Source organism: Nyctibius grandis, chromosome 8, assembly GCF_013368605.1.
Source record: "Nyctibius grandis isolate bNycGra1 chromosome 8, bNycGra1.pri, whole genome shotgun sequence".
NCBI lineage: Eukaryota > Metazoa > Chordata > Aves > Nyctibiiformes > Nyctibiidae > Nyctibius > Nyctibius grandis.
This window is the reverse complement of record NC_090665.1, coordinates 14,215,961-14,340,146: the sequence shown is the minus strand read 5'-3', so window position 1 is coordinate 14,340,146 and position 124,186 is coordinate 14,215,961. Positions and strand designations below refer to the sequence as shown.

Here is a 124,186-nt window from a genome sequence, read left to right as displayed (position 1 = left end):
TGCCCCAGCATACACGGCACTGTGCTCTCCATGCCGGGCCACAGCACCCCGCTGGCCGCAGTCATACCAGTGAGGGGACCAAAGGAGGCTCAGCTGACTTTCAGCCCTTATTAACTCGTGGTGCTTCAAAAATTTCACTACCCTTGCAGTAAGTGCTAGTAAGTAAACTATGTGGTCTAGCCTCAGTAAGTTTAAATTAACATTTCCACACAATACAAACACTTGCTGCTTTTTATATTTTTGTGGCAAGTTATTTCCATAAACTCTTTGGGTGGATAGAAAGCACTTTTGAAAATGTAGAAAACATATAAAACTCCTCCAGATACCCTGCAGATTTTAACAGCCCACACATGGACTAACTCCACTTCATTGCTGGTGCCCGCAGTGGAAAGCAGACTGCCAGCCCAGGCAGCCGGAGCCCAATCCCTCACAACAGTGTCACTGTTAAAGCCAGGGAAATCACCCCACAATCACCACAGTCAGAATGAAATCATCGGCCTCATACCACGACTGTTTCAGCAATGATACATATTGAAAGGAGAACACAGGTTTTCGTTTTACAGACCCCTGGAAGCTTTTTAATGTCCATGCAGACCTGGGGAGTCACTTCTAGACTCATTAAACAATAGGCTTAATTTCTTGGTTCACTTTTACAATGTCCTTAAAAGCAGCCCATCCTACAGAGATCCATGGACCATTTGAGGAAAACCACTCAGCTACAAGGAAAGACGAGGTGGCATGTGGGAGGTGTAAAATAAGTCCGTGCTATTTGTGTTAATGGAGCAGCACAAGCTAGCAGGGATCTGGGGCACCCAGCCTTATCACACACTTACCAGGCTTGCTCCTCCTCGTGGCCTCTTCATCTGGGAAGGCTGCAGGAGGGACACCACCTTTCCCTAGGAGTTAGTCGGAGGCTCAACTGGGGACCACGTTCCCCTGACAGCTGAGATCACTTATGCTTTCTCAGCCTGAACCAGAGACAGCTTCAGAAGTGCCCCTAGGGCATGGGAACAGCCCTGGTGCTGGGAGGAGGGCTGCCCCATAAGTGCCGTGCACTTTCTTTCAGAGAGCTGCCCCCAGGGCTGACAGGACATCGGGGGCTCCTCAGGGACTGCCAGGAGGCTTCCTGGGACACAGGCACTCTGCCACAGCATTTATTCTGCTGTAAGCAGTCATTGACTCAGCCAGAAACAACCTGTAAGCTTTCTTCTTCTTAATAAGGAGCTACATTACAGGGACTCTGATCTGTTACACTGATCCCTCCAGCAGCACTAGTGGAACAACTCTTCCTAAAAGCAACCACTCAGCTAATTTCTGTTGCTTGTGCAAAAGCATATGTTCAGATATGATATTTCATCTCTACTTACACTTCAACTTCTTATTCCTTTTCTTATTAGCTAGCATTTGATTGCCAGTATTTCAAGAAGCCATATATTCGGTGGTGATGTACCATTTGCAGGCAGAATGGTTCCCCGGGCAGTGCTGTATCAGGGGTTCAGCACTGCAGCTCCCCTACACCCTCTGCATCAAAGCAGCTTTCATTGAAGCTTTCTCTTGAAGGTCTCTTGTCATCTCATGTACCCGCATGGTCCTTTGCTCTCTACTCTCCTATTTGTATGTCATATACCTTGCAGCTCACTGAAATAATGTAAAACCTGATTTTTAATATCAATAAAAATGCCTTTAAAGTTTTTGAAGGGCTCTGTATTGCCATTCCTGAGCTCAGTAATCTCCCAGGACAGATGCTGTGCAGGCAGCCGAAGGAAAGTTTTCTTAAAGCTCTCTTAAGAAAACACCTGAACATTGCCATGGATAAGATGAGGTTGCTGATAAGAAATACCAAAACTGCCTACCCTTGTTACACCTGCCCTCTGGGAAATGGGCTGAAACAAACTTATTTCAGAGCAGCCATCAGACTGTAAGTCCTTTCAGTCACTACCAATTATCAATATTATTTGATTAAATACTATATAGCAAGTTATCCAAGTTTACTAGCACACTCTTTCAAAATATTGGTGGGTTTGTTTTTTTTTTTTTTAATTCCACAGAGTAAATTTTTTGAAACAGTACCAATCTGAATGGAGGGTGGGAGGGGGTCTGAATTAGCCATGTTTTTGTGTGCCCATGTGTGGCTTTCCGGGTCAGACACACTTCACAACAGTACAGTAACACTAGCAAAGTCCTGCCTCCACTGAGCAATGTTTTTAGGGCAAATAAGTGAAGTAACATATTCTCTCACAGTGGGGTAGGCAGCTAGGTTGTTTCCCCTAATTAATATTTCTGACAATTTTACTGTGCTAAATTACAGCAAGAAGTTCTCTACAATCTCACAATCCTTCTTCCAGCTATAAAAATTGCTCACACGTGGCCTCTGAGACTTTTTCTGGCTCTATAAAGCCACAGAATTCTTATTAGGTTGGGGAACACTTATGAGGGGATATAAATGTTTTTAATGTAAACAGCCAACTCACGTGCGCCATAGCAGAACAGCATATCTACGCGTTCCTTCCCGTTAGATTGATTGTGAGATTTTTCTGCTTAACACCTAATGCTGCTAGCATTTGGGGTACAGCTGCAAAAATAGCTGTTTCTGGCAGGCTTGTTACATCATTCATAGCTGCTGCAGCAAACCTTGGGGCTGCTGTTCTCAGTTTGGGCTATAACGCATCTTCAGTGTTGGCCCTGTGTAGAGGAAGGTGGCAGAGCAATCTTTTCTCTACGTTCATCAGCAAAACGCAACAGGCAAAGTTTACACGTTGCGTGCACTGTGCTGAGGAGGCAAAATTGCCATGTAATAAGATTGATAAAGGGCAGGCAAGACTTGTCTGAGGCTGGAATCCATGCAGCTGAGGAGCTGACAGCATGAAGATAGATCTGCCCCTCTGCCCAGAGCACTGCTGGCCTGGGTCGGTCCCCAGGATGTGCCGGAGGAATCCAGGTGTGCTCCATCCATATGAGACCTTAGCGCAGCAAAGCAGCAGCCAAGGCTCTGGGGTGCCCACCTGCCACTGAAGGCAGCACAGCAGCTACCTTGGGACAGAGAAACCCACCAAGCAAGGGTCATTCCATTGAAGTGAGAAAGGGCTAAAGCAACTGGCCCTGTCCATGGGTTTTTTTGTGTTGGACTTTCTGCTCCTAAAGCCAACCCCTACTTTCAAAAGGCTGTTGCTTTACCGGTTTGGTCCCATAGCCTGAGACATCTCCAGTCAGTGCTCTGCAATCCTCTAGATTTGATTTTCTTCAAAATAAGAAGTGCCATTGCATTTCCACCCAAGAAACTAAAAGCAGAATAGGAAAAACCATACATATGCAAATGGTTATGCATAACTGTCTAAAGTTCTTAAGAGACTGCATGCAAAATAGACACAGAGATTTCACAGATTTTCAGCGTGACTCAGGGGACATCCAAACAGTCAATGTGACTCATGGACTGCGTAGGCACGTACAGGTATGTGGGTAGGCTTCTGGAAGCCATATGGTTTCCTGCAGGAGCTGAATTATCAGCACAAGCGGTGGTGGGGAGAAGAAATGTGACTTTTTTCACATAACAAGCTACTTAAGCACTGCCTGTCCAAGAACTGCTAATGGAGCGGAGCCTCGCAAGGGCTGGCTTCCATCAGCACTGCAGAATAACACGGCTCCTCTAAAGAATGGGATCTATTTACAGGAAACTCTTTGGAGCACAATGAAATTTAAGGGGGTGAGAGGCAATTATATTCCAAAATAATTTGTTTTTGTTGAAACTGGGCTTTGAAGAACTCTCTATAGGAGGCCACAGTCTGGCAGAAAAGGGACATCATATGGGACCCTGGCAATATTGGGGCTTTTTGAAAGCAGCTGGAAGCAATTTCATCTGAACTCTAATAATGTTTAAAAATGAACAGCCAAGCTTGGATACAGAGCAAGACACCAACCCCACAGAGCCAAAGGAGTTAGACCTGCTTAGCCCCATCTAAATGTCTTATGAAATACTGTAATTAAATATTCAGGTGAACTTCTCCAGTCAAAGAATGGGCATGCTGCAGTTGTCAATTCCTGGCACTGGACAGTGCACTGACCCACTGTCCACCAGGGATGAGGGAAGTCTGAAAAGCTGCTGTGCCATCACTGAGCTGACCTTACCCATGCTCACAGCAAACATGATCTGCTGCAGAGCTGGGGTAACACTTCCTCTGCACAGTGCAGGTGTTACTTGGAGTCCCTCTCCAAAGAAAATTTCCACCAAAAATGGTGACTGTTTTGCCTGAAAGCATCAAAATCCTGGAGAAGGCCTGTGTAGTGGGATGCAAATCTCCTTTTGAGATCTGTACTTAAGGAGAGAATTACTCTGGAGCATTGGACCTAGGGCATGTCCTGTGGTCTGTGGCTTTCACAATGATGGAAAACCCTGTTCTCACCACAATGGAGACATCCATGGATAGCATAGATAGAGTTACTCTGCTTTTGGGGTAAGTGAGAATTTTGCTGATAAATACCTGTAGATGAGGTAATACCCTTCTGTCAGTGCTGCTTTTACATTATAGCAGATTCAGTGAAGGAAAAGAGACAGAGACAACCATCTTGATCTAACAATACATGAGAAAAACTGGAATGACAGAAACAAAACACTAGTGTCTGAGCTGTCAGAACATCTATGCTGGTATTGGAACAGGCAGGAAGAGAGTAGAGGGACAGCAGGTCACAAAAACAGTGATCAACCATGAAAGTTTACTTCCAAAAGGCATTTGAAAAGTATGGACAATCAACCATGAAAGTTTACTTCCAAAAGGCATTTGAAAAGTATGGACACTGAATAGTGAGCCCCATGTGAGCTGATTAGGGTGCTCATATGCTATCTCCTGTTGGCTTCTGCAGTGACAACGTTATCTCCTTTCAAACATATTGCTGGTACAATTTTAGCTAGAGTCTTTGGGTGCAGTGCTGCTCCATCTTTTAGTTAGCGGATATAGGGAATATGGGTTAGAGTCTCTTTCAGCTCCCTGGACAACTATGATACCTCAACACCTTGAAATCTCAGGACACAAAGTAAAAGTGGAAATATTTCTCACCTTCCAGAAATCTTCCAGATCTGCTTGGACAGTACCTGGCACTCAGCGGTGGGGGAGGGAGGGGGGGCTATGAGAACAGTACTCATCTCCAGGAGTACTTCTGATGGGGGGAAGAGACACTGGAGATAGCCCCACTTCCATGTGTGCAAGCACCCCTTGACATGGTACCAAAATGAATGCCCTGCCCCAAACAGGACTGACTCCCAGCTGCCCTTCTCAGGCACATCGCAGGTGTCAGTCATGCACCAGCTGAGCCAGTTTATATCCAGAACACTTCAGGCACACCAGCAATGTGTGTAGTGAGTACAAACTCCTGTGCAGGTCCTACCTCCCATTCATTTGTGGTTGACGCACTTCACATTTCATCCTTGATGTAGCAAAATCAAGCCTTTACAAATAAGTCAAGCACTACTTAAATAGACAAGCCCCGTAAGTCTTACGTAGCTTTTAGATGTTAATCTTTCCCTCGAATCAGTGCCTTAATTAATTAATTTTAATTTAATGTAATAACCATGTCTCTGTAAGAGCTTGAACATAACTGATCATGAAATAACTGAATTATATCTCACTGATATTGCAATTACCTGGACAAGGAGCTGGCTGGTCAGCTGGGTCCCTGCCTTTGTCAGAGGGGCAGAGCACTGAGCCCTGCTCCAGGGATGGTGCATTCCCTAAGCACAAGCCTGACAGCATCCTTCAACCCAGGGGGTAGAGACCTCCTCAATCCAATGTGGAGCTAAGGGAGGGGTTTCACTGCAGCAGCACAGCCCAGGAAGGGCAGGATCGGAGGGGCAGAAGGGGTGTCAAACCTTTTTAAAAGGAAACTCAGTGCAAGTTGGAGTGAGTCCAGAGGAGGGCCACGAAGATGATCAGAGGGCTGGAGCACCTCTCCTATGAAGAGAGGCTGAGAGAGTTGGGGTTGTTCAGCCTGGAGAAGAGAAGGCTCCGGGGAGACCTTACAGCAGCCTTCCAGCACCTAAAGGTGCTAAAGGAAAGCTGGAGAGGGACTTTTTACAAGTGCATGTAGTGACAGGACAAGGGGGAACAGTTTTAAACTGAAAGAGGGTAGATTTAGATTAGATATTAGAAAGAAATTCTTTCCTATGAGGGTGGTGAGACACTGGAACAGGTTGCCCAGAGAAGCTGTGGATGCCCCCTCTCTGGCAGCATTCAAGGCCAGCTTGGATGGGGCTTTGAGCAACCTGGTCTAGTGGAAAGGTGTCCCTGCCCGTGGCAGGGGGTTGGAACTAGATGATCTTTAAGGTCCCTTCCAACTCAAACCATTCTGTGATTCTGTGAAATTTTGTAGGTCCCTGGATGGAGGTTCAGGTCCAGGGCACATTTCTAGGTGCTTCTTCCATCACAAGGAAAGGTGAGAGCCATGCCAGGTTAGGGCAGAAAGGCAATGGGCATGCTAGAATCCACCCTGCAGGATCTGCAGGAAGTTCAGGCTTGCCTGCACCTTGCTGGTACCAGGAGCAGCCCCAGTAGCCACTCACCCTCTGGCCAGCAAGGGGACATCAGCCTGGCATGGGGCAGCAGGAGCCAAGTCCACATGCAAAGGTGGCAGAGGGAGTTTCTGCAGGACTCTCAGCTCCAGGCTATTCCCTTCTCCACTCCCAAGCAGTGATTTTGGCTCAGGGAACAGAGCCCTGCAGACACCTCAAGCCATGATTCTGTATAGAAAAATAGCTGTGTGTCCTGGTTTGGCCTAAACCAGGCCGATTTTCCTTTCAGTGATTTTTACTTTCAGCTAAGTCTCCTCTAAGTAACTGCATTTTCTGAAACTAACTGCATGTTTTTGCAGACAGTGTCTGCTTCCAGGACTGATAACGCTCGAAGTTTGTAGTTATCACTGAGGCACCGGTAGGGATGTTGTGCAGAAAGGCTCTTGCTGTACTTATTCTTGAGAGAAACCAAGGTCACTGCTGAATTCCTCATTGCTTACGAGTGAAGAGCCGAAGGGGGGTCGCAGCTGCAGAGGGGAGCGGACAGGGCAGGTGACCCAAAATTGACCAACGAGGGTATTCCATCCCATACACGTCATTCTCGGTATAAAGCGGGGGGATCACGAGGGTCTCGCTCTCTTTCTGCTATGGCCGGTGTCCAGGGAGGACTCTGTCTGTTTTCCTGCTGCCCCCGATCCCGATCCGTGCGTTCCTGAATCCAGCTCTCGACCGTCGCTAGGCCCAGGCTGGGCCTTCCCGGAGCCTGCCCTGCAGTGCCGGTGGTGACGTGGCTGACTTCAGGGGAGCTCAATCTTGGTTTTGTATATATATTTGTATATATTTGATTATTTCTATTATTATTATTATACTTTTTTTTCATTATTATAGTTTATTAAAACTGTTTTAATTTTCCAACCCAGAAGTCTCTCTCCCTTTTCCCTTTCCCTTTCCCTCTGGGGGGAGGGGGGGGGAATAACAGAGGGCATCTGCCGCAGGTTTAATCGCCAGCCCAGCTTTAAACCGTGACAGATTTATTGGCGCCCAACGTGGGGCTCGAGAGAAGCTCCGACAGGTTGCTCTGATAAGTCGAATCCCAGCTCCAGTGGGAGGAGACCCGGAGAGCTCAGCCAAGAGAGTATCAGATTTCTTCCTTTGAGATTTACGAGGGGTTGGAAATTAAAACAGATAGCTAAGATGATAATGTTATTTGTGAGCCTTGTGTTACCTCTTTTCTTTATAAAGCTTGTTTTAGAGTTATGTGTAATGATACCTTACTTGCCGTATGCGCTGTGTGTTAGTGCTTTCATGTGGTTTAACAGGGCGTGCTGGTCGAAATGTGTCTTTTTGGTATGGGTTTTGATACTGATTTATGTCATGATAAACCGGGCAGTTATTATTCCGATCTCTTATCTCTATGATACAATGATGGGCAGCTTTAATCGCGAATCCGTAGCTGCGCACACCGGGCGTCTTTTAACTGATTTTGATAGTATCTGCTCCTTTTTTGCCAAGCTGATTCCTGCAAAATTCGAACAGGGCATGTCGTTATTTTCGTGTGTCCTGAATGCATTACTGGTGTGCTATGTGATTAGATGTCAGTGCAGCAACAGCGGGAGGTATCATGCTGCCCCTGTAACCAGGAGAAAACACCGAAAGAAATCAGCTAGTAAAGTGAAGGATGATGACTCAGAGGCTTCTAAGGCAGAGCCAGCACGGGACCCAGGTGAGGGCCCTTCTCAGTCAGAGTCAGGGCCTGACACAGAGGGGGGTTTCCTTGATCGTCTTTTTAAAGAAGGCCCATTACACAAGAAGGACAAGAAAGGTCCTTCTAAAGCAGAACAATCACAGGAGGACTCGGACTCGGAAGCAGAGATAACCTACCACTCCTTATCCCTGAAAGAACTGCGAAATATAAGAAAAGATTTTAGTCGTTATGACGGTGAGCCAATAATTACCTGGTTGCTCCGATGCTGGGATAATGGGGCAGATAGCATAGAATTGGATGGCAGAGAAGCCAGACAGTTGGGATCCCTGTCCAGAGATGGTGGTATTGATAAGATGCTTCCAAGAAGGTCGAACAGTATCAGTCTCTGGAGGCGACTCTTGTCAGCTGTAAAGAGCAGGTATCCCTATAAAGATGATGTTATGAGCCACCTAAGCAAATGGACCACTATAGAAAAAGGTATTAACTACCTTAGAGAACTGGCTGTGCAAGAGATCATTTATAAACACCCTCAAGACATTGTAGATCCTGTAAATCCTGATGAAGTGGAATGCAACCGATCCATGTTCCGGAAGGTTGTGAAGAGTGCTCCACCAACACATGCCCATACATTGTCAATATTAGTCTGGGGAGAAGATGCTATGGCACGACCTAGTGTGGGCGAAATGGCTAACTATATGCGACAGTATGAAGATAGTATTTCTTCCCCACTGCAGGCCCGTGTCTCGGCTGTGGAAAAACTGACTAAGGAGAACAAGGACTCATTGAAACAACTGTCAGACAAACTGTCCAGGATCGAGAATAAACTTGACTCTCTACCTACACAGGCCCGCGTTGCAGCCTTTAGGAGGCAACGCCCTCCTACTGGACCGGCTCAAAGGAAACGGAACACGTCACGAGGTATCCTGTGGTTTACCCTGCGTGATTATGGGGAGGACATGAACAGATGGCATGGACAACCTACCAGTACCCTACAGGCACGAGTATGTGAGTTGCAAGCTAACAGAAATACCAGAGAGAATTTTTCTAGGAGGATGGCTGCTCCAGTTACCAATGAGCAGGACCCCAGTCAGGGTAGATGGGCCTCAAATCCTTTTTTTCCAAGAGTGAATAGGGGAAATGAAGGTCCAATCCCCGTGAGCAGCACGAATCCAATCTTTAATTAGAGGGGCCCTGCCTCTAGCCAGGAGGAGGAGAGGGATAACCGGATTTATTGGACTGTGTGGATTCGATGGCCTGGCACATTAGAACCACAAAAGTATCGAGCCCTGGTAGACACTGGTGCACAGTGCACCCTCATGCCATCGAATCATAAAGGGACAGAATCTGTCAGTATCTCGGGAATAACAGGGGGATCTCAAGAGTTATCTGTATTGGAGGCCGAAGTGAGCCTAACTGAAAATGAATGGAAAAAGCACCCCATTGTGACTGGTCCAGATGCTCCGTGCATCCTTGGCATAGACTACCTCAAGAGAGGGTATTTTAAGGACCCAAAAGGATATAGATGGGCCTTTGGTGTAGCAGCTGTAGAGACTGAGGACATTAAACAGCTGTCTACCTTGCCTGGCCTCTCAGAGGATCCTTCTGTTGTGGGGTTGCTGAAAGTTGAAGAACAACAGGTGCCAATTGCTACTGCCACGGTGCACCGACGACAATATCGCACCAGTCGAGACTCCCTGATCCCCATTCATAAACTGATTAGACAATTAGAAAATCAAGGAGTGATTAGCAAGACTCGCTCACCCTTTAATAGTCCTATATGGCCAGTGCAAAAGTCTAATGGAGAATGCAGATTAACTGTGGACTATCGTGGCCTAAATGAAGTTACGCCACCGTTGAGTGCTGCCGTGCCAGACATGCTAGAACTTCAATACGAACTGGAGTCAAAGGCAGCCAAGTGGTACGCCACTATAGACATTGCTAATGCATTTTTCTCTATTCCCTTGGCACCAAAGTGCAGGCCACAGTTTGCTTTTACCTGGAGAGGTATCCAGTACACCTGGAATCGACTGCCCCAGGGGTGGAAACACAGTCCTACTATTTGCCACGGACTGATCCAGACTGCACTAGAAGAGGGTGGAGCTCCAGAACATTTGCAATATATTGATGACATCATTGTATGGGGTGATACAGCAGCAGAAGTTTTTGACAAAGGGGAGAAAATAATTCAAATTCTTCTGCAAGCTGGTTTTGCCATAAAAAGAGGCAAGGTCAAGGGGCCTGCCCGGGAGATCCAGTTTTTAGGGATTAAATGGCAAGATGGGCGTCGCCAGATCCCGATAGAGGTGATCAACAAAATAACAGCTATGTCCCCACCAACTAACAAAAAGGAAACACAAGCCGCCTTAGGCGTTGTGGGTTTCTGGAGAATGCATATTCCAGATTACAGCCAGATTGTACGCCCTCTTTATCAGGTGACCAGAAAGAAGAATGATTTTCAGTGGGGCCCTGAACAACAACAGGCTTTTGAACAGATTAAACAAGAAATTGTGCATGCAGTAGCCCTTGGACCAGTCCGTATGGGACAAGATGTTAAAAATGTGCTCTACACCTCAGCTGGGGACAATGGTCCTACCTGGAGCCTCTGGCAGAAAGTGCCAGGGGAGACTCGAGGTCGACCCCTAGGATTTTGGAGTCGAGGATACAAGGGTTCCGAGGCCAATTACACCCCAACTGAAAAAGAGATACTGGCAGCATATGAAGGAGTTAGAGCTGCCTCAGAGGTAATTGGTACTGAAGCACAACTTCTCCTGGCACCCCGATTACCAGTACTAGGCTGGATGTTCAAGGGTAAGGTTCCTACTACTCATCATGCAACTGATGCTACATGGAGTAAATGGATTGCATTAATTACACAGAGGGCTCGAATAGGAAACCCTAATCGCCCAGGAATCTTAGAAGTGATCATGGACTGGCCAGAAGGCAAAGACTTCGGAATGCCACCAGAAAAGGAGGTGACACGTGCTGAAGAAGCCCCACCATATAATGAACTACCAGAGGATGAGAAGCAGTATGCCCTGTTCACCGATGGATCCTGCCGTCTTGTAGGAAAGCATCGGAAGTGGAAAGCTGCTGTATGGAGTCCTATACGACGAGTCACAGAAGCCACAGAAGGACAAGGTGAATCAAGTCAATTTGCAGAGGTAAAAGCCATCCAGCTGGCTTTAGACATTGCTGAACGAGAAAAGTGGCCAAGGCTGTATCTTTATACCGACTCATGGATGGTAGCAAATGCCTTGTGGGGGTGGTTAAAGCAGTGGAAGCGAAGCAACTGGCAGCGTAAAGGTAAACCTATTTGGGCTGTTGAACTGTGGCAAGATATTGCTGCTCGGCTAGAGAAACTAGTCGTGAAGGTACGTCATGTAGATGCTCACGTACCTAAAAGTTGGGCAACTGAGGAACATCGAAACAACCAACAAGCAGATCAGGCTGCTAAAGTGTTCCAAATAGATTTGGACTGGGAACATAAAGGTGAACTATTTTTAGCTCGGTGGGCTCATGACACTTCAGGTCATCAAGGGAGAGATGCAACATACAGATGGGCTCGTGACCGAGGGGTGGACTTAACTATGGACTCTATTGCACAGGTTATCCATGATTGTGAAACATGCGCTGCAATTAAGCAAGCCAAACGGTTAAAACCTTTGTGGTATGGGGGGCGGTGGTTGAAATATAAATATGGGGAGGCCTGGCAAATTGACTACATCACACTCCCTCAGACCCGCCAGGGTAAACGTTATGTACTTACCATGGTGGAGGCGACCACCGGATGGCTGGAAACATACTCTGTGCCCCATGCCACTGCCCGGAACACTATCCTGGGCCTCGAAAAGCAAATCTTGTGGCGACACGGCACACCAGAGAGAACTGAGTCGGATAACGGTACTCATTTCAAAAACAGTCTCATAGATAACTGGGCCAAAGAGCATGGCATCGAATGGGTATATCACATCCCCTATCATGCACCAGCCTCTGGGAAAGTTGAACGGTATAATGGGCTGTTAAAAACTACCCTAAAAGCAATGGGGGGTGGAACCTTTAAAAACTGGGATAAGCATTTGGCACAAGCTACCTGGCTAGTTAACACCAGAGGATCTATCAACCGAGCTGGCCCTGCTCAGTCAGACCTTTTACATACAATAGAAGGGGATAAAGTCCCTGTGGTGCATGAAAGGAATCTGTTGGGAAAAACTGTCTGGGTTCTTCCTGCTACGGGCAAAGGTAAACCCATTCATGGGATTGCTTTTGCTCAAGGACCTGGATGTACTTGGTGGGTGATGCTGCAGGATGGTGGAGTCCGATGTGTCCCTGAAGGTGATCTGATCTTGGGTGAGAATACTTAATTCTGAACTGCATGATGTTAATTGCTGCATAATACTAACAGTGTTCATAAGTGTCTTTCAGGTTGAAGCAGTGGTGATGAGACCAGAGCTAGCTGCAAGTGGCGTCCAGTAACCTCCTCGAGACTGACATCTTTAACCTGCAACCCGTGGGCACGAACTGTGACAAAGCTCATATCATCTCTCCTACCCTGGGAGACTCCTAGCCAGATGGAAACCCACAATCCTGAACTAAATGAACTTGATGAACTTTTTTTTTTTTTTGGTATAGAGATGAATCATAAACTAATGTTATCTGTATATATTTTAAAATGAAAAGTTAGTGGTGATCTGAGTATGACGTGAATGGTATGGAATAAGGGGTGGAATGTCCTGGTTTGGCCTAAACCAGGCCGATTTTCCTTTCAGTGATTTTTACTTTCAGCTAAGTCTCCTCTAAGTAACTGCATTTTCTGAAACTAACTGCATGTTTTTGCAGACAGTGTCTGCTTCCAGGACTGATAACGCTCGAAGTTTGTAGTTATCACTGAGGCACCGGTAGGGATGTTGTGCAGAAAGGCTCTTGCTGTACTTATTCTTGAGAGAAACCAAGGTCACTGCTGAATTCCTCATTGCTTACGAGTGAAGAGCCGAAGGGGGGTCGCAGCTGCAGAGGGGAGCGGACAGGGCAGGTGACCCAAAATTGACCAACGAGGGTATTCCATCCCATACACGTCATTCTCGGTATAAAGCGGGGGGATCACGAGGGTCTCGCTCTCTTTCTGCTATGGCCGGTGTCCAGGGAGGACTCCGTCTGTTTTCCTGCTGCCCCCGATCCCGATCCGTGCGTTCCTGAATCCAGCTCTCGACCGTCGCTAGGCCCAGGCTGGGCCTTCCCGGAGCCTGCCCTGCAGTGCCGGTGGTGACGTGGCTGACTTCAGGGGAGCTCAGTCTTGGTTTTGTATATATATTTGTATATATTTGATTATTTCTATTATTATTATTATACTTTTTTTTCATTATTATAGTTTATTAAAACTGTTTTAATTTTCCAACCCAGAAGTCTCTCTCCCTTTTCCCTTTCCCTTTCCCTCTGGGGGGAGGGGGGGGGAATAACAGAGGGCATCTGCCGCAGGTTTAATCGCTGGCCCAGCTTTAAACCGTGACACTGTGTGAGTGTGTCTGTGCAAGGCATTGGCAGCTACGGCTTTCTGCTCGTGGAAAGGATCTGGAGGGCCTGTTTTATGGGCTGAAGATTTCTCTTGCAACCTCTGCGGCTCTGCAACAACAAGTTAATTGTTGTTGATTACAAACCCAGTGCAATCTTGTTAATTTGCAACACAGAACAGCAACGGCCATTTATGAGAGCGGCCCTGCATCCATCTCCTCAAGCACAAAATTCTCACGTTATTTAACAGCATGGTACAAGGCTGCTAAGGAAACGAATAGCACGTAGATCTGGTAAGGGCCAAAAGGGATTGAGAAGCAGATAACAGCTACCTGCTTAACAACATGAGGTGTTACATTCCATTACCTCTTTGGTGGCAGCCTGCTCTCATGAACCTCAGGTCTCTGCTGCACTAGACAATGCAGACAGAAGAGTTGCTGTACAACGCCTCAGTCTTGTCCTCTCTTTCTGCTCTTGTTGGTACCTGCTGAGGACCCCAGGGGCCAGCTGAACCTCTGGGCTGTCTCACACCTGTACTGCCTGAGCAGTCATGTCCCTGTACACTGGCAGGGCAAGAAGCAGGAAAGAGGCAACCTGAGAGGCAAAGTGACTTGACCAAGGTCACCCATCAGAGCCACACGCAAGGCCCCATTGAAATGAGTGACCGTGGTCCGGGCATGGTGCCCCAGGCTTGCCATGGGGCAGGGACAGCCCATCTGTAGCTGGACACAGAAGTTGTTAGTCTTTCTACAAAACAGCCTGCCAGGTGACACCCAAAATTCTGGCAGAATGAGAGGAAGAGCTGCAATTCCTCACTTAGAGTATCCATCAGCCCTGCCAAAAGGGGCAGAAGGGAGATGAGATGAGGCCAAGCTCCCCTGAAGAAAGAGGCAGGAGGCATACGTTGTCTGGGTCCGGCAACATGGACCTATGCTCAGGCAAGATCTATGGGACACTCCTTCACATCATCTCATGAATAAAGTAATTTCCTATTGCTAAGAGAAGAACCACCACATCTGTACATGATGCTCAATTTAATTTTTTTATTCTAACACAGCAGCAAATAATTGCTTTATATAACTCATACTCAAAAGTGGGGTTTGTAACAAACCTGTTTTACATTATTTTCTTTCATTCAACTGTCATGATGTTGCATACACAACTTTGCAGCGTGCCTGCCTTCTCACTAAGCTTATGTGGCCCCTTCCCAGAGGACTGGGAGCAAGAGCAGCTCTGCTGAGCTGCAGATTTCTTTGCGGCTGTCCCTGATGGATGATGGTGACATAAGCTGGCTATCTTGGGGATTTCACATAAGCTGAAGCTTGGAAGGCTGAGCTACACAGAAGAAGCGTCAAAGCACACCCAGGAGCCCAAAATAGGAAGGAGAAGGAGGCGCATGGACTGAAGTGGCTCAGAAGCACTAGATCTGGACAGCAGATTAAATATAAATTGCTGTGAATGTGGGGTTGGTCCAAACCAGCTCCAGCAAGACAGGGATGAGATGTCCCGAGGCGTACCACAGGCATGGAGAGCGGAGAGCTCATAAGTAAAAATAAGGCCTGTGAATACCTCCTCACTTCTCCCTGCAACCAAAGCAAGAAATCACAAATCAAAACCTAGTTCAGTTAAAAGCTATCAGTACCAAAAATAATTTTGGGCAAGTGGAAAAGATAAGTTTTGAAGCAGCAAAATGCAGGTGACAGTGACCAGAAAGGAAAGAAGCCAAGCGAGTATGGAGTGTCCCAATGCAGTCTGAAAGCACTGGTTTTACCTTCTACACCATTGAAGGGATCTGGAGTGACACCCAGATCCAAACAAGTCTTGCACAGATCATTTGGGAATTAAAGTACCGTTTCAACCTCCAGTACAGCCATGCTAACATTACTGCAACTGGGAGGGAAGGCGTGCAGCTGCAGAGCCCCCTTCAGCGATGGGTCACCTGCCTGTGTGGGGAGGGGCAGACAGGCTATTTGCAAGACGCCTTTTCTTATACACTCCTCAAAACCCCTTTGGCCAGTTCCCCCTTTCATGTGGCCAGGTAACAACAAAAACCACCAGCCTACTAACCACACCTTCTAGGTGACATTCAGAAAAATCATAGAAAAATAGAAACTCCTGTATATGAAAATTCAAGCTTTGACTTGCTAATATATCCTCAGATCGCGTGAAGCTAAGGCAACAGCATACAGGTGTGTTTTATGGACGTGTGTGAAGAGGGCAGGGATGTAATCACAGAACTGCTGTTGTCACGTTCAGGGATGACTGGCAGGCTTCAGGAAGAGGAAGCGTTCATCTTCCCTGATGAGCTGTGTGCTAACAGCGATGAGAAATGCTGTCACTTCATCGCTAAATCCAAAACAACACATTCACCTTTAATCTACTGCATTTTAAAAAGCATTAGTCAGACTAGGCACATGACGCTGGTTACCCCAGAAGGAACGGTAAGTAAAGCTTAGAGTCTCCTAAGCAGTTTATAGGCTATACGCTATGCTCGAGTGCCTCCTCTAAGTAAAAACCTGCAAAATCCTTCATCTCCGACACCTTCAGGTGCAACAGAACTGACAACCAGCCATGCAAGAAGCTGACACAAGTCACAAGGTCAGCGCCCAGCACAGAGGTACCACCTTGTGCCTACGTAGCAGAGCAAATGTCCTTGCAGGATGGTCCCACCACCAGCACAGGCACTGAGGCACTTTAACATCTTCCTTGCTGCCTCTGTTTCTGCATTAGCATGTGATACCTCCCAGACCTCCAGGACTATGTATCTGTCCCTATTCTATGCACCACAGTCACTTTGGCTCTGGTTCAGTGTCCCTGACATCAAGGGAATTTATATCTGGATGAGATCCTATGCAACTAGGCAGAAAGACCTGGTCATGAAAGCACGGTAGTGGAAATAATCCTAGTAGGAACCAGGGGAGCACTCCCAGCAAGGAGCCAGTTCCTGCCTGGTGCCTCTGTTGGGGATGGCTGGACACAATTCCCTTTGCAGATCAACGTTATTCATATGTAAATCAAAAGCTGGTTCAAAGGCTTCTGTTGAATTCTTGATTCCCCCTGACTCTGGCTTTCAGTTTTCCCCTTTATGCCAACAGCTTAGTCAGAAGTCTTTTAAATCACTGGAAACATCTCAATTATATAATTAACCAGAATGTGAATATCTGCAAACTGCAACAAGGGAAGGCTTCGGCTGCCCAGGCTTGAGGGTATGGAGGAAGCTTGTATGCTATTAATTTTTAGCTGAAGCTGACAGAGAAGAAGCTAAAACCAGCTGTGACCCTCCCTACCAGTTCCTCCAAGGGCACAGCAGCTGTGAATGTTGTACCTACGTTATGATTATGTGCCGACATAATCACGTGCACCCCATGGCTATGTGGGGAGGTTTGAATCCCCTCTGTTAAGGAAAGGAATTGCACAGGAGGTGGTTTCTACATCCTTAGAGGCAACTTGGCAAGCCCCAAAAATCTTTTGTTCCCCAGGCCAGGCTTTGCAGGAGTGCCCCATCACCTGATCTGAGTGAATAAGCCTTTTCCTGTTTAAGCTTCACTCTCAGTTGATGGACCATGAACTGCTGAGCCCTAAATGAAAGGGCAGGGCTGATGGAGGCAGGAGAGTGGAGGAGTTAAGCAGTCACCAGCCAAGGACAGTAAACAGGAGAGCAGGGATTTATCTGCCTGGGAAGCAGAAACAAAGCTGAGGACAGTTATGATGGCAGTGTGAAGGGAATGCAAAGAAGTGCAGAGACAGGAGACTGCAGTGCCACAAGATATACGTAACCCCTGAGAGGGACACGTGGTGACAGTTGCTCCAGCATATAGTGCCAGTGACAGAGCTTGTGAAAAGGGAATGGATGGAAATAAATTATTATCCATTGAGCATATATTCATTTAGACCAAACCTCTAAGAAGCATAGGTCTGATTCCAAATTCCCAATTCCAAATTCCCAATTCCAAACGGCAAACTGACCAGCTCTAGGAAATGAGCAATCAGCTAGGCTGAGGAATTCAAAGACCAAAAGTAGAAGAAAAGCTCTTACAGTGCTCTGGGACTTGTATCTCATGCAAAAGGAGTAAAGTCTAGAACAGCACTGCAAGCCCCAGTCCCCACTCCACTAGAAGAGTAGTTGGAGCATGCAGAGACTGGAATGGAACAGGGAATAAAAGCAAAGGTACCAATACATGACAGGCCAAAAACATTTGGTTATCACCTCTGGCAAACCTCAGACCAAATGACACCTCACAGTAGGTATTAAACAAACAGAAAAGTTTTGGCAGCTATATGAGAAAACGTAGATCAAAGGAAGGAGAAGGGAGGGTCTTTTTACAGAGAAAAGGGTAAATGCTAATCTCAGGATAGTCCCAAACTAAGTTAACTTTTTGCCTTCCTTTTCAATATGAAAACAATAAAAGGCAAATGGATATGATAAATAAATACTGTAATGGGCCATTTTTTCAGCCTAGAGGTGGGGAAAAAAAAAAAAAGCCGTTTCACATACTCAACTGGAGTGGACTGACACATGAAGCTACAGAAATAGCAGTATTTGAGCATGTCTGGGACATTAGCATATAGCTGGGGAAATGCAAAACAATATTTGTACTTAAGAATGGAGAAGTGATGAGGAAAGGTCTAGGCCCAGTGGTCTAACTGCGGTAGAAAGCTAGGTCTTAAAACCAATTTTGAAATAGTACAAGACAATGAAAAATACAACAACATTAAATGCAGACTTTGCAAGAGAAATTTTGTCAGACTTTGTTCTTTCTTCCTTTGGAAGCCCAGGGAAGCCCCTTAGAGCTCATTCCTTTGGACTTCAGAGAAGCAGCTGACATGGCATCAAAGGGAGATTAGCAAACTAAAGATGCTTCTGCTAAAAGACAAGATACAGAGTAGGAAGGAACTGGCTACAAGGGAAGCAATGAAAGACAGTGCTGACAGAGGCAGGATGAGTCTGACGAGGGATTACTACCACAGGTCCTTAAGGGTCTGCCACTGAGTTTGATATTTTCATCTGTGTCTCTGGCACAAGAAGTGAAGTTTGCTGTTGCCGCCTACGTTCAAGAGAGCTGGATGAATTTCAACAAACATGAAAGAGGGTGCCACCAGGAAACCAGCCTGCTTCGGCAAGGACTAAATGGCTGGATAGCTCAGGCTGCAAAAGAAAAACAGAGGAGATCTCCTTCCTCTCTAAAACAGACCAAAAAACAGGCACAAGAGAGGAAACAGTTATTTCAGCCACCAACAGCAGCATTGCAGGCTGGCTGGGGTATGCCCCGGGTGCATTGCAGCTCTCTCACCCCCGGGGCAGCAAGGGCAAGAAGCCAAACTCATTTCCAGATCAAAAGGGATTCATTTGTGATGCAGAGCAGACAGGGCAGGGTGGTGGGTGCAGTTACACGGAGACACCCACACCGGCAAAGTCATCCCATTCCCTAGAAACACGCCGCTCCTCTCCCTTGCTGCCTGCTTCATTCCACCCACATTTGGGCAGGTTTCACTTCAAACTGTGCCAAAGCACTTGCCGGCCGTGGTACCTGCAGCACTGCCAGGGAGAGGCTAGGAGCTGGCAGAGGTGCTCCACTGCCCCGTGCTGCCAGGACAGACCCCTCAGTGACAGCAGATGCCCTGGGAGCAGAAGATCCCAAGTAATTCAGGAGCATTTCTAGCAGCATTAGTCACCGCCCTTGTCCCGACACATTCTGGGCTGTCTAGCCAAGTTAATGACACAGACGTTGCTTCACGGTGGTCAAATCTCTTGGCTCATAAAACAGTAGCTTGAGTTTCCTGCCTTTCATAAAAGTCAGGAGCCCTTCAGTATCCAGCTCCTTCGTGGAAGATAAAAATCTCTTGGCAGAGGCTCTTTCCTTACTTGTAGGTTAATTTCATTGTTTAGGCTCTGCAGAGCACTTAATACATCCCTCCCCTGTTAATCTCCAGCAAAGTTCCTGACTGATGTGGCTGGGTATCAGCCAGGCACCGCCAGTTAAGGTGCAGGGCGGGTTCTCTACCAGTATGTTCATTTTCTCTCCCATCTCCACAACCAGCAGTGCACTGTGGGACTGCACAAACCCAGCCTGACATGCTGCCCTTTGCAACTCTAATCTGCTTCATCCACCACTGAAGACATCCAGTGTCTCGCAGCACCGAGGAAGTTAATGACTTGTTCAACGGGGTGGGAAGCAGCAAAGGGACCCCAAGGTGTAATGGCAGGGTGAAGGAGATGGCAACAGCCACGTATCAGGGAAACGCTCCCAGAAACAGCATTTTCCTGTAAGCACACAAAGCGCCTGGGCCTTCTGGTTTTCCTTCGGGACTGCGCACAGCAATGGTTTGAGCCAGCCAGCACCAGGCGTGTCCTTCTGTTCTGCGAGATAATGGCACCGCTCCAGTGAAATCACTACAGTTCAAAGAAATTAAGCAGCACAATTTTAATTAAAATTATAAACTAATGAACCAGGTTCCCAAGGGACATGGTAAAATATCTATTGCTGAGCTTTCACAGCAAGGCTAATTGCATAGCCAGAAAATTAACAATCCTTGGTCTGGAACAAGCATGGGAACCGTGCAGAAATCTTTGCGTTTCCTCCAAAGACCAAACTTCCCAACACGTTTGCCCGCCTAGTCCTTCCCCCATGGCTTGCTGGGGGTATTTACCAGCTGCTTCCCATCACTATTTAACTAATGTTGTCATACAGACTGTCCAGTCCTCATCCTAAAGCTGTATCCCCCTTTGTAGCCATTTTCTTAGCTCTGTGAATCTGCAAAGCTCATTTAAACCTTCTGCTGCCTGCTAGTGGTGTAGTGTTTTGTGTCAGGCTAGTAACTGAAAAGCCTTTTACTATCATAATTTAGCCTTACATAGAAGTGTAGTTAGTCATGGATGTGCCTTTCAATTCAGAATTACAAAACTGAGCCTAAAAAGCACAGTCCTACAAAAGTATGTTAATACGCAGAAAGGGGTTTGATCTAAGTGGGACCATTTTGCATGCCCCCACGTGGTCCTGCGTCTGTCCCTGCAGTGCCATGGCCATGGTGAGAGCAGGATCATTCCCTTTGGTTTTTGCTCCACCAGCACTTGTACTTTTAGAGGCTGAATTATGATGCAGTGCTAAAAAATAACATTAACTAAAAAATCAGTACCTCTGCTCTATTAGGCAGCTACAAGGACGTGTAGCACTGCTCAACCAGTTTGGGTTTTGTCAAGACAGCCCAGGGCTCTTGCACTGCTCCTGCAGCTCTGAGCTGTCAGTGTCCAGAGCCCGGCAACCTCTCCACAAAGCCTTGCTGGTGATGCTGGCACCACTGCCACGCTCAGCAAGGAGCCCTGAGCTTTCCTCAGCCTTTGCTGGCGTTGCCCACGCCAGGTCTCTTCAGGTCTCTGTTGCACTGGGCAGAAGTGGAGAGGCTGCATTCCGTTTATGAAGCTGATGAGGGATTATCTGCAGGGTCCAAGCAGCAGGTCATTTCGCTGTTGCAGTGGGGCAGCTCACCATGGGCAGCTCTGCCCTGTTTCTAAACCAATGATGAGCTTTCTTTCACTTAGAGCAAGTTACATAAACACTTTTTGGAAGAGAAATATTTGCTTCTTTTTCAGGAGCCAGTAGGCAGATGCACATGCAGCACTTGGGGCAGAGCAAGAGCTTGTCCAGAGTAATTGCACTCCCCTGCAAGTACTGAAGCATTTTTCTGTTCTGCTGCCCATTAACTCCTCTCATCGCTTGTCTCACTCAGCAGGAATGACCTGAGGCAGAGGCCCTCTGGAAACATCTGGGTGACAAACTGATACATGTCTGTCCTTTTTGTTAAAAGAACAAATCTTGCGAAGTAATAAAAACCCCCTTTATTATTAGTGTTCGCGAGAGGGCACGGAGACACCGCACGCAGACCAATATGATCGTTAAGCAGATCTCGTTTATTTACGTATCTGAGGGTACATTTATACTATTCTGGTTTTGTACACACTCTGTGTACATGTCATTTCTATTATGATTGGTTAGTATGCTTTGTTCACACGCCTCTATATTAGTTCTGATTGGCTTATGCTAAAAAGCTATATCTTGCAGGTGCAGCATTCTTTCTTATTTTTCAACTTCCCCATATCTTATTTTTCTCATAGCCAAAGTCCTTGTTCTTTATTATGATTGGCTAGTTCATTACCACCCCATTACCACCCCCTGGACATGCCTGGACATAGCTCGTTCAGTACCTCGTTCCCACCATTGTCCCGTGGGAACCCCACAAATCCCCCTTTTTGTTTTTGAACGAGCCATGTCCTGTCTCGTCCTTTTTGTCTTCGTTTCTTATTTAAGCCTGGTTCCCTGTGTCTCGCAGAGCCCGGTCAGAGAATCCCAGCCTTGGTTACCCACAAATCCTGCTCTCTGTTGTTGTGCCAAAAAGGCTGTATTGACCATTCGTTGTACAGTTCTCTGCAAACATGCAAACAAACAGGGTAACACAAGTAGGATAATGCCTATTATAAACATTCCCATAAGCAGACTATCTACAAAACATGCAGTTTACTTCAGAACATACTATTATTCTCTATTATTCTACCTGAAAGGAAAATTACTGACAGGAAAGCTGATTCTGTATAAAGGTAACACAGAGCAGGCCTTTTAGAGCCTACTCTGAGGCCTAGTCTTGCTAAACCGTTGCTAAACCATCCGGTATCAATTTCCCCCTTTGGAAGTAGTTAGATTTATTATCTCACTATTTCCATATACTCTTCTCAATGATTGTCTTAACACAACCCACGAAGATCCCTATGATAACTATAATCACAACTATATAAACTATTCCCTCTAATAATGTGGCTAACCATCCTTTTAGAGACACTCCACCTAATTCTTGCAGGATTTTGTTGAACCAACTATTTCCTGCTGCATCCCTGATTGCCCTGCTGTCTTCTGCTACTCTGTCGGATCTCCGGATCTGGATTCCACCTCCACATATGGTTTAATACATTTGATCGGAAACCATCATACTCCTGTGCCTGTAGAGACAGAAGCATAACCTCAACCCATTAGTAATAGTTCCCCTGGTCCTAACCACTCGTTAGTACCTGGTTCCCTATACCACACTTTGCCTTTGTTTTGCACATAGCTTGCTCCCTGTCGATCTGCCTCCCAATGTATTACAATTGGGGGTCGCTCCTTATCTCCTGCTAAAGTTAAATGGTTAAGTACATAAACAGCTTTTGCAAGTCTCTCAGAAGGTTCAGTCACCTCTCCCCCTTTTTGTTTTTGCAGAAGCTGTTTCAATGTACTATGAGCACGTTCCACAATCGCCTGACCCGTAGGCGAATGAGGATCCCAGTGACATATGTAATACCCCATAGTTGACAAAACTAATGAAAAATCTGCGAACAGTATGCTGGTCCATTATCAGTCTTAAGTTGTTGTGGAACCCCAAGACTTGCAAAGCAAGCAAGTAAATGTCGTTTGACATGACCTGTTTCCCCAGTTTGTGTTGTTGCCCATATTACATGTGAAAACATATCAACAGATACATGAACATATTTGAGTCTTCCAAATTCTGCAATGTGAGTAACGTCCATTTGCCACAGTTGCAACGCACTCAATCCTCAAGGATTTACCCCTATTCCAATTCCCATGCCAATTTTCTGACAACTAGGACAAGCATTAACTAATTCACGTGCTTGTGCCATGGTGAGGTGAAATTGTTTCGCTAACATTTTCGCTGATTGATGAAAGAATTGATGGGATAGGCGCACTTGTTCAAATAAATTTGGTGATATTTGCACACAAGTGTGCACAAGTGTGTCTGCTTTATTATTACCAATGCTCAAACCTTGATCAAATTGATGACTACGAATGTGAGTAACAAAATAAGGTACCTCTCTGAGGTTTATTGCCTGATACAACTGTAGCAAAATGGTGTAAAGTCGCATATTCTTCACTGGTCGTATAAAAGCTCTTTCAATTCGATTTACAATGCCTGCTGCATAAAGAGAGTCAGTTACAATATTTACAGGTAAGTCCTTCCATTTTACAAAGACCTGGTATATTGCAAAAAGTTCAAGTGTCTGCAATGAGTCCTCAGTTTGTCCTGAGAATTTGTAATGTTTCCATTGTCCATCCTCTTGCCAGGTAATAACTGCTGAATGTGATCGCTTTCCTGCATCAGTAAAAACAGTTAGTCCAGTCACAGGTATCTCTGATCTGATAGGTTTTTCTTCCCAATCCTGTTTGCAAATAAACTGTAGCTTTTTATCTCTTGGCAAATGTGTTACCAATTGTCCAGTAAAGTCCTGTAAGGCCATTTGAAAAAGAGTTGACTGATTTGTTAACCACTGTAGATATTCCTTTCTGATAGGTAAATAGATAGCATCTGAGTCTAGTCCGGTAATGTCTGTAATCCTTTTATGTACTTTGATAAGCAATTGTGCTATTGCTTCCACTCTGGTACAAATTGTTGTTTTAGGATGAAAAACCAAAGAGTCCACTCGAGCATTGCCTTCTGCAATAAACCCAGGCAAATTAGTATGATTTCTTACATGTAAAACATAAAACAATGCAGTTCAGACTTGAATTTCTTGCCACAGAGCTCGCAGCAATTCAAAAACACACTGATTACATGTATTGTCTATAACAGATCTATCCAATTGTTTTACAATGCCAGCTACATATGCTGAATCAGTAACCAAATTAAAGGGAATGGGAAAATTCTGAAATACTTCTAACACAGCTCGTAATTCTACCACCTGAGGTGAACCCTTTTTTTTGTACTACCATAGATTCCCACTTGCCGTCAGAATACCAGACAAGGCCCACCTTGCCTGTGTTCCCAGATCCATCTGTAAAAATGGTAATTCCATCCACGGGAGTGTCTGTACACCACACTCCCGTGGCAATTGGAAGTTCCGCACTCAACAACCTGTCCCGAGAAATTCTCCATAGCTGTTTGTAAAGCAAAGCTATTAGCCATACACCACTCAAAATACTGAGCTGCAATAGGAACAGTTAGTGATGCAGGATCTCTGGCCACAAGCTCCCAACATCGCATCCGTCCTTTGATGAATAATCTGTGCCAATAGCTCTGTAACGAATCTGATCATTCTGAATTCCATTGACCAATTATTGCATACAGAATTTGCCTATCAAACAAAGTGATAATTTGTATTTCCTAATTCAAATCAATACGATGTACAAATTTGGAATGTAGCCTGCTTTCTACTTCTGTAATCAGTTGCTGTACCTCTGCAGTAGTCTGTCGTGGTGTTGTTAATTTTGTGTCCTCTGCTAACAATTGGAATAGAGGCTGCAATTGTGACGACGTAAGCCCCAAGTACGACCGCAGCCATAACTTGAGCCTTATGTTCCACAGTACCCACTTTTGCACATGCCTTTATCATAACATTCAAATCTGTTTTTCCAGGTAAAGCTTCAATGATCTTTTGACAATCAGCATTAGCATTATCCCTGTTTGCCACAGGTCCAAGGCTTGGCAGCCGCACAGGTTAACCCCGTGTGGAAACACCAGCCCTGCGCTCTGCAGCTGGTTGTTATCAGCTGACCTTGAGCATTATACTTAGACCTGCACAGCTTCACAAAATGCCCTAGCTTCCCACAGCAATGACACATCAAAACAGAGTTATCTCTCCCACTCAGCTTCGACTTCTTAAGGCAGTTTTTCTTAAAGTGACCTTCCTGTTCGCATGTATAACAACGATGAACTACCTTAATTGCCGCCGCAAAAGTTTTTGTTAAATGCTCCATCTGAAATGTAGTGGTTCCTATTTTCCCGCAAGCATCCATTAGTTCAGTTAAGGTGTCATTACGATTTGCCATCCCTGCAACAACTTTTCTGCAGTCCTCATCTGTGTTGTCCCTCGCTAACTGTAGTAACAATGCTTCTTTTACAATTTTCCAATGTAACGGTTGCCAAATATTTCTTCCCTCAGGACCCGCACCCACAATCACCGGATATGCTTGCGGAATTATAACTCCTTCTAATAACGCATCTCGAATGATCCCTTTCCATTTCACTCCTCCCCCCCCCTCCCCTGTATACGCGGGCAGACGCTGACCCTCTCCGCCACCTCCCACATTACCAGATGGACACAAACCTCCCCCCCGGCCCTGATCTAAAGGTGGAGTAGGGATTTGCAAAGGAGGTTGAGGTGGCCCTAATACTTGTCCCGAACACAGAGGGGGGTTTTGGGGAGACATAGTCATGTGTCCCGAGGCGTTGGCTGTACGATGCTGCTGCAATTCCGTCTTTAATTCTTCCAGTCGTCTAGCAAGCTCTGTCATGTCAAGTTCATGTCCATGTCGTGATGGTAACTGTCCTTTAAGTCCTTGTGACTCTGGTACTGCTGACTCCGTAACTGGAGACTTTAACGGTGGTTGTTTAGCGCCGGAATGTAAACTTTGTTCAACAGACTCAGGAAACGGCGAATCCGGTAAAGGTGGATACGAAACAGTTTTACCCTCCTTCTTGTCCTCCTGCTCAGCCTCATCCATAGAGAGATCAATGAGAGGGAGGGGGTTTCAGCCAAATCTCCTGTTCAGCGTCTGAGTCAATTAGTCCAAATCGAGCTCGTGTTTTAGGGCGCACTATCAGTCCTGATGGATCTGTATCTATTTTACTCGCTCCCCGCTCCTCAGCTTTTTTCGGAGCCGTCCGTACCCACGGTGATAAAGGAGCTGCCACCGGTACAGCCACCGGGGCCGTGGGAGGTGTTGGTCCCGCAAACAGTGAGGGGGTAGTAGACGTCTGCGGTCCTAAAGCCATAAAAGCTGAATGTGTAACTTCTCTCTCTGCTTTTATTCCTTTTAACGCTTCACTAACCAGCTTCCATGTAGCAGACAATTTAAAGGCTTCCTTATCACCACTTGACACCGCATTCCAGAGAGAGTCACCAATCTTCTCCCATAAAGGCACTTCAAAGACATCATTAAAGGTTGTAAAATGTCCTTTGTCTTTTGCCCAAAGCAGTAACTGCTTTAACGCAGCTTCGTCATATTTAATTCCTCTCTCAGAGAGTATATGTTGGAGGAGTTTCACCACTGCCACTTCTGTCTTGGTCAGGGTAGACCCCATTCCTCCCCCAGCTGCCTGGGAAGCCCTACCCAGGTTTTCCTTTGCTAGCAACACTCGGGCTTACCGCATCCGTTCCTGCCGGTGCGAAAATCCAGTGCCGGGGCAGCACTCTACAGCTGGCTTCCTCTCTTCCCCCTTTCGGTCCGCTGTCCGCTGCTTCTCCGCAGTCTCCGGGCCGAAGAGTCCCTGTTCCGGGCGCCACTTATTAGTGTTCGCGAGAGGGCACGGAGACACCGCACGCAGACCAATATGATCGTTAAGCAGATCTCGTTTATTTACGTATCTGAGGGTACATTTATACTATTCTGGTTTTGTACACACTCTGTGTACATGTCATTTCTATTATGATTGGTTAGTATGCTTTGTTCACACGCCTCTATATTAGTTCTGATTGGCTTATGCTAAAAAGCTATATCTTGCAGGTGCAGCATTCTTTCTTATTTTTCAACTTCCCCATATCTTATTTTTCTCATAGCCAAAGTCCTTGTTCTTTATTATGATTGGCTAGTTCATTACCACCCCATTACCACCCCCTGGACATGCCTGGACATAGCTCGTTCAGTACCTCGTTCCCACCATTGTCCCGTGGGAACCCCACACTTTATAAAGAAGTTTAATTTTATATTTATGTCTCCACTAGTAATTGTATTCACAGAATTGCATATTTCAACAACTCATCTTTGTTCTTTTATTTCCCTTCTTGTGCACTCACTCCAACAACGGTTACAGCTCACTGCAGTGCCAGCTGAATAAGAAAATATTTGTACAATGTCAAACTACCAAGTCTTCTGGAGAACCAGAAAAATATTCAAATAGGTGATCTCATCAAGTGACCTATTTCTCTAGTGAGAAGTTTTTGTGATGTGGAAAGTTATTAAAAACAAAGTTTTCATATGTAAATTTACATTAATAACTTCAAGTCCTAGCCCCAATTCTCATTTTCATTTTTGCGCGAAGAAGCAATTCCTTGGCAAAATCAGTGTGACTCGACTCTGGTCTGTAGTACACATGAGAAAGTAAGAGGTAGAGAAACAGCTTTGATTTGAATCACCAAAAGCTTCCTGATCTACTTCCTACTAGAAACACAAATGAAAAACGAGGCCCTCATGAATGCACGCAATGGCTTTTCTGCCAGTTGGCTTTAAAAAACAGAACAAAATCATACTGGTTCACAGTGGAATCAATGTTAAAAGTAGCATATTGAAAGTCTGTTTTCTTAAGTGCAGGGGTAGTAATACCTGAAACATGAGGGCCAGTGTCCCAGCCACCAAAAAAAAAACTCCACCCAAAAAAAAAAACCAACCCAAAAAACCCCACACAAGCCCCAAAACCCCCTACAGCTATTGAAGCTAACAGGAGCTGAGGGGTTCATCACCTGTGAAGAGGGATGCTTTTAGAGACCACTGAGCGGCCATACAAAGCCAGCTTGGGACCCAGGTCAGGAGACTGTGCAATTGGCACATGGTCTCAAAACAAATTTGAGTCCAGACCTGGCTTCACTCCATAGTCCAGGCTAATCTAGTGGTCTTTTTTTTTTTCCCCCCACACGAAGAAGATCATCCCCACATCCAAACACAGCTCTTTGGGGCCAACAGCAGCAGTAGTACAGGTTGTACACCTGGATTCCTATAGCAATATCATTTATTGCCTGTCTGCTTCCCACCTCAGTCCCCTTTCCATCTGGTTCTTTCAGGTTAGAAGAGTTTTTTTCTGAAGTTACACTAAAGGACACCCTTGTCCACAGATAGTCTAACCCCAGAAACATCAGACCTCTTCTCTGGAAGCAGAGGTAGACACAGCTGTTCCAACAAAGTGCCCTGGTACAGGACCATCAGCATCTTGCTCTTGGCATTTGGTCTGACCATCCTCTATCTTAAAATTGTTTTGCAGGTGACATGCATTTTGTCCTTCTGACATGTTTTTTTAAACGAAAATGCCTTTATGTAATCCATAGTGAGGGCTTTTTCCGATTTATCTGGTTTGTTCAAGCCATGGCCTAGAATACAGCCCTCTGGTTGAAAAATAAGGCCAGCAAAAATTCACATATAAAAAAGTATACAAATAAAATTCATATTGAAATTTGTTTGCTGCTGTACCTGTGCATATTTGTGCAGAGATACCAACACACTCCTCCAGGTAATGATACACAGAGGAGCAATGCACTGGGGTGTTTTACAGAAGTTTCACAAAAATAAGTCTTTACTGGAAGTCAGGAGGGTTCTCCAGGGTTAGGTTTGAACAGAATCCACAAGAGAAGGCTGTCTCCTGGGCTGCTAGTCAATTCACTTTATTTTTTGAAAGTTTCACCTGTCTGAGGCAATACAGGTGTGCTGCCTGCAGAACACACTTGGCAGTGCCCTGGGCACAGCAGTGATTGCTGTGCTGATGGATGGGCAGACCTTGCTGGTTGTCAGTGCCCATGGCCACACAGCAGGTCAGGACAGCTGCTGGGTGATGGGCTGCCCTCACCAGGTGCCCAGCACAGCACAGCTGCTTCCATCAGCTGCGGCAGGAGACTGGTGTCAGAATATTTTGAGCCTGGAACCATGAATGGAGGTAATAACTAGTATCATCACACAGGAGCTAGGAGTAGGTAGAAAGAAAACCTTTGTGTGGGTGGTGAGAGAGAAAAAAGGCAGATTAAGGAGACAAGGATCAGAATCTTCAAATCATGCAAAACCAGTTCTGTGTCAGGCAGGGAATAATTAACTGGCTTTTTTTTTTTTTTTCCCCCTAGACAAGCAGCACTGGTGTTGATTTAGAAACTCCCTTTCTGACACCAGGTGAAACTGGACACCCTTGAGGATGTCTTGCTTTGGATTTTCAGTGGGTTTAGTGCATAGTTTTGCCATTTGCTGCATATTAATATGGCCCTACAGATGGGTGGTAGATGCTACCTCCATTGCATATCCAAACCTGCCAGCAAAGGCACAGGGCCTTGGTGAGGGCCGGTGCCTGGGGAAATGGTTCAAGACAGCTCTAGTGACAGGCATCAGCCCGTCACAGAACTCCAATGACAACTGGGGAGTTCTGCGAGTTCAAGCAAAAGAGGGAGTTATTCCCTAGAAAATTTTTAGTTATCAAAATGTGGTGGAATTCCTGTTACTTCATTCATTCCTTATTTTCTTATACACAAGACTTTTGCACTATTACATCTGTGCAACTTTAAGGATGGGATCCAGGAACCTGAGGTGGAGGGAGGACCGGGAGCATATAGCTGCCATAGCAAAGCATGAACAAAGCCAGCCTGCTGGCAGGTGAGCTCCCCTTTCCTGGATCAATACAGGCCTGTTATTTCCACATTACTGCCTAGGTTTTTTGCCTTGTTGGAATAAGACATTTTCTGAAGATATATAGTTATGGCCCACATATTAAGAAAACTGCCAGTGTGGGCTGTAGCGTTACACAAACCATACCTGCTCTTGGCCATCTTCAGGCTGCATTCATCTATTTTCTGCTGGCTACAGCACTGAGTGTAGTTAATTCTGTTCATTAAGTTGTAAAATAAAAGCTCAGTATTAAAAACTAGAAGTCCCTGACCTGCCCCTTACAAGCACGATACACATGGCCAGAGTCAGATCTGACCATACCCCGCTTGGCTGCCACATGCAAACCCGTCCTTCCCAGGCACTGTGCCTGTTCCCAAACCAGCACAACCAGAAAGCAGCAGCTGTTTGCTCCTTATCCCTTTGACAGAAGAATCCCAGTTTCTGCTGTGCTTATTTTCAGGATACGTGCGAGAAGTGGGTAAGTGTCCCAGGCATAAACAGAGGCACAAAAAGGATTAGAGGACTTGACTCCCTGATCTCTGCAGAAGTCAACTGAAAACAAAGTCCAGGAGCCTTTACACTTTGTCCTCTGTGCTAAGGGCAGAGGTGGAAAGTCTCATGGCATGTTTTCACACGTCAGAGAGGACAGAGTCATCCTGCATTTAGAAAAAACAGACATTCAAAGCCTGCTGTTTTGAGAAAGTTGTTCCAACTCAGAAAAAAAAAAAAAGACAAGACACACAGGCAGCTATTACTCAGTCTGTACAGGACTTATTTAATAACCCAGTCTCTGCAAACCATAACTTGAATATTTTCCCTGTCATACAATGTGCCAGACCACAGCTGCATAAAATAGAGAAAACCCACTGTAAGTGACCAGAGCCATTGGAAAACTGTGGAAATATTGCCTCAGGCTGCAAGGCCCTTTCCTGTGGAAACAATATTTTGCAGTTGTCTATTAATACTGTTCCTTGCTGACAACTAGCACTCATACATTCTGGGTTTCATCAAAGAGGCTTACATATAGGCTGTTCAAAACTCTGAATGCAAATAGAGCAAATTTTCTTCCTCATTATTCCAATTTATTCATTTCCCCCCCTTCTCTCCCACCTCACACACCAGACATTGAGGAGAATGAGAACTCGAAAGCACGGAAACAATGAAAGCGCAGGAACAGGATGCCACGTGGCACAGAGGCACCATCACTGTATTCTCCATGTAATATGGGACATTTCTGGACTAGCATATGCAAGAAGATGCTAGAGGATTGCTTTAAAGCAATTTTGTCACTATTACATCAATACTTAGTATTACTCTTTAAGCAAAGCAGCACTCCACATCATTATTTTTTTGCAATACCTGCTAAGACACCAAGTGAATGAGCAGAAATCGGTGACTGTCTGGATATCAGAGCTGCAAAATTCTACAACCTGCAAAGTTATAGACTACGCACAGTGCTCCACTCCCCCTCCCTCCCCTGGCTGCTCCCTTCAGGGCTCCAACTCAGCATCCCCTCCAGTGAAAACTGCCCCTCTCCTGACTCACAGCCCCATCTGTAATGAATTGTCACTCCCCAGGTCTCTGCTCTGTTTGTGCACTGATGTTCGTCAGCACACATTGCTTTTGAATGAGCCAAAGCCTTTGAGCTGTGTAATTCACATGCTGATTTTTGCAACAATTTTTTCTGAGTAATGTACAACGGCAGGCTAACATCTGCAAAAGTGTGGAAGCAATTAAAGCTGAGGTTCAGGATAAACTCAAAGCTGAGAAAGGGGCCAGTTAAATATTTAATGTCGACAAAGGTTCTTCTAAAGTTTAAGGATGCTGGTTTGGGCCCCTCCATAGGATCTGGGAGAACACAAGCTCAGGTTGCCTATCACACCACCAGCAGCTTTGTCAGATAGTCCTCACTTTACCACTCACTGGAGAGTTAATAACCTTCTCTAGGTTCAAGCACCCACAGACCCTGCCAGGAAATTCTTTACTGAGCTGAAATTATATTGTCAACTTTTCCTGCCAAAGACAAGTTTTCCAGCAGTCCTCTTGCTGGGGGCCCATCAGGAGTGGCACTTGTTCAAAGGGGTGTGAGCCAGAAGGGTCACAAAAACTTCAATCCCAGGTTGTGAGCCCTCAAATGGAAGCAAGTAAAGACAACTCAATGTATACAACTGGTAAAGCCACTTGCGGTCCTTTGGCACCCCACATCCACAGGACAACCACCATCCTCTTTTCTCATTGCCCACCTGCCAGCAGGCGTGCTGAGGGGCTCATGGACATACAAGGTACACAATCACCTTATGGTACATAATTTCTCTGCAGCTTGACTGCAGTCTATATAGAGGTAGCTTTCCCATTGTGTTCCTGAGTCATACAGCATGAAGGATATAAACACCAACAGTTTTAATGAGAAGGTTTCTGGCAGCAGATCATAGTAGTCAATATAGGGAAGATTCTGGTCTCACAACTGGACTAAGATAAGCAGAAGTTTTGGACCACGACCAAAGAGAAGAGAATTACCAAAGGTTTAAAAGAAAAGCATTATTTCCAGAGGATATCCCAGCCATGTTTCAATGTGCTTTGCTTGTCAGCTCAGAGCAGGATCAAAGCTGCAGTGGACAGAAGCTAGTGAGGGTCTGGTTCACTGAGCTGGGAGGTGATGGGCAACCTGGAAATAACAGGGCATTTTGAAGGGTGAGAGCTGTAGCAGAGCCAAAACAGCATCAGGAAACACAGGGGTCTTCACCAGGGGAGCAAAGAGAGCAAAACTAGAAGCTGTGCAAAAGGCAATACCTGTGCCATCTCATGGTGGCCGCACAACAAGCCACCCACTATGACATACCCCTCAGGCAGCTCTTGTGCTGCCATCAGGGACAGGTTCTCCTGCCTGCAGGACAGCATCTACAGCAACGCAGGAGTACAGAGGCGAAGACAAGGTGGCATTTGACAGCAACAAATGTCAGCAAAATCTGAGTAAAACTTCTGTTTTCACAAGCCTGTTGCAGAAATAGTGTAGATTTGCAGATTTCTTCAATTTGCCATTATTTTGAACCCCATTTCTGTCCTCCAGCATGCTTGCTGTCAGCCTCGCATGCTCCATACCATCTCCTGTGAGTCAGACTTCTGACAGAGCCACAGCGGAGAACCAGAGCTGGGGCAGTCCTCCCCACTTGCTAGTACAGAGCAGTGCTTCACACCTGGGCAGCAGGAGCTTTTGAAACATCTCAAAGCTTTCAAACTTTTCAGCAAAAAACAGCTTTATACGACTCATCAGAAACTGAAGCACAAGTCCTCATAGTGTGGAGAAATCAAAGAGAAGACCTAGAGATCTTGATGAAAAGGGCTAAAAAAAAGGGAACGCTAACTAGTGTGGGCTGCCAAAGGGGCAAGCTCCTGCCCCAGTTTGGAGGCTGCCAGGACAAGCCTGGCTGCTACCCAGCAATCAACCCTATCACAGCCCAGACCCCTCCCAACAGCTCCTCACTATCCCCTCCTAGCAAACATCCACCCACAGACCTGCCCATACCCAGCTAGTTCACAGGTCACAGTCAACCCATGACCCAATCCAGCTCCAGCACAGAGCAGGGTCACCGAGGATCTGCCATGTCCTACTTCCCAGGACAAGGAGGGAATCTCTTGCTTTCTCAGGCAAGGCAGGCTCTTGGCAAAGCAACACGAGCAGGAGAAAGTCAGAGTAGCACAGATGTGAGGAAACCTCTTACACAGCAGAATTGCAGAGGCTCCAGACCACAGGGATGGTTTTCAGCACCGACAGCAGCCAAGCAGCTCTCTGCTGCACAGCCCAGGGAAAACTGAACCCAAAATAAAGAGGAAAACAGACTTGCTGGTTGCACAGGAAAAATCTGCGCAGCCACTTCTAGCTAGTGGGGGAGGGATCCCTGCGAGGTCGCACAGCCCAGGGCCAGCTGGAGAGGTGGAGCAGTGGGCAGCGCAGGGCTTGCAGCGACAGTTAATCAGTAAATGACACCAGGATTTTTGACCGTGCAAACAAAGAGCAAGGGAAGAAGTGAGGCTGTGTCACACTGACACTGGGGCAGAACTAGAGGCCTTCCAGGTCCATAAGAAGGAAGGTGTTTTAATTACTTCTCTAGAGCAACACTGGTGGGTGCAGGAAAAGGCACAGGCTGCTGGGAACAAACAGTTAAGCAAGGAAATAGCCACATCAGAGGCAAAAGGAAAATTCTGGAGTTCAGCATGCTAGATCAGGGGAGGCCAAGCAACAACTGTGCTGGAGAGCTGTAAGCCAGCATATTGAATCACAAGCCTGACAGCAAGGATTTCCAGCAGAGCCATGAACTCGCATTATGTCAGATGGCTAGGAGAAAGGTTTTCCAGGCTAAACACAGGTAGATTCAGCCTGAAAGTCAAGGCTATGGTGGCTTCCAACAAAAGGTTTATGTTATCCTGAAGTCTTCAAGGTTAGGGGCTATATGGCTGGGAGGGAGGGTCTTGTTTTCTACCTCCTTAACTCCTCTGCTACCCCAGCAGGAGAAGAGCAGAGCTGTCGTATAGGGACCCCCCAGTGCAGGGGCTGGAGGAGGACCAGGGGAGGCATAGGGACACCGCAGGAGTGAGCAGGGTAGGATGGGACCCAGCTGGTCCCAGGAGGTGCAGAAGAGGCTCAGGCAAGGGGGTTACCCCTGGCACTACAACACATCTCTGCCCACAGACTCCAGCTTTGCATACTGGAAGGACATGTACGTAACATGGGTGCTGCCCGCTGGCTGTGAAGGAGCTGTATGCCCTCTGCTTCGCTCTCTGGGAGTCAGGAGGCTTTGCCAGCACTGCTGTGCTGCAGCTCCCTGGAGTCCTCTCCAGAGAGAGGCAGCTCTTTCCTGGCAAGGAGCTGAACCCATCAGGCTCAGAATGGTTTTGGGATGCAACATAGGGCAGGCAAGAGACTCAGAGATGCACCGAGCATCTCTAGGCTCATGGCATAGTTTGGGCGACCCTGAGGAAACAGATAACACCCATAGCACAAAACAGAGCCAAAACCATGCCCAGAGGTGGAGCAGAGGAGAGACTTCCTAGACACCCAGATGGCTTGTTTCAGAGTTTCTTGCAGTATCTCAGAATATACTGAAATCTGCTGAAGTAGAAAGTAAGACCAGAGTTAGCAAGACCAGAGTTAAGTGCCTTGTATCACCCCTTAGGACACAGCAAGAGGAGATAAATCAAATAACAAGGTCTAAAACCAGTTCACTCACAGAGGAGATCTGTATTTACACTGTTCAAAGGGCAACCTTGTTTTGGTTACAGCAAAGCACTGGTTTAGGGATCAAAAACCTTTCACAACCTCTCCATTACACAAAGATGGGGCAGTTCTACCTCCAGCTATTGCAGAGCCCTCTCTCCTACTTCCCATGGTACTTACAGCACTGCATGATGCTGCTGTCACCCCACCATGTACTCACCCAGACAGCAAACTGGTTGCCCAGATGAATCCTCACCAGCTTTACACCTTCACTTACAAAAATAAAGCTGAGAGCAGAAGTGATTATATACTCATGAGTACCTGAGCAGCTGGGAGTGAGAGGAGCTCTCTAGGCTGGTGTTGCCACAGGAACAAATTGCTATCATCTGGCCACAATTAAAACTCAGGCTGTGATACTTTTTTTCCTAAAACAAGGTTTCCATCCATCAGAACTGTGGGTGTCTGCGGCAGCTTCCATATAGGAATAGCACAGGCCAAGCCCCGCTGTTTATGAAAGGGATTACCTCATCAGGTTGCTTGAGATAATAAGCGATCAGATATGAGGATCCATGAATTTCCTCCTGACCTATTTTCTGTGATTCAAGGAGAGGGTGTTTTTGCCTTCATGTTTAGAGCTGGCTAAGTGGGAGAACACCTGCAAAGAGACCAAAGCAATCTCCCCATCCGCAAAGGCACTCGTACAGGCTCCTAGACCATAACAGAAGTGTTGTGCAAAAATGGTGCAGAAAGTCCTGAACAGCACCTGGCAGGTGTCAGGTACGTAGGAAGGGAAAGCTCTGTCCTTCCTATGGTTTCTGCGCATGGAAAGCATAAAAACCCCATGCTCAGCGTGAGTCATTTATTACTGGTGCTACAAAGCCTTAGACAAAGCAGATTAAATCAGCTGGCAGTGGGCAAGCTGACAAAACATCTGCTTGTGCCCATGCAGCATGCGAAAATGGGACTGCCACGTTCTAACATCTTAATGGTATGAAATTAGAGCAAAACCACATGGTGAACAGTTAAATGGTGTTTTTATCTTATGGAGAAATTAAAATGTATCTATGGCTCTTGTGTACAGGAGGAATCTCTTTGTAAGTCGCTAGCAATTAAGGAAAACACACTTGAATTAAAGAGCCATGTTGGTTTTAATTTTGAGATTTTAATATCAGATTGCAGGTTTAACTGAGAGCTAAGTGCTGGCCTCCTGTGCCCTCTGCATCTCACTGTGCCTGTTGGATCTGAGGATGAGCCCGATGCTTTATTTCACACTTACACAAAGCCATGGCCAAGGCGAACCCAGCTTGGACTTCAGGGTGCTGCTGTCACTGGGCTGAACCAGATGGTCGGGAGGGGAGAAAGTTCCCTCGCAGGATCTCGACACTGCCCAAAACCAGCTCACCTCCCCTCTCTGCCCAGGCAGGTACAGGGACTGCCTTCCTTGCGGTTGTTTTGGTATGATCGGGCCATGATGATAAAATAATAAATAAAATCAGGTATGATTTTATTCTACCAAGATTAAGCCTGTTCCTCGAAGCTATTACAAGGATGGCTGCAATCAAAGGTGACTGGGAACTCTGCTGGTGGAAACAGCCGTCAGTGGTTTGCGTGACCCAGGGACGGTGTAGACTAAGGAGAAGGTGAAGAAGGTCCTGTAGCACCTCCTGCGGCTTATTGTTCAGGACTTCAAAGAGCCCAGGGATCTGTAGCTGCTGCTAATAGCTGTTATCTTCTGGCAACAGTAATTATGAACTGAAGGAGACTCAGCGACAGTGACTGTAAAGGGCCAATAAAGCTACACCTTTTCTGCTTCATTTACTTGATTGACCCTGTTTTCATTATATCCACCCCTCTAGGATGTGTCTTTTTTATTCCTCCAAGCTGATCTATCCCTATGAATATTCACTGTCAATAATACACTTATTACGGCTGCCTGAATATCCTGAAGCTGCTATCAATCGTACGTTAATCTTATACGCAGCTCCTAGGACTTAATCTACAATGCAAATGCAAAATATGTAAAATGTAAAGAATCAGAAGAAAACGCTGAAGTCAGTAAAAGCTGATTTATGGTTTCCCAGTTCAGCTTCATATTAATTTTGCCATACCGGATTTTGGAGTAGTAACTCCTCAGGCAGCATTTGTTGAAAGTCCATGTTACTTACGCAGAAACCTATAAACTTCACACATATGTTGAGCAAAGGGATGTGGAAAGAGTCTCAGTGAGTCAGCTCAGTGGTGCATCTCCCCGGTGCATGCCAAAGGAAGTGTCCAGGGGAGTTTGCAAAGCTGACATCTGAGTGTCCTCCCCACGTCTGCTGACACCTGGTCCAAGCACATCCTAATGCTGGGATTGTATTTGAGTTAGCAACCACCAAGTATTTTCTTCCATGAACCCAATGAATCATTTTTTGAATCCTTGTAAAAGTTTAGTTGTCTCTATGCTATCCAGCAGTTTCACAGCTTAGCTACAAATGTAAATGAGTATCTCCTCATTTGTTGTTGTGAACAGGCTTCTGCTAGTTTCACCTGATGCCCCCAAAGCTCATGTGAGAAGAGACAGAGGATAACCATTCCCTACTTGTCACAGCACTCAGGATTTAGCAGACTTCTGTAAATTCTCCCTGGGTCATTTATTTTTGCAGACTGTAGAACTGTCCTAACCTACTGAACCATCCCTCGCAGGGAAGCCATTCAAACCCCAGATCATCTTCACAGTGCATGACTGTGCCATGTCCATAATAACCACTTCGTTGGGGTGACGCTGGTGCCTTCAGGATGGCTGTGTGACATACAGGTGCAGGAATGTGCTGATGTGGTCTGCAGGAGCAGCTGGTGTGGCACTCCCAGGCTCCTCCATCTGCACGCACCGCGCTAGCTCCCGTCCCTTGGGGGTGCTGGGCGAGCTCTGTCCCTTGTGTGCACTGAGCTGCTCCAGGGACTGGCAGTGCAGCAAGAGATGGGCTAGCTGTCCATGCATCAGGGTAGGCTGAGAACCAGAGGGTGTTCCCTGAGGCAGGGACATCACTCATCACTATTTTACACATCTCTCTGTTCAGATTTCTTCCTTTACAATGAAATGTCATAAAAGGAGCAAGAACACTTTTGTCATCAGCTGACGGGGAGAAACAATAGCTCTGCTCGCTCTGTCCCCACCCCACAGAGGCTGAATCACCATCACAAGGCGAATTATCCTCTTGCCTGTTGCTCAGCTCCTTCATCCTGGTGACTCATTCTGGAACAAGGACAGGAGCGAAAAGCAGATGCTACAACCTCCTCCCCCTATACGTGAACCACATAGTAATCTGTGGTTGGGATCATCTCGGGGCAGGGGACAGCGAGGAGAGCCTGGGGGTGGCAGTGGGGTGCAGAGGCTGGGAACACTGCAGAGCCAGGGGCAGAGTTGGCGCAGGGCACGGGGGCACAGGCAGCTCCTGCCCGGCAGCTCCGGGCGTGCAGCGGTTCTGCTGGTTCTGCAGCCTCTCTCAGGGCTTGGCTTTCTGTTAGCTAACTCCACCAGCCTGATACAACACATAAAAGCTTGTCTTTCCTTGCTCAGCAAACGTTCCCCATAAGCAATAATATTTCTTCTGCCTTCTTTTGATGAAGAAATGATGATTGTTTGGTTTTCTGTACGCGGGGCCAGCAAAGCAGCAGCTGCTTTGCAGGTAGCGTGGAGAGCTGCTCCTCTCTGCGGGCTGTTTTAAATAGATTTAAACGAGCTGTAGGTGCCCACAATGAAAAATAAACGCTGTCCAGGTCTAACACAGCTCTCGTAGCTCATTCTGGAAGGCAGAAGCACCAGTGAGTCCCTGACCATGGGCTGAAGGCTTTCCTGAAGGGGTGCAAGCTCCATGCGTACCCCTGGGCTGTGGGCAGCCAGGCTGGACCCCGAGCTCAGCCTCTCATGTCGTCCCTGGGGCACGTCCACCCAGCTACAGAGGCAGAGAGGCAGCATCTCACCTAGCACGTGATGCATCGTAAAACAAGTGCTGGTAATTTCAGGTTAAGGAAGCTCAAAACAGCCTGACAGGAGAAAATATGTCTCCAGAAAAAGGGTGCCATATGTGCCTGCCAGGCAGGGTTGCTCTCACCACCGCAGCGAGGCGTCTCTTGTTACTCATCGGCAGCAAAACGCGCTGCCAGGCTGGTGGCAAGGAGACATTGCGTTACCAACATTAGACATAAAATGGATTTTACAGGAGGGCTAAGGTGGAGCATGCTAGAGGGCAATTCCTCCTGCCTGTGGCTTTGCCCGTTACCAAGGGAGCCCCAAGATCGAGTTGCTGCAGGGGCTGTGTGAGCACCCCATCACCCCGGGGGTTCGGGTGAGCAAGAGCATCTCTTGGAACAGGGCGAGGAGGGTGCGCGCACAGCCCTCAGCTGGCCCATGGCGATGGGCAGCATCATCCCCGCTCCCTGCCCACCCCAGCGGCACTCTGCCAGGGGAGCCCTAAAAAAACAGCCCATGGGTGCTCTCCCACTGTCTGGGTACATCGCTCTGGCAGAAGGATTCGTGCTGGCTTGACTCTGCGTGTTTACGTCTCTCTTGTGTCGCCACTTGCCTTCCTGGTCCCCACAGCTACTCCTTCCCCGGTGTCCTCACCACCATCACCACCCACGCCGCAGCTCTGTGGGACGCGCCGTGCCTCGTGGAGGCTCGCAGGAGCGTGGCACAGCCGGCAAAGGGCCTTTCCTGATCACACGGAGCTGGAGGAGGAGACAGCAGGCACCACAAGCTGCCATGGGGTGAATTAATTGTTGAGAAAGTCATTGCGTTATCTCATTGCTAACAGAAAAGTTCAAGCAATTAAGCTTTAGGACACATCAGAGGTACTAGCAGTGGTTACAACTGTCAGACAAATATTTTGTGGCAATAAACAACAAATGAACACAGATTTTTACCAGGCTTTTTAAGCTCGAGGAAAAAGAAGGTCTTTTATTTATTTTTTCTTACAAACCTCCCCTCCGCAAAGGCAGTCAGAAAATCCATGTACAAGACTTTGCTGGGAAGGAGAACCTCTTCAGTTTGCAGCCCCAGTGTAAACTCCTCTGTGTATCATCATGCCTTTAATTGTGCCTATTATGCTCAGAAATCACCTGTGATTTCATACAAACCATATAATATAAGGCACAGGAGTTTGAGAGTGTTGTGAGGAGCAGAGGGAGCTCTGCAGGCAACATTTCTGTTACAAACTGACTACTCCACAGCCTGTGCCAGCTTGTGCTGTGCACCTTGGACCAGCCAGTGCAGAACGGCCCGATGCAGGACCCAGCTGCTGTAGCCAGGGAGGAGCCGTAGAGAGGAGCATCCCCAGCCAGCCCAACCATTGCCCCGCACCAGCACAGGGGCTGCAACGGAGCCAGCGCTGCCATTAGGGAAGGGCTTGAGGTGCTTTGTCCATGAAGGCTAGATGTGATCCCTCCTGTGGTGAGCCATGGAGGGTCTGGGAGATTCCTGAATACCTAAAAGGCGAGTGAACATGCTGAGCATCTCACCTGACTGCATGGCACAGCTGTTGCTGCATGGAAAAGCTCAACGGCAAAGACCTGCCAGGCAAGCAGGGATTCCCATCGCAGGGTAGCAGGTATCACTGGAAAAGCCCAAAGCGTTGTCCAGCTCGAGTGCCAGCCCCCCGTGAGCTGCAGAGCATTCCTGCGCCCTCTCAGATGTTTTCTGAGACACTCAGAGCAGGGGAGAACCTCTCCGTGGCATCGCTGCAAGGCTGGAGCAGGGAACAGCATGCTCATGAGGCCGCCTGCCCCACTCCCCTGGGGATCAATGGCACTCATGTGTGCTGGTGAATCATTAAGCCCAGGAGAAGTGGTTCTCCCGCAGTAATTGTCTTCCCATCGCGCAGTGGTGTCTGCTGATAGCACTGACAGCCCTCGCCTTTGGGAGGCTTGTGGTGTCAGAATTAGAAAATGGGTATTTGTGTTCCTCCTGACCCTGTGCAGACTTCAGCCTCTCTGGACAGCCAATTCTAGCCCGATAAATAACGGGCTTGCTTAGAGATATTATAGCTAGACTGATAAGTGAGCAGGAATGACAGGGCTGCTATTATACCAGGGGGTTATGTTGCCGTTACAAACTGATGCTGAAGCTGGAGAAGTGGTGGTGAGGTCCTTGGGCTCCCAGGGAGGATGTCAGTGGTGCTCATTGCGGAGATTCACCCTGAGACATTTCATATTGCTCTGAGACGTGTTTCCACAGCTATTCATTGACAGTGTTTCCAAGCTATTTTTAGAACAAACAAAATAAAATAATAGTGTTTTACACAAAAGGCAGTTCCCAGTGGTTACAACTGCTGCAAGGCTCTTCAAGCCTTTGAGTACTAAGGGGTATTATCAGCGTTTTTGGAGGCTGGGAACAGCCTTGGAGGGTGCAGAAGCCTTGGTGAAGGTGGCACAAGTCTGAACAGGTTGCTCAGGAGAGCCAGCTGAGCCTGAGATGCCTGTCCCTGCTGGGTTCTGGCCCGGGGAGGAGGCTTGCAGCAGGGTGACAGGCAGAGGAAGGACAGGGAGGGTTACAAAGGGGGATGTCTGGGGCCCTGCACAGTCACTGCCCACTGCAGAGCTGGAAGATGCTGCAAACGCTGTGGGTCCCAGACACAGCGGTACCCCAGCAAACCGCGCGGGAGAGCCTGTCCAGCGCAGCTGGTCTGCGGGAGCACCAGGACCCATCCCAGCCCTGCGGGCACTTGGTGCTCAGACGTGTGGCTGGGCACTCGGTTTGGGAGACCAGGGAGCAGAGACACGTCTGATGGCAGTGCCTGTGCGTGAGGGGATGGAGCTGCGGGTCCCCGCCTTGGAGCAGCACCGCGCTCTCCCCAAACACAGCACACCAAATAAAAGGCAGCGGCACGAATCACACAGATAAGACATTTCCTCTCTGAAGTGCTTTATGGCCGTAGCCCAGTCAGGCTTCCCCTCGCCTCCCAGATGTTATGTGACCTCCGGGGCAACACTCCGCATACCAGAGCTGCCGCTTCTGTTCTAAACAGCGCGAGACAGAGCTTGCAGGGAGAGCTGAGGTCCTGCCCTGGGCCGGCAGACACAAGGAAGGGTTCACCTACATAAGAACCTGTCTGTGTCCCCCAGCTGTAACAGTCCGTTTAATTAAAAACCCGCCTCTCCTTGCAAACCCTGTGCGGCAGGAACTCCTGCGGGTGGAGGGGAGCGAGTCTGGCCGGTCTCTGCGCTCCCTGGGAGAGGAGTGCGGCTCTGCTTGCCTTGGGGCAGGACAAGGAGCACAGCAGGCATCAAGCCCGGGTCCCAGGAGCAGATCCTGCCATACCGGGGGTCCCCAGGAAGCCCAGCCTCCCACCACCCACCTGAGGGGCGTCTGCCCCAAAAAGAGGAAAGGTCTTCAAAATAACACTTGGGACTCTTACTTGCTCCCCCTGAGCCTGCTCAGGACACATCCAAACTTCTCTCCAGGAGTACAAGGGCTGCAGATCTGCTTCCTCGGGGCGAGGAGGCTGATGGTGCCAGCTAACTGAGAGCCTGGAGCTGCACGGAGAGAAAAGCCACCAAACCTTCTGTGACTCACACTGAAACCATGAGGCATCTGCATTTCCAGCCAGGCCTGTAATCAGGTTGGGAAAGGGCTGATCCTGAAAGGGTGGGACCAGGGGTGACCCACAGCCCGTCCCCAAGGGCGCAGACCCCCAGGCCAGGGGGAGCATCTCCAAGCAGCCATGCCTGCATTTCCCCTGGCTGCTCGGGGCTGCTGCTTCTGCAGAAGCCTCAGTAGGCTTTGCCACCGGCAGCATCCGTACCACCCCCCAGATTAGGTCCTTTAAGGAATGCGTTGCTTTAAAAGTTCTGCCGTGGAAGTGCGATGCGCACTGGTGCGGTTAAGACACATCCTGGCTAAAAACCCAGCCCTGCCCGTGCGCTGCCTTTGCTTACAGAAATCCCCCAGACCAGCTGTGATGGCTTTGGGAATGCTGCTGTTAGCTCCAGATCACCCCTGCCCACCGCCGCGGCACTCCAACAGCTCTTGCGAGCTCTCCCACCGCAGCCGGGATCAAAGCCGCCAGCGCAGCTCACAGCACTGCTGAGAGCGGATCTGAAAGAGCGTTTCAGCCGAGTCCTAAAAAAAGCTCATCTGCTTTCAGCCTCGCTGCGGTCTAACAGACATCTACAGGCCCCTGGGTAATTCCTTGCTGATTCCCTTTCTCTCTGCTCTGTCAAACAGGGATGAATCCTGTTGAAAAGCGCATTTCAAAGACCTCGGGGATGCCGGCAGTCCCACCTTGGCGGGCTGGGAGCTGTATCGCGTGTCCTGCCTCCTCAGAGACCTGGCTATCAGCTGGGCTGGGAACTCGCACGCATTTTTTCCATCTCTGGGATGGAGTTAGCATGCCTGGATTTTTTCCTAAAGAATTATAGTAGAGGGGAAACGGCAGTCAGAAAATGCAGTCCTCCAGGGCACCAACATTTCCCTGAAACGGGACATAAAAGTGCCCAGCATTATTCTCAAATACCAGGACATCTGCATCGCTTCTGCTCCCCTGGTGCAATGCCCTGCATGCACCAGACACACACCACCACTAAGCCCAGCCTAAGGCCACATAAGGCCCTGTTTACTCAGAAGTAACAGCATTAGCAGCAAATCCTCCACCCCATGGAAGACCAAACAGAGCAGCAAAGCAAAGCCCCAAAGCCGCTGGGCAGAGCTGTGTGCAGGCGTGCACCCAGGGCTGGGTTAGCTCCTGGACACAGACCTCAGGGCAACGTGAGTAGCTCTGGCATGGGGCTTTGCTAGGGAACAGAGCTGGTGGCCCTCAGGGCCATGTGGGACGTGTGGTGTTCAGATGGGATGCATGTACTGGGAGAGCATCACACCCCAGACACCGTCCCACAGGGCTGCCTGCCCAGCACAGCTCGAGAGTGGCCATATCAAGGGCAAACCCCCCCCAAAAAAGGAACCCCAACAAACCCCATGCTGCTAGCGCTTCACTCTTCGCTCTGAGGGCTTTCTGGAGGATTTCAGCCTGGGTTTCAGCTACAGCGCAAACCAGAGCCCGACTGCAGCGGGTCAGAGCCACAAAAGCACCCGCACGCAGGAGCCTGCTGCGAGCCGGTGGCTGGGCACAGAGGTGGGTGGTGCAGGGTCTGGCCGCAGCAGCCCAGGCCACAAAGAGCCTTTCATGGTGGAGGGGCCCAGCCCAGCAGTGTGGTACCAGCCTGTGCATGGCCGGCGGCACTGGCGTGGGGCTTGGCTCCGGCTGCGCTTTGTGTCAGCAGCTGAATCGTCTCTGGCAGATGTGTCGCCCATTGTTCTCCCTCTCCCAGGGTAGAAAGGGACATTGTCCGGCCCTGGGGATGGCCACTCACCTCTGCCCAGGGCTTGGGGCACCCAGTGCTTGTGGCACCTGGTAGGGCCATAGCACCAACACTCATCGCATCCGTGGGGGGACTGCGGGGAACAGCACAACTGTAAGGCACCACGTCCAGGGGCTCCAGGGGGTGCCTGCGCTCAAAGACAAGCTAAAACAGCCCTGGGAGAGGGATAAGCAATGGCTTAATGCTCAGAGCCAAGGATCCCAGCACAACCTCCCTGAGCTGATGCACAAGAGGTGCTCTGCTGCACGCTCATGCCAGGAGCTGGGGATGCCCTGCCAGTTCCTCTCTGCATGCAGATGGGGGGCAGCTGGAAGGGCCCTGGGGGTCTCAATCCAGGGCCAGCACCTTGGGGACAGCCTGTCCTCCCACCCACCACCCCACAGCCCTCCCATGGCAGCTGGGACAGGAGCTGGCTGGAGGCAGTGTGGCAAATCTGTCCAGGTCGCAGTGCTGGGTTATTTTCGGCAGCGGGTTAAAGCTAAGTGACTTCTGTCAGTGCCAGGGTAGGAGGCTCTGGCGTCAGCACAGCGTGGGCCCGGAGCTTCCCAGGGCTGCTCCGGCCAGGGGGAAACGCTGCACATGGGAAAGCTGCTCTCAGGGTGACCCCGCTCCCTGCCACCACGGCGGGGCTGCAGCAGGGCCAAACCCCTTGGGAGCGCACAGCAACACACTCTTCAGCCACGCACACTCGCACCCGTCCTGCGGCAGGCTGCCCTGTGCCCCTGTAGTCCCTCCAAGATGCCACACTGTCCCCTGTGGCACCCCAGCCACATCCCTGTGTACCCATGTCACCCCACAGCACACCCATTCATGCCTCCCGTTGGCACCGCGGTCCCAGCCCAGCTGAGTCTGCGAGGGGAACTTGCTTTAAGGAACAACAGAGGAAAAAAAAAGTCTACCAACCTCTTGAGGTGCTCTTGATGTCCTTGCCAGCAACTCACCTTCCCTGGCACAGGGGCCACCAGCTCTGGCTGTGGGTGCATCCCTGGTGCAGAGCACTCTGAGAGCTCAGCCAGGGCTGGTCACTGTGCCCCCAGGCAGTGAAAAGATTTTGGATGGCAAACTACAGCTGAGGTAAATCTTTCCAAAAGACCCTGTGCACCTGCCTGTCTCTTCCTGCCTCCTCTTCAGCAATGAAAGCTGAAGCCACGGGACACTGCAAAACACAGGGGCATCCCTGCGCCTGCTGTCACCCCCGGGCCACTGAATTCTCAGCCCTGAACACGTCACCCCGCACAGAGGAGCTGGCCTCTCCCCTGTGCCTTCCCACACACCAGTTACCCCCTGCACTGGCGAGCCCCTCCACACCGAGGAACATCAGCCTGGCCTGGCACAAAGCCACACGCACCATGGCAAAAACACAGCCACTGCCGAGAGCAGCCTGGGAGCCACTTGCTGCTCCCCTGGGACATTCACCCCTGCGAGCCCCTCGCCGATGAGTGCCAGAGCACAGCTGGAAAGGGCATTGATCTGGCCAAGCAATTAACCTGAGGGATCTCCCAGGAGCTGAGAAACAAAGGAGGGATGAGAAGGAAGTGAGGGACAAGAAGGAAGGGTTGCATCCCTGGAGGACGCTGCCCAGGTAGCAGCAGTACAAGCAGGGCTGGGCTGTGCCATGCCATGCCAGGGGTTTGGCCCCTCTCCCAAGCAGGGCCCTGCTCTCCAGGTGTGCCGGGGTTGCTGCTCGAGAGAAGTGCTGTTGCACCGCGGGTGAGCTGGAAGAACAGCGGCTTGCTCCGTGCTGAGGGATTCAGTGCTACAGAAAACTCCCGAGTGACACAGAGCTGGCCCGCAGTGTCAGCGAAGGCAACACAAGTCCCTGTCTCCGTGGGGTGGAAAGCGCTTGCCTCGTCTGTGCAGGTCTCTGCCGAGCTTGGTTAGTCCCCATGGAGCAGGCTCGGAGAGGCACACCAGGAGCGGGGTGGCATCCAGAGGAGCTTCAGGGGAAGTGCTGGTGAGCCAGAGGAAAGCAGCTTCCTCTGCTCCTGTGGGTCCAGCACCCTCTGCTGAGGGCCAGCACCCAGCCAGAGGCACCTTGACCCACTACAGGGGACAGCGGAGACCTCTCAGCAGTGAGAAGCAGCAGCGGGGTCAAGAAGCAGAGGCAGGACAAGGAGGGAGGGGGTGACCGCCTGGCACTATTGGGACCATTCTTGAGTGCAGCAGGTTGAACGAGAGCAGTGTCAGGGCTGCCAGGAGCATCCCCATCAGGGCAGATCCATCCCTCACCCGCCAGTGCTGCTCTTCCCTGAGCAGGATCATGGGCTCTGCCCACTGGAGAGAGGGGCAGGCAGGGGTTGGAGGGGTCAAGCCAGCCCAGTGGGGCTAGAGACCAGCATCCTACATCCCCACCACAGCAGGGATTAATGGTCCCAGGCGGGGCTGATATGAAATCCTGGGCCATGGGCGGGGTGGGGATCCCAGCTGGGGCTGGTCAGGTCCTGATGATCCAACAGGGAGTAAGATCTTTCTCAGTGGTTTTGAACTCATTGCAGATCCAGAGGTGACACACCAACAATAACCCAAATCTGCTGTGGAACCAATCTGTAATTTTTCCTGGTCTCTCCCTCAGACCAGTTATACTTTCAGTCTTATGACAACAAACACCCCGATTTCACCGTGTTGCGGATTGGATCCTGGTAAGGTTTCCCACAATGCCTCCAAGGTCTCACGCTGAGGGAAGCAGGGAATACTCACCCTGTGTTCATGGGTACAACAGAAACCTGCTGCTTTCTGCGCTTGCAATGCCCAGCCCTGGGTGGGCTGGGTCAGATGCACCGGCAGCAGTCAGGCTCTGAAGGCCTGAAAAACTGGCTGGAAGTCTCTGCAGCAACATGTTATCTCGCAAGATTTATGGTCCATCCCGCTCCAGGCGAAGTGAGAAATACCACCGCGGTGATCGCTCCGGATATTACTGCATTTTTACGCTGCTGCTCTGACATTCACAGCAGAGGGAGAAATGAGGACGGGAACATTTACACTTTCACCCCGGGCTCCAGCAAGGAGCTTTCTGGGGTTTGGTGTGCAGATGTTCAGGGAGGGAGAGAGCAGGCTCCTGTTACCTCCCAGCTCGCATTCTGGCTAGAAAGTAAAGTAAGATGTGCTCAAGGATGTGCCCAACCTCTGCAAGCCCAAGAAGGGGATTTTGGTCTTCTATGTCCTCTTTTCCCTCAGGAAAGGCATGACCCCCGTCAGTGCCCAACCCCGTGTGCTGATGGAGAGGTAAGCAGTGAGGGGAGCAAATACCCCCGGGACCAGCATGTTGAAGCTTGTCAGAAATGCAAAGGGACGATGGGCCGAAGTCCCTGCCGAGGGCTGCACGTGTCCAGGGTGGCTGCAGTGAGGCCGTGGTTCCCAGGGCACAGCTCCTCGGCACCACAGTCTGATCCCAACTGTTTTGTGGGTGGGACGAGCCGCTTGCTGCATGGCTGCGAAACCAGAGCACCCCCACCTCGGGAGAGCTCTGTTTCCCCAGGACTCATGTGGGGGGTGAGGACAGGTCTCCCAAGCTTTTCTGCTAAAGCTGTTCCACATCACACAAATAATTACACAACCTTGTGCTAGGGGAGGGAGGGGAGAGGATGACCGGAGGAGCCTGCAGCCAGGTCCAGTCCCTCTTCCACTTCATTGGCAGAGCCCCAGAAAGACAGAGAGACTCACTTGTGATCAGGGACAGATGACGACAAAAAGGCGTCTTCGAATAACCATGCTCAGTAGCAAACAAAACACTGCGTTAGCAAAAATTATTTTAAGATAGCAACCTACATCTCAGCCAGCCTCCTCGCCCCTACGCTTCTCACAGACCACAGTGAGCTGCCTCCTGGCTACGGGAGCAGGGCAGCCCGATTTGCAGTTTTCCAGGCAGCCCTCAAGTCCTGGGGCCCTTTGGAAGGTAGAAAGTGGTAGACGACTACCTCCGCTTGTCCCTCCCCCGTTGCAGGGGAGCTGCAGAATGGCATCGTGCCACTGCTTGTCCCTCTCTGCATGGTCGTGGCTGGAAGTCCCCAGTAGCACAGGCCAAGCTGGGAACCCCGTGTTTGCCACGGCCACCCTCCCTGCTCTGCGGGCAGGGGCTGATGGTGAGCCTGCTCCAGGCAGCCAGTCTGTCCAGCTAATGCCACGTGCGCTACCCCAGCTGCCTGCCAAAATTAGGGCACATCCACAGCACCCCTTTCACCCACGACCCAGCGAGGGCTGTGATGCCCAGGTGACGGGTGGTGGCGAGCAGGTGGTGGCACAGCCAGCGCTCCCTGCCATCCATATGATGGGTGCACAGGCTGCTGATCTGCTGCCCAGCTCCCAGCCTTGGCATCTCCTCCTTCTTGCAGTCCTGCATGGTGAGGAAGAACTCGCTGCTCGCTGCTTTGGCGGTACCAGGCTGGCGCTTCACCTCACATGAGGAAGCACCAGTTTAAGTCTGCAGCACCCCAAAGCTGCACAGCAAGCCCTGCGCTGCTGTTGGGAAAGAAAGAAGAGAAACTGGTGCTGTGTTCCTGAGCGGGATCTCCCCAGGGAGGTGTTGTCAGATCTTCTGTGAGTTATGCGTGCGATTCCCTGCTTGTTTGCTGGGAAGATACTTTCTTTTCAAAGCCATAGTCCCCCAAGTGCCAGCAGCTGCACGCATGCTTCACAGCAAGGTCCCTTGGCTTCAGTCCAGTCTCAGTACAGACAAGGAATTGACTTTGTGGCTCAGCAACTGACCCACTCATATATTTAATTCCGTACCTATTTAATTCTTGTATTTAATTCAATTAGGGTAGGCACCCTGCGCTCAGCTATTTAACATTGCCTGAGCAAGAGTGGTCCCATCCTCTCTTCTGTTCCCAGAGCAGTTCTGACTCTGAACTGCCAGCCCAGGACTGCCCGTGTCTCAGCGAGACTCACCGGTCTGAGATGTCTGCCCAGGAGGGAGCCTGGGCCAGACTTCTGCTGGGAGGCAGGAGCTGAGGCACAGGCTTGGGACCAGCTCTCCCAAAGCTGTGTGACTTCCTGGCTGTGAGATGATTTTCTGTTTAACTGGGAAATCCCTACGCTTCATCCAGATAATGCAGTAATAAGGGGTCACTAAATGCTGGTCTCAAAAGCAGCATTCACCACCCTCGTCACTAGGAGCAGAAAGTTCTGACGTGGGTAGGACTTCATGATTTCCTCATTAAGGCTCAGAACAAGATGTAATAGCTCTAGTTAAAATTACCCCAGCTCTGCTGCCTCCCACCACACCAGGGAAAGTTATTTTTAACTCCAGGTTGCCCAAGGGATGCTGCACAGTGAGATCTGTTGTGCCATTGCCAACGGTCTTTGCCTGGCAAGAAATTTGGAGAGAGCCCTCCCTCCAGCCAGCTGGGATCAGACTAGAGCCCAGCGGTGGGCACCCCTGCGAACCGACCCCTCCAGGCTCCCCAGCTCCTCCCGAGGGGGCAGGAGCTCCCACTTGAGGCAGCTCTGGGAGTGCAGAGGACCAGGTGCCCGGTCAAGTCCTCTTTTGCCATGCTTTTGTTCTTTTTAGTTTTCAAATAAACTTGGTGGGCTGAAGCTATTCCAGGAGCCGTGGTGGCACTGTGCAGGCAGGACCTCGAGTGCACTGAATCGCAAGGATAGTCATGCAAAACCAGAGGGGATTAGCTTTTAATGCACTTCTCAGGGCAAACCCTGAAATTGTGGGATTGCCAAGATCCCAGCAGGAAAACTAGCCAGCTTGCTGCCGTCCTGACCACCAATCAGCTACCACACTCCCCCAGCGTCAGGAAAATGGGCACAGAAATCTAGGAACAGCCGTGATGCACAGGAGTATCCTGGCCATCGGCTCCCCTTTGTACGTGGCCACAGGGTCCCCTGTGAATCACGCTGCAGGGCAGCAGTACTGTCACATCTCCTCTGGGCCCGGAGCGGTGGCACAGCTTCAGAGCTCCCTGTGGGCACCTCATGAGAAAGGGTTCAGAAGCCTCCAGAAGAGATACTGCGTAGACGTGAGCGCAGTTATCACTGTTTGGCTTTATCTTTCTGGCTGGGACTGAACGTGGCACTGTTAAACGTCTGCTACATTTGCTCTCAGGGGTCTCTGAGCTAAACTGAGATAACTCAGCTGCACACTCACTCTTTTCCGTATCTAACTTTATTGATGTCTGTATTAAAACCCAGCAGTACATGTAAAATTGGGACCTTGCATCCCAAGTGGAATTAGATGATTTTTTGCATTACTTAGCATCTTGGGGCTAAATTTTTAGACTATAAGAACTTTTCTTGCAAAGGCTTTTCTCCTTCTGCTGTGTCATCTGCAGCAAACATTGTTATCCAGGTGTTTTGCTCTGCGTCACAAGTTAGTCCCTGTGCTTGCTGGGTCTCCAGCAAGAGTATGAACTCACGTTTTGTCCCAGAGAGAGGTCCACTATTGGAAAATGAGGCAATACTGTTCCCTGCACCACAAGATGCAGCTACCACTGCTAGGACTCTGGAGAAGATGAGGAAGCCAGCAAGTCTCTCCCAGCATTTTATTTTGGGTCTGTCAGGGACCTGCCGTGTGCCTGCCCTGCTAAATCACTGCCATCCCCCTCCCCTCTTCAGAGCTCAGTTTCTCTTCCTGCTCCCTGGGAATAATCCATAATAATCCTTTGTAATCTGTGTGAGTCTGGCACAGATGCAGGTTTAAGAGCTGTGAATACAGAGTCCAGGGGTTAGACATATTTGTCACGAGATGCAGGATACATCTGGTACTCCTGTAGAAGTCCTGCACTATCCAACACAGACATGTAAGACCCAAGACTGCAAATCAGGCTCTGAATGCAGCGTGTACACCTAACAGGCACGAACCTCACCAGATGGAAAAACCACCACTAACGAATATGAGCTTTTCACCTTAAATACCAAAAGATAAAGAGAGGGAGCCTCTGAATTTCGTCACCATTCATGTATACATTTATTAAGCCAAAGGAGTTTGATCATGTCACAGTATGTTACCAGAGCACATGAGATGCCTTCTCTTTAACTTTGCTAACAATGGTATTTTATTTACTTCTTTTGTTTTTGCCTTTCAAGCTTAAAAAAAATTAACTCTGTCTGCATTTTCCCATGAAAGGATCTTTTATGGTTTTTTTTTCTTTTCTTACAGTACAAAACAAATATTTCTCAGCCATGTAAACAACCATCATGGAAATGAAACTGCTCTTAATAACTTTACTGTTATGGACGTTCTGTTAGATTTATATCGTGTTAGATGTATTTCAGCTCAGTGGCTCCTTCAGTGGAAGTTATTATTGTTATCATCACCTGCACTGCAATAGTGCCTAGAGGCCCTGGGCAGGGTTAAGGCCCTTCTGTGCAAGGTGCTGTACAAATACTTCAGTGTAACTCTGAGGTCCCTGGTAGGAACGGCATTCACCGATGTGACTAGAACCCTCTCTGCTTCCCTCTGCTCAGCGGTGAGCCTCACAAATTATAGGAGCTGGGGTGAAACTCTTCTCCAAACTAAGTCTGGAGTTGATGTTCCATTACTGTTGAAGAGAAATGTTACTACGGACCAATTCTGACGCCCGCAGTCCTGTGCGTAAAGCTGCTCACACTCATGGGAATGCTCATATGAGTAAGAAACTCCTGCGGGAAAGGTCTGCAGGATTGAGTCCCTGGATCGTCGAACTCCGTTGCAAGAAAGCATGCAAGAAAAGCAGACTGGTTCCTTTTCTCTAAGGAGAAAGGGACAGGGTCAGTTGCTCAGTTTCAGCATCTCGAGCATTTTGAGTTCTGATCCCCAAATTAAAAAAGTCTCTGCTCTGCCTTGGGCTACTGTGATCAGGCCTGGAAAAGTCTCTTGGATGTTCTTTGTCATCAGGAGGCAGTGGTCTGCCATTACAGCATGGAGGGCCTCTGTTTTATGGTGTGAAGGCTGCATCCTAGGCAGGAATTGTGAAGATTGTGTTCAGGCATCAGCAGAAATTATTCTGAAAACACTTCAGAGCAATTGCAGCTTAAATAATGATTTTAACTTGACATTTGAGGTGGAAAAAAAAAAGATTACATGAAATAAATAGCGAAGAATCAATGTCCCTGCACAAACAGAATGTATTCCTGCCTATGATGCATCCCTTGCAAAGTACTGACCTTTAGGTTATGTCAGATGTTTAAATGAATCCTTTAGAGCTAAAATATAGGACTCTGACATGAGGTTAGAAAAATTAAAAAACGACTAATGGGAAGTGTGTACAATGCTCTCTTTAAAACAAATTTCCCACCTGGGTAGCCCAGGTGCGTGAGGCCTCAATAGACATAGAGCCGATCTGAAATGGCAGCAGGCATGTGCGTCATGATCTGCATGCGCAGCCACCAGTAGTAATCCATGGGGTGGTAGCGGGTGTAGGGGGTCGTGGAGGTGAGCGCATGGGCAATGCTCTCGATGACTGGTGAGGTGTCTGTCGAGCCACTGTTGCAGTACGTCTCCATCTTGCTGACCTGCTCATCGAAGTACTTCCTGCCATAGTCTTTGCGCACTATCTCAGGGAGCTCGTCCCACATTTTGTCGGCTATGGCTTTGATTCGCTCGGGGCTGTACAGGTTGGTGGCAGCTATGAAGTTGCCAGGCTCCACGATGCTGACCATCACCCCCTGGGGCTGCATTTCGTACCGCAGGCAGTCGGAGAAGGCTTCCACGCCAAACTTGGTGATGCAGTACGGTGACCGGGCAGGACTGCCCATCCGACCCATCATGCTGCTGATGTTCACCACACGACCTAGGCAGAGGCCAGGCAAAGCACAGCTGAGCTGTGGTACCTGATCCAAAGCAGATACCTGACACATGCCACCCAATAGATTCCTGAGCATGCATCCACCCACCCGCTGCAGGTCGGTATGGGCTGCCTGGCAGACCTGCTGGTGGCTCTCTCTGAGCATTGCTGTCCTATGCAACAGCCTTCAGGCAGGAGACCCATTGCTTGTGCTCCCTGGCTCATTATACCTGAGGGCACAGGCACGTGGTGACACACAAAGCACAGTGCTACGGGGAACACAGAAGAGGCTGGACAGAACCTGCACGGTGGGAAACAGGATTGCTCAGCAGTGACCAGGGCTGAGCCCTGACAAGAGGAAGCTGCAGCAGAGAAAGCCTCTGGCACCAAGGCTGAGCTCGCTTATTTGCAAGTCAAAGGCACAAAATCTAGGAGCCCAACAGTGGCTTATAGTGCCTGCCTCTTAAAAGGGAATGGTTTGCTCCTTCATCACAAACGGGCAGAGCAGTCTAAGTCCACTGCATGCTTTTCTGTGTGACAGCTGGATTATGCCTCCAGGCACAGAGCTGGGGCCTTTCTCCTCTCCAGACCATCCATTTTGGCTGGGGAGATTGCTGGTAGGAGATTGTGGATGCTGCAGTCTAACCAGAGGTTGCAGTTCTCTGCACTTTCTATCAGTGCTCATTGCTGAGTTGGGTTAGAAAGAGAAACTTCAACCACAGAAGTGGATACCTTCCCGTGGTGCAAGAAATGCTCCCTGGGCCACATACGGCCCAGGTCTGCAGCACAGGACTACGAAACCAACATTGCTAATGTCTGTGGATGCCTCAAGAGTAAAAAATATTCTCATTTAGTCAGGTAGTTGGCCCCAACACAGGAAAGCTTTTGCCGCTTTATGCCAAGACCCGTGCGAGCTCCAGGTCTGTGTTCCTTTCCTGTACAAACCCCACCTCTCATATGTTACAAGCTCCCGAAGTGACACAACACACAGCTGACAACTTCCCTGCAAGATGCATGTCATGGTACACTGCTGCTGCCCACCCTGCCCAGCACTGACACAGCTGGGTTTTGTATAGAGGGGAGGATTGCTTCTGGCACTGGAATTTATGGTGAGGTACAGCTTCTGAACAGGTAAAAGAAGGTATGATGGATTAGATCCTGTGTGGGATGTTGCAGGAGAAGGCAGCACAGATGGGAAAGAGAAATAAGAACTGGTTTTCAGAACTGCTGCCTTGCTGTGTAACTCCAAGTGGTTAGAAAATCTGTCATTTGTGTGTGTATGCTGTGGGTCGCATTCTGTCTGTAAAGGTATGAAGGTGGCCAGTGTTGCAGAGAGAAGTGTAATAGACCTTTTGGCCTCTAACACAGCAAGACATGGGGCAGGACGGGGGACCTGCTCCAGGGAGTGCCAGTCTGGAGGAGATCACTTACCCTTTGACCTCCGGATGAGAGGGAGGAAAGCCTTGGTGGTTCGCACAGTCCCCCACAGATTCACTTCAGCTACCTCCATGTAGGTGTCCATGCTTGTGAACTCTACTTCCCCGAATGTGGAGATCCCAGCATTGTTAACCAGCCCCCAGAGCCCTGGAAGACAAAATCAAGCAGAAAGCTTTCCATCTGGGACGCTAATGAGAGCAGCTTGGAAAAGGCCTTGCTAATAGATTATAGAACCACACAACAGAGCTTTTCGTTACAACCTGTAAAGATGAAAGCCAGACAGAAGAGAGTCCAAGGCGAACCTCAGCCTCCTGAGCAAATACAACCACAGTCAGGATCTGATTGTACTGCTCAACACTACAGCCACAAAGCACTGTGAATAAGGCTTCCCGGGAAGTTCTGAGCCAGTAAACAGAGAACTTCAGCCTTGCCTAAGCTGTTCTCCTTGCCATTCTATTTTTATCCATCATGATTTTTTAAAAGAAGCAAAATATAGTCTCTAAATGCAAATAATAAGAATAGGAAAGATCTTGTAAGAAACAGAAGAGTAATTCTTTCAAAGTATAATCCCTTGTGTCACCATAACAACTAGAATGTCTGCAATGCTGGGAAGGGGGATGTGGGCATAGGTGGACATGGGTGGGCACGCATGCCACGGCCTCTCCCTTTTATTCTGCTGCAACCAAGATGGCAACAACTGAAGCTACCAACTCATATGGCAATGAAAAGACAGATCTAAAAGGAATTTGGAATAAAATGAACTCACTTCATATAACACTCTAATTGCACAAGAAACAGACTGAGAAAGGTGTGGGATGGCTTCTCTCTGCTGTTTAAAAAAACTCACTGTGATCTGTTGCCCGACTGTGTCCAGATCTGTGTTCTCAGAAGCAGCACAGAAAAGGCAACTTCATCCTGGCCTACGCTTGAGAATACAGGGCTAGAAAATGTAATTTATATAGAAGATTCATATAAAAAATAAATATAAAGAAAAGAAACGGGTTTATGCAAAATCCAAAATAAAACATTACCGGTTGTTCTACTTTTAAACAACCTTCATGGGTTGAAGTGTGGATGTTCTTTAGGGGAAAAACGTAGTTCACCAAAGGGTGGAAAGGTTTCAGGAATGCATAAGCAACTGGGAATTTAACAGTACTGGGGCAGAATTTGCTGTCATCACCTCAGCAGAATGAGGTAGGCAGGCTAAGAAAGTCAGTTACAGCTACTCCTGAAGTCTGAAATCCGTAATATATGGTAATACCTGCAATGGCATTAATGATACTCAGCTGGCTTCATGGGAAGTCCTTTGGAAAACCTCTCAATTTTCTTCACCTTTTGAAAGTTTGGGGGAGACACTTCCATTGCTAATTCCCAATCTTTGAGCAGTGGCCAGGTTTTACAACACAAAGGGAGTCACAATAAACTTCAAGCCACAGGAATAAAGCACTAATCCCAGGGCCTTGAACACCACCCTGATTTCTGCTAGTGTCCCTATAGGAACTAATGGAGAACAAAGCAGTTTTCTTTGTACATGCCATCTTAAGTGGGAAGCTGCTTTCTAATATGGCACAACAGTTAAACAGGCCATTTGCTCTGCACTGCTGCTCCTCAAAGCTTTGTGCCCTTCAATCACGTGCTCAGCTTTTGAAATGTGCTCTGAGAATGCTCTCAGAGCCCAGCTGAGGGAGCTCCTGCCACGTATGTGACCTTAGAGCCCATTGCATGCCCCTACCTTTCTCTGGGTCCTCCAGGCTGCTATTCACGTGCTCCACTGCTCGGTCCACTTCTTTACTGTCACAGACGTTGAGCTGGACAGTTCTCATTCGATCACTGTTCATGTTGTCCAGATCCTTGGAGCCACCATCTCCCTTGTCCTAGAGGGGAAGAAAGCACTGGTTTTTATCTGGCCAAAGAGCTTGTGCAGAAAATCAAATGCATAGCAACCATCAAATCAAGCAAAACAGTGCACAGGGCAGTCACGGAATAATTAGGACAGTCCTGCAGCTCTAAGAGGAAGGGGAACAGACAGGGCTGCTCTTGCAGAACACCATTCCTCGAGCATCTCCATCTGACCATAAGCCCTGCCACCAAGTCACCTGGTACAAACTGCTTCGAGCACCAAGAAAGCAGCCAGAGCTGGACCTGCCCCAGGAAGGTAACTCCTGCCCAGTACAAGCTTGATCCTGAGATCAAGCTATGACCCACTGCCGCAGTGGTGGGAGCGTGGTGCCATCCTTACTTCGGCTCACATAAGGGGCACAGCAAATAGCTTGGCGGGACTATGGTATAAAATAGCTGGTGAGTGGCTGCACTCATACGTTGTATGTGCTTCTCAGTCATGTTGCCGCTCTGGGAGCGACAGTCCTAAAGAGGAACTGCCTGCCCACAGCTCTCTTCCTTCAGCTCATCTACACACATAGCTCCCACTGCCTGGAAATCTACTACTGCCTCCAACAGACTCCTGCAGAGTCTGATCACCAAGGGCCTGGCCAGCTTGCCTGCTAGCAATTCCCCCTGGTGTCTTTTCCAGCATCTTGCTCTCTTCTCTGCCTTGCCCCATGAGCTTTTTCTCACTCCTATTTCCCATCTCCGCTCCTTTTGTCTCAGCTCAGAACACCAGATTCCCCCAGTATACACATACCCACTCACAGCCCGGCTATGTAACTGAGGCTAACCCCTGAGATACCTTCCACATGGACCAGATGCTGCTAGAAAAAGGCTGCCATGCCCAGAGCCAGTTCCTTCACAGCGTTGAAGCCTGGCTATAGTGCTTCCAGGACTCAGACGTGGGATATTAATATGAGTTTGGGACTATCCCTGAATCACTCCCATAGTTATAAGCTACTGGACTGTGCTGGCCACTCCAGGGTACTTTTGTAAAGGATGGTGAGGTCTAGCTCTGAAAATAATCACTTTTTGGGAACATCCCTGTCTTTACTGTAAGAAACTCCCTCTGTCCCCTCAATATCATCCCTCACTAGAAGTCTTTTACTCCTCATTAACAGGCTAGACATGGAGCATGTCCCACAAGATCATCTGATGACTGCTCAGCTCTTCTTCCCCCACTGCTCAACCCTCCAGGTAGCCCCTCTCGCTGTGTCAGCATCAGCAGACAAGCATCAGAGTGCTCTTCACTCCTGAGCTTTTACAAGGTAGGTGTGATAGAGGCTTTTTTGGATAGATAGCTATTTTTCCTCTGACCTGGAACAGGTCAGTTCTTCATGGCAGGGCTGCTTCCTGACTGCTGAATGACATTAGCTCATTCTCAACACCAGGCTGCCCATTTGCCCCCCCAAGTGAGAGTTCCCTTCAGATACCACGCTTTAGATCCCACACAAGGGTGGCCATACATCCCCCTGTCTCTGTGCCACCTGTAATCCAAAACACCTTCTCCTGGCTCCTCTCATTCCTGGGCTTATCCAGGGTGCTCTCAGACAGTTCATTAACTTAAGTACCTGATGTCTCCTCTGTCTTCTTCTCCACCCTTCCTTATTCTACCACAGACTGTTAACACCAGTTAGTGTTTGTCCTTAGAGAAGGCATCTACTGCACTCTTTTCACATGGAAGCATACTGCATACAAGATGGAGCAGTTAGAAGTCCCATGCACAGCTTAGTGGTGTTTGTTTTAATGGTGACTGAAAATTTATTTTCAGTCTTGTGCTAAGTTTGCTATTCACTCAAAAGCACTGTGGTGCCGAAGCCAGCGTGTATGGCAAAGCACTGAAAAGCATACAAGTGGCACATGTGGGAATGCCAGTTAGGGAATCAGCAAACGGAAGCATGCAAGTCCCTTGGAAACCGCAGATATGGCTAAAGGGAAGAGGAAGAATAGTAAGGCCAAGGTGCTTCTTTCCCCGATCCCAGGTCTCGGAGGTGCTACAAAATCTCTGGGCCACAGCAACACACCAGCCTCAGAGGCCTCATAAGCTCTACTGGGACCTTCACAGCATCCTCTTCTTCTTCCCTACAGTGTTGGCTCAGCAAGGCAACGTCCCTTCTGCCCTCCCACCCACAGGCAGCTGGGTGCTTGGACATGGACCCTTGGGGTTGGGATCCTGTCCCAGAGTTGGCCTCTGGGCATTAACCCAGACCCACAGGCCCATTGCCTCGGCTCTTCAGAAAGGGCAGACAGGTGCTGTTTAAGTCAGGCACCCTATGACTGTGTCATGCTCTCCTGGCACGGGACGCAGCCTGTCCCACAACCCTCAGGCCCATACGCAGCAGTGATAGGACCTTCTCATGCTACGCTGAGACTAGTACATCTCTGTTGTCAGCCCCAGGGTCCGATGACCCCATGGCAAGAGGACTCAGCTCTTGCATACTGAAAAAGCACACCGCTGCCTCATTTCCTCTTTCCACGGTCACCCTCTGGGGCCCATGGGCTTCAGCTTGTACTTTTATCAGTACTTGAAGTGGTATGTAACACCCTGTGGCTCCGAGCACTCTTGCTGAGCCCTACAGTAACTAGCCTGCGTGCTGGCTTGCTCAGATAACCTCTGCCTTCTCCTCCCCTGGCAAGACCCAACAGGCCTGAGCACACAAAGCAAAGCAAACAGGGGTTCCACCGCACTTCTGACAGCTGTGACAAACATCACATATGTCCACTGGTAACAGATACTGATGGAAAAATACCTTCTTCATCTTGTGTCAGCTGGCACCTCCAGCTATTAACCAAAGAGGAAAAAATAAGACAGCTGCAGCATGATCGTTCATTGGATCCAGTCTACCACTGTCTTTTGGCAATGAAGCATCAACACAACTCTCACATGAATATATTTGCCAGTGAAAATGTTAGGAAGAAACTGTATAAAATAGCACACTAGTAGTACAGATCCACCCTTGGGCTCCCCTCAGTTGTGATTCTAATCACGTCTCTCAGGTCTCCTTCAGTAAAAATACAGTCAGGCACTCAGGATCTGGCTACTCTAGGAAACCTTTCCTGATTCAGAGTCAGCACTGCACACACTTTCAATCTGCAATAATGACACGACGTTCCTAAGAACAGTGCGTACCCTGAGGACACGATGGCTCCCCAAGCTGGAGTATGCTTCTGATGTGCAGGTGTGCTGTGAAAAACAGTCCCATGAAAATAACACTGAAGTTTCATAGTCATTTCCTCTCTGTCAGGGCTAGATCAAATATAACCAAGCAAAAGATGATGCTTCTTATTTCTACCTCCAATTCTACCTAGCATCTAAAAACACACCCGGCTTTTTCTGCCCCTAAAATCAGCACCAGCAATAACGACATTCTCACCAGAATTCTGCTTATGTTTTTGCTAGTGAAACCTGTGGCACAATGAGAAATCATCTCAGTCTCCTGGAGCTTAGTCCTACAGAGCAGTTCTACATAAAGTATATGGACTGAAGACATGTAGGAGGCCAACCTGTTAACTAAGGAGCTCTGGCACCTTACAGTACTTTTCTGATGACAGCTGCTGTTACCAGTCCTGCCATAATCACATATATTTTGGAACATGGGATGTGAGTCCAGCTAAAGAAGCAATATGTAATTACACAGTGATACAGCAAAGCTTTCTGCTCATTTTTGGCAAGGAAATAAATATTGATCAAAGCCTAAAAGAGTTCTGGCATGCTGCTGCATGTCAACTTATGCTAAAATTGTCAGAGGCCAAGATTTTCCACTAAAATGCATTCAGCAGAATAAGTACTGAAGACACCAAAAGGGAAGGGAGGTTTCAGTGTCAGTTAAAGACATGCTCACTGAAAAACAGGTCTTTGTGGCAGCTCAGACAGAGGAAGTGAAATGCAGAAGTAACTTTGCAGCTCTGGAACTTTTGGCTCCTGTCAACATAAAAGCAGGCTATTATTCTAAACAGTGTTTTTTAAGTCTGTCACGTTCTTACAGTCTCTAATGTTGATCTTCAATTAACAAAAGCTGAATAGAAACATCTGCCAAAAAAGTACTCATCTATCCTCTTTTCTTGACACCTTTTGAAAAGCAGCAGTTTATAAGTGGTGTCTTGTTCTGCTGTGAAGCCTGTAGAGGGAGCCCAGGTTACCAAATAAACCCTTGACCCAAAGCTGAGACACCACAAGGGACAGAGCTACTGAAACACAAACTTCTCTTTTGAAAAAATGCAGCAGAAAAAAATTATTTAAGCAAAACTTAGTAATAATGGAAAAATTAACAGCAGAAAGAATATTGATAACATTAAAAAAACACCTGGCAAATTCTCTTTAAATAATATAACTATTCAAGATACATTTATAGTGATGAGTGAGCTAAAAGATTAGGATCAAAATACCTGACCCACCCCAGGATAACCTGAGGAGAAGTCTGTTTCTGTTGCGAAATGGCCATGCAGCTAAAAAAGTGAAGTGCTTCATAAGGAGGGAGAGGCTAAAGCGCTCTCCCATTCTCCATGATCAGGCATCTCTGATGGCCACACAGAGCGCTCCTGGAGAGTGCATCAAGACTGTGTCACTAAGCTATTTGTGGCCTGATTCTGCTCTCATTGGCACTAGTGGAACTCTATTGCCTTCACAGCGATTTCAGGAGACCCTCAATACACCCTGAGGCATGGCTGTACTCATGAACATAGAAAAATATGCTCATACCGCATGCCATAAAATCACTGGTGGCTTGGTGTATGTCACAATTAATCAAAATAAACCCTGTGTAAATATGTATAGTCTGAGAGCTGGGCCAAAGGTCCAGACTCAACCTGATCCCAAAATTTGCTTATGGATAAGCCTATAGATTTGGGGTGCCAGTCCATCAGATATGGAACAGACCACAATGTTGTGATTCAAATAAGTACCCCCCTAGATACCATTCAGTCCTGGTTCTGGTCTAGACCAGGTTATGCTCTATGAAATTCAAGCACCCGTGTGTTTCCCTTTGGGCTATCAACCACCCTCTCTCTCCTCGGCAGAAAGCTGTGCAGAGTGGAGAAGGAAGATTGGACTTGCTACGTGTCTGTGCACATGCCACGGGTGAAGAACACAGTTTTTGTTTTCCCTACCTTTTGCAGGCAGCCAGCGTAAACAACGAAGCCTTTGGAATGCAGGTGCTTGGCCAAGGCAAATCCAAACCCAGAGTCACAACCTGTTATAAGCACAGCTCTGCTGCCAATCTGCAAAACAAAACAGAACAAAACGCACTGGAATTGAGTATTTGAAATCAATGATTTGCAGTGCACAGAACAAAACCATGTCCTTGGCCAGGAGCAGTCCATTCCAGGGATGTTCTCTACACTCCTTGCCAGCTACTGCCACCCAGTGCCTCCTGAAGACAAGAAATGAAGGTTTCATACCGAGTTCACTCCAGTGAGGCAGGATCACTGTCCTCCCAACACAAAGAGAAGTTCGGCACCTCTGGCAACAGGCTCCCAAGGCAAAAAGACCAAGCAAATCACCATTCTCTGGCAGTTCACATCCACCTTGAAATCTGAAAATACCAGACAGCTCCCAAAAAATGTTTTTCCTTCAGTAGGAACTGTTCCTATATGTTCAAAGCAGGCAGGAGTCCACTCTTCTGTGCCATGCAGCCCGTAGGGCATGGGGAAGATAGCTTGACTGAAGAAAGGATATGGGCTAACCTTCCTGACTGCTCACTCATCCTTCTCTCTCTAGCACACAAACCCTCTACTGCTGGGTTTTAAAAGCTAAGCAGATCAAGTGGGTTTAATATTTGAAATTAAGACCAGTTGGTCATCAGTCTGTTTGTTTGTTCATTTATTGGTCTCTTATTTTTCCAACTTACAATTTAAATGGAAGTACACCTCCTTCCTCCTCCAAACCCCTTCTTCTAACCCAAACAGAAGCAGCAGTTAAGTGACATGTTAAAAATCAAATGATGTATCAGACATGCCAGCAGCAACAAGTGCACATGCAGCAAGGTGCTGCTGTGGGTCGGATTAGGTAATAATTACTCGCAATTCATTCCAACTCATCTCTTTTAACAAACTAGAAATTTGGCTTTCCCCAGGATACACAGGGATGGATCGGGGTCACACTGGAAGCCCAGCAGCGATGCAAGGGCCATATCCAAGTTCCTCCGAGACTCTCTCCCAGGCTTATGGAGCAAAATGTGCATGCTCTAGCACTGCTACAGTGCTGAGTTCTGCGCTGCAGGACAGGCGAGAGGGCAAAGCATCCCCCTTCCTTTTGCCTGGCACTGTTCCTGGTAAGCTAGCACCTTCAAGAAAAGGGCTGTTAAAGAAGAGGGCCACTCTCCAGATCAAGAGGTGAGACACACGCATTTATTTGCATCTCTTTAAACAACCATACTCCAGAAAGAGTGCTTTATTAAGGATCTGTCATGCAAATTCCCTCCACTTTAAGGTGGAAGATTTCATCCGCTGAGTGAGTTCCAAAAATAGAAAAAACCCGCTAGTCTGATAGTTTATTTCCATCCTTAGCAGCATGTACCATGCTACGTCAATGGAAGCTCTGTGCTAGGAAAGAATGTGGAGTATGTTGGAGAGGTCCAGCTCGGAGTCCTTCTGGCAAATCAGAAAGAAGAATTTGGTCACCAGGCTTCAGGGACTTTAAAACCCAAGCTCAGCAGAACTAGTTCCTGGAAACCACAACCCCACTCACCTGATCGACTTCACTTGCATAAGAGCGGCTGCCACATGGGGACAAGAGAGGGAAGCAAAATCTTTGCACAGGCCTGTTAAAAAAACCCACAACAGAACAATCAGGCATGGAATATCTTGTCCACACCCCGGTGCTGCAGCATACAAATCAAAAGGAATGTAGTGTTGCTTATATACATGACGTAGACTGTCATTTGAGAAGACAGAATCCAGTCTATTGAATCCAGAATCCAGAATCATGCTATTTCCAGCTGCAGAAGCTGTCTGGATATTACCAAGAATTCTAAAATAGCTCCTGGTCTGCAGGCACAGAGCTGCTTCCACCCGCAAAATGGGCAGTACAGTGTTTTCATTTCCAATAGCAACAACACTCTCACTTAGTTGCACAAAGCTGGGGTAGGGGATGTTATCCATTTGTCTGATGAAAGTATTCTGCTGTGGCATTGTCTCCGATACCCAGCCTAAGGTCGAATTCGCTTGGATCTCTATCACTGCTTTTACACACAGCTCCACTCTTCTGTCATTCTGGATGACACTTCTTCCTCTGCAGGGTCTACCCATTAGATACTCTTAGATCTTACATCCCCTCTTTGCAACTGTTTAAACTAAGAGACACTATGTCTTTGAGCAACACCTGCCATGCAGATCTGAAGCTCCTCTGTATAGTACGTCTGACTCCCAGGAATATAAACCATGTTCACAAAGACAGACCAGAGCAAAGCAACAATGCCTTCCAGGGAGTGAGATTCTATTTAGAAAAGCTATGCTACCAGTAGCATCCTGCTGTCTTAGGTCTTGCCATCATTCATCAAAAGTGGGCCCAGACAACACACCACCGTGACCCTAGCCTCTGTCCTTGCCAGACACCTCTCTGGACTGTATCAGCTTTTTCATTTTTGTTTTGGGCACTGACATTGCCCTCCCAGAGCCTTCTGGCCTCCCCCTAGACTTGCTGTACTTCATCTACCCTCTGGCCCCTCCAACAACATCTATCTTTCAGCAGAACTTATCTTCCAGGCCACTTTTCTGTCTTCTAAGTGAATTTGCATCATTATTCACAATTACGTCTTGCTCAGACATCACAGGCGCTCCCAGAGTGACCTGCGCTACACTGAACAGCAATCTGCAGACAGTCTGGCCTCTGAGCTGCACCTTGGGAAAACAAGGCTAGAAAAAGGGTCTGCTGGGGCAGGAGCTTTGAACCCGATCGGAAGGGAGCTGACCTATATTCAGGCCAATGGTGTCCGCTCACCTTCCTGCAACAGTTTGAGTGTCACAAGCCCAATCACCTCTTGAAATAGCAACAGCCAATTTAATTGCTGCCAAGGTCAGTCCTCAGCCAAAGTCTGTGTTAACATCACCGACCTGCAATCCTGGCTTGGAACTTTTACCTCAGCAATAAGCTTCTTGGTGTTTCTCAAAGTGCCCAGAAATTTCTTTTAGTTGCACGAACTTGATTTTTATTTTTCAGTGTTATGTCTGGCCCTGTTATTTCACTGCAGAGCACTGATTTGCTGCACTCTATTCACAATAACCTGTAGAGAATAACTACCTGACATTCTGCCTACCTTGACCTGAAGGTAAGGGCATAAAATAGAGGCTGGCTGCTGATCAGCAGGAATGCCATCAGAGGAAACAGCTACAACGCGTATGCGATGTTAAACCCCGCACAGGACACTGATGTACCGTGAGCCATTTTTGTCATTCTGCACGACTGAATTCCAGAGACCACAACTGAGACTTTTAAAATGCACAGATGGTCAGTGAATTGAAATCTGCGCTTGTAACCATGCATTCACTTTTGTTCAGTTATACCAAAAAAGGCAGTCCTCGCCTTGAAGAGTTAAGTATATAAATGCTACCTCAATGCATTAAGATACCAGCATAGTGACAACATTGCCTTTCAGATGAACAGTTGGATTTTCATTTCAGGTTTAGCAGCTTGTGGGTACTTCAAAAAATGCAACACGTCTTTGCTCTGAGTACAAGATGCACAAAGCACAAATACACAGTAAGCAAAACAATAGAAGAAAGAAAAAAAAAAGATGAATATGCTGAAAATTCTTTTCTCAAGTTAATAAAGCATTAATTTGTATTTTTAAGGCCACATCAGATTCCTGCCAGTGCAGCTTTGGTGTGTGTGTGGAGTAAATACGAGATAAAAGGCCTATGTCTGTTTGCACAGGAAATCTCTTAACAGCTTAGCTATCTTTGGTCTCTACAGCTTGCTTTAATGAGAGCCATCCTTGACTCTGATGGTGCTGGACACCACTATCAAGAGCCGTAGAACAACACTGGAGGTGGTAGCTCTTGCTTAGCAGGCCACGAGCCACTTTTAAATGGCTTATGTACAATTAGTGGTACACACCCCATTGTTTGGGAACCCTGCTCCAAAGCAAAGCCAGTGAAAGCATTCAGCTTGCTCTGAATTTGGACAAACAGGGTTGCCATCATATATCAATATAAAAGGTATTCTTTTCAGACCTAGGAATTAAAATTAGATAGGCAATTTTCTGTTCATGTTCAGAAAAAAACAGCTCCATTACTCAGCCCGCCTCCCATTTTTCACTTAAACTCTCCGTCTCAACTTTTTCCCTCATTTTATGTGATTCATTGCCTCTTTAATGAAGTCATAGAAGTATATGACAGTTCTTTGCACTGCAGCGAGGCCTACTTGCTGGTACTCGGGAGTAAATCCTTGCTTGACACTGAATTAATGCTCCACTGAACCCTCTTTTGACTGCAGATGACTGAGTGTAAAAACAAACCATGTTGCCAACCCCTCCTTGCATACAGAGTCCATCTCTGTGCTCAGCTCAATGACTGAGCACTGGCACGGGTTGCCCAGGCAGGTTGTGGAGTTTCCAACCTTAGAGATATTCAAAAGCCACCTGGACATAGTCCTGGGCAACCAGCTCTACGAGGCCCTGCTTCAGCAGGGGGGTTGGACCAGATGACCTCTGAGGTCCCTTCCAATATCAACCATCTTGTGATTCTGTAAATAAACTGTCCCACTGAAATCAAATGAGCCCTCAATGTGTGCTTTGCTCAAGATCTCACTCTTTCTTCTTCTCCACCAATTTACTTACCTGAAGGCATTCCCTGGGTCCTTGAAATTCAGGGCTTTCACAGCGAAGTTCAGGAGAGGCCAGGAGAGCTTGGTAGCCAACATGCTTTCAATTAACACCCTCTACCAACAGAGAGACTGTTCTTCCTTAGCTCTACAATACAAGATAGCACCTCTGGTTTAGTTGCTCAATTATTTTGTAAGTCATGCTGACTCCATGTATTTCAACACGAAAACAAAGTTCAAAGGAACTCATCTTTCCCCCTTGCAGTCCCTCACACTGAGATAAACAGCTCAACCTTCAACCCCCTCAAGATGCTTTTAAATAAGGAAAAAGATTAGAATTAAGCTGACAAGCACGAAGGCATTTAAAGGAAATGTCCATTTCTCTTTCTTAAATGTATCTTTAACTGAAACAGCTAAAAATTAAGGTACTTACATGGAATATATTATTCCAAGTGAGCTATATGAAATAATTTTAAACTAAAATACAAGTTCAAGTCACAGGTGATGTTATGAAGCAATCCTTGGGCTTTACAGCTAGCACAGCCATGCAGTTAAAAATATATTTCTTTGTAATTAAGTAGCTGGTGATGCTGGACTGTGCACAGGGAATCACCATTTAACTCACTATGGGGTGAAAACAGCTCAAGAACAAGCTTTAAGTATAGAAAGTTAACTTCAATCATATTCATCTTGGATAAAACTGATCCAGCGCACAAAAAACATCTCCCCAGCTTAAAGCACAGCCTCCTTTCCCAAAGCAGAAGAACGGTATCTAATTGTTAGGGCTTATTTGCATCTCTGCCGAAGGCAGGGCTGCTGCTGCGGCAGCCTCAGGGCCTGCTCGGAACAGGCCTCAACTCAGAGACAGTGAAATTACCACGAGAGCAGCAGTGCTGGGGCCCCGAGCTCGGAGGGGAGAGGTCCCGGCTCAGGACTAGCTGGCTCCGGTAATCCTCAGAAATTCAGCGGGTTTGATCAAATCCTTTTTTGTGAGGAATTTTGTAAGGAGGTGGCGAGGGGCCAGCCCTGCTCCACGCAGGGGCGCGGCTCCCGCGGCCGGGAGCGGGCTCCCCGCGCCGGCCAAGGCCGCGTCAGTGCGGAGCGGCCCCGCGCCCGTGGGAGCGGAGCGGCGCGGAGGGGGGCGCGGCCTCCCACGCGTGAGCGGCGTGGGGCGGGCTGCAGGCGGACGCCGCGCAGGGGGAGATTTCAGGGCCCCCCGCTGCGGCCCGCCCCGCACGGATCACCCCCTCCCCGCCGACGGGCAGGGTCACCGGGAGGCCCACTAGCCACGGGCCCGGCCTGCCGCTGCTTGCCGCGACTCCTCCCGGCCCCCCGCCCGGTCCCCCCCACGCACGTTACCTAGAGCCGGCGGGCCTGCCGGGCGTTGCTGACGTTTGAATGAGTCTGGGCCGGTGCCCCGGCTGCCGGGGCGCGGCGGGGGGCGGGCCGGGGGAAGGGCCGGGGCGGGCGCGGGCGGCGGCGGCGATAGGCTGCGGCGATAGGCTGCGGCCATGCTGCTGCTGGCGTTGGGCGCCGCGCTGCTGCTGGCGGGCGGCGGGCGGTGTCTGGCCCGCCGCCTCCTCATCCTCCTGCCGCGGCGGGCCCGCCGCGCCCTGCCCGTGAGTACCGCGGCCAGGGGCCGAGCGGCTCCGGCCCCTGTGAGGCTCGCCGGGGGGAGGCCTCGGGGGCTCCCGCGGGGCCTAACATGGCGCCGCGCCTCCAGGCCCGCGGCAGCCGCCGGCTGCCGTTCAGCCGGGCCGGGGCTGGCGCGTCGCGCCTGTGGCATCTGTGGGCAGCCGAAACGGCGCTGCCCGAGCGGGCTGGCGGAGGCTTAACGCAGGCAGTGCGAGGGGAGGTGACATGCCGAGCCGCGGACAGCCCCGGGCAGGCTGCCGGCCCAGCTCGGGGCTCCGCCGCCTGCTGCCGTGCGGGCCCCGGGGCCGCGGCCAGACCCCGCGCTGCCGCCCGCCGCTCCCCCAGCAGCGGGCGCGGGGCTTTTGTTCCAGGGCTCTAAATTTGGAAGTGAGCGTAAGGGAGAAAAAAAAAGCCCCGTGAATGGAAGAGAGTTGCATAAACAGTGTGTTCTATATGTTTCTTAAAAAAAAAAACGCCTGCGGTTCTCTCACTGGATAGCAGTTAACTTTGCTCTTGCTTACGCTCCAGCCAGCCTTTCTGCAGGCACCGGAAGAACTTGCAAGTGAAGGTGTTTTTGCTCCAGGGCCTCCAGCTCAGTCCTGCCCTCTGAAGCGGCCAGATAACAGCTTTGGCCCCTTTGCAACCTCCCCTTTGGCTCTTCCATCTGCTTTGCTCCTCTAACGTTCCCCATCCCTGTCCCACACGAGAAAATACCTTCCCTTTAGTGAATATTTTCAGTTCCTTTTCCTGGGATTGAAAACCTCAACTTCCTGACTCTGGAAAAAGGGGACAAGCAAATTTACTGTGTAACTGCTCTCCAAATTAATCTGTTTGATAACAAGCAGATTGTCAGGGGAGGGCATAAAAGGGAACGGGATCCAGAAAACGAGTGACGCAGTAGAAGAAGGTAAAGTCTAGGCAAGCATGGTGGGCTCCCACATTGTCCAGAGAGACTGAGGCTGAAAAAGTAGCTTCACTTTCCTTACTCTCTTTTGCAATAAATGTGTATAATTTTGATAGATCATCTGCATGAGTAAAATAAATTCTACTATTTAATAAAGCGATCATATCCCAGTAGCTAGTGAGGTACGTGCACCTAAGCCGGCTGCAGGTTAAAATCAAGCTGCCTTGTGGGCGCTGTTTGAGCTACGTGGAACGTGGTACAGTGCTGGAGACCACACAGTGAGGATACATACAGTATTGCCCAGCCCAGATGCCACAGCAGCACCCCCAGTACAAGAAGTTACTCTGCACTCTTAGCAGGTCTCGGGTGCCCTGGCAGCGCTGCGCACAAGTGCTGTCTCCGGTGCGGTGTTTCCTGAGAGCACTGTGTGACAGTGAGTGAGGCACCTGAAGTTCCTCAAAACGGTGATCAAGGTTACTGTGGTGGCTGCTGCAGAGGTGGTAGCTATTTCTCTCAGCCTGGCTCAGCACTGTGTCAAACCGTAAGCTGCAGACTGACCTTACCAAGCTCCAGCAATAAGGCCCATTAGGCCTTATCTTGGGACTTTAAAAAGATAAGGATGATTGGGCTTTTCCCACCTTTGGAGGTTTTTTGGGACAGGATCTTTTTGGCTGGGAATGGGGTCGCTCCCTGCTCTCATCCATGGGAGGTCTTTGTCAACCAGGCATGGCACAAAGACGGGCAGTTACAGATGAGAGATCTCATACATCCCTTGGGTTTTCTTTGCACGCTCGTTAGTGCTGCTGGGGCCTCACTCTGTTATGAACCATGCTGCCATAGTCACGTTTTATTACCAGCAATTAGGGTAATAGCAATTAACAAATAATCACAGGAACCTTCTCATACTGTAAGTTGTTCCTCACTTTTCTCACCATTATAGACAGCTGAGAGGATTTTTAAACCTCCTCCTTTTTGTGTACATTTTGGTGGTTTGGTGAAGTTTTTTTTTAACCTAAGAAAGCAAACAAGCTGCTGAGAGCTAAAACTAGATGCACACAGGAACACAGCCCAGCCGTTGGCTTTTATTTCCTGCAGCTGAGCTCTGTCCTTATTAGACGGGCTGATGAGGGAGCTAATGATGGCTGGGGATGGGGTATCTTCTCTGTTTGCCTGTCCTGGGCTCTGGAAGTGATCACAACTCCTTATCTCCTGCTCAATTGCTGCCCTTTTGGGAAGCCTTCTGTCCTCAGGATTCAGAGCCAAAGGGTCCAGGGAGGTGAGGCAGAGGAAAAAAATTCAAATCTGTTTTTCTGTAAGGGCCTGGTTGCTGAATTAGTGTGGGAGGTAACCTTGGCAAATTCTGTGATCTGGTTCATACTTGATCCTCATCTCTCTTGGAGTTGTGTCACTATAAATTAAATTAAGACTCAGTGCAGTATATTTAATTCTCATTGTATGTTATTTAGCTGTAGCTACCTTCAGAGCTTCATTAGAGCTAGCCTGTAGCTGAGTGCTCTTGCCCGAGTGTGGGAATCAGTGTAATGTGGGTGCTTGTATGATAAATGCAGGACAGACTTTTGATCAGTTCTTGTTTCAACTTCAGATCATGACTCCCCTTTGAAAGCAATGGCTTCAATATGAGATACAGGACAGGGTGTAGCTCATTTGCTTATTGCTCTCTGCACATCTTGACTTTGTGCAGTAATGCCCTGATCACTGTCACCCTGCAATTATTCCTTATTGCTGTTTCACTACCATGTATGTCAGCAAAACAGATCAGGGAGTGCACTGGTGATTGCCCCACTTCTGTCTGAAAAAGTGGTTGGACGAGCTGGTGCAATTCATGTGTAAGTAGTATAAAATGTTCATATTCCAGCTATTGTTAATACAGTAACAGGTAGTTGCAGATATCTCCACAGAGATGGAAGTGACCTCACTTTCTTATTGCATTCTCTAGGTCTTTATTACTATATCACATTATTGCCTCACAGATATGGTTTCAGTTTCGAGCTGGGTGCCTGCAAGTTGGACTAAGCATTATGAGTTCGTTGCTTCACCACTGTCATGAGGAGAGCAGGGAAGACGTGACTGTCAAGCAAAGAAAGAGGGTGAATGGGCGATGTTTTGGTACAGGTTTCTTTTCAGGATTTGGGATTCTGTTTTCAGATCTATCGCAAGCCTGTTGTGTCATACCAGATGGAGTATCAAATCTTCTCTCTCAATTTATCCATCAGTCAAAAGATAATAATAGTGTAGGAGGGAACTGTAGGATTTGATAAGTTGTTCCTGTTAAGACTGCAGTGTTTCAGAAGGAAACCCTAACCTGTAGTCACATTCCTGCATGCTAAAATACAGCATGGAAAGTACCGCATGGAGTGGGAGTAGGTAGAGAACAGACAATAGAAAGTCACTCTGCAGTTAAAGGAGCTGCTGTACAGTGCAAGCAGATGACGTACTGTCATTTGGGTGTTTTCTATCTGCTCGCTCTTATAATGCCCGTGAGCTGGTAGATCACTAACTTCTTTTGAAATGTTTCTGTTCTGTTTTGGCCACTGGTACTTGAAAGAAAGTGCTACTGTTCTAGCTTGGGTATCAAGGCAACATAAATTGTTACAGACCAGCAATTGAATAAAATCAGGGTTTCACAGTAGTTGGGAGCTGGTTGCATTTCTACACGGGAGTCTTGTCACCTTGTTTACGCTGGTTGACCCAGGAGAAGCTCCACTGAAACATTTGGGTTTAGATTGTAATCAGGTTAGTGCGTAGACAGGTATATGCCCGCTGTGGCTTGCAGCTGGAATTGTACCTCCCAAACACTGGCTGGCCTGGGCTGCAGGTTGCTCCTATGCTACGTTGCTCGGTGCTGGTGGTGCCTGCAACATTGCAATATCTGATGGTGTTGTATTACTGTCTTTTCCCCACACAGGCTGATGGGAAGGCAGTGCTAATAACAGGCTGTGACAAAGGTTTTGGACATGCCTTGGCAAAACAGCTTCATGCAAAGGGATTTACTGTTTTTGCTGGATGCTTGCTCATGGTGAGTAGTAATATTGATCAAAATTCTTCTCTGACTGGAGAAAAATGCTTCTGAAGTGACAGCATCTTCATCTGCAGCCTCCATTTACCCTAGTCCAAGACCTGGGGGAACTGCAGTGGGCAGGGATCGTTACACCTTCCATATTGCTTCATCTGCCTGTTGCATCTTGTCATTCCTGTAATTCTGAGCTCTTTAGGGCAGGGACTGTCTGTAAGCTGCCTGTGTGTACAGTAGCTTGCACAGTAGGGCAATGTTCACTGCTGGAAGCCTCTCAGCAATACCACAGCACACTCAATAAATCTGATGGTCCAAGATTGCTATGGCACTATGGCTTTCTGTCTCCCCTGGCATCTCTATTGCTGTCTTCCATTCTGTCACTGTCCTTTGGGAACACTCTCCTCAAACTCGTCTCCAAGCCGCCTCTCCTGCCTTATTCAGGTTCTGTTTCCAAAGTGTCTTCTAACTGTGCTTCTGCAGCTTCTGTATAAGCTGTTCAGTTTCTGGATAGCAGAATAAACATATTTATCTTTCTGATATCTGTAGGTCTCGCCCTCTGTCACCTGTGTTTGGCAGATGGCATCACCTGTTGTAAAAGGTCAGTTTAGGCACACTGAATCAGAAGGGGTTGCAGACCTGTCATCCCAGTCCCTGCTCTTGCAGATAACTGTTGTGTAATCCTTTTTATAAACTGGGCCAGCTCCACTTCCATTTCCACTGGGGTTTTACCCTTACTATGCTTTTTTGTTATTTTGATAGTCAAAACTCATGTAATTTCCAACCTGAATTGCTCAAAATCAGTTTATACCCACTTGTTTCTCCGTTTGAAGATGGCTGTTTCAGCACAGGTACTCAGCGAGTGATGACCACAGATTCTTGAGTAGTGTGGAGGGTAAGAACAAACAAAAAAAGGTGGCCTTGTGTGATCTCACAGAGGTTACATTCTTCCACCACACCAGAAGGGAAAGTTATTATCAGCTGACATATTGTGTAACTTGAGAGCAAGAAAGTCCTGTTGGAAAATTGCCACTATTTGGAAATTTCCATGTGGAGATTCTGTAAATCCTTCAGTAATCATGTCATATGCTGCTTTGGGATGCACGTCTCTGGTGACAGCAAGTCAGGCACTCACTTTGCTGAGCAGCAGGTGTAGGGAACAGAAAGGAGAGGGGAGATAGGGTGGTCTGAGAGGGCTGTTCAGAAGGTGGTACGCTACTGCGGAGCAGAGCGCGCCAGCTTCCATTTGAAGCCACATAAAGAAAATGCTCCTGAAGTGAGCCCTGCTTGCTTGTTTTATTGATGAAAAAAAACATATTACTTCTTGAACACACCTGTCCCAGAATGGCTGGGCAGCTCTCAGCATCCCCTCTGATCTGGCCTGACAACTTCTTACTCGGAGCTAAAATTTTTCTGGTTCTCTACTTATATTCTGTGTGGAAGTGGAAAATGTATCAGCAATCATAGCTGATCTGCAGGTGACTTTCAGGAGATTGACTGAGCGCTTGACCCTGAAGGGAAGAGAGTGGGAGCTTGTTTTTTTTCTTGTTCTGTGTGTTAGTGAGTTTTCAGGAGATCTGGACTCAGCACCCCACAATTTCACTTATGGGTTTCCCCCACCGTGGATTCTTAGTGTTGCCTTATCTGCTGTTAGGTGCATCTGAAGGACAGGGTCTGGTGGTAATGCAGTTATCTGGATAGCTGTTGCAAAAGTGTTACAGCCAAATGCTTTCTATGGTTCTTGGGACAGCCAGCATCCTCATGGAACAGCCTTGTATTGGTTGAGGGAGATAATAGCCTTAAAATTTGATGAGCCAGAGCTTACTGAAAACCTAATGGTAGAATGCACGTGGGATGAAAATGGTTATAGATCTAGAGCTGACTGCTCTGAGGAAAGGAAGCATGTAGTGCTTGCAGAAAAGGATGATGGATCCCAAAGAAGCAGGCAACGTCAGTGAAGGCAGGGAGCTGTTAGGTCAGATCACTTGTGAAGAATAAGGTATGAGCATATGAGTGATTATTGCTAAGTGAAGGAGTGCACATGCGGTGTGGCTAAGAATGCAGCTACCTTACAGTAACCGGCAGTGTGCGTGTAACTAACGCGAGGAAACTGACCCTGTTGTGAGAGAAGAGTGAGCTGCTGTAGGCTCACTGCAGGGTCAGAGCAGGTATGGGGGCAGTTGTCGTAGAGCAGATGCCAGGCTATTAGTTCACACGTAGTTATTCCGTCATGACTTACTTACATGCTTTTATACTGAGAATTAAAGGATGCCTGATGTACTAGCCACCACAGAAAGCTCTTGCATTAAATACAAGATAGTACACCATCAAGTGCATTAGGAGCTTTTTAATGATCAGGCAGTCAAAAATAAAGTTACAGGAATAACAAGAATACTGCAAGCAGGCTGGGACAGAACTGGAGAGGATCAAGTGCAAAAGGGATTGCACTTAGCAAGGACAAGTAAGTTGACAGTGAAAGTTTCTGTTAATATATTAGGATTAAGATGGGAAAACACACAGAGATTGATTACAAAATAACCTGAACAGTAGAAAGTACAGAAAAAGTTCAAATAATCATTGTCTTATTTTCTTTGATCTTAGTGAAAAAAAAAGGATAAATTGTTTTCCGATGCCTACTGCCAGCAGTTTTCATGAGGACTGCAGGCAAGAAAAGGGAAAGAACATTTACAAAAAGAGAGAAAGAATGTTTACATAAATGGATTTGTTCGAGTTCACCAGGCCTGATGAAGTGTACTGAAGAGCACTTAAAGGATGAGCCACTGTGATTTCTGCCCCATGGGGGATATTTTCAAGAGCAGCTGGAGGCCAAAGGATTTCTAGAAGGCTGGAGGAGAGCAGATACTGTACTTCCCTTGCCAAAGGAGACAGACCTCTGGAATTGCCAACCAGGCAGCTCACCTTCGGTGCACTAGATGAAGTTGCAACACACTGAACTGTCCATTTTACAGAAGTCTAGATATACACTGTCTGTATAAATTTGCTGGGAACAGACTGTGCTGTGTCAGTCTAATCTCATTCTGGCTAAGCAGCAAAGTGGTTAAAGGGGAAGGAATAAATGTGTCCTGATTAAGGGTTTTGACGCAGTTCCTCATGGTAGTCTCATGAGCAAACTTACGCTCTGAGCCTGTGACTGCTGTTCAGTCCTGGGGAAATTTTCTTGGAAGTGCCCCCTGGAACAGAGAGTTCACTTGGAAAGAAATGTGCGTGGTGCCAAGCAGGGAGGATTGCAGGCCCTTTGGGGAATAGGGCTCAAAATGATCCTGATAGATCGGATGGAGTCTGAAATCAATTAGATGGAATCCAGTAATGACAAAGACGAGGTGTTCTACCCAGGAAACGCAGGAAGGGAGCAGGTGGGCAGGCAGCAGCAGGACAGCGTGGGGGAACTGGCACAGATGGAGCGAGCCAGACGGATCCACGGGTGTTCAGCTTTGTGTTTGTGGCTTCCTGATTCCCACTGACATCTCACTGCAGGTGCCCAAGTTCTTGCCAGGACCTAATCCTGAATCCCACGAACTTCCTTGGAAAGAAGCCACAGTCCGTTACAGGAGGGCTCTCTGCTAACGAGCCCCTGTGTGGTCTGCCTGTCCCTCGGCACCAGTTGCATCGGATCCTCCAAACCAAAGCAGGAAAGAGGAGGGAGCAAGGGGAAGGGGAGGCAGCTGAAAGCTGGAGCAAGGCTCCTTGTCTGGCTGGAGAGGGCTTGTGTGACTGTTGGGCTCCTTGCCCAGGAGCAGCCCCTGCTAGGTGGAGGGTGGGGGTGGGCAGCCAGAACTGCGCAGGGCTGCAAGGGCAGGATAACCGGGGGAAATGAGATAGCTGGGAGGAAATGATGAAGTCTCACTGAAGGCCTCTCTGGAGAGTACTTGGGCAGCAGGCTGGGCTGGAGCAGGGCAGCTTTCAACTCTGATGAAACTGGGAGATTCTCTGAGAGGACAAAAATCAAACAAAAAAAAATTGACAGCAAAGGGAGGGGGAGAGAGGTTTTGCAGGAGCAATTGGGCAGTGCTGCCAGGATCCCCCCAGGGATCCCACACAGCTCACGCTGCTGCATGGCTCCTGCTGGTGTGTCACCAGGCCACAAAGGCCATCCCAGGGAGGACAGCCTGACTGCTCCCATGGAAACTGCTCCAGGTATCTTCCCAGCCAGCAAATCTACTGTTTAAAAACAAAGGAGGAAGTGCCATGTGGGTATCTGAACAGGGAATGTGCGTACAGCCCCTGAAGGCCACAGAACATAAGATGTTGTTCACTTCTTTTCATAAAAATACATAGCTGCTTCATTTATTAAGAGATTTTCTGGATGTAAGAGTTAAGCAATTTGTTTTACAGTTAAATAGTGGCTGAGGTGTTGTCTGCAAATATGATAAGTGGTTCCAATTGATATTGCATGTTGAAGTCAGTCTTCCAAAATCAATATGTTTTGTCAACAATGAATAAATTGTAGCTGGGAAGGTAACTTTGCAGATTGAGTTGCATCAGTGATAGGGGAAAATTCATTTGTATGTGAATAATACAAACCATTTATACTGGATTTTTAAGTTGCTGGCCTATGACTTTGTTTCTCAAAAAACAGTGGAAATATTTCTTGTTTAGTTTATAAGCATTATGAAAGATTAAAAAACATGTAGGGAAAGGTGTTTTCAGTGCTCTGAAATGACAACTGGTACTTGAGTACAGATATAGCTAAGTTTGTGTTTCTGTATAGATGCAGTAAATCTGTTTACAAGCTAAATTAGCTCCACTTTATTCACTGTTAAGTAGCTGAAAGTTGCTTTGTATAACTCGGTGAGATGCAAGAGCATCCTCAGAAATATAGTGAGGCATCACACAACCCTCACCCGTTTCAAAGGGAATATAATATTTTGGTGACTATGTTATTAACTACTTGTGATGCCACTTCCAGAGATTCTTATCGTGGCTAGATAAGAGGGCTAGACACAGCAGGTCACTGTGTTCGATGTGCCTTAGGAGAGCTTCAAGTCTTTATTTGCTTTTGTGATACCTGGAAATAGGGCGGTTGTGAAGTGATACACAGCCGTGGGGCCAGCAACTCATTCCTACCATTGTCCTAACTCTGGTGTAACTATGTATTGATTTTTAAGAGAGCTACCCTGTTTTGCTCAAGGCTGTGATGGACATTTCAGCTCTTTTCCTTCATTACACATCATTGTTCACTGGACTGAAGGTGGAGGTGAGGTGTTGTATACTACATTTGTTAAGTAGCCTGAGCGTGTAACTAAGCGGTTACACGTTTTTTACCTCAGCCTGGCTGCAGAGAGCTGAGCAGGTGACGGTGGGAGGGTTGCTGGCCTCATTTGCCCTTGTGCTGTGGGAGTTGGTATCAAGTGCTAAAGGAAGAGTGACAGCCAGGCAGGGTGACTCACCAATTCATAACTTCTTCCTCCCTAACGAGGCAGAGCATGTGATTCAGGAAGAAGTTTGGTGAATTAAATCTCGAGCCTGCTGTGGAACTGCATGGCTAATCTGTGCTCTTCTCCATTTTATTTGTTGTATACCACCTGAGCAAGGCTGTAAGGCTTGGGCAGCAATCCTGTCTGGAAGTGACCAGGTGAAATTTGGAATCTGGGCTATGTTTAGGTTTGACTAAACAAAAAAAGCAAACACAATAGTAACAGAATCTCTGATGATAGCAGTGGGGGAAAAAAAAAGAGAAAAGAAAGGAAAAGGGTAGAAAGGACACCAGAGCCACCACATTCTTATTACCTATAGCGTGAAAAAAAAAAAAAAAAAAAAGACTTGTTCTTGTTTCCTCAGCCAGAATCTCCTCCTTTCATGCCTCACATCTGTAATCTTGTTCTGTGGCAGATCCCTACTGTGCATGTATTCCTGTGCATCCTGTTCTGCTGTGTAGTAAGAGCAAAACATTACTATTACATAGGTTCAGCTGCAAATGTTTCCTGCTGTATCCTGTAGCATCAGACTGTTTGCTGTTAGGCACGCCAAAGGTGTCCCTGCTGTCTTGTTTACAAAGTGGTCTGACAACACTATTTCACTAGAAGCCAGGCAGTATTTTGGGATGACATGAGTACAGTGCCTAATTAGCCTTTTGATTTTAAGCCTAGAAAATCTGACTCTGATTTATGTACAAGTGTTTGCTATGTTACCTGCAGAGCATGGAGATTGAGGCAGTGGAGAGTCACCCACCGTTATCCCAGGCTGGCGCAGTATTTGACAGTGTTATGGATGTGAAACCCTTCATGTGAGGAGCTAACAGCAGGGGCTTTGTGGCCCTCCAGAGCACTAGGTCACTGCTGCAGATAGAGGGGCTGTGCTGGAGGGAATAGGAAGATGGCCGTGGGTTGCACGCTGGTTCATGTAGCTCATGTGCCTATTTGTGCACCAGGTTTACACTTCTGTGCGCTATTTCAATAGCTTCTGTTTCCTGTCCATGTGAACATGCCTGGCCCCAAGCTGCATCACTGATCCTCGTCCGTCTTGGCAAAACATCTTTCTTTTCTGCTGAACAGGATGAGAATGGAGATGGAGCCAGGGAGCTGAAGAACATGAAGTCAGATCGTATGAAAGTGCTACAGATGGATGTGTGCAGTGATCAGGAGGTGGCTCAGGCTGTGGATTTTGTGAAGAGGACCCTGAAGGAGCCAGAGGAAGGTATGTGGGGATCTTTCCTACAGAGCAGGCCCTGTGCTGGCCAGGTCATTCCCTCTGCACCACCAAAAGAGGGTTAACAAGCCTGGAGGCCTGTGACGGTGTGTGGCTGGCAGTCAGGCAGTGCTGTACCTGGGTCAGTGAGGAGGGTTGTCTTGCTGTTGATGTGCCGGCCGCATGGAAAGAGACCAAGACTGGCTGGAGGATTAGGCTCTAACTCTACATCCCGTAAAAAGCGGTAAGTGGCAGCAAGCCCACAAGAGCCTGTGTCTTTCTCCTTGAGTGTCTGTGAAGGGCATAGGATGGCCAGAGCCTGATCCTCTCCTGGTGCTCCTGCTGCAGCCTGGCTCATGCAGCACTGTAGTGACCCTGCTAGTGAAGAGGTGACAGGCCCTGGCTGCTTACTGCTGTACCCTCTGCTGTGCTGGTACAACCTGTTCATGTAACTGAGTGCTGAGCTGGAGCACAAAACTGACCTGCCCCCAAACCTGCATTATTCTTCAGCCAGGTCAATCCATGCTTTCAGTTTGCCATGCAACATCCCAGAGGTGATGTGAGGCAGGATCCAGGATGGGCTTGTCATAGACCACCTTAATCCACATGTTACCTTAAGCACAAGTCCAACTCGTAGCTCTAAGAGCATGTGAAAGAAGACAGGAGTCCTTTCTGCATGCTTCTTTCCTTCTTGGAGGTGGTTTGGCAGTGGGATGTGAGCTTTGTCGGAACCTGGTGTGGCACCACCTAACCTCTTCCCATGTGGTGAGGTTGTGAGGCTTCTTGCCTGCATAGGTTTCTCTGCAGCCTCTGTGCAAGTAGCAAGCTGGACAGCAGCTGTAGACCCAGGCTGAGAGTGGACTCAAGTTTCATATCTGTGGCTCCAGGACTTAAGGGTCGTGTGGCTGGAGGGTGGTTGCTCCTCTTGAAGCTTGAATGAGACTGCCATGAGCCTGTCTTCGTTCACAGCAAGTATAAAGCCAGTAAATAACAGTAGCTCTATTATTCATGCAAATTACATGAGCACACCCTTCCTCCTAAAACAAGCATATGAAATGTAACCGAGTTACGTACAAGCTCTGATCCCACACGTTCTCTGCATGATTTTTCTTCCTACACAATCACCCAGCCCTCATCACACATTTCGCAGCTTCTCAAGCTTTCCCTGAAGAGCCCAGCAACAGCAGTGGTGTCACAGAGCCATTTCCCACTGAGAGAAAGCTTGTAAGGGAGCAGCTCTGTTGCTTCTATAAATGCAGCGGTGTTTGCAAAACCGTGTGTGTAGCAGGGACGGAGAAGTCTTGCATCCTTGATCAGCCAGTTGGACTGGTTCCTCCTGCTCTTGAGAGCCTTATCCTGTAGTTGTTTGCTCCAGCACAACATGAAAAGCAGCAAAGGCTTCTTTTTAGGCTCCTCGGTGTGACTGAGGTTTGGGGCTTGCCAATAAATAGTGCTCAATAAATAAGTGCTGGAACATGGAGACTATTGAGACTGAGGTGCCTTGCACAGATGTGCTTGTTGCACACTGAGTGTGGCCCCCGAGGAGCTAGTGCAGAGCAGTTCTTGTGCTGCACATTTATACCTCTTCTGACTGTGCTGCGTACATAAGGCTAAACTCATTTCAGTGGGAGTGCCCCTGTTTGTTTCCAATCTTATGCAGTTCCCACTGTATTGTTGACACTAAAGAAATAATAGTGATAAGGCTTCTGCTCAATAAACACACCACTGTCCAGCAAACAGCCCTGTGACCAGGTACCTATCAGCACTTTGTTCCATATGTAACGTGACCTGTTTGGTGAGCAATGAAATTCCAAGAATGAACTATTGTAAATAATGTTTTCATGAATGTCCCTGAATCTAACCTCGTAACCCAAGAAATGGGAAATAGTTGTAGAAAAATTTAGAATCGGGAATATTCTGCAGAGGACAGTTTGGGACTGACAGTTTAAGTCTTTTGTGGTCTTTGGCAAATTCCTGCTAAAGTTGCTCTGCATAGCTGCTTGTTACTTATGAAATTACACCATCAGATGCCCTGTTTCCATGGTCCTCCAGCTAGTGATTAGAGCCTGCTTTGCAGCAGCGCGGAAGACCCCATTCAGGCTGAGATGCTGTGCTGGCTTCCAGATGAGTGAGAATTTCAGAGTTATCTTGACCCATTAAAGCTGGCAGCTTCAGCAAGTGCAGCAGCAACAGGCAGGGGATCTTGGGCAGAGCAGGAGTAGAACTACCTGACTGCAGCATATAGAAACTTGAATTAATAAAAACTGAAGCAAGGATAGGTGAGCAAGATGTTTTCTTGGCTTTTGCTTCCTGCCACGACTTAGCTGTTATCCCAAACAGCCCCTGGGGCTGTTGTGGTCTGGTGGGGACTGGGAAAGAGTTGTTCTGGAGGAGGATGGAGCTGCAGGCCAGTGAACTGGAGCAATATTCACTGCTGTCTCTCAGAGACAGGAGTGCAGGGCAAAAGGGGTGATGGGATCACCATGTGAGAGGCGGGAGATGAAGGAATGGTGGCAGCTATGAGAAGCAAATAGGCAAATCCATTCTGGGACAGACTGGGAATGTTTAATGCACTGTTATCACTGGGTAGGACATGACCTTCTCTGGTCCACTCTACACAGCTGGTCAACAGCCTTCAGGGAAAACGAACTTAGGTGGAAACAGGGCAGGGTTTCTAGGGCCGGTGTGAGAGTAGACACCCAGTCTAGCAAGGGCATGCTGGTGTCCTTAAATGCACCAGGAGGATAAACTCCATTGGTATTTATTGGGCAATTGTAGAATATTGCAGTTTGCTTAGAGGGCTGTGTTTGGAACAATACATGGTTACTATCTGACCATGAATAAATATAGGCTGGAAGTTATTAAAAGACTTTCATACATCAGGACAGGGGAGGTATGGAGCGGAGGCAGGGCAAACAGCCCAAAAAATTTTGAGAGTGAGCTTGATAAGTTTTTATCAACAGGGTGGCATGACGTGGGTGCTTTTGATAGCAATGTCAGAGCTCCATGGACATGAAGACTCCTCCTTAGCTCTGTGTTTGTTCTTGGTGGTAAGAGGAAGGTCAGGGAGTGGAAAGGGGCCCCGACTACAACTGAGTACTTACACAGTGAAAAATAACCATGGTGTATGGCAGGACATCTAATGAGGAGCAACTCTGTTATCTTGTTCCAGCTCTTCTGTTTGTTCCTCCTGCAGTTTATGGCTGCATAGTCTCGTGCTTCAACAAATTCACAAAGTACAGACTCAGTTCTGCAAATGTTTGCACTGGGACTCCTGCAGTAACAGCTTTGAAGGGTCAAGTCCTCAGTGACCTGCTAAGTCCTGGACATGAAAGGGGCTCAGTGCAGAAGCTCTTGGTAAGTGCAGTCAATTTAATTTTGACAGGACTGCATGCACAAAAGACGTTCATTCTTAAATTCTAGTAGTGTTAAGGGTTGGTTGTAAGTTTGCAATCTTCTGCTATAGTTAGGGTTGAGAGAAACCAAATACCTGGGCTAAAATACAGCAGCTGTTAAGCAGGCCATGAACTTGCAGATTAATACGATGCACTCTCCAAAACAGTGAGTCACAGTTGTGAAGGGGATTTAGTAATCCAAGATACTTGTTTTCCTTCCTTTTTTTTTTTTTTTTTTTTTTAATTGAGGGATAGTCCATCCCCCTCCAGATGGCAAAAGCCGTGATAAAGCACTGAGTGAAGACAAATGTGGGATGACAGGATGCATAAAATAGGGTCAGCCAGATCTAGCTGGACAAAGCCCCAGACAGCATTTGACCTTACAGGAGACATTCAGGGAGGCAGTGCTTGTGTGACCTCATCACTCTCCCTGATGTTCCAAGCAAGTGCCACTGGCTTCACCTCTGGTATATCAAGAATGTATTTCATCTCCTTGCTTGGTTTTCTTTACAACTTTTTTTTCTACAAAAGTGCAGAGTTCTTTGTCAGGGGCTTGGGTTACTTTGAACAACAAGGAAGGCTTCTTCTCTGCGACACTGTTCCTCGTTCCAGTCTTTAACCCTGTGTTTGTTGGCAGGTCTGTGGGGCCTGGTGAACAATGCTGGCGTCTCGACCTTTGGAGAGGTGGAATTTGCAAGTTTAGACAACTACAAGAAGGTGGCAGAGATCAACCTGTGGGGCACCGTGCGGGTGACAAAGGCTTTCCTGCCCCTCATTCGCAGAGCTAAAGGTACATGCTGGGCCATGGGGCAAGACTCAAGAGAGAGCTTTTGTAGCACAGCAAAGAGATGTAGCTGAAAATCATGACTTGGACTGTGCTTCGAGGAATGCCTGTGCAGTCCAGGGAGGGTGTCTGAGGCATGCAGGCAGACTAGACAGCAGGGTTCAACATGCTGTGTAAGCATTTGCTAGTACAGGCCACTCTTGGGGCAGTCCAGGCACCTACACAGCAGGTGCTATCTTAAACATCCCAGGCTATCAGAGACCTTTGTGCAGTGCTGGCAGATATGACACAGGACTCCAGGCCACGTTTAGGAAAAGTGACTGGAGACTGGACAAGATAATCCTGGCCTCCAGAGTCCACCAAGTACTTATGTTTGGATAGTTGAATCTTCTCCCTTCACGTTACTCAATTCGCAGATGATTGCACAGTAGTAGTGGTGGAATAAATGAGAGTCAATAACAGCCATTTTGGATATCTTAGAAGACAACAGTATTATCAAGTGTCTTTGTTTTATATTTAAAAAAAAAAGTATGAGCAGAAATCTGAAGAGTTTCTTTATTTAGCATGTGTGTGTGAATGCTGGCACAGCTGTGTGTTCTGTGAGGACAGAAAGGGGTTATATTGAGAAGATTGCTCAGGTACCATTTCCAGAAAGCAGGTACCCACTAAACAAGCCCCGTCTCTCTACAAAAGGTACCTTACCCATCAGGTCAGCAGGTGGTTCTCACAGTCCCTCCAAGCTGCACTTGGGTTTTGAATGAGAGCGCAGAGCTGCCCACTTGTTTCTCAGCTAAAATTTCAAGCTGCAGAAGGGTGTCATGCTCCATGGCTGTGAAAATCCTCCCTGTAAAAATAGCTGGTGAGATTTCAAGGGCCTGTTTGTAAATGCATCTGAAACTGTCATTGCATACATCTTGTCTTGGGGAAGGACAGAGCCACCCATGGAGGAGTGACCACTGCTGTCACTGCCCCTAGGCAGTGTGTGATTTAACACAGGCTGCCACAGCTCTGCAATCGGGCTGGCATGGGCTGCTCGTGGGATTTAGGACAATTGTGCTTCATTGCCCCACAGACAGCAGCACATCAAGTCTCCTCTCCATTGGCCCCAGGCATGTAGCACTCTAGGCACTCCTGGCCGGCCAGCTGGGTGAACAGGCTGTGCTGTTCATGCTGCAGGTTCAGAGAAACCTCTGCTGGTCCTCTGCCATCCATCTCAGGTCTAGAAGCGTGTAGCTTTGTTAGGCAGAATGGCTGCAGATGATAAGCTGTCGTGCTTGCAGAAAGAACCAGAATGCTTGTATGGCATCACGCTGTGTTGTGTGCTTTCCAGCTTGTAACACTGCTATCTGGGAGCTTGAACGCTTCTCTAGCAAGATGCAGGAGTGGGGCACACTGATGTGAGAGCACACAGCTAGTAGCCTCAGAAGATCTGGGTACTTCCCTACTTGGAAATTAGGAGGGAAATGTCTTGTATACTTTGTAAGGCCTTTTTAATACAGAAGCAGTATGTGTACTGTCCATGGAGGAAGTCAGAGCAGGGGCTAGCCTTGCTTGAGTCAGGAGAGAAAGGCTCCTTGACAGGGGATTTGGATGTGTCTTCAAGATTCAGATTTTACAAATCAGCATCATCCAACAAAGCACCTCTTTGCTGGGATTTTCTGGCTGCTGCTTCTGCAGTCCATCGTCTCTCCCTGCTCTTTTCTCTCTAGGCCGCGTGGTGAATATCACAAGTATGCTGGGACGAATGGTGAGTCCATCTCGCTCCTGCTATTGCATTTCCAAGTTTGGGGTGGCAGCCTTCTCTGACTGCCTCCGGCAGGAGATGTACCGCTGGGGTGTCAGAGTCATCCTCGTTGAGCCCAGTAACTTCGTGGCAGCGACAGGCATCCTGACGGCAGCCGGCATCGACAAGCAGGCTGAGGCACTGTGGAGCGGAGCCAGCGACACTGTGCGGGAGGACTACGGGAGGGAGTATTTCACTCACCACGTGGCCTTGATGAGGTCCTTCGTTAACAGTGGCCTGAAGGACATGTCTCTGGTCCTGAATGACATCACCGATGCGCTCACCTCCCTGTGCCCGAACAACCGTTACAATCCCATGGAGACCTACTGGTGGGTGAGGCTGCAAGTCATGACTCACCTGCCCACTGCCATTGCCGACTGGCTTTACATCCCCGGAGCCACCCTGTAAATGGCTGTCCTTCAGGCATCCTTCCAGTGCTCGTATGTACACACAGGTTAGAGCTGACTTGGTCAGGGCTGTCTGCACCCATTGCTGATGCATCTCCCCTGTAGATGCATGTGCTTTCACTTTGGGTTATGGCTCCAAGTCTTGTGTTGTGGGATGCTGAGAACAGCATGGCTTTCCCCTCCCCCCCCCCCCTAATTCTTGCTCTTCGTATTCTCTGCTGTCCTGATTAAAACTGAAAGGTGTTTTCCTTTTAACTGTGGAGAAGGCAGAGGAAGGTTAACGTAACGGGTCAAATATGTGGCTGGTGTAATTAGGTCAGCACAGTTGCCCCAGTGATAAGTTTGGCTCATTAACAGGCTCTTGCTTTTCCTCGCAAGGACAGGCTGCTAATAGCAGAGCAAGGCTGTTGCTATGAGATGTCTCGAAGGGAGAAACTAAAATGGGAAACAAAAGCAGAGTTTTCCATTTGATTGAAAATGGGTCAGTCACAGCTTCCGTTGTTTTCGTGATACTGCTTAGGAGGCTCTGCTGCGCTGTGACTGTCTGTTCTTTCCAGGAAAACAGCAACACTGCCTCTAAACAGCCTCATTACCTAGCTCGGGGGGGTCAGACCCCTGCAAAGAAGGGTTCTTCCCTCCTGGCACTGCAGCCAGGAGGTGCCAGAGCCAGCAAGTGCAGACAGGCTGGGCAGGGAAAAGCCCTTCTCGTAATGAATGGGGTCTGAGCCATCCCTCAGTCAGTCGCTGTGGATGCTGGGACTTGCAGCCTCTCCACCCACTGCTGATGAGTTTTGTGGGACAGGGTTGAATCTGATGTAGCAAACAGATTTGGCTCCTCTGACTTCTGCCTTAGGTACTGGTGCCTGTACTACTCAATTGTGGTAGACACTGTCCAGCCATCCCCCTGCTTCCCTCATATCACTGCCCTGTGCTAGGCTCCCTCTTGCTGATGAGGGAGCTGCTCTTGCTCCCAAATCAGTTTTTTGGTTTCATCCTCTCTGCACTTGAACAGTGAGGGTGCACTGTGAAGCCATTGTGGCCTGACTATGAGCTCTGGAAGGGTGCTTTAAGTGACACGTTTCTTTTTTTTTAATATTGCACAACAAAATTTCCATGTCACATATGATTGTCTCCTCGGAGAACCTCCTGATAACTGGTATGAGCTACTTTTGCACAGTATCCCCAAGGGTCTCTCCTATTGGCCATATACAGGGATTTCAATCACTTTTCCAAGTGCTGGGGCTACCTGGCTTCCTGCCCCGTTCCCTCTGTCCCAGTGGTGACCACTAGCAGAGCACCCAGCGGGCCATGGGCACTGCTGGCCAGGCTGGGACCCTACCCTCTTACTCTAGGGACCAGCTTTCCCTTCCACTGCTAAACTGTGTTCTGTTTTGTCCTATGAGAGATTAAGTTCCTAGGAAAAGAGCTTATTGTTTGCTCTTTCCTCACCTGCCTCTGCTAGCTCTGACTTGGAAACTGCCATAAACGTTTTATACGCCGCTGGCTGTAAATGCTTGCGTGTAGCCGTGAATGCTCTGATGCCTGAGGAGGAAAGCAGGCTTCCCTTGGAGATGCTGTGAAGGTAGCTTGTATTATAAGTAACAACTACTGGAAATGCTGGCCGTGCAGATTTTTTCTATTCCAGATCATTGGCACTGGGAGATTGCCTGGGATCCAGGACCCAGAACGATCCCACTGAACTGCAGCTTAAGCAGTGTTGTAATCGCTTCTGCCCCCTGCACTGTGAAATGTGAGTAATGTCAAGTAGCACTGATTGGCACAGAGAGAAAAATAAACTGAGATTTGTTAAGCACATGTCTCTGTCTCCAGTGCTCATTTCTACATTGTTTTTCCCAGCCATTTTGAATCTGAGGTCAGGATTTAATTGGGCTCAGTAATTAAGGAGGTCACAGTGGTTCAGCAGGTAGTGGGGTCTGTGGAGGCTCAGTGAGAGCTGCCTGCAGCAGGACAGGCAGCACAACCCATTTCAGCAGCAGAAGGCAGCTATAGAGAGGCCTCTCTGCAAACACACACGTCATCAGTGTGTGTAGTTTATGTGGTTTCCCTCCAATGACGGTGTTGAGAGAGAGCTGCTGCGCGTTATTCATCGCCTCAGCACTCTGCGTGTAACTGATCCAAATGCTACAGCTGCCATGTAAATAAGGATTAGCTCTTCTCACAGACAGAACGGTGATTTGCAAGCCAAGAAATGTCTGAGGCCACGCAAGGACCTTGTGGCTGAGTCAGGGTTAGGATTTCACAGTATGTGAGCCCCAGTCCTTTCCTCTGCCCCCTGAGAAGTGCTCGGGTGAGCTGTCAGTGCTCATTCTGGCTCCCGCCCGGGTGGCAAGCTCTGGGTGAATGTCTAGGGGCAAGAGGAGCAGAGTTGCTTGTGTGAGAAGAGCAAGTATCAAGTGTTTCTGTATGGTGCAGATGATCACATGAACTCTGAGCCAGCAGAGCAAAGCCAAGATGACTGAGCAGGTCCCTTCCCATCTTAAGCTTCCAGCAGCCGTTCAGTGAAAACTTTGTTCTCAAATCTGTTCCCTGAAGCAGCCAGACCCTTGTTTTGTACCATAGTGTTGCATTAATGCAGGCATTGAGGGCAGATCATTGTCTCGCTGGTGAGTAAAAGAGACAAGAAAACTCACTTCTATTTGACAGTGACCTTCAAAGCGGAGGATGGAGGAGACAGAAGGAAGTTCAGTGAAATCCACTGGAAGTTCATGCTGCTGCAGTATCCTGTGAGGAGTGAGGCTGCCGAAGGAGCCTGTGGCTTTCCTTTCAAAGGCCAGCTACTGAGGTTGTGGCAGTGTCCTACCTTTTTCTGCATGTTTCTTGCAATGCTTTGGGAGACAGTGACAGTACGGCTCATTGGTGCACCCTTTAGCCTTTGTAAAGTGTTTCTGTTTTCCCTTTCAGATCAGCGTGGTTCTCTATGATGACACTGGGAACCAAGAGGTTGTCCTCTGCATGTCGTGTTTGCTCTGGTTCAGCTTAACACAGCAAGGGGCCTCCTGGGCTCTCCCAAGCAAGAACTGTGTGTCTGGGTATTCCAGATAGCTTCAGGTTCTTTCTGTCTTTCTGTCGAGTCCCAGTGTATGTCCCAGACCTCATGGCACCTGTGATTCCTGGTTTAGCCCCAATGTGAAACCTCCACTAGCAGCAAAGGGAGAGTTTAGAAGACAAAAAGTTTACTGCGGGTGCAGTGAATAAAGATCATCTCTAAAAGCCAAGGGAAACCAGAAGTCTCTTCTGAGTGGCAAGAGCTGCAGAGGAAGTGGTTCATTTCAGGTGGAGGCAAGAAGTTGCTATGGAGATCCCTCATTGATAGTTCTGTATGTGTTTGTCTACAATGAGCTACACAGAGGATGGGAACGTATGCTTCTTCCTCTGGGCTTCAAAAGTCTTTACCACTGTCACAAGTGGCTGACATCCTAGGTTTGCTGTTCTCATGTGGCTGAAGACCTCAAGAACAGCTGCTGAGGTCCTGCCTTGCACAGAGGGATGCTGGCCCAGCTGCTCTGCGGGCAGCCAGGGCAGCACATGGGAGCAGGACGCCTTCGCGGGCAGCCTGCTTCTACAGGGAGCTCTGCTCCTCCGCACCCAGCTCTGCAACAGTGCCACCCAGTGCACCCTGAACCAGGAGCCTTGCTTAGCATGTTAGGAACTTCAAGACCTAGGAAACCCAGGATGGGTTTATCTTTCTAGCTTGGAGACACACACACCTCCCCTTGCTGAACATGGTGGTGCTGTGCAAATAGCAACAGCAGCACCCGTCCTCGCTGGGGTTTTGAAACATGAGTTTTCAGCTTCTTGTGCAACCACAATGCTGAGAAATGTCTTAGAAACAAACCAAACTCAATACCAGCAGGTTTCTCAGCCAGCAGCCTGTGCCCTGGGGATTGGAGAGATGCTACAAATAATATGAGAGTTTGTAATGGAGCCAGCTCCACCTCCAGGGCCTGGTCTGTAGCCAGATACAGCTAATTCATTCTCAGCAGTGCTGGAAGGGCCACAGGGATGCTGCTGATACAGCCATCTCCTCCTCTCCCCTGGCACTCGTTCAGGGAGGGAGCAGACCTGTGTCTTCACCTCAAAACAGTGACGTGAAATAATACGTTTGCCCTGACAGCAGCTTATGAGGAGGCACAAAATGGCCGTGTGCGTAGGTCTCCTGCAGCGTGCAGTGCCTTCTCTTGTGGGGTCTTGGTAGCGAAGCAGCTCTTCAGAGCACTCGGCAGGATGTAGGGAGACACGTGCCCTGACCTGGCGAACTGCGCTGCGGGCACATCTCCTGCTCCAGGCACGGCACTTGGCTGAGCCAGAGCTCAGGTGCGGTTATCACGCACGTGCTACAGTGAACATGCAGTAATTCCCTTCCCTTGGGGTGGTTTAATTAGGTTCCCCATGGGTGGTTTGCCTCACAGCACTTTGTGCCAACAGAGCAGGAACACAGCGGGTCTCTGCTCACCCCCTTGCCTGCAGATTTGCAGCATGGCTTTCCTCTGTCCTTAACAGAGCAGCTGTTTATGTTTTGGTCCCATAGGTATGGTCAGGGAGGCATTTTTGTGGTCTCTTTTCTGATAAAGCACATTGTTATCAGATTATCCTTAATTATATCCTTGCAGCCCCCAGGCAGCTTCCAGCCCCAAGGAATCGACATGGAGAAAGGGTCTGAAGTTTTCTGGCTTTTTGAAAAAGTGTGTGTATTTTTAAGAGTGAGGGTTTCTAAAACCGGATGGTACTGCCATGCCATAGCCAGCTTTGCAGTTTCGTAGTCCTTGCACCATGAAATTGGCCCAAACACCCTGAGTTTTGTGGGTTTGCTTTGAAGGGCACATAGTGACAGTTGATCTGCCTACCCATTCCTCACTCTTGCCTTCCCCTGTGCCTGCCTGTTCCTAGCCAGCATGGCACAAGGTTGTCCACCCCCAAGCATGTCATATCAGGTGTTTGGGCCCCTTGTATGAAAGCTGTTTCTTGTGGAGCACCTAGCAGATGATGTTGTGAAGAACCCTGAAGCTTCCCAGTCCTCACCAGCTCCAGTACAGAGCCAGAGCAGCTCTGGCCACCTGGAAGTCTGACAGATCTCCCTTCACTGTGTTTGTCAAAGATGTCAATAAAAGTAGAAACAGGTAAAATGAAAGAATTTCTGCTTTGTTTGTAGAGAGGGCATTTGGCAGAGTAATCAGGTAAGAGCTGGTCTGTTTTAATGGTATAATGGAAAGACTTCTGCCTAGGACTGAGATCCAGCAGTTCTGGTCCTGGCCCTGCCACTGGCTCGCTAAGTGTCCCGAACAAACCACTCTGCCTGCGCCAAGCTCCCGTACCCTCCCAGGCATCTTTGCCACCACCCTGCCCGTGCTGGAAAGCAGAAAACAGTGTACATTGCACTGCGATGCCGTGCTGATTGACTCGTTTTGTTGTTGTAACTGATGCTGGAACAGGTGTTATCCCCCTTCCCATAGGCTGAATTACTTTTTGTGGCAGAATAAAAAAATGTGGTATCTCCAGTCTTCTGCGTGAAAGCTGCTACAAGCGGCTTGTAAAGTCCTCTGAACTTTTATAGCTTCGAGGAGGAAGGTGCCAGGGCTGAGGCCAGACATTAACACTGTTGTGCTGCTTTTAAATCAGCACCAAGGTTAACCATCACCCCATGGGCACCTTGCCCAGGGACCTTGAATTGCAGCTTGGGGGAAAGCTCTACATCGTCTTTTACTGCATAACTCCAGGGCCTCCCTGCCAGAGCGATCGTGCTCCCAGGGGTGCTGGTGGTACCTGTGACGTTGTGGGGTCAAGTGCTGTAGGAGAAGTCATTTTCCTGGTGGGACTTTAACCAGGGTTACTAGGACAATCAGTCAGCAGGCTGCCAGCACCGCACGTCCTTGCGTCTCCTGCCGGGTTTCTGCCTGCTCAGGGGTGTTGAAGCATTCGGAGCACAGCAAAGCACCTTCCCTTTCCACCACTAATGAGGTGCAACCGTTGCTCCAGGAAGCATGACTAATGAGGGAGCAGTGGAGAGGGAATGCGCCCTGATAAGGCCCCACAGCTCCAACACCCACTGCGGGAGGGACATGGCCGTCTCTACGTCCCACTGGAGACATCCAGTGGGTGTCTGGAGTATGGCTATATAGCTCCTTAGAGAAAGCATTGCATGAACGCTGGTGCTTGTGCAGGTAACCTACCCCAGCAGCCCTCCAGAGAAGAAGATGGGGATCAGCGCTCCAATACAGCCGAGGTGCACTTTGATATTGGGAAAGTGCCTGCAGAAAATCTGCCTGAGCACTCGGGAAAGGCTTTGAGGTGGTAAAAGAGGACAAGATAGTGTGGTGGCTTGGCTCTGTGGCACAAGGTGGCTTAGAGGAGGTGCAGGACAGAGTCATCCCGTGGCTGCAGTGGTCTGTCTGCCCCAACCGGTGACTCCAGCACCGAGTTTTCTCAGGCCGGCACTGGTGTGGTGTTGGTGCCAGTGCTTTTACTAGGAGCTGCTGCTACACCACGGGCACACACAGGAAGCACCTCTCCTCCCTGCCTTCCTCACGTGCTCTCAGCCCCCACACTAAGTCCCAACCTCATCCCCTCCCTGGACATGCTCTTCTGCTGCACAGCTTTATCGACAAGCAAGTCTCTGAGGCTGGGCATCCCCTAGAGCACATCTGGACCTTCTTTTTGCACCACTGGCACTTCTCCACCCCCTGAGCCACCCGTGAGCTGCCTGGTTCCCTCAGGCTTCCAGGACACCGGTAGCAGGTGGCCTCTGACCACCGGCAGCACTAAGAGGAGCATGAAGGCCCCAGCTGGCTGGGGACAGGCATGGCGCTCGGGGCAGGCAGGCAGCCCTCCTGCCTGCAGACATGGGCCTGGAGCCAGCTGCCAGCTCTGCCTGCACACGGGCACCTACAGACTCAAAATCAGTCCCAGGTTGCTCGGACAACCATTTTGCAAAAATAATTATGGCTGGGAATGTGAGGTACAATATCTGTTTTCAGAAAAAATCGTGTTAATTGGTTAAAGGATCCATTGCCTCACTGCAAGTCTCTTTATACTGAAATACATGCCTGGCTAGTATCCCGCCAGTGCAGCACAGATAAAAGCATTTTTAACACTGTCTAAACTAATCATTCCTAAAATCTCCTGACTTGTTTGAATGAAACTCACTATGAATGGTATCTCTGTGCTGTTTCACACTGTAACTATGTATTGAAACAAAGTCAGAGCATTGACTACTGAATTTATGTTATTTATTTTCTGTATAGTGTAAACTCCAGCCTAGCAAACACTTAGGCCTGTGTTTCAACGCAAGGCATGCGTGCTCAGGCTCGGTGGCCTCAGTGCAGCTATTCATGGGCAAAGCCAGACACATACGCCAGTGTCTTTGCGCTCTGCAGCCCGTGTGGAGCGACGCGACTTGCTCTTTCAGAAAAGGGATTCTTAAAATTCTCCTCTGACCTGTGGTGTGAGATCGGGGGGCTCAGAGATGGGGGTTGGAAATGCTGTGCTGGCCTGTGGAAAAGTCCATCAGGGACAAAGTGCCACCCTCAGATCCAGATCTTCCTGGCACATATATAAAATGTTTATGAAAGTCTTGCAGCATAGGAACGAGGGATATTTGAGGGTCTGAGGACACCCCCGAACTCATGCATCATCCCTGCGCTCCTGGTAGCTGATGCGAATTGCTGAGTTGGAGCTGGCTCTGAAGTGCTCCCGCAGCAGGAGAGCCCGTGTCCCTGCTGAAGGGCTCCTCGCTCGGCTGGCAGGACGGCATCATCTGCAGGAGATTTCTTAATTGCATTTCTTAATGCCATAGAGTCTGTTCTGTCTTTCCGTGAGCAGAACTGCCGTTACCCACGCATTATAAATCTGCATGGTGAGGAACATGTAGATTATAGGTAGGTCATAGAAAATGTAATTGTGTAACTGCATTAACGCGTTCCTGAGCTGAGGTGCTGAAATATGGTTTAGCTGCAGAAAAGAGGGCTGTGGGCTTTATATCGCCTTGCTTGGGCATCTCTTGGACAGAGCTGGTGATGCCATGGACAGAGCGGTGTGCCTTCTCCGGGAGAATAGAAGGTCCCTTCACAGAAGGCGCTCTCAAAGTATGTTTAATGACGTTTTTTAAAGCATTTAAAATATGTTTCAGTATGCTGGGGGCTGCTTAAGGAGTCCAGAAAAAAGCATCATAAATCCACAGGGGAATGTGGGAGCTGTCCTGTGAGAAGCTGGATGCAGAGAACATCAGCAAGGACTGGGGTGCCTGTTGGGGCTCGGCTCGGCGGGGTGCTGAGGCACCCACGTAAGGGGGGAGCAGCACCCTGAGCCAAGCCACGGCAGCCAGGGCCCCGCAGCGCCCATGGCACTTATATCTGAGCAGGCGTTCACAGACGGGGCCCACTGGAGTCTGGTATCAGGCCGTGGGATCTGCTCCTGCATCCACTGGAGAAGTCCTGCTCTGCCCCCTTCCTCCGCGCGCTTCCTCGCTCCTCTCAGTGATCACGAAACGTGGCTGAACGCCTGCCCTGCCCGGGACCCAGCATCTGCTGTGGTCACCCGGTGGCAAAATACAAAAAGAAATAAATTTACCTTTTCAGGAGTGTAAGGCTGACCCTGGTTCAGGGAATTTTTGGGACATACTGAAAAGCCAGGATTAAGTGCACTGCTTGAACTCCAGTTTTTGTGGTGAGCACATCCACAGGGGTGAGATGCCACCGGGCCAAAGCCTGATGATACACCGGTCCAGCTCTGCAATGTAGTTCTGTCTGCAGAGACTTGCCTCCTGTCTCTTTTATACATCTTTGTCCTTGTTTTTCTTCTCTCTGTTTTGTTTTTTCTACTTTCAGAAGAGTAGGGATCCCACTGGCTCCTCTCTACAGGGACTTGGACCTCAGCAGCATTGACAAGCAGGTCAGGGAGCCCAGCCAGAACAACTGCTGGTCCTGCACAACAGGGTTTGTCTCTTAAATAATAATCTTTTTTAGTTTTCCAACTTCTTAAATCTCTCTTTGGTTTCTTGTGTTTTGAATACATAATTGGATAATTTCCAGGGTGGAGAGCTACTCACTAATTGTATATACATGAAGCAGAATATCTTTCATGCACTTGCTGTGGACCAAGTTCCCATATCCCAGAGGCCAATTCACACTTTCAGAGTATTATTTACTTCCTTTGGTGTCATAACTGTAATTTGAAATTTTACACCATTTTCCATAAACAGATTTCAAAGCACTTTCTGCCATTCCTAGAAACAGAGCAAAATTCCCACCTGCCTTCCCTTTCACTGTCTTGTCTCCTGCAAGTTCATTTTTGTTGCTATATACACGTTGCAACTTGTCTGGCCGACCCAAAGCCCTATTTCCTTTAGAGGGGGGAGAAAAACAACAAAAATAAACTTAAAGAAGAAAAGATAGAGAAAGGGAGGGAAGGCACCTCCTGAGTTGGGGAGAGCTGTCCATGCAAACAACATTGGCTCTGTGGTGGGAGTGTCAGGACTCCCAGGATATGATGCCTCAACACTGCAGGTTCCTCAGAGAGGCTCCAGCACAGGGGCTTCAAAGGCAGCAGGCCTGAAGACAAGATCTGGTCATGCAGAATGGTGCAAAATGGCCATGCCCATGGCAGCTCTCCAGCCCCCATGCGTTCGGGTTCCTCAGACACCACCTGGAGATGAAAGCTTCCTCATGGGCACAGACAGGGAGCCCGGGGCGAGTGGCTCCCAGGGCTGGAGCTGGTGGTGTCCCACCGGCATGCCCGGAGCTCCTGGTTCCTGCAGTGCCTTCACTGGAGGCTTTTCCTGAAGGTAAGAGCTTGGGCAGCTTCTCAGCTGTCCTAAGAAATGTCAAGGCTCTCATCACAGGGCTGAGAGGACAAGGTCACTCCGGCTGCTCTCCCATCCCATGGCAAGTGGAAAGCTGCTGGGGGCTTCTCTGCAGCTGCTGAAATCCCAGCTGGGGACATAGTGTGATAAGAGAGCCTTTCCCTGGGGAGCCAGGTCCCCACCAGGCCTGGCCGGCTAAAGCTTCTCTGTCACATAGGTGCCAGGAGCTGATTTCAGGGTGGCCTGGGGTGCGCAACAGGACAATCACACCTCTGCACTAAGCCAGGTCGGCTGCAGGTAGAGCTTCATGGGTGGTGTGGCACTGCCTGTCCCAGCCCTCAGCCGGCTGGATGTTATCTGCAGCTCCAACTTATCCTAGCAAGGGGGTTCTCTTTGCTGCCAGCACTCAGTGCTGTCACCTCCTCTCCCTGGGGCCAGCTGAGCCTCGTCTCTGAAACGGACAACTGAGCAACACGAGAAAATCCCAGCCACCGCAGCCCATCCACTTGTGCTCCACACACGGGGCTGCCTCACGCCATGCGCAGCATGTGCCCAGTGTGGCATCACCCCACGCACACCCGTGCGTGCCCTGCATGTGGGGCTGCCTCACCTGCCTGCCCCGGCTGTGCCGTGCAGCTCATGCCCCTTACCCCTGCACCCACTCCTGCCTCCCGTGTGAGCACACTGCCCACCCGCCCCATCCGCACCCGCACCCCCTCGCAGGCAGCGCTGCTGCCTCCTCCAGCCCCTGCAGCACCTCACCCTCCATGCGCCGTGCGCGCACCCCGTATGCCCGCCTGGCAGCTGCCTCATCACCCAGAAATGTGGGGGAGGCTTCATTCTTGCGTGAAGCATTCAGAGCGGGTCTGGTGCCCCTCCTTTGCCCTGGTTCCCCCCCAGCTCTCCTCCTTCCTGTCCTCCCACCCCTGCTCCATGTTCCTACCCTTTGATGTGCCTCCCCTCCTTTGCTCCAGGGTACGAACTGCTTACCAGGTGGAGACGACTTCGCCCCACCCCACAATTAGGTGCAATTATAAGGTTATGCTCTTCCCCCCCAAACCCTTGCTCTGGTATGCACTGAAGGTGGACGGGCTCATGAGCAGAGCCCTGGTCCAGGCTACCGACAAGCGGGCCATGGAGCAGGGCCCTGGTCTGGGCAGGCAGGCGGCGCCAGTGGATGTGGTGCTGGAGGTGGGATGACAGGAGGGTCTTGCCAGTGCTGGGGATGCAGTGGCTGCTGAACACGTCCTGGCCTGGTGGCCTGAGCAGGGACTCAGCTGCAGGAGTCTAAGCCTCCTCTGTTCCAACACGGGAGCAGCCCATAGCTGGGTGCTTCCCACCGTGGTCAGGCAGAGCCCAGAAATGTGCCCCCGGGGAAGGCACAGCCAGCGCTCGAGTGGAGACAGGTCCCAGCAGCCGGCAGTGAGCTGGGCTGTCAGTTCTTGACATCTGTGCTCCAAGACGTGTGGTGCCTCAGCACCGTGGGCTGCCCCTTGTCTGGCAGCAGCCAAGCAGAGGAGCAGGGCTCCCCACACTGCAGCCCCTCGGCTTCTGAAGGCGCTGCCTTCAGCTGGAGGTGGGACCCCCATGTCTCCTACCAAGACGTAGGTTTAATTCCACTGCTGTTGGTGCTGGCTGCGAGGGAGCTGATGGCTGCAGAAAAGCCCACCCCACGTGCCATCCCTGCTCTTGTTGGGGCTCAAGAGGTGTTGGCTCTTGGTGGCTCCTGGCCCCTCATCGCCTCCGGGCCACATCCCAGGTGAATGCACAGTCCTGCAGCAGGTTTCATGGAGCATGGCTGGGTGAACATCTCACTGCTCCAGTGCGACCTTGGCCGCAGGGTGCTGGGAGCCAAAACTGCAGTGCCTGGCCACGTGGGCACGTCTCTGGCGAGGTCAGCACTGCAGGGTAGCCCTTGGGTGCTGCGCAGTGCCTGGAGGCCAGAGCGAGCAGGAGCCCCTCCAGCTGCAGCAGGGCAAAAAGCTGCATCAGAACCACTCCATCCAAGGGCAAAATGCTGCCACTACAGCCAGGGAGTCCTCGTTCCATCCCGCAAGTCAGTGCTCCATGTGCCAATGTGGATACGCACACAGACATGCCTCCACGTGCTTCCCCTCACGCATGCAGGGCAAATGCTCTGCTGTGGCCATGGCTGGCCATCCTGCAGTGCTTTCTGCCCTGGTTGCTCTGCAGGATGCAGGCAGCCAAGCTCAGGAGGAAAAGTGAGCTTGCTGGTCTGCTGCGTGTGGGGAAACCCACCTCGGCAGTGCACTACGGCACGGCAGCGCTCGTACCGCTCAGGTCAGGGCATCTGTCCAGGGTTTTTCTGATTTCTAACCTGTTTGTATCACAAGAGGGGCAGATGAACGTGGGACTTGCAGAGGGTCTGCAGGACACCTCTGACTTTGACTTGGGGAGCCAGAGCAACCTCATCAGGGACACGCACTTGGTGGCTGCCAAACCACTGAGGGAGCTGGGTGCAGGCAGGGACAGCCCCTGCATGCTCCCCTGTCCCATGCCAAGTGCTGACAGCACGGCCATGGAGTGAATGCTTCCCCCAAGCTCTTCACCCCCGGCTCATGCTCACCTGCGACGGCCATCGAGGTCCTGAGAGCACGTCAGCTGTGGCTGTGTTCCAGGGCACACCTTGGCAGCACGGCCCTGGTAAGGGACAGGACTGAGCTATTCGTGGCTCTTGGGGTGGCATTTAGGCAGCGAGGGGCTCAAGAGTGTCTGTGTGCATGCATGAGTAAGGTATGCGGTGCAGCATGTAAAAACACACACAGAGAGAAAGTCTCAACAGAGATTAGATTAAAAGAAAATGTAATTAAACACAGAGAACATCCTGTCTGTTACTCAACTCTCCTTGCATAACGCACAGGACCGGATGCCTTCACAGATGGCTGCTCTGCTGTCAAAGACATTTGCTGGGCACCTGTAGGAAAGACTGCCAGGTCAGCACCAAACTAATTGCACAGGCATCTTGCTTTCTAATCAGATTTAAAAGTCTAGAAGAAAAATTGTTGAGAAGACTTGCAGCTCCCCAGATGAGCCTGCTATGCCTCCTGCGATTTAATCCTCCCCGTGTGCCCCTGTGAGTGACTGTGATGGGGGTGAGGATGTTGCAGTGGCCTGGAGGGTCCCCAGGACTCCAGTGGCCCTTGGCATGGGCTCTGTGTGGGGAGAGGAGGTTGCACATCCCCCCTGGGAGCACAGCCATGGTTGCTGCAGAGCCAGAGGGAGTGGGACAGGAGCTGCCGCTGTCTCCAGCCCCTCTCAAAGGCTGCGGCACTTCTCCCCTTCCCCTGCCGTCTGCACCCAGGTCTGAGGCTCTCGTGGGCAGCCGAAGGGCAGAGCACTCCGCAGCTGCAGAGCGATACCCAGACACATGGGGTGCCCTTGTTTGCCTGGGTGAGCAGCCAAGTTGCAGCCCATCTCCAGCTTTGTACCAGCTGCAGATCTAAGGCAGCTGACTGGCCTGCCAAAAAAACAAAACACGTGGAGGACCAGGGAGTGGCTTGTGCTAGTGCTGAATAATGATGATCCCAGCACGCTTATAAAACGGCGAGGCGGAGAGTTCACCACAGAGCTGTTCCTTGCAGCCCTGGTCCTCCGCAGAGCATCACTCCGCCTCGTCAGCCAAGGTACGTTTCTGAATTAAGAGATTCAAAATGGGAACTGTGTTTGTGTCTGTAGCAGTGCCTGTGCCCTGCGGCTGGAGACAGACCGGGCTTTTCTTTTAAACTTGGGGAAAATGCTATCGCTGGTCCTGCGGAGGAGTTTATGGCCAGGGAAGCAGAGCAGCCCCATGCTGCAGGGTCTGTAGGTGCCAGCCTGCCCCAAGCAGAGCCCGAAGCCTGTGGGCAGCATCCTGGCTCCAGGGGCTGCTTGGGGATGAGCAGCACAGCTCCTGCCTCTGCTCCACAGAAAAACGTGTCCTTTCCCTCCTCTCAGCATGATTTTGGGGGTCGGTTTATGTTTTATTTAGTGCTGATTTGAGTCTCGACCAACTTCCCCACCCTGCAGTGCTGCGCACATCCTGGCACATGGAGACCTCCTTGGAGGCAGCTGCACTGTCCCTCCCACCGCCCGGCAGGGCCAGGCAGCCCTGGCACACGTGGGGATGTCCCTCTCGCCATGCAGGCTCCTGCATGTGTACACTGCTCGCTTCCATGTCCCAGGGCCCCGGCTCTGCCCTGGCTCTGGAGCACGTTCCTTGTGCTCCAGCATTTTAGAGCAAACATCTCTGCATTTCCCCTTGCCTCAGCTTTGGACAGATGACGATGCTTCTGCATGTCCTCAGGCATTTATCATCCCTGCATCTTGCCAGGTGTCAGGTGGGGGTGATGCGTACAAGTGCTCTCAGCAGGCGTTGCCTTGCTTCCCGCAGAGCCACTGGGCACAGCCTGGGCACAGGCAGGGCTTGAGGCCATTTTGGGCTGGGGGCTTATTTGGCACAGTGTCTTTGTGCTCTTCTCATGATCCTTTTCTCCTTGCTGTGCTCCTGAGGTGCCCTGCTGCAGACGTCCTGTCCTTCTCACTGTATTTGACACAAAGTTCTGCTCCAGGGGGGCCCCAGCTCAGCTATTTTCCTTCTCCCCAGGTCCGTTTCCCGCCTGCACCCCGGCACAGCCATGCTGGGCCCAGCACTGCGGCTCTCGGTCCTGCTCGGCCTCCTCAGCTTTGGGAAAGGCCAGATGTTTCACATGGGACCATGCCCAGACCCACCAGTCCAAGAAGACTTCGATATCCACAAGGTGTGAAAAGCTTTCTAAAAATCTCACGGTGGGTAGCAAGTTAGGCTAAGGGGGCATGGGACCGATGGCCAACTGCCTGGGGGCATGGAGGGGGCTGGCGGGGCTGGTCTCGATGCCTTGTGCTGGCACTGCCAGCGTGGGTCTGTGGCCCTGCTAACCCCCTGCAGCCTCCCGCGCCACGGAGGCAGATGCTCGAATGAACCGAGCGGGCAAAACTGTGCTGGCAAACAAGCTGGGCTGCTCTGCCTCAGCACTCTCGTGCTAAAAGTGTCTCTCTGGACTTTCTTCCATCAGTATTTGGGGAAATGGTACGAGATAGAGAAGCTGCCCTCAAGTTTCGAGAAAGGAAGCTGCATCCAGGCAAATTACTCATTGAAGGAGAACGGGAAGTTCAAGGTGATCAACAAGGAGCTGCTGTAAGTGTTTGCGTTCAGGCTGTGTCCTCGCTGAAGCGGTGGCACTCCTGTCACCTGTCCTGACATCCTGGGTAGTCATTTTTCTCCAAATTGCCTATTTCTTGGGCTGGGGGTGCTGGGGGAGGCACCCTGTGGTTGCAGTAGCTCTGCTGGGATAACAGGCTTTGCTGTGGTTATGGTAGAGATGTGGGTCTCTGGTTTCTGCCAGTGCTTCCCTGGGGCTCACCAGGTCCCTGTCTCATGGTCCAAGTTGAGCAGTGAGAAAATAGATCAAATGCACATGGTGACTCCAGTGTGAAATAGCCTGGGTCTCCCCCCGACTGGTTTGTGATCCCCAGTGATAGCTGAGAAGCCAGATGCCCCGGTCCTGTCCTGGGGGGTCACAGGGCTGGTTATGGGATGGCAGCCACCACCTTGTGCCCCTGTGTGCTGAGAGGTGCCCGTGCCCTGTGCTCCTCTCTGCTCCGGAGTACAGGGACCCAATGAAAAGGGGCAGGGAAGGTGAAGCACATTTTCACTTAAGCCTTTGTCAGCCTTTTTCTGGAGCATTTACCTTGCACTGATAGTAACTGCTGCATAAGGGGACTGGCAATCATTGCCAGTTTAAATCAGTGAGCAAAGTGAATGCACCAATTTTTCCCTGTATTATACTTGATCGTTTGCAATTACCCTGAGCCCTCACGGCTTTTTGCATGGACAGATGCAGATATTAATTCATCTGTTTCCATCACCAGCCCCGGCGGTCGTGGGGTGCCGCTGTGAGCGGCTGAATGTGTGAGAGGGAGCGAGCGGTGAACGCAGCGCTGTCCCTGCGCTCCCTGGCATGGCATGGGGACTTTGTTCTGGCTCACAATAAGAACAACGTAGCAACACATCCCTTGTGTCCATCAGAGAGCAGCGTCCATGCTGCTCGCTGACCACGCAGCATTGTCTCTGCAGCTCCGCTGCTAGGGCAGCGCCTGGCAAACAGCTGGGCATTTATTTGCGCCTGCATTAATCTGCGTGAGATTAATGACTGTCGGTGTCACCACTTCAGCAGCTCAGGACCCTGAAATGTCAGGAGTATTTTGGGTCAGGTGTGCACTATGCATGGCTCCAGCATCAGCCCCTCGACCTCTGCTGCAGGCAGCATTAGCTTCTGCCTCCTTGGCTGTTCCTGTTTCACAGGCAAGCCTGAAACTTTCCTGCCCCATAGGTAGCATCCAGGTCTTGAGGCATCTGGGGAAAAATGCAACTATAAGATGGGCAGCCCGAGTCACAGGGCTTGCTGCCAGCGGGGCAGTGCTCTGAACGAGCAACAAAACAAACCCTGCCTCACCAAGCAGGGACAGGTAATTTGTGTGCGGACGAATGTGCTGTGACCTGGAAAAAGTGCAGGTGATTAAACAGAGGTGAACACATGCCTTCCACAAGTAGCAGAAGCTGAGCTGCTTCCTGGCACATCCGAGATCAGTGTTGGGATCCTCCCGTCCCGTGCAGAGGGGTCTTGCTCTTCCTCTTCTCTATCACTGGACCCTGGCACTGAAGTACACCCTGCTGGCAGGGGCACTTGGAGAGAGGCACCCTGGGGCGCTGGGGTAGTTTAACCTGGGAGAGCACTTGCTCCACTGTGCCTGGCCCAGGACCCATGTGCTCTGGGCACTGCTGAAACCATCTCCAGGGGTGAGCTGTTCCTCCGGGGATGCTATGGTGAGCTGGTACATGTTTCAGCCACCTCTTGGCAGGTGGATGTGTCAGGAGGGGTGATTTATTGGAAGAAAAAAAAAAGGTGATTTCAAACCCACCTGATTTTATTTCTCACCTTGTTGTTCTCCCCTTAGTTCCAATGGCAAAGTCAACGAAGCCGAAGGAGAACTCATGCACATGGATGTAAAGGAGCCGGCCAAGCTGGGCGTCCGCTTTAACTGGTGTAAGTGTGCAGCTGGGAGACTCGCAGCCTCCGCGGCTCCCTGGTGCCCGCTGGCCTCAGCAGCGCAGAGGGCAGCGCCTGCACAAAGCCGGCTCCGCTGCCGTGCCATCAGGGGTGCAAAACTAGCAGAGCAAGAGGCGAAGCTGCCCCGGTGACTTCAGCGCAGCATGACAGGGCAATGGCAAAGGGTTAGGACAGATGTTGTGACCAGCAGGCAGTGGTTTGGTGATATTTATACATCACTTACAGCAACAGCCCCTGCGGTGGTGGAGCACTCTTCACCAACTGATCTCAAAGCAAGAAAGATCAGCAGCATTAAGGTCTCTCCAGGTCATTTCACAGATGGGGACAGGGAGGGGGGGAGGTGGGGGAGGCAGCCCCACAGCCACTGTGAGGCCAGGAGTAGGCTTGTTTTTCTGAACACAGTGATATAGCTACTAGCCCACCCTGCCTCTGCTTACAGACGCCTTTTAATAACCATTAATAATGTGGTTTTGTTTGCTCTTTCTTCCCTTGTCAATGTAACACACATCAGGGGCCTGCCAAGGTGCAGGGCATTTTATTCATGTTGCGCAGCACTTTCCTCTGCCTGCTGCAACACTTGGAAAGCGAGCAGAAGTCTGCTCTTGGCTCCCTTTTTATTCTGCTCCCTCACACCTTTTCCTTCACCATTTCATAGCACTCACACAGATGAGTAATTTGGAGAAACGGGTGGGGCAGGGGTATTTGCAAAGGACAATTATTGCTCATGAGCACTGCCAGACTTAATAATGCGCTGCTAGGGCATCACCCACAGCCGTTTTCCCCGCAGTGTGCAACCCCAGTCATCCTCGCTGGATGCGAGCCCCAGAGAGCAGCGCCCAGCATTCCTGAGTACATCAGGAATACATCCCAGGGCACCTACGCCTGCCCACTGCACCTCTGCTCTCTGCCTGACGGTTTGAGGCTGGAGTGGCTGCCCCTCATCAGAGCAGATGCTTTGGGTGTAGCAGCCTGATGGAGAACAAAATCTGGCCCACGTGGCCGGTGCTGGTGGGATGGGCTGAGCCACACGGATTCCCACCTCCTGAGCTCCAGCTGGCTGCGTGGGGCAGGGGGTGGTGGGGTGGGAGGTAGTGGTTTGTGCTCCTCGGATCAACAGTGTCAGCTCCCAGCGCTAGGGCTCCCTCCTGCTGCAGAGCAGTCCAGAGTCACTTATCCATGGCGTTCACAGTGCCCTTCTTTCTCCTAGTCATGCCTTCTGCCCCTTACTGGGTCATTTCTACCGACTATGAAAACTACTCACTGGTTTACTCCTGCACCAACATCCTCTGGCTCTTCCACATCGACTACGCCTGGATTTTATCAAGAGCTCCCGACATGCACCCAGAAACCGTGGAGCACCTGAAGAGCGTTCTCCAGTCCTACAAGATTGACACCGAGAAAATGATACCCACGGATCAACTTAACTGCCCTCCCGAGATGTAACTCCTGGCATGCAGTGACACCGTGCCAGACCAGCGATGAACTTTGTTGCTTTCTTTATTATCCATTAGAATTTCTCTAAGTAACAGAGAAATGTAATAATCCTTTCGCTAACGGTAGTTTGCCAGCCCTGAGTTACTCCTTGCTGTCATTCCCTCTAGCGCTCTCCCCATTTTTTCATCTCACTCTGACTTTCGCAGAGTAACTGACTGATTCAAAGCTAATGAGCGAAGAAAAGAAACCCTGAAGTGCAGACGTGAACCTCTGCTGTTCCTGTGAGTCCTCCAGTATGTGGATGGGAAAGATGTGATGTGCAAGTGTTAGTCCCGGGCTAAAACCTTTCATCATGTGCCCCCAGGTTTGTTTCCTATTTTTGTCTTGATGTCTGAGAAGTCTAAAAGTGTCCAGAAATTCAGCATCGCTCCATCCCGTGTCTGTACGTGACTTGCCTCAAGTGAGGCTGGTCCTGTGCTCCCAAGGGGTCAGCTCTGAGAGTATCTGTAAGCAGACAAAGAGATGCGTCTGCTCCCTTGTCCTCTCCTCCCAAGGCTTTTCCCAAACACCAGGAGATGGCAGGTTCTGCCTGACATCCCGCTCACTGCTTTTGTATGTGCCAAGTGCCTGCTGGCCCTGCATCTGCCCTGGCAGGTGTTCACCAAGCACCATGACAACTCTGCTTGAATAGCATTGATGCAACTGATTAAAAATGAAATCAAAATATCCGCTTCTGGGCTTTTGTACCTTCTGAGCCGCATGACCTTTGCGAGCAGGCTGGGGAGGGCTTGGCACGCAGGGGTCTGCCCCTCCTTTGAGGCCACGGCACGTGAGAACAGGAACGCAGTGCAACATGAGCAACCACGTCTGAAGTTAAATGGTTTGCTCCAGGAGCCTGGAGGTCTTTCCAGCTCTCTGGGATCGGATGTGTGGGCTTTCCCATCCTCTGAGCCATGCCAGCAAACCCATGCCAGCAAACCCAGTGACCCCCAGCTCCTGCTGCTTTTGTTGACATGAAAAAATAACCATGTGGACATAGAATACTTTAAGTCTGCAGGAAATGTTCCACGCTTACTGTGGTGGGACCCCCCATCAGTGTGGGTGTGGAGCAAAGCGCTTTCTTGCCCTGGGAGGGCTACAGGAGCTGGGCGGGGAGCCAGCATGTCACTAATCTTTACCAGTCGGAGGAGGCTGAGGTGGGAGGGAGGCCTTGCAGGGATCAGAAACAACTGCCATATTTAAGCCATTATCCCTTTAAGCTTTTAAATCCTAAAGCCACAGTTCCTGTGACACAAAATCAAACACCCCACCCGGATCCTTGGGCTGTGAGGATGACGGAGGCCACGCTGGGATGCTGAGCGCCGCATGGTGGCTCCCAGGTGTGTTAGATTTTTGGGGCAGATCATTTCATCGCTGCTTCATCAGGCTCCTGTTTCCTTCCCCACACGGACGGTGATGCTGTAGCCCACGTCCCCACGCAGCTGAGCTGCCAGCCCACGGCGGGGTGGCTGTGCCGGCACCGAGCCCCTGCGGCGGGGACCTGCAGCCCCCCAGGAGGGGCGGCCACCACCCTGGGTCCGGCCGGGAACCGGGATCCGCAGGTCCTGCCGAGGAACGGGGCGTTTCACTGGCAGACCCCGCGCTGTGTGAGCCCGCAGGCCCCGCGCTGCCCCGCCGCTCGTGTCACGGGGGCCCGTGACCAGTCCGGGCTGTGCGGGAGCCCCGCGGGTTGGGCGGTCCGCCGGCCGCCAGGGGGCGCGGCGGCGGCGGGCTGAGGCGGTGGCGCGAGGGGCCCCTCCCTCCCCGCGGCGGCGGCTGTGACGCGCGGCGGGGCGGGGCCGGCCGAGGCGGCGGCGCAGGCCGGAAGCGGGAGGGCGCGCGGCGATGGAGGCGCCGTCGGTGCCGGCTGCCTCGGCGTCGGGCGCGGCGGGGCGCGGGCCCATCAAGGGCATCCTGAAGAAGGGCGGCGGCAAGCTATCGGCGGGGGGGTCAGCCCCCGGGGCGCGGCGGGCCAGCCCGGCCCGCGACGAGGACGAGCACGGGTGAGGGCCGCGCCGAGCCCCGCCGGGGCTCCGGTGGTGGTGAGGCGGCGGCGGGTCCCAGCAGGGCCTCCCCCCAGCCCTCCCCTCCGGCCCCCGCCAGCCGGCCTGCTCGTCCGAGGTCACGGCGGAGCGGGGTCTGCCAGGCGGCGTCTCCAGCTGGGGGTTTCTGGGCTCCGCCGGTTTTGGGGATGATGGGAAGCGGGAGGGCGGCAGTGGGGTGAGCGGGGCGCTCCCGTGTGCGGCCCGTGCTGCGGCGGCCCTGGAGCACGGTTCCCAACGCCGGCGATGGCGGGCAGTGGAAACACGCTGCTGGGGCTGGGGTACCGCTGCGAGCGGCGTCTGTGTCAAGCAAGGAGATGCCGGGGCTGTGCGCCGGGGTGGAGGGAGCGGGGGGGAACAGAGGGGCTGTGGTCGTGACTCTTCCCAGGAGCGCGGTGTGACAGCCCAAAGAGCTGATGTGGTTCTTTGCTGTTTATCACATGTTAGCAGCAGCAGTATTATCTTTAGATCCTCGTTCAGAGAGACAAACAGTTTCTACGAGGTTTTACAGTTTCTACGAGGATAGATCAGTTTGGGAAATATGCTTTGCCATGGGAGATTCACGCTCAGTCTTCCCAAAGGTAGCTTACTTCTCTGTAACCAGAAGTGTGTCCCTGGGGAGAGGACCTCTCCCTGGTTGAAACATAAGTAAGATGTATTCTGGGTTGTGCAAGATTCATCTATCAAGATCTCGCACTTGAGAGTACATGCTGGCCATGTGGTTTGTATTTTGAATGACAAGAAAATCTTGGTTTAATTGTAACATGCTGAGTTAGTCCAATTATGCAAGAAGGGGTCTTTAGCGAGCCAGCAGCTGCCTGCGACCAGTAAGAATTCTTGCACCTTTCCTGATGTTAGCACCCAGTATGCACTGCCTGTCATTGCTGTGAGACTCCATCACATCTGTGATGACCAGGGTTTGGCCTGAACTCTGTGTTTCTAAAATGACATTTGATGGATTTCTTCATTGGGGACCTCACTCTTGCAAGGAGAGAAATAATGATAAAATGAAATGGACGTGCAATTATTTTTTTTGTATTCTGGTAATAGTCCTTTCCTCTTTGCCTAGTTAAGTCATGAATATAGTCTAAGGTCAGCAAGGTAAGAACGAAAAGTTTTGGGTTTGCTGTGTTGCGTGTGTTAGCTGCTCCTGCTTTCCAGAGAGAAATTATTGCAACTGAAGGAATGAGATGATGCTTTTGAAGGGGGTGAATGTAGGTACCAATATGCTACACATGTTGCGATTTTATTTTTTCCTGTTCTTTAGTTTTAATACAGTGTAGCACAAGGTGTTTACTACCACATCAGACATAAACTAAAACTCGCTGTTGGTCTCCTCTATTTCACTTTCTGTGGTCTCTTTTGTACCATCTTGAAGAATGATCAGAAATTAGAGTACCAACTGATGAGCTGAGTATATGGTGTATTGGTTATAGTAGACAGTAATTTCTTGCAAAGCATTTAAGTGGGCAGGAGTCCAGCTTGTATTTCCCATTTACCAATGTGTGTCAATAAAGTCAATTAGATTAATTCTGAAATTGCCTTGCGAGGTAAACGATATTGGCTAAACCTGGCAGGCTGCATTAGAAGATTTCCTGGAAAGATCAGTAAATGGTATTTAAGGCTGGTTTGTGTGCAGGTATTATTTTTGGTTGGCAACAGTTCATTTAAATCAGTGTTATTTTTGACTTTAGAAAAATGATTTTGTACTTAAAAGAATGATAAGCAGTACAGCTGTGATATTGCTTGAAGATTAAAAAGTAGTTTATAAATTGTCTGTTTTCTTCATGCACCTCTGTCAGCAGCCTGCTTATTTCTGATATTGAAATTCAGAGATGAATACCTTTAAAAATAGCTGCAGATGAAAGAGCTCATTGTGTCAGCTGTCATCTTTTAAAGCACCATGTTCAGTAGAGCTTTCATATATTTGCATCACTAGTGACCTTGCACTGTTGTTAGTGATGATAAAATTATTTGGAAAACTTCCTTAATGAAAATATGATGCAAGAGGGAAGCTTGTGAAATTGGGACACCACTGGAACTGCATCCTAAGAGCTGAGATCATGGTTTAATGGTAGATATGTTCTTGGCTTTCCTGGTATACAGTATTTCTTGTCTTAAGCCTCCTCTAAGAGCCTGTGAACAATCTGATCTGGCATTTTACAGAGGAACTAAGTGTGTGTGTGTAGACAGCTGTGTTGGAACAGGCAAGAGAAGAGTCTGCTATGATAGGAGCAAGTGAGGTGTGAGAGGTGTTCCTTTGGGTAATATTGCTGCAGAAACTTCTCGCCTGTCAAGGTGTGGTCTCAAAATAAATGATTATGTATATTTAAAGATGTGAGAGAATACAAATGAGCACTTCTGAAAATTTTCAAAGCTAATTTTCCTAAGGAAGATTAGATTTCATATTTCTGTATGAGAAGGAGTGTCAGGAAGCATTTTCCTGTGATGGTCCTAAGCTCTATCATTAACGCTGCTCAGGCATGCCTAAGCATGCTCAACTGGAGACAGTCAAGGGAGGTGTGTGTTTTTAGAGCACTCAGTCACCCTCCTGTGATGGCTTTTTACATGGAGGGGTAAAATGACACATGTGTCTGTTTGCCACTAATGATAATTTTTTTCCTAGCTGAATTTTAAATTGTGCTTTGGGAGGTGTTCCATAGCCAAGGCTTTTCAGGTTGGAATCTAAGTTTGAAGAAATGAGCGTGAAAAACTAAACCACTGAAATCTTCCTCAGTCTTGTATTTATAAGTTACTGAATTGCCAGCTGTAGGCTGTCTAGTTTCGAGCGCAGTGTATGCCAAAGAGATTCTTCTCAGGTTGCCAATACTATTATTAGGTATCGAGCTGTGAGCCCAGGCAATAAACCTTGATGTGCTCTGGGCAAATGCAGTGAACGCAAAGCATGGGATGGGAGTTTCTCCCATCTGTCATATTTCCTCTTCAGTTACGCCCTGTCTCTTACAGGGGCTATGTGCCATTCTTCGCCTGCTATGGCTAGTAAAAATTCTCCTGTGCTCACTATGGAACTGCACGATCATCCTGTGTTAGTCATAGATGAACTTTAAGCAGGTGTTTAGCTTATGTTTAACTAGTGATTTTTCAGCTCCTAAATAGATAGGTTTGAATAACTGACGTTCCTAGACTAGAGCTCTTGCTTTGTCATCATGAAGCTCATGACTCTCCGCCCTGCCAGAGCAGGCGATCTGGCTCACGTGTTGTCCGCTTAGGTTGCAATTCTTGTGTTGTAGTTCGAACAAAATGATTAAATAAATCTGAAACCTCAAACGTGAGAGTTTGGCATTGGCTACTATACGCTAAGGGGATTAAGCTCACTTAATTTGTGTTTATTTCTGGAGTATAAGTCTGTGGCATGTAGGATTCAGCATTAACTCCCGCATCTATTGTTTTATCCCTTTAGTTTTTTCCCATTGTATTATGCAGTGCTCTCCATAAATGTAAAATTTAGTTTGTGCTAGGAATTTTGCTTTGTCAGTTTAGTTTTACAGATAGCATTCTGCTCAAGAGCAGTTGTATTATTGAGACTGAGTATATTTTTCAAATCAAGTAATTTGTTATTGGAACAGTCTGTGTTTAAATAAGAGTAGTTAAGTTAAAGTCTTCTAGCCAACTGCCCACCCCCCCCCACCCGCCCCCCAAAAAAACAAACCAAACCAAAAACCGACACATCCCTGTAACATTTGCTTCCTTAAACAATAATTTGCAACACTTCAGGAATATGTTAATACATAAGGTAATATTAAACAGTGGAATTATTTTACTATTCTAAAGTTAAATTTCTTGATTTAGTCTAAGGGAAAGGCCACCTTGTATGAAGCCTGCAATAACTTTTTTAGAGAAAATGGGGAACCTGGTAGGTTCTCTTGATTAAACATTTCTGTGGCTTTTCGATCAGTGGAGGGGTGACTCTTCCTCTGGCCACAGGGCTATTGCTTTCCTTGTGGCTTATATATTTTGTCAGTCTGGGTGGACTTTTATTTCCGCAAATACACCCAAAGTTGTACATTCTCTGATTAATTGAGGAAATTCTAGAAAATGTAACATCACTGGTGCCTGTCTGTATAAAATGTGAAACTCCCTTGGCCTAATTACTGCAGTGAATCAGTTCTGTTTTATGATTCCACTTTAGGATGACAAAAGCAGTATTAATAACCAGCTTGTTCAGTGCTATTTATTTTACTGCAGGAAGTTATTTGTTGGTTGGTATTGTTTATGCAACAGTTTCGCTAATAGTCATGCATCTCACTGAGCAGAGGTGAGGTGGAAGTTACTTGGTTTTGTTGAAGTGTTGTGGGTTGTAATAAGAGGAAGAATGATTTTACAGTAACTTGTAACAAGAGCAAACAGTTAATGGGACAGTGATTGAACAAGACCGGTAGTCTCTTGAGAAAATATATGTATGTATATGAATAAGAATACATTTATAGATTACTGAGTTTATTTAGCTGTTGTGAATTGTTAGGGAAATTCAGTTGCATTGATAATTTGTCATGACTTAACTAAAGTATGTATAGAACAGTGTTTAATAGACATACTTTGAACATGCCTGTGTGTCATAACAATATTCTTTGTGCATAGTATGTAGTAGAGGTCAAAAGAAGTTCTAAACATTTGTTTTCTGTGGCCAAACAGAACTACTTCGTTTTAGAATATAGGAAAATTTAACTTTGTTTTCTTATTCCAGTAAAAAATCCCAGAAGTGGGATGAAATGAACATCATAGCTACGTACCACCCAGCGGGTAAAGATTATGGCTTGATGAAAATAGATGAGCCAGATACTCCTTACCACAGGTAGGCTTGCTACACTGCTGTCCTACGTGATGTCAGATGACATAGTAGTTTTACAGCAAAGTTGACTTTGTGCGTTGCAGTATTTACTATAGCTGATTGCCTGACAGACTGTGCAGGCCTACTGAATATATGCAACATACTCAGATTTACAAAGCTTCTAAATAAAGGCTTATAGCTATTGAGGAGAACTGTCAGAAAGGACAAAGCCAATTTTTAGAAGTTTTATGTCTAGCAGGCCTTAGGCTTTGAATGGAATAAATAAGTCTGACTTGTGTTGATTTTTATTTTTTTCGGTTAACATCTGTGTACTAGAATATAAAGTTGTCATTCATATCAATATTTAGATTAGATTTGGAAAGTTTTTAAAATATTAAAGGAGTCTTTTAATTTAATTGAGTGTTGTAAGGTTTTGACTGTTTTGTCAAGGAAATTTTAAGCAGCAAATTGTTGACAGAGGCTACCTTCTTTGTTTGCCTTCTAAGCATGGGAGAAGATGATGAGGATGCAGTGAGTGATTCAGAGTCATATGAGCCCTTAAAAGCAGACGTGTTGTGTGAAAAGTAAGTATTGTCATAGAAAATTGACTATAAACGTTGAGATAATTTTTTCTTTCCTGGAGTAGTTTTTCTTTATGGAAAGGTGTTGCTGGTTTCTCTAGAAGTCAAACTTTTGCTATTGTCAAATTAAGTAGTTTTTGGTGTTTGATAGTGCCACTGGTACTTTAAACCTCTTGCAGGTTTTTAGTACACATAAATATGGCAAAAATAATGAACAATGCAGTTTGTATGAGTGTTATGAAATTTCATATATTTTAAATAATGAAAAACTTGCTGCTTCAGCATTTTCTATTGCATGTTTTATGTAGACTGGCAGCTGCAGCTGAAGGTAAAGGACCCAAGATTATGGCAAAGCAAGAGGAAAGCAGTGAGGAGGAGGAAGAGGATGAAGAATTAACACCTGAAGAACGAGGTAAGCAGAAGTTGTTTGATTTGTTTTCTTTCCTACAAATAGTTTCAGATTTTCAGTAAGAAATATTTGGTAAGAAAAAGTACTGTCTAACAAAAAAATGTTGTCATTTGAAAATGAAGATAAGTAGTCTTTGAAGGGTAAGTAAAAGATTAAACAAATATGCTGTTTGTTTGTCATCAGGACTGTTTGGTTTGGGATCTACATATAAATAGGAATTTGCTGTTACTGGCTGCCCCTTTGTATACAAGCTTAAGGTGTGGGAATTCCTCTCAAACGTAGACTTCTCAAATAAGAAACTTTTCGGTTTTGGGGTGAGGGCATACTTCTTAATCTGAACATATTTCAGATAGACTTAACAATTCAATGAGCATTGCTGCAATGAAGATACTACTTGCTTGCAAACATACAGATGATATTTCTGTTGTTTTCAAAACGACTGGTTGATGGATCCAGGAGGAAATCTATATTTATTCCTAAGCAAATTGCCTCATGCATCTTCAACAGAGATGTTGTTTTGTATTAGCTTGGGCTAGAACTTTTTGAGGAAACAGTCGAACAATAATACTTCTATGGTTTCAGGCTTGCGTTATCTAGCTGTTGCTTCTCATCTTTCCTGGCCCCAACTTTGAGCGTGTAACCTTACTATTCTAAAGGAAGAAAAAAAGTGTTGGGGCTGCCAATAAGCAAAATTTAATTTAATCATAATGCATTACTGCTAGACCTGCTAATGTTTAATACATTGAGCAAAGTTAGGCTTCAGGCCATGGGGAAAGTGGAAAATATTTTCTTCTACATGTGGTAAATATCTCTCTCATAACTGGCCTTTGGTAGCTAGCCAGGAGTCAAGCTGGACATCTGCAAAAGTTCATCTTCTATCCCACCAGTATGTCTCAATTTGTCCTTAAGTTTACTTAGAAACAAGGCTTATGAAACTTGGGAATTTCGTATGCTGTTACTAGATGCTTCTCTTGGTTCAGACTTGCTCTTACTTGCAGACAGGTTCTTTTAAAAGTGCTTCAGCCGTTCCAGTCCATTAATTACTAGCCTTTTTGTAAGTCAGACTCGTTTAAAAGAATACTCCACTGCTTGAAGAAAATAATTTTAATCCAGTGATTGCTTGATCATACAATCAGTGGAGTTTCAAGGTAGGAGTAAGTTTGACCTAGGAAGCAGTTAGTGCCTCTCTGAAGAGGAAATAAGTTGATTTCTTTTTTTTTAAAGGGAAGAAATAAATATTTGCATTTGTTTGTCCACAGAGAAAAAGAAACAGTTTGAAATGAAGAGAAAAATGCACTACAATGAAGGACGAAACATCAAACTGGCAAGACAGCTCATGGCAAAAGAACTACATGGTAAAGAAGAGGATGATGATGAGGATGAAGAGATGCACGATGCTGCAGATGTAGAAACAATGAATACAGAAGCTACCGAACATGGTGAGCTACTAATTAATCAAAAAGCATGTTTTAAGTACTAGTGGTCCTTTCAGCTGTTGGGAAATGAATACACTCAAGTGTGAGAATGAATAGGAAGGGCACAGTATGTATGTAACGCTCAGTGTGTAGTCCTGCATGCTGTCTTGATAGGTGGATTTGTAGCATGGTACCACAACCATCGGTATTGCTAATTAAGTGCGTGGGCTTTTGTTTATTGTGACAGAAAAGCAAACACCTGCTTCGTACTATTTTCCCAGCATAACTGACTTTTGGAAGTGAAGTGGCCAGCATCCTTTTTAAAGGAAGAGTTGTCTTGTACAGAACACTTGAAGCTGTGGCCACAGGGGACAGCTTGGCCTTATGTTGTGGTTCAGTTCCCATTCTGCCCCCAAACCATCCTGTAGCCAGCAATGGGAAACTAGCACGCATGTTTCCTCCCTGTTAGGAGGAGTGTATCTAACTTCCTCAGTAAGAACTTCTGCCTGTCTTACTGTAATGTAAAACTGCTGTTAGGACTTCAGTATGCACTTGTCCTTAAGCAGTAACGTTCAATTCTATAGTATGGGATAAGACCCTCAGCTTTGCTGTTAGTGCAGCTACTGGAGGAAAGCCTGGAACTTCTAGCTGGGAGCTGTTTCTGGAACCTGCTTCAGGGCTGTCTCTTGATAGGAAACTCATAAAACTATGTAGAGGCTGACACCTTCTTTTTCATCTTTAAGCTTCTCTCTGGGTGAAAAGGGTAGACTGTGTAGTAAAAGTCTTTGATTTTTGTGGTGGCCTTCTAGTGAATAATTACAGCTGTTCACTACCCACCACTGTGTGTAACAGCACTTCGAACAAGCTTTTGGCATTAAAAGTAGACATCTGTTGCTCATGAGACTAGTGGCAATGAAGTCTGTAAGCCTCATTCATCTGTTGCTTGGCAAAGCTATGATACATCAGCACAATCTGCAGACTTGGGAAGATGCTGCATGGGTTTAACTTGGTTCACATTTGCTTTTCACAACCATGTGAACTAGGAACTCTTCTAAAACTAGTTTAAATTCCACACAATAAAAAAGAGATTTGCAAAGTTCCATGTTTTTAAGTTCTGTGGATTGTACATTTTAGTCCCATTATTTATTACAGGAGGGCTAATGCCTTCATAATTTCTCAGAAAGGGTCATTTGGTATGTGTCTGAGACCCGTTAATGGACTGATTTTATCAAGTAACTGACCATATGCCTTACAATGGCTATTTACTAGAACTTCACTCTCCAGGGGAAAGGAGGGCTCCAATAGGCAACCATAGGACCTTCCTCCATGGCTTGAAGCTGCCATCTCTCTGCACTCTGCTGTAAAACAGAGGCAACTCCGCTCCCCAGCTGCATTCTCCAGTGGAAAGAAGGCACACCTTTGCAGCATTTTTCCATCTCTATTGCTGAAGTCCATTCCACCTTGCCTCATAACCAGCTTCAGAGCCACAACTGGTAATTATCAATTTTAGACTGCTCATGGCCAATAGATTCCATAAATGTAACTGTTTGCCATTTTATCAACCCATTAACTAACTGGTTCACCTCCACACCACAGCATATAGAAATACTTTCCGTTAACTTGATGTAGTTCTCAATTCTTCATTTTTGTTTTGTACCATTCTGCTTAACAAACCTTGATGTTTCATTATCTCCTAATCTCTGCATCAACTATCATAGCTTTCGGTCTCTGTACTTGATCAGTTCTTCTGAGGTTAAGTACTGATCTCACTTTTGTAGCAGCTGGTGAATTGAATGCCCTCAGACTGATCATGTGTGATTCTTTGTGGCAGGGTTGGTCAAAGGATGACGGAATATGGTCAAAACTGTTAATAAACCTCTCTGTCTTCTGCCACTGCCCGTATTTTAAGAAATTCCTACATTGAGATGATAAATGTTCAGCAGCATAGCTGTGTTAAAGTAATGTCAAAGATTTACTGAAATAACTTTTTTTGAGATGACATCTCTTTATCGCTCTCTCATCTGTATTCTGAGGGCAAAAAAGAATCTTTGTATTCATAAATGTTAATTAAACAGATATTAGAGCTACAGAATGTTTCTCAAATAGCTGGTTTTAACACTCGCTGCTTGGGTGTTTTGCTAGTCTGTGCTTTTGGTCATGCCATGCTTTTGGTCACAGTAAGCAACTGGGTGTTTAAAACAGTATTTCAATTTGGTTGTTTCCTTCATGGAAGTGGATCAAAATGCTACTAATATTCTTGTTCCTGAGATTCTCCTGTTAGGACTGTAAGCGTGTGGAAAGATTATTCATCTGGATAGCTTTCAGAGCGCTTTGACTTCGAAATGTTGTATTTTAAAGTGCTTTCTTATAGAGCAGAAAAGGAGTGTTTTCTTTACTCAGTGTACTCGGTGATGGAGGAGCTGATTTTTATGATGGCTTATTTTGGCTTCACTCTGTTAAACTAGCAGCTCTGATGCTTGTTTTTAACTGCAAAGGAAATGTCTGTCTTTTTCTGCTTGTTGTAGCTACATTTTGGTAATTTCTTCCATTCGACTTCAGTTCTATTGAAGTTATGGAGATCATCTGGTGATGTGGCTACCACTCACCTGTTATGTCTGAGACTGTCAGTCTATGTAAGTGAGAGCTGGCATGCAGTGTCTTTCTATTCCAGTGGAATAACATGACATCTATAGTACTGATGATCATTCTAGGCAAAGATGTGACACAGGAGGCATTTCTTAGTGGTCTGTTGTGACTCTAGGACTCCGCTGGCTCCTGGGTTGTTTTTCAAGCAATTTGAGACCCTCTTCTCACTTGGAATTTTTTTTGTCCATGAAGATCCCTTAAAGGTTCTGTGCTTCTCTTATCCGATGCTCCTTTCTACCCTCTAATCCTGTCTGTTTTGTATTTGAGTAAAACTAACGCTACTCTTCTAATCTCTACACTCTCCTTTTGAAGAAGGGGCTAAAGATTTAGGACAGGTTTTTAAGAAGGCTTCTGTCAGATACCACCAGGTCTGCTAATATGAGTTGCACTTCTTGGTTACAGACTGAGATTTCTTGCTGATTGAAGTGAAGACGGCCAGTCCAGTCAGTGATGGTGAGAACTGTTTGTATATTTCTGCCCGTCTTCATCGTGGGCTACCAAGTGTTCTAAGTGGATGTGTCATTCCTTTCTTGCCTCGAGTAGCTGTAACTTACCCCACGCACATGGATTCTAGCAGCCAAGCTTTTCGGTGGAAAAGAAAGTTCAAGTTGTAATAGACTGCATTAGGATTGCTTGCTTCAGCATTTCAGCTTCTCTGGAATTTCTCTGGTTACTCCCTATTTTGACTCCATGAATGACATAAATAGACTTTGTCAGCAAAATAGTGATCTTTGTTCCTCTCCACAAACACTTTTCCTTTAAAAATTCTCTTTGAAATCACTGAAAGAAAGATTCCTGATGTAGGTAGATTTAAGCATGATGATTTCAATGCAGACCTCTCTCTACTTCTGCTACACAAAAGTACCACATACAAAGGTGTGATCTATAGCAGTTCAATTGACAAGCAGTAAAACTATTGTTCTCTTCTTATGGTTCTTTAGGATTCATTGCTATGATAACCCTGCTCAGATAACACTGATCAGCTTAGCTGTCAGCTGACTGGGTGGGCTCTTTTGGCCTTTGGTAGATACAGAATACATTGTGTTTTCTTAACCACAGCAAGCATCACCCTAAAGATGACTTAAGTGAGAAGGCTGGGAGCATACACAAATTGGTTCTGCTGGTTAGCTAAGCTATTCAGCTGTTAAACTGCACTTTTAGTCTAACTTGTGCTGAAACCTAACTGTCCTTTTTGAAAGATTATCATCTGGATGTGGTTTTCTCTAATCTTTGCTTTATGTGCTGAATTTTCAGGTGCGCATATATATATACACACACACATATTTTTATATAGTGGGCTTTTTCATGTGAAAAGCACTAATGAGAAGGTGCTTTCTCTGATTTATCACTGTTCTTTGGCTCAGAACCACAAGTCTAACGACTTCCTGAAAAACACAACAGACCGTGCTCCTTCATTTATAAGCTTGTTTTGTTTTAAAGTATCTCATCTGGAATTGAAATGTGACCTGAAAAGTACTGTGCTGGCTTGTGCTTCAGGAACCTCGTATGTTAGTTCTGCAAACTGATCTCTCTCTTAACTCCTGGGTTAAATCCCCTCAGTTCCAGGGGTGGTGAGCATTCAGTGCTTGTCATACTGAATGGTGGTGTTAGCCATTTCCTTAGAATAGGAGGGTGAAATGACTATTTGGGAAGTTTCTGCACTCTCAAACTAAAAGCTTGTAGGTTGCTGAAATGGGTTGGCAAACATTACCTTTGGAGAAAGCAAAGATGATTTCGGGAGGATTTTTGTGTGTGCTTTGAAGATATTAAATGAGTGTGAAGAATTCTCTATTTTTTGTAATCTTTCTTATGCAGCACATGCTACTCGTGACGAGCTGGAAAGTAGAGCACACAGCGTAGAAGAAATCTGTCCAGAACTGTAACTGCTTGTCAAAGACACAAATAAAAACATCGCTTCATGATTTTTGTGATTAAGGCTCTTAAATATTGAGAAGCATATCGGTTACAATGTTGTATTGCCAAGAATGTTAATTTTAGACTTGTCCATTAGGCAGAAAAACCTGTCTAATTGATTTATTCGTGTGCCTAGTCTTTCATGGAGAATACTGCTTCATAATCTGTTCAACCAGAATGGCATTCCCTGTATGTATAACACTGATTATCTTGCATAATGTACTGTTACTTTTCATGCTTTGAAACAGACAGTATCTTTTGGTTTTTCACTATTTATTTGACAGTGTTCTAGGTGTGGCGTCTCTTATGGAAAGGTTTGGGATTCAAGAGCTGAATGGTACAGCATATATCAGATTGACATGCAAGCTATTTATCAGATGTGTTAAACAGTTTATAAAGGGATTATTTTAAGTCTTACAACTTTTTTGTAAAATGTTGACCTGTTAATCTAGGTTTCAGTATGTTATTACCTGTAGTTTCCCAGTCTTTACAAGAAGACCTGTACTATTTTTTAAGAGTGGTGTTTGGAATCAGTTGTTAGTTTCTGACTAAGGCAGTACTAACATCTGGTGGGGGGAATGGTTTTTACACTGGAACTGTGGTAACTTGAACTTTGCATTTGCATAAATCCACGGGCCCTGATGGGATGCACCCGCGGGTGCTGAGGGAGCTGGCGGAAGTCATTGCTAGGCCACTCTCCATCATCTTTGCTAAGTCGTGGGCAACGGGAGAGGTGCCTGAGGACTGGAGGAAAGCGAATGTCATTCCAGTCTTCAAAAAGGGCAAGAAGGGGTAGCCGGGTAACTATAGACCGGTCAGCCTCACCTCCGTCCCCGGAAAGGTGATGGAACAACTTGTCCTTGGTGCTGTCTCTAGGCACATCAAGGATAGGGGGATCATTAGGGGCACTCAGCATGGCTTCACCAAGGGGAAGTCATGCTTAACCAACTTGATAGCCTTTTATGAGGACGTAACCCGGTGGATAGATGATGGTAAAGCTGTGGATGTGGTCTATCTCGATTTCAGTAAAGTGTTTGACATGGTCTCCCACAGCATCCTCGCAGCTAAACTGAGAAAGTGTGGTCTGGATGATCAGGTAGTGAGGTGGATTGTGAACTGGCTGAAGGGAAGAAGCCAGAGAGTGGTGGTCAATGGGACTGAGTCCAGTTGGAGGCCTGTGTCTAGCGGAGTCCCTCAAGGGTCGGTACTGGGACCAGTTCTAGTCAATATATTCATTAATGACTTGGATGAGGGAATTGAGTGCACTGTCAGCAAGTTCGCTGACGACACCAAACTGTGAGGAGTGGCTGACGCACCAGAAGGCTGCGCAGCCATTCAGAGAGACCTGGACAGGCTGGAGAGTTGGGCGGGGAGAAATTTAATGAAATATAACAAGGGCAAGTGTAGAGTCCTGCATCTGGGCAAGAACAACCCCATGTACCAGTACAAGTTGGGGGCAGACCTGTTGGAGAGCAGCGTAGGGGAAAGGGACCTGGGGATCCTAGTGGACAACAGGATGACCATGAGCCAGCAGTGTGCCCTTATGGCCAACAAGGCCAATGGCATCCTGGGGTGTATTAGAAGGGGTGTGGTCAGCAGGTCGAGAGAGGTTCTCCTCCCCCTCTACTCTGCCCTGGTGAGGCCGCATCTGGAATATTGTGTCCAGTTCTGGGCCCCTCAGTTCAAGAAGGACAGGGAACTGCTAGAGAGAGTCCAGCGCAGAGCCACGAAGATGATTAAGGGAGTGGAACATCTCCCTTCTGAGGAGAGGCTGAGGGAGCTGGGTCTCTTTAGCTTGGAGAAGAGGAGACTGAGGGGTGACCTCATTAATGTTTATAAATATGTAAAGGGCAAGTGTCAAGAGGATGGAGCCAGGCTCTTCTCAGTGACATCCCTTGACAGGACAAGGGGCAATGGGTGCAAGCTGGAGCACAGGAGGTTCCACATAAGTATGAGGAAAAACTTCTTTACGGTGAGGGTAACTGAACACTGGAACAGGCTGCCCAGAGAGGCTGTGGAGTCTCCTTCTCTGGAGACATTCAAAACCCGCCTGGACGCGTTCCTGTGTGATATGATCTAGGTAATCCTGCCCCGGCAGGGGGATTGGACTAGATGATCTTTCGAGGTCCCTTCCAATCCCTAACATTCTGTGATTCTGTGATTTAACTGTCATTATCTCTTCCATCGGGACTGGATGTTTTGTGGAGTTCTCTTTGGCTTGTCATGAGAACATGGAAGTTCCCTCCAACTTTTCTCTTAAAACCACATCCACTGTCACTCTTCTGGCTCTTGTGTCAAACTTCTGGTCCCTGCCAGTTGTATGAAGAGTGCTTGTGCTACTAACACCTGAGGAAAAACACCCAACCATGAGCAAATCCACATCAGGACTGTGAAGATGAGCTGATTTTAGGCTCTGGCTGTCCTTTATATAAAGATAACTGCTGATGATCTCCTACTCACTTCGGGTTGGTCACCTGCATACTGAAAACCACTGGTCTAAATCTTCCTCTATCCATTGCAACTTACAGCAGCTGCTTTTGTAAAATGAAGGCTGTTTGGAAGAATAGAAGGGAAACTGCCTAATTCAAATACTTGTACACGGTGTGGTTGTATAGCACCTGTAACGATGGATTCTGAACCTCCAAATTGCTGTAAACAATGTCCCACTCGGTGGAATTTGACTGGTGAATGTTCCAGTATTCAGAGTAGTTCCTGGGTTTTATTACACAAAAGAAGTATACACTTAAGCTTTAGTTTGGTTATAGAATACAGTGTATATCTTAATTTTGATCTGAATTTGATATGTTGCAAAAATCCATATAATTATATGGATCTATTTTAAAATGTCTTTTTGTCCACTGTATATGTGAAGTTTGAATAAAAGAATGAAAGTTATTTTACAGTTATATGCATTCTCAAGTGTGAGCTTTCATGAAATCCCAGAGAGACTGAGAGTGAATAAGGCTATGGGATGCTGTCCTTTGAGAGATTTATACAGGAATAATTCATTAGAATGGATGCATTGCCAAAGATACCTGTGAGTTGTGCTAACTGGGTGTTGCAGTGTGCCTTTCCCAACTATCTCCTCTCCTTAGTAGGTACCAGGGTTGTCAGTTGTGGGTTATTGAGTCTCCAAAGGGCATAAATCGGGATTAAGAGCATCTTTTTACAAGAAAGAGTTGAACGCTTGATTCAGTCCAGTGTAGTAATGCTAATTTTTCAATATGGAGAATGCTGTTTCTTCTTGTATCAAACATGGTCACTTCTATAGAATAAACAGGGGCAAGGAGTAAGCATTTAGATACTTCTGACTCCTCAAGTCACTTACTGTAGTAGCTTTAAATTTGGTTCCCAAGAATAGGATCTCAAAACTTAAAGTTTGTACCCTTTATATACCAGCTTGCAGTGTTCAGACTGTTGGAATGTCTGCACCAACTTGTATGACGAAGCGACCAGCTGATGGCCTGGTCTGCCTCAGCTAGGGCAGTGAAGTCCTGCTGAGAGAGTGGCAGCACTCAGCAAAGCTGTGTTACTTTCAGACTGGAGCAAGAATGGGTCAAAACTTGACCTATGGGTAATGCAGATGTTTTCTGCGATGCTGTAAAAGATTACTTGTTCTTTGTCATAAGTACAAGTGGGTACTTTGTACCCGCAATTAAGGCAGAATCCATCAGAAACAGCTCTTACATGAGCTAATGTCCTGCCTTCCTTCCCCCTACACTTTCTTGTCCAAGATCTCATTTTCATTTTGGTGCTCAGCGGGGGTACCTTGCACCCTACAATACCTACAAAGCATTTTGTTTAACAAACAAAAAAACCTTTGCTAACTTCCAGTAAAGACCTTTCCTGTAATGGCTTCCAAAATCCTGGATGAAATGGATATGTAGCTTTGAGGGAGGTACCGTATACGTAAATGCGTGAACCTCAATGTATAGTAGGTCCCTTCATCAGTCAGCTGATTTTGAGCTGTCTGGGTGATCTCCCTTTTTCCACACTACCGAGCCCCCAAGTTTTAGTTAGCTGCCATTTTGGAACTTGTACTGGTTTTAGTTACGGGTTTTACTAAAGGCTTTGCTCTCCTCTTCATTCTTTTCAGTGCTAGCAAAAATTCTGTTCGTGCTCCTTCATCTCACTCACCTGGAGTGCAACCCGATGTACCTGACACTGCTTTTAACTGAGAGGCTGGTGTACTTGATTTTTATCCAGGCTTACATCTTCATGCATTTTAAAAGCTAAAACAGGCACGTTTACTTTGCAGTAACTAGAGATACTCTATATAGATTTTTTTACAAAGGGATGTCTGATTTCCTTCTATTGTGGAAATACCAATTATAGTTCTCTGCTGAACGGGGACAAGAAAAGAAATGCCTTTTCTCTTTTTGCATTTGATGGGGACTTAGCTTGCCTGCAGGTCTTAATCTTGGGGTGCATCTGGTAAAGGCTCATTCATACAGTATAGGGTGGTGTAAAGAGGAAACAAAAGACATGCAGCCCTTACTAATATGGGCATTGAGCTCCACAGCATCATAACTGTGAAGCTTCTTGCACAGGTTTAAATCCTCAAGCTGCATCCTGTTTAGAGAAAATATTTTCAATATGCTTCCAATAGGAAGATCACTTGCAAATAAGAGCCTTAACTCAGTCTTTAAATGTTTTTTCTGTCCTTAAAGTTTCTTTCACACTGAGTTGTATACAGTTCATGGAAACCAAATATTTTTTCCACAGCTTGCTCTTGTGTTGAACTTGTATATCTTCCCAGAACTCTGTTTCTGTAACATGCTTTTTGTGGTCTTTATTATGATACCACCTCACAAATGTAATTATTCTGTTTGAAACCAGTGTTAAGTATCACAATGTAAATAAAACCACTGTTTTCATTACTGCCTTGTGGCACTGATACTAGATGTATTGGTTTGACTTCTGAGAGCTTTTTAGAAGAAAACTGGCAGCTACTGTAAAGTTTGCAGGTGTGTTCATAGATGAATACTTAAACCAATATTGCAATTTCCTCATCACTGCAAATGAGGAAGTACTCTTTAGAGTAGCTTTGATATATGTCAGTTTGTACACACCTTCAGATTTTGTGGTTGCTTGGCTACCTCGATGTGAGGGTAGATTGGGAACCTGAATCATGACTTTAAGTCAGCAGCACCACAGAAAAGTGTGCATTTTTCAATGTAATTTTCTTTGTGTGTTGTCAGATTAAAGCAAGACCGGTCTGTCTCTTCATGGTCAGCATGGAGCAATCACTCACTAGTGGTGAGTAATGGAAAATGACTAACACCAACTACTCCTTATGAAGTAAAACTGCATTCCAAAAAAAAAAAAAGAGCTGGGCTCTCTTTTCAATTGCACACTTTAGTTGAAAAGGGGATTTCACAACATAAATGCAGCCTAAGTACTACAAAAATTTCTTAACTTGCTGCTTTTTCTATGTGGGACAGCTCACAAAAATATACAGTCATTGCATCTGTGTAACTTGTAGTGTTCATCTGACATTTCACCAGACTTAAAAAAAGAAAAAAACCTCAAAACCCTAAACCACAACTGACTGAACCGAAAAGCTTCTCTTCGCCTCTGTGAAAGGATACCTTAACCGAGGGAGGGACAGTAAGGGTACAGCTGGCATTCAACTTCTTGGAAAAGAAAGAAGTCTTACGTTCCCATCCATCCTTCCATGTTGACTGTTTCTCCTTGTGAGACCAAAAGAAAGTCAGGCGAGAGAGAACAGGCAGGATGAGAAAAAGGGAAAGGGATAAAAAAATAGAGGTGAAGCTTGGTACAGGTGATGGGGCACTGGAGGGGTGGAGGGTGTGAAGAGTGCACGTGGTGAGCAGGGTCGCTGGCAGCGGGTACGGCAGCTCCTCAAACCCCTCGAGCTGAGAGTGAACGTCATCGATTCTCATCAGCTTCCCTGTAACTGCAAGATGGAGCCTGTGACTTGGTGTGATGCTGCTTCATCTTTGCCACGTTTAATTTGAAGAGAATAGTAGCTTGTACTCCTCTGTCACCACCTTTGAGAGTGAGTGGGGATGGCTGACCCTCCTTTGCCTTTGTCGTTTTTACATCTGGGAACACGAAGCAGTGCCAAACTTAAAGCTGTTTTTCTGTTTTCTCATAAGGGATCAGAAGTCTACAATGATGTTCTGCAGTCCCTCACTATAAAGTGGGAGAGGACCAACGTGGTCCTTTTCACTCTATGATACAGCCCTTTTGCTGTCTGAAAAGCCTTCAAGAAGTAGTCTCAGGCAAACGTTCCGTACAAAACCCCATCGTGCACACTTGATACTCTTTGTACAGAAAAAAAAAAAGGCTCTTCGCGTTTCTCCTTCAAAGACAACCTTGAATCTCCCCCGAGTAGCACAAATCCACAGCTACTTCCAAGATGTAGGACCGAAGCACGCTGGAAAGCATCCGCAGCCCCGGCTTTGCCACGCTGGCTCAGAAGATGCCGCTGAACGCCCAGCGAGAAGCGTGTGTGACCTCCCACCGCCGCAGGGCCCGGCCCCTGCCCGCGCTCGGGGCCGCCTGCCCTCTTCAGCCGTCCGGGCTCCTCCAGGCGGCCGGCTGAGGGGCCGCTCGCCACCGGGCCTCACCTGCTCAGGTGGGCGCCGGGCCGGGCCTTCCCGCGCGTGTCTCACCCCCGAGGGAGCAGTTCCCCTGATTAATTAATGGCTTTAATTTTAAAAAATTAAGCAGTTACAAACGCCGACCCCGCTGCCCCACGGCCCCGCCCGCCAACAGCCACCCCGACCGCCGCGCCCCGCCCCCGTCATCCGCCGCGAACGACGGGCGGACCAGCCTATCGCAGCGCTGGAGCGGCCCCCTCAGTGTTTATGAGCGCTGGGATTGGTCTGCCGAGTAGCCGCGGCAATGGAGCTTGCCAATTGGTGGGAGGCCAACGGCTGTTTTCCCGTTGGCTTACCAGGCTGTCATTCTTTTGGACTCCCGATGAGGAAGTAATCCCTGCGGCACCCGGCGGTTGGCTGCCTCCTCTGAGTGGCCCACTTATTGGGCGGTCTTC

At 48.2% G+C, this 124,186-nt stretch overlaps 4 protein-coding genes across 11 annotated transcripts; 3 read left to right on the top strand and 1 right to left on the bottom strand.

Annotated features, from left to right (window-relative positions):
- Positions 1 to 51,489: 51,489 nt before the first annotated feature.
- BDH1 (3-hydroxybutyrate dehydrogenase 1) lies at positions 51,490 to 67,784 on the bottom strand. The gene is made up of 7 exons (XM_068406388.1): positions 67,749 to 67,784; positions 66,406 to 66,537; positions 63,318 to 63,390; positions 61,739 to 61,849; positions 56,481 to 56,622; positions 54,743 to 54,895; positions 51,490 to 53,317 (listed from the first exon to the last, which is right to left on the bottom strand). Exons 2-7 carry the CDS (start codon positions 66,486 to 66,488, stop codon positions 52,848 to 52,850), a joined length of 1,032 nt encoding a protein of 343 aa, XP_068262489.1. The 5' UTR covers positions 66,489 to 66,537; positions 67,749 to 67,784; the 3' UTR covers positions 51,490 to 52,847.
- A 110-nt stretch (positions 67,785 to 67,894) lies between these two features.
- Positions 67,895 to 86,788, top strand: LOC137666344 (D-beta-hydroxybutyrate dehydrogenase, mitochondrial-like). 4 transcript variants are annotated; one of them, XM_068406270.1, is made up of 6 exons: positions 67,895 to 68,008; positions 71,855 to 71,965; positions 78,472 to 78,613; positions 82,637 to 82,789; positions 84,493 to 85,006; positions 86,619 to 86,788. In XM_068406270.1, exons 1-5 carry the CDS (start codon positions 67,901 to 67,903, stop codon positions 84,972 to 84,974), a joined length of 996 nt encoding a protein of 331 aa, XP_068262371.1. In that variant the 5' UTR covers positions 67,895 to 67,900; the 3' UTR covers positions 84,975 to 85,006; positions 86,619 to 86,788. The 4 variants fall into 4 exon arrangements, with proteins under 4 accessions (XP_068262371.1, XP_068262372.1, XP_068262370.1 ...); XM_068406271.1 differs by having other exon boundaries at positions 86,603 to 86,788; XM_068406269.1 differs by having other exon boundaries at positions 84,493 to 85,020.
- A 12,633-nt stretch (positions 86,789 to 99,421) lies between these two features.
- Positions 99,422 to 103,336, top strand: APOD (apolipoprotein D). The gene is made up of 4 exons (XM_068407099.1): positions 99,422 to 99,544; positions 99,839 to 99,960; positions 101,781 to 101,869; positions 103,101 to 103,336. The coding sequence occupies exons 1-4, from the start codon at positions 99,422 to 99,424 to the stop codon at positions 103,334 to 103,336; spliced, it is 570 nt and encodes a 189-aa protein (XP_068263200.1).
- Positions 103,337 to 105,179: 1,843 nt separating this feature from the next.
- Positions 105,180 to 122,469, top strand: PPP1R2 (protein phosphatase 1 regulatory inhibitor subunit 2). Of its 5 annotated transcripts, none has more exons than XM_068406283.1 (7): positions 105,180 to 105,369; positions 110,114 to 110,221; positions 110,704 to 110,781; positions 111,087 to 111,190; positions 112,447 to 112,626; positions 115,651 to 115,701; positions 122,364 to 122,461. In XM_068406283.1, exons 1-6 carry the CDS (start codon positions 105,212 to 105,214, stop codon positions 115,653 to 115,655), a joined length of 633 nt encoding a protein of 210 aa, XP_068262384.1. In that variant the 5' UTR covers positions 105,180 to 105,211; the 3' UTR covers positions 115,656 to 115,701; positions 122,364 to 122,461. The 5 variants fall into 5 exon arrangements, with proteins under 5 accessions (XP_068262384.1, XP_068262383.1, XP_068262385.1 ...); XM_068406282.1 differs by lacking the exon at positions 122,364 to 122,461 and adding an exon at positions 117,064 to 117,170; XM_068406284.1 differs by lacking the exon at positions 115,651 to 115,701 and having other exon boundaries at positions 122,364 to 122,469.
- Positions 122,470 to 124,186: the final 1,717 nt, after the last annotated feature.

What these genes read in the sequence shown, in the direction of transcription:
- PPP1R2 (XM_068406285.1), top strand. Translation starts at nt 105,212, where the DNA reads ATGGAGGCGCCGTCGGTGCCGGCTGCCTCGGCGTCGGGCGCGGCGGGG. An exon ending in GCAGACGTGTTGTGTGAAAA is followed by an intron (nt 110,782 to 111,086) that starts GTAAGTATTGTC and finishes TGTTTTATGTAG; the next exon opens with ACTGGCAGCTGCAGCTGAAG. An exon ending in TACAGAAGCTACCGAACATG is followed by an intron (nt 112,627 to 113,886) that starts GTGAGCTACTAA and finishes TTCACTCTCCAG; the next exon opens with GGGAAAGGAGGGCTCCAATA.
- LOC137666344 (XM_068406270.1), top strand. Translation starts at nt 67,901, where the DNA reads ATGCTGCTGCTGGCGTTGGGCGCCGCGCTGCTGCTGGCGGGCGGCGGG. An exon ending in GGGCCCGCCGCGCCCTGCCC is followed by an intron (nt 68,009 to 71,854) that starts GTGAGTACCGCG and finishes TTCCCCACACAG; the next exon opens with GCTGATGGGAAGGCAGTGCT. An exon ending in TTGCTGGATGCTTGCTCATG is followed by an intron (nt 71,966 to 78,471) that starts GTGAGTAGTAAT and finishes TCTGCTGAACAG; the next exon opens with GATGAGAATGGAGATGGAGC.
- APOD (XM_068407099.1), top strand. Translation starts at nt 99,422, where the DNA reads ATGCTGGGCCCAGCACTGCGGCTCTCGGTCCTGCTCGGCCTCCTCAGC. An exon ending in AAGACTTCGATATCCACAAG is followed by an intron (nt 99,545 to 99,838) that starts GTGTGAAAAGCT and finishes TTCTTCCATCAG; the next exon opens with TATTTGGGGAAATGGTACGA. An exon ending in GGGCGTCCGCTTTAACTGGT is followed by an intron (nt 101,870 to 103,100) that starts GTAAGTGTGCAG and finishes TCTTTCTCCTAG; the next exon opens with TCATGCCTTCTGCCCCTTAC.
- BDH1 (XM_068406388.1), bottom strand. Translation starts at nt 66,488, where the DNA reads ATGTTGGCTACCAAGCTCTCCTGGCCTCTCCTGAACTTCGCTGTGAAA. An exon ending in ACGCTGGCTGCCTGCAAAAG is followed by an intron (nt 56,623 to 61,738) that starts GTAGGGAAAACA and finishes CTTCCCCTCTAG; the next exon opens with GACAAGGGAGATGGTGGCTC. An exon ending in CCTGGAGGACCCAGAGAAAG is followed by an intron (nt 54,896 to 56,480) that starts GTAGGGGCATGC and finishes TTTGTCTTCCAG; the next exon opens with GGCTCTGGGGGCTGGTTAAC.